The sequence below is a fragment of the Heterodontus francisci genome, chromosome 43 (assembly GCF_036365525.1).
Source record: "Heterodontus francisci isolate sHetFra1 chromosome 43, sHetFra1.hap1, whole genome shotgun sequence".
Taxonomy (NCBI): domain Eukaryota; kingdom Metazoa; phylum Chordata; class Chondrichthyes; order Heterodontiformes; family Heterodontidae; genus Heterodontus; species Heterodontus francisci.
Genome location: NC_090413.1, coordinates 30664476 through 30808654, shown reverse-complemented (window position 1 = coordinate 30808654; position 144179 = coordinate 30664476). Strand labels below are relative to the sequence as shown.

Here is a 144179-nt window from a genome sequence, read left to right as displayed (position 1 = left end):
GGCACCATATTTTAGCAAGAACGTCAAGACCTTAGAGAAGTTGCAGAGGTGATTTAGTAGAATGGTACTAGGGTTTAGGGACTTCAGTTATTTGGAGAATCTGGAGTTGTTCTCCTTACAGTAGAGGAGAAGAGGAGATTTCATCGGTTTTGACAAGTGTAAATAAGGAGAAACTGTTTACAGTGGCAGAAGGGCCGATTACTAGAGGCCACAGACTTAAGGGGATCGTCAAAATAACCAGATGACATGAGGAAACTCCTTTTAAAATGCAGCAAGTTGTGATCTGGAATGCAATGCCTGAAAGGGTGGAGGAAGCAGATAGATTAGCAACTTTGAAAGGGGAAATTGGATAAATACTAGAAGGGAAAAAATTTGCAGGGTCATGGGCAAAGAGCAGGGAGTGGGACTAATTATATAGCTCCACCAAAAAGCTGGCACAGGTAGGATGGATCAAATGGCCTCCTTCTATACTGTTTCATGCTATGATTTGAACAACACTGTGTACACAAGTATCACCCATAGCAGAATGGGACTGTTCACCCACTAACTTATAAATCTATTTTATACAGTTCCCAAAGCTTTCCACAATGCACATTATTCATTTCCCCCCCATTTTACTGCAACATTAATCCTACATACCCCTCCTTGTTCTCTCCTTCTGTTGTTGGTGCCTCAGTCACTTCAGTAACCTCAGTTTTAATACTGGCCTTCTCTTGCTCATCCAACCAGTCAGAAACTGCCTTCAGTGCCCTCTCTGTATGCGACACCATATTCTGTACCGCTTCCAGCTCCTCTTGAGTTGGGTAGATGGCGGCATGTTTTGCCATCACATGGCGGTCATCATTCACAAATATACGCATGGGACGCTGGAAGGAACACAACAGTGATTGGCTGCAAAGCATTTTCATTTATGGCAGACAGACTATAAACAAGTCACAATAAAATGTCAACATCTGGTCTGAATGATTCAAGTTTCTCCCTTGCAATTAGTTACTAAGAAGAAATTGCACACATTTCAAAACAAGCTGAACAGATGTACCACACTATGTCTCATCCAAAATACAAACCTTACACGATGATGCAGCTATCAGTAATGCCTATAAGGGTCCTGTGTAAAAGGATATAAATCCATTTGGGTATGATTCCATGGTCATCAGCGATATCCAACTGAGGATGCAGCATTTGTGAATCTAGACAGAGACCACCAACAGGCTATTTGACCAGAGATCACAGCTAACCCAGATCCCATCAAATATACACAGTGATTTTGGCAGGCACCGCTGTATATCAATCCAGTGGAGAACTTTAGTTGTTCTATCCTCTCCTAGCCCTAGGGCACTGAAGCATCCCAACAGCTACCCCAGCTGAAACTAACTAACTCAACACTAAGGACCGTTCAGGAAGCTCCCCTCAATGAACTGAGCAATATGGATGCCTAGTTACTCAGTAAAATAAAATCTAAAAAGGCACAAATTCAAAAATCTTGGTGTCCAATACATAACATCCGGGTAGAATGTACTAATCTCAATGTGGCTCTGAAAGCAATTTCCCCTGTTTTTCCCCCACCACCCCACATAGCATCTGATGCTTTACTATTCTCACTTCCACTCCCTCTATTTTTCCAACATGTAGCACTGCAACATGCTACTTGCAAAGTACCAATTAAGTGGCTATTGATATTGTTCTGAAACATGAAAGTAGATCTCTCTTACTCCTTCAGAATCATTCTAGTGTTTGGAAGCTCATTCAGTACAGCAAATGAAGGGAAATTTGTCTCAAACTCAGAATCTATTGCAGAAGGCAGGAGCTGGATGCAAGACAGGTATCAGACACAGATCTGACAGCATAGCCAGGTAAATTTTAGGAAAATTTCTTTATTTTTGCCTTAAATTAATTCAAAGGGCCAAAATGGGACAAATGAAGGAGCAGATTCTATACAATCAATCACATGTACTTCTGTATCACATGCAGTTACAAGAGACACCAAGACTGATCTGGTTGCCACCTATTCATATTACAAGGAGATGGTGAGCTTTTGTGTCTCAAGAGACTCAGAATTAATCTTTGTAGAATACTAGGTAGTAAATGCCATGGAAACAGTAAATGGACCATTACTTTAAGTTCTGAGAGAATAGAACAAGGTGCAATAGGTTCAAAGTAGTACTGATCTCAGGAAGAGGTTCTTCAAAAAAACAGTGATCGACAATTAGAATAGACTTCCAGAGAGTGCAGTTGAGGTGAAAACCCCAGAATCATCCAGAGTGGATGATCAAAAATGGATGGAATGCTCTCATCTGGTGAGTAACCAGGCTTACAGCTGAGCAGAACAACAGGTCTGGTGAAGGCAATACTCCTATTAATCCTGTCATTTTGCTAAGTAAAATGTAAATTAATCAGTTTTTCCAAAATGAAGTAGATTTGAATTTTAAAAAAAAGATTGGAGCACCCTCATACAACCACAAGTTACCTCTTTAATCAGCAAAGCCACATTTAAGACAGCCAAAAAGAATAAATAATTCTCCATACTGCTACACTTACCATTGTGGGTTCAGCCTCCACCCGCTCTACCTTGTGGGGTTTCTTTGGCTTCTTGCGAGACTTCTTTGGCGCTTTGTGAAGTTTTTCCAATGCCCTCAGACGAAAAGATTTCAGCCCCTCCTCAAAGCACAGACAATCGTACCACAGTCGCAGCTCCTCGTATCTATAATCGAACAGATTAATAAGAACCTGCATCTCTCCTCATTCGGCACTGTATAAAAGGGTCTATATTCAAACTGCATCTCCAGTGCAAACCTTTAGATGAACCTCACTGTAAAGCAGACAAGGTTAAACTTATACTGGAAACATAATCCAAACTATCAAGACTTGTCTTGCAGGTCAGTTTGGATGAATTGAATCACCACTATTTTAGAGCTGACTTGTTTGATCAGTACAATCCAAGAGGGTTGAGAAAAATGTTACTGCTTACACTAGAAACGTAAAAAAGGGTCCAATCTGAAGCTCCTCCTCAGCTCAAATACATTCTCTGGTTCTGCTCTTACAGCAATTTCCCAAATGGATTTCCAGGAATCTCCAGCTACGCTTTTGATGCTGTAATGTTATGTTATAGCTCAGCCGTTACACTCCACCAGGCATTGTTAAACCTCAATCCAGCCATGTTTCTACTATCACATTTAGATACAATTTTTCTACTTTTACCATTCCAGTTACACAAATCTACATAGTTTTGGTCACAGATGCATCATGTGCACCAGCTACACAAAGAAAAGACAAACCATAGTACTTCAGGCCTAGGAATTTTGCAAATGGGAAACAAAGCACAATCACTTCAACTTAAGGAAATCCCAGGATCACTTTATGCAGTCAAAATTAAGTTACCCAAAAACAAATTCACCCATCCCACTAAAATACATTTCATCAATTACAAAAGCTTGGGCTGCTGTCCAGCCAAATGAATATGCCAGTATCTCCTCCTGTGGACACCACTGGCATTTTTAAATATTTCCTTGCAACATGGAGCAACTCAACAATACATTCTCCAGGTACTAGGGAAATCCTAGTATAGCAGTTTAACAGCAAACAAAATTGGTCATGAACTTTATCCAACCAACTAGTCACTCCATGCCCCAGCTCATCCCCCTTATTCATGTTTGATTACAGTGGGGTATATAGCAGTTCCACAAAATGAGGACTTACGGGCACGTTACCACCCAGCTTTTAAGAAAAATTTGATCAAGTTTACATTAAGTTTGACAGCAAACATTAAAACAAATGCTTGCAATGTTGAGCTACTAGATTCAGAATATAAACTTAGGTGTCGCAAAGAAGCTCACTGCAAAATTCTAAAAATTTAAATGGACCTAGCACACACACACCACACACAGAGCAATTAATCAGAGCTGAATAACTACTGAAAACAATAAATATAACGAAGTGAGCTTGATGTGAGGCAGAGTATTTTACCATCAAGGCAAATGAACATTTGATATGGGCATGGGAACCTTTAAAGCTATATGCCTCAAGGACAAGAGGCCAGAGTAATTCCTGTCAAGTCCTAAAAGGAGCTTCATGACTAGTAATGATCTCAGTTAACAGCAGTACTAATGGATTTGGAATTAAACACCTGATAAAAGTGGAGTGAAACAGTAACAGCCATGTTGTACACTGCAAATGCAGACTCTTCAGCCCTTAAACGCAAGGTGCTGTGCACAATGTAATCATACCTCCTGCAACATGCAGACAATATCCCAAGGGCACAATATAGTTTGCAATGATTCCTTAAGGCCACACTTCAATTAAGACTGACCATGGGGACAGTGGACAGAGCAATATGACACCCATGACCCCCTCCCTCCAGGTTTCAATACGCTTTAAACAGCTAGTCATGAAACTCAATTGGCAACCTGTGAAACCTAACATTTACCTATCGTAGTCCTGAGGGTACAGGCGCCTGCCACTGCGAATGAGTTCGTCCCAGTACAGGAGCTCCATGTAAGCCTGCCTCTTGTCCCACACTGGCAGTGGTGGTGGCATCAACTTTAGTTTTCTCTTACCACCTTGAGATTTCTTTGAGCCACCACGAACCATAGCCTGCAAGTAAATGTTTATCCTTTCAAACAAGGAAAGCATTCCACCAACTGTAGAATTATTACTGCACTGCAATGTAGGCTCACTTTAATACCTACGGCCACATGGCAACAGGATGCAATAGATAAGTAGGGTTTAAGATAAACTTGGGTGACACCAGTACTCTTTCAGCAAAAAGGTCAACAAAACTACCTTAACTTCGAACCAGCTAAACAATCAAACAAAAAGACTACTAATTGATTATTAGTGAATGAGTCCATATTTAATCTACAGGATCAAAGGAAGGCTAATTGGACAGGAGTGAAAAGCCAGACCAATCCAGACCACGATCTGGTGACCAGCTGGGAAAGTGCAAAGTGACAAGGTTATACTTGGCTGTGATGCCCCACTGTTTTACTGTCTACCAATGTGAACCTTCTCTCACTGAAGTAGAGACTGTCAACACTTAAGAGTAGGCAATGTGATTGAAGGAAAGGAGGAGAATAAAGGGAAATGGCAACTGAGTTGAGCACAAGGGGTTAGGGGTACTGCTCATTGGGAAGATAAACAGGGCCAAGTTGGGCTGAAGGCCTGTTTTGCTGCTGCAATTTTATTAGCAGTGATTTGGTAACTGGTGGGTATAAATCTAAGATGCATCACCAAAAGAACAAAGTTTAAAGGAAGTTTTTCTTTTAAAGTGCAGAAGTGTTAGAACTTAAGAATACGAAGAAATGGTACTGGAAGCAAAATCAATAGTAGCTTTTAAAAGGAAAAGTGGATAAGTATTGGCAGAGACAGGAGAAAGGGACTAAGTAGATAACTCAGCTGATACAACTCTAATGGCTAAATATTCTCACTGAGCTGCAAAATTCTATATCTGTAAAGATGACCTGTGCATCTTCTTGATGAAGGAATGGTTTCTAACACAAGGGATCAAGAAAAGGTAATGCAGGATTTCTCCCCCACCCCCCCCCCCCAAAGATGGGGTCTCATGCTCTAACTAAATATGATCCACACAGATGTACTTCCACTTCCAACAGGTAGCCCTGAACTGCCATCAGTATCAAGAAACCAAGGTCAATTGAGCAACCAACAGTGCCACTCTTCTGAAACTTAAACTCGTCAGCTGCTTCATCTATAGTGGTCAAGTGCGACATCGCATTTTAGGAATCCCTACACAACCTTCAAGCATTAACCTTTTCATTTGCACATGCTAACCCACGTGTGCACCGTCCAATAAAATGGAAACCAGAATGCAGATGAGTTCTTGTTTGTTGGAATGTTGCCCGCAGTTACTTCTGCAAAGCACTCAAGTAACCAACAGTTGAAACTAATTGAGCATAATTTGGGGTTCTGAAGGCTCTCCAACTGAAATTTTACTCCCTTTCACCTTTCAAACAGACACTTTAAAAAAAATTAAATGCTCAACACAAAGATAAGGTTTTTCCTTACCCGTGTTGTTACCTGGCTCCTGTACTATTATTCTACACATTACTCCATCCCTGCCACAGCATTGAAATGGCCCTAATCAGTCACAAATGACATCCTATGTGACTGTGATCATGGTAGACTATTGCTCCTCACCATTCTCCAGGTGAGTGCGACTTGCCTCACTAGTTTCCCTCTTACCTATCCAGTCCTATTAGGCAGTCAAAGAATCTCCTGCAATGGATTCTCTTTCCTTCTCTGCAGTTATCTAGTCTCTCCCACTACCCCCCCACCCCATAAATTCTGCTTCATTCATTCAATCCTGCTTATCGATTACTGAAAAGTAAGCAATTTAATCCATTCATTGCTCCTATTGCATTGCATACAGCACCAGCACTAAATGCAGCAAAACAGCAGACATTTGAGGGATACAAAACTAATCAGAGAATTTATATAGTACAGCACAGGGGATGGCCATTCAGCCCATCAAGTCTGCACCTGCTCTTTCAAAGACCTATCCTGTTAGTCCCACACCCTGCTCTTTCTCCATACCCCTGCAATTATTTTCTCTACGTATTTATCCAATTCCCTTTAGAAGACTACTACTGAATCTGTTTCCACAATATATTCTAAATCCTAACCAACTGATGCATAAAAATATTTTCCCTCAGGTCACCTCTGGTTCTTTTGCCAATCACCTTAAATCTGTGCCCTCTGGTCATCAACCCTTCAAGCACTGGGAACAATTTCTCCTTAAAGGTCAAAACCCATCATGATTTTGAACCCTTCCAACATATCTCCTATTAGCCTTCTCCACTCTAAGAAGAGCAGCCCCAGCTTCTGCAGTCTATCTATGTAACTAATCCCTCATGCCTAGAACCATTCAAGCAAATCCCTTCTTCACCCTCTCCAAAGCCTTCATGTCCTTCCAAGTGTGGTGCCCAGAATGGGACAATACAACAGCTGGGGCCAAAGTAGTGTTTTATGTATGTTCAGCATAACTGAACTGTTTTTAGTACTTTATGTCTCTAATTATAAAACCCAGGATCAACAAGTAATTGAAGAATAAAACCTGACAGACCACCTGGCACTGACCTAGGCACCGGAAACGACAAAGGCACACCCTGCCCAATCAAACCTGCAAAGTCCTCCTCACTAACATCTGGGGACTTGTGCCAAAATTGGGAGAGCTGTCCCAGACTAGTTAAACAGCCTGACACAGTAATCTTCTCAGAATCATACCTTACAGCCAATGTTCCAGAGTCGTCCATCACCATTCCTGGGTATGTCCTGTCCCACTGGCTGGGCAGACCCAGCAGAGGTGGCGGAACAGTGACAGAGGCAGGAGTAAGTGGCCCTGGATCCCATGAAATCTCGCGGCATCAGATCAAACATGGGCAAGGAAACTTCTTGCTGATTACTACCTAACCCCCAAACCTCAGCTGAAGAATCAGTACTCCATGTTAAACAACACTTAGAAGAAGCACTGAGTGTCGCAAGAGCAGAGAATGTACTCTGTATGGTACAACACCAAGAATGTCTCAGTAGCATGACCGTCTGAACTCTAAAGGTCGTATCTGCGAGACTGGACCTGCAGCAGGTGGCAAGAGGACAGAGGGGGGAGAAACCTGCTTGGCCTCACCCTCGCCAATATACCTGTTACATGCGTATCTTTCAATGACAGTATTGGTAGAAATGACCACTACAGTTCCTGTGTACATCAAGCCCCATATTCACACTGAGGACACCCTCCATGCTAAACGGAATAGACTCAGAACAGATCTTGCAGTTCAAAACCAGGCATCCATGAGGTGCTGTGGGCCATCAGCAGCAGCAGAATTGTATTACACTAAAATCTGTAACCTCATGGCCTACCATATCCCTCACTCCATCATGACCATTAAACCAGGGTTGATACCCTGGCTTGATGAGGAGTGTAGGAAAGCATGCCAGGAACAGCAGCAGACATATCTAAAAATGAGATGCCAACCTGGTGAAACTACAACCACATGCATGCTAAACAGAAGCAGCATGCTCCAGACAAAGCTAAATGATTTGACAACCAGTAGATCAGATCAAAGCTCTGCAGTCCTGCCACACCCAGTCATGAATGGTGGCAGACAATTAAACAATAGGAGGAGGACGCTCCACAAACATTCCCATCTTCAACGATGCCACATCAGTACAAAATACAAGGCTGAAGTACCTGCAACCATCTTCAGCCAGAAGTGTTGAGTGGATAATCGATCTCAGCCTCCTCCTGAGGTTCCTAACAACACAGATGCCAGTCTTCAGCCAGTTTGATTCAACCCACTTGATATCAAGAAACAGCTGAAGGTACTTGATACACAAGAACACAATGGGCAGCACAGCGGTTAGCACCGCCGCCTCAGAGCTCCAGCAACCCGGGTTCGGTTCTGGGTACTGCCTGTGCGGAGTTTGCAAGTTCTCCATGACCGCGTGTGTTTCCACCAGGTGCTCCGGTTTCCTCCCACAGCCAAAGACTTGCAGGTTGATAGGTAAATTTCCCCTAGCGTAGGTAGGTGCTAGGAGAATTGAGGGAAGGTGGGGATGTGGTAGGGAATATGGGATTAGTGTAGGATTAGTATAAATGGGTGGTTGATGGTCGGCACAGACTCGGTGGGCCGAAGGGCCTGTTTCAGTGCTCTATCTCTCTAAGCATAGTAAAAGGTAATGGGTCCCAACAGCAACCTGGCTCTGGTGCTGAAGGTCTGTGCTCTAGAACCACCCATGCCCCTAGCCAAGCTGTTCCAATACAGCTACAATATTGGCATTTACCGGACGATGTGAAAAATTTCCCACGTTATGTCCTGTCCATAAAAAGCAGGCCAAATCCAATCCAGCCAATTACCGCCCCTTCAGTCTACTCTCTATCAGCAGCAAAGTGATGGAAAGTCTTGTCAACAGTGCTGTCAGGAAGCACTTACTCAGCAATAACCTGCTCATCAACGCTCAGTTTGGGTTCCACCAGAGCCACTGACCTCATTACAGTCTTGGTCCAAATGTGGACAAAAGAGCTGAATTCCAGAGGTGCTGAGTGACTGCCCTTGACATCAAGGGGCAGAAGGCACCTATTCAAAAGAGATGGGTTGCATTTCAACAGGACTGGGAGCAATGCCCTCGTGAAGGGATTCACTAGTGTGGGTGGGGAGGCAGGGGGTTGGGCACCAGCATATAGAAGAAAAGAGGAGAAGATGCACAAGGTCAGTGCTAAGACAGTACTAGAAAAAGGGAGTAGTGCAGTATTAGAAGAGAGCGGACTGAGAAGGAGAAATGCAAGCACAGGATTACAATGCATGCATGTAAACGCACAAAGTGTGGTGAAAAAGGTTAATGAGCTACAAGAACAGACAGCAGTTTGGGAATAAGATGTAGTGGCAATCACGGAAATCTGGCTTAAAAATGGCGAGGACTGGGTGCTTAATTTACAAGGATAAAAAGTGTCCAGAAAAGATAGAGAAGGAAAAAGGGAGGTGGGGTGACAGTACTGATTAGGGAAGACATTGTAGTGCTGGAGAGGGAGAATGTCCTTGAGGGGGTCAAGGACAGAATCCCATTTGGTTAGAGCTGAGAAGCAAAAAGGGTACAATCACGCTACTAGTAGTAAGAGATAGAGCGGGAAATCAGAGATGTGCAAGAACTAGAGTAGTGATAATAGGGGACTTTAATTACCCAAATATCGGCTGGGATAATTTTAGAGAAAGAGTAAAAATGGGGAGGAATTTCTGCAACACGTTCAGAAGAACTTCCTTGATCAGTATGTTCTAGGCCCAACTAGAAAGGAGGCATTGCTGATCTGGTGCTGGGAAATGAGGTGGGCCAAGTGTCTGTTGGGGCACACTTGGGTAAGAGTGATCACTGTATCATAAAGGTTTAGACCAGCAATGCAGAAAAGCAAGGAATAAAATAAGGTAGAGTGTCTAGACTAGAATTTTAACACGATAAGAAGGGATCTAGCCAGGGTAGAATGGAAACAAAGATTGACAGGAAGCAGTGTATTGGAACAAAGATGGTTGTAGCTGTTGGAGGCCAATCATCTCAGCCCCAGGACATTGTTTCAAGAGTTCCTCAGGGTAGCATCCTAGGCTCAACCATCTTCAGCTGCCTCATCAAGACTCTTCCCTCCAACATAAGGTAACAAGTGGGGATGTTCACTGATGATTGCAGAACGTGTAGTTCCATTCACAACTCCTCAGATACTGAAGCAGTCCGTGCCTGCATGCAGCAAAACCTGGACAACATTCAGGCTTAGGCTGTTAAGTGACAATTAACATTCGTGCCACACAAGTGCCAGACAATGATCATCGCCAAGAGATAAACCCCATCAACATTCTGTGGGATACCATTGATCAGAAACTGAACTGGATCAGCCATATAAATACTGTGATTACAAGAGGAGGTCAGAGGCAAGTAACTCACCACCTGATTCCTCAGAGCCTGTCCACCATCTACAAGGCAGGGGTCTGATGGAATACTCTCCACTTACCTGGATGAGTGCACAAGAAGCTCAACACCATCCAGAACAAAGCAACCCACTTGTTCGGCACCCCATCCACCACCACAAAACATTCACTCCCTCCACCACTGGCGCACAAAGACAGTATGTACCGATTACAAGACACACTGCACCAACTCACCAAGGCTCCTTTAACAGCACCTTCTAAACCTGCGACCTCGACCGCTAAGAATAAGAGCAGCAGGTAGGTGGGACTACTACTACCACCTGCAGGTTCGCCTCTATGTCACACACCATCCTGACCTGGAACTAATTAAAGCTCCTTCACTGTCACTGGGTCAAAATCCTGGAACTCCCTCCTAACAGCACTGTGGGTGAACCTACACCATATGCAGCGGTTCAAGAAGGCAGCTCACCACCACCTTCTCACAGGCAATTAAGGAAGGACAATAAATGCTGTCTTTGCCAGCAACACTCACATCCCATGAATTAATAAAAAGGATCCTTTATACTTTGTTAACCTGACCTGCCAATTTCAAAGATTTGTGCAAACACCTCTGCACTTACTCTCTGCACTCCTTTAAAATTGTACCATTTATTTTGTATTGTATCTCATTTTTGTTATATTTAAGGGGAATTAATTACTAACATTCACCTGCTCAAAGTCCAGATTCTAGATAATCAGAAAACTGGCAAAACAAGACATGCAGTGCTGCAAGTATACTCCATAACAAACACAGCAAGGGCATTATCTCAACAGGAGGATGGCAATTCTAGTGACTTCACAGCAACAAATATGAGAATGGTAGAAATATTGGAGGGGAGATGAGGAAAAATTGTTTCACCCAGAGTGGTGGGAGTCTGAAACTCATTACCTGAAAGGGTAGTTGAGGCAGAAACCCTCAACTCATTCAAAAAGAGTCTGGATATGCACCTCAAGTGCCGTAATCGCAGGGCTACGGACCAAATGCTGTAAAGGGGTATTAGACTGGGTGGATTGTTTTTCAGCCAGCACAGCCAAGAGGCCTCTTTGTGATTCTATGCATAAGACCTTGGCCACAATATTCTGAATCTACACTGATCACAAATAGTGTTAACGGCAATCTAAAATGCATTTCAATTTAAAAGGGATATAAAAGATGTCGGCCTTTCACTTCCAGAGAAAAATGCTTCAAAAAAATTAAAACTGAAAATCTTCAGCTATCATTCTAAAGTACTGACTACCATGTTTTTTCAATGAAATCTCAATCGCAGTAACCCAGAAAAGTGCATTTACAATTGGTACAAATGCTGCTGGCAGACCTCAATGCAATTCTTGCATAAAGGTCTTCTGATTACAAAGCACTAGCAGGTTAGGTTCATTCAGTACTTTTTGTTTTATTTGTTCATGGGATCAGAGTGCTGGCAATGTTGCCATCCCCAATTGCCCTCGAGAAGTATTTGTATCCTTCACACTGTTGTACCATTTGGATAAAACATTTGCACAGAAATAGTTTTACAGCTTTACACACTTTCCCAGCCAATTTTGTGTATGTACTACATGAACAACTGCTTTCTCCTGAGCCCAACAGAGGCTTCACAAGTTGCACTCAGACCTCTCTGTAGTAACTATTCTGAAGAAATTGATGGTAATGCTACATTACAATAGACAGATCCCACATCCAAGTTAACAGAAAAAGATTAGGACAGGCAATTCTAGTGCACTTTTACATACCAGTTGGTTTACTCCAGAATTGATGAAAGTCTAGCAAGACCACATGACATTAGATGGTGAATGGCCGAATTTAGAAAGGGAAAACAAACGGAGCCATGCAGACCAAGGTCAAACATTTCAATCACTGGTCTGTACCAACTTAATGACATCAACTTATTCAGCAATAGTTGTACTTTCAATTTTGGTCGGCAGTAAAGAGAAACATACGAATTAGGAGCAGGAGTAGGCCCCTCAAGCCTGCTCTGCCATTCAATAAGTTCCTGTCTGAACTGATTACTCCACATTTCCACCTACCCCAATAACTTTTCACCCCCTTGCTTATCAAGAATCTATCTACCTCTGCCTTAAAAATATTCAAAGGCCCTGCTTCCACCGTCTTTTGAGGAAGAGAATTCCAAAGACTCACGACCCTCAGAAAAAAATTCTCCTCATCGCTGTCTTAAATGGGCGACTCCTTATTTTTAATATGTGGCCCCTAGTTCTAGGTTCTCCCACAAGGAGAAACATCCTTTCCACATGCACCATGTCAAGGCCCCTCAGGATCTTATATATTTCAATCAAGTCGCCTCTTACTCGTCTGAATTCCAGCGGTACAAGCAGAGCCTGTCCAATCTTTCGTGTAAGACAGTCCGCCCATTCCAAATATTAGTCTAGTAAACCTTCTCTGTACTGCCTCCAACACAAAGAAGAGGGTTCCTGTTCATTATTCCGTAACTCGAGGAAAGTGTATGCGCGAATGGGGGTGCCAGGCGAGATAGTGGCTTTTGCTATTATAGTCAACCACAAAACTTGCTGTCTAGTCTTGCATATAAAGAATACCTCACAAGTTATCAGACTACAGTGGCAAGATGCCAGTTTAGAGATGATTTGAAAAAGGTAGAAGCTAAAAAGACACTACACAAATCTGACTGGTTACCAGTTTTAAATATTCTCATTTTCCATACATTAGCTCATTAAAAAATACTGCAAGTTATCAAATGGTTCAGTTGCCAATGCAAACATTGAGGCGCTATGCTAACCACACAGTCTTAGATTCACTTCTGCACAGCTCCCAGGGCATAGGGGCCAAAAATAATTAATTCACCATGTTTCCTAATCCTGCTTTCCAGCCATCCACAGGAGTGACAGGATGTGTAGGGGAGGAAAATTTTGAGCCAATTTGTGATGCCCCGATGCTAAATGGCTTGCTAATACTCATTGTCTCAGCTCAAATATAAATGGCCACCTGGGTAAAGCACCAGAGGCTAAGAGTACCTGCAGAAGTTATTACAGCACAAGCCACAACCTTCACGTGAGAAATCGTAACAACTGCCACAATATCACTGGGTACTACTGAATTCCAGTTATCTCCCTCAACTCATGAAGTGATGTGAAATCAGGTCTGTTTAATCTGAGCTTCTAGCTAAGTCTACAGGCAGTTCTCTTACGGTGAGGGGAGGGCTCTTACAACATTTTTTACAACTGCAGTTATTCATGAAAACAAATTTCACTCAAAGTAAAGCTTATGATATAAAAGTATAAACAGGATTATTTTATTACTTAAGTGTGCACTTGGTAATTTTCAGATGTGAATGCTTACCGGCTGACTAATGCATGCTACTCCTAAACCCTTTTAATATACACATTTCAGTACAGTTTATGCAGGCAAGGTATAACCGTATAGATGACAGCAAAATGCAAGTCCCATTGGAGGGTTCCACTTACCCAGTAATACCTAACTTTTCTTACCAAGACTCTCAATATTCAGTTAGAGACCCAAAGATTAAAAAAAAACTATTTAGTAGTGTTTGACAGCCATCAAGCGCTAACTAATGTGACAGTGACAAATAAACACACCCACCACCACTGTGCCTTGGCTGTATCTAATGGTTCACGTTTCAGCCAACACTTGAGATACAATACCTGCTGACAGAAAGCAGCAAACATCACCTCTGGAGATGTGATGGTTTAAGTGCCCCCTATCCTATAGGGGGAGACCCAACAGTAAGAATGCAGTCTAAACAAGTATCAATGCAATCAGCAGCACTCGCATTGGATCTGTTGTCTTGATTTAACTGTAATCACGAGGACGACTCATGCGTTTCGCCACTGGGGAGTCAGGAGAGTTCCAGTGGCATGGTAAATGTTAATTGGTTTGAAGTTTAACATACAGCTTATAACTTAGCAAGACCAAGGTGCAATTCTATTTCCAAATCAACCGCTGTGGTTTAAAAAAAAAGGGGCATTTAACAGGAGCCTGCACCATTGCAGAACTGCTTTTGCAAACAGGAGCATGAATCAGAAGTTGAAATTTGAACCAGTGCTGGAGTTATCCTCTAAATCAATTCAAGTTCAGCGTTACTAATTACTTTCAGCACCTTCACTTGCAATATTTTACTGCATGCGCACTAACAGAAGTTTTACTCTCCAAGTAATGAATAACTGAGGTGGTTTGCTCTCAGTTAAAACAGTGTCCCCCACCCCAATTCCATGCAGGGACACAAGTTAACTCAAATGCTACCATTTATGTTCAAACTTCGGCAAGACAATGAAGTGAAAAACACAAAACTTACAAGCTATGTTAGAAGTCAAGAAATGTAATGTATCTCAACAGATTGGATGGAAAAGGGTACGAGACTAGAATAAGTCAGCATGTTTATTAATTCAAGGTATATAAACAAAGGTTGCCTAAATCTATGAGCTCCAACCACCCACCACTATAGCATTCCAGCCCTCCATGACTATTATAGTTTTTAATCCTCAATGCCTAAAACAGTGAATAAAGAATATGTTCCCAGGGTTCTGTCAAAGTCCCTCTGAGCATCTGGACATGTAGATCCAGCTGTGCACCTTCACTTGTAAGGGACATACTCCCTTTCCAATGCCAAGAACTGGAACTGACCTATGAGAATCATCATGAGCAATTCAGAAATTAAAGAGGCTTGTAGCGAAAACAAAGTTGTTTTAATTGGACACTTTAACTTTCATAATAATTGGGAACAGAATAGCTCAAGTCATAAAATCATCGAAATTTCCAGCATGAAAAGAGGTCATTCGGCTCATCGTGTCGACAAGCAGCCATCTAGCCTAATCCAATTTTCCAGCTCTTTATCTGTGACCTTGTTGCAGCACTTCCAAATACCTTTTAAATGTTGTAAGGGTTTCTGCCTCTAACACCCTTTCAGGCAGTGATTTCCAGATCCCTACCAACCTCTAGGTGAAAAAAAAATGTTCTCCCCAAATCCCCTCTAACCTCCTACCTCTTAGCCTAAAATCTATTCCACCAAGGTTATGGAGTCCTCAACCAAAAGATAGGAAGGCTCTTTCTAGACCCCTCAATTTAATACACAAAATTATTTCTCCCCTCAGCTTCCTTTGTTCACAACAACCCCAGCCTATCCCATCTTTCCTCATAACTAAAATTCTCCATTCCAGGCAACATCCTTGTAAACCTCCTCTGTACCCTCTCTACTGCAATCACATCTTTCCTATAGTGTGGTGATCAAAACTGCCCGCAGTACTCCAGCTGTAGCCCAACTAGTGTGCTATACAGTTTCAGCATAACTTTCCAGCTTATATTCTATGCCTTGCCTAATAAAGCCAAGTATCCCGTATGCCTTCTTGACCACCTTCAGGATCTGTGGACACGCTTCCCAAGGTCCCTCTGTTGCTCTACACTTCTCAAAATCCTACCATTTATTGTGTATTCCCGTGCCTTGTTAGCTTTTTTCCCCAAATGCATGACCTCACACTTCTCCAGATTGAACTCCATTTGCCACTGTTCCAGCCACCTGACTAGTCCATTCATATCTTCCTGCAGCCTACAGCTTTCTTCATGGTCAATCACACAGCCAATTTTTGTATTGTCTGCAAACTTCTTAATCATACCCCCTACATTCAAGTCTAAATCACTGATTATATACCACAAAAAGCAAGGGATCTAGTACTGAGCCCTGTGGAAGCACACTGGAAACAGACTTCTAATCACAGACACCCATTGATCATTACCCTTTGCTTCCTGTGCCTGAGCCAATTTTGGATCCAATTTGCCATTTTGCCTTGGATCGCATGGGCTTTTGTTTTTGTGACCAGTCTGCTATGTGGGACCTTCTCAAAAGACTTGCTAAAGTCCATATAGGCAACATCGAATGCACTACCCTCATCAACCCTCCTTGTTACCTACGCAAAAAACTCAATGTTAGTCAGACACTACTTCCCCTCAACAAATCCGTGTTGACTGCCTTTGATTAATGTGTCTTTCTAAATGAATATTTATCCAGTCCCTCAGAATTTTTTTTCCCAATAATTCTCCCACCACCGAGGTTAGGCTGACTGGCCTGTAATTACTTGGTCTATCCCTTTCTTTTTAAATAGCACAACATTAGCCAGAAAGGTAATTTCTTGAGTGCATTCAAGATATTTTTCTGGAGCAATATGTTCTATAACCAACAAAAGGGCAGGCCTTACTAGACTTAGGACTGAGTAATTACCAACAGTAAAGGAACATTTATCTAACAGTGATCATAATACGTTCAAATTCAATGCTAGGTTTGAAAAGGAGATTAAAAACTCAGTAACTAAGTAAGTTTTAGTAAGACTAACTTTAAAGGGATGAAACAGAGACCGACGACAACAAACTGGTCTAAATTGTTACTGCAGATGCTGGAAATCTGAAATAAAAAAAAAATGCTGCAAATACTCAGGTCAATTGCATTGCATCAGATGCTGCCTGGCCTGAATATTTTTACCATTTTCTGTTTTTATTTTTGGTCAAAACTCTTATCAGGTAGAACTACAGATTAATAGCAGGAGATGCTTAAAAACAAATTTAGCTTAATAAAGGATCCATGTATACTCCAAAGGGCAAAGAGCTGTACTTAGCAAACAAAACACAGTCATGGTCGACAAGAGAGGTAAAACATAATATAAAACGAAAGGAAAGATCATATACAAGTACAAAGAACAGTATAAATCCTGGGGACTAGGAAATATATAAAAAAAGCAAAGGGAGACAAAAAAATTTGTAAGAGCTGCAAAATTGGAGTACAAAAAGAAACTGGCAAAGGATAAAGATGAACACAAAAGGTTTTTACAATTATATAAGACAAAAGGATAGACAAGGGTAATATTGCAAATAAAAATAAGGAAATGGCAGACTTTTGAATAATTACTTTGTGTTAATCTTCACTGTAGATAACATACCTCGCATAGCAAGTACTTTATTAATTCTTGGGATTCAAGTGTTGCTCACAAGGCCAGCACTTACAGCCCATCCCTAATTACATTTGAGAAAGTGGCAGTGAGCTGCCTTCCTGAACCGCTGCAGTTTGTTTAGTGTGCATGTACACCCAATGCTGTTAGGGAGTTGCAGGATTTTGATTGAGCGATGAAGAACGGCAATACATTTTCAAGGATAGCTTGATGACTTGGAGGGGAACTTGCAGATGGTGATGTTCCTTTGTGCCTGCTGCCCTTTTTCTTCTAGGCGGTGGAGGTCATGGGTTTTGAAGGTACTGTTGAAGAAGCCTTGGCAAGTTACTGCAGTGCATCTTGTAGATGGTATAGACTGCAGCCATGGTGTGCTGATGGTGGAAGGAGTGAATGTTTAAAGTGGTGGTGGCTGGGGTGCCAATCATCTATCACCCTTTGTTCCCTGTCATTCATCCAATTGTGTCCAGACTGCCACTTTCCCCTTAATTCTATGCGCTTCATAGAAACAGGAGGCGGCTATTTAACCCCTTGAACCTGTTCCAACATTCAATGAGATCTTTGTGTAATCTCTCCTCTTAATTTAACCCTTGGGGATCAGGTATCATTCTGGTAAACCTATGCTGCACACCCTCTAAGGATATATTAATATCCTAAACAAGGTGTGGTGCCCAGAACTGCTCACAGTACTCCAGGTTTGGTCTAACCAGGGCTTTGTATTACTGTAGAATAACTCTTACCCCCTTCTACTCTAGTCCTCTGGATACAAGGCCAACATTCCCAGAGCCATTTTTGATTTTCTGTACCTGTTCATAGCACTTTAATGATCTCTTTAGACCTCCACTGTTTCTAGCTTTTCACCATTTAGAAAGTACCCTGTTCTATCCTTTTCCAGTCCAAAGTGAATGACCTCACATTTCCCTACATTGAAACCCATTTGCCACAGATTTGTCCATTCACTTAATATATCAGAATGTCTGCAATTTTATGCTTTGTTCTACACTGCTTTACAATACCACCTGTTTTTTGTGTCATTGGCAAATCTGGATATGTGGCTTTCTATCCCATCATCTAAATCATTAAGGAATACAGTAAATAGTTGAGGCACCAACACAGATCCTTGTGGGACACCACTAGTCACTAGAAAGGACATAATTGCCCTGCAGAGAGTACAGAGGAGATTTACAAGAAGTCTGGTGGCACAGTGGCGCAGTGGTTAGCACCGCAGCCTCACAGCTCCAGGGACCCGGGTTCGATTCCGGGTACTGCCTGTGTGGAGTTTGCAAGTTCTCCCTGTGTCTGCGTGGGTTTTCTCCGGGTGCTCCAGTTTCCTCCCACAAGCCAAAAGACTTGCAGGTTGATAGGTAAATTGGTCTTTATAAATTGTCACTAGTATAGGTAGGTGGTAGGGAAATATAGGGACAGGTGGGGATGTTTGGTAGGAATATGGGATTAGTGTAGGATTAGTATACATGGGTGGTTGATGGTCGGCACAGACTCGGTGGGCCGAAGGGCCTGTTTCAGTGCTGTATCTCTAATCTAATCTAATCTAATCCTGACAATTTGAGCCTCTGCCATTCAGCCAATATCCTAATCTGGTCAATGTGCCTTCAATTCCATGAGCATCAACTTTAGCTAACAGTCTCAGACTTTAGCAATACCTTCTGGAAGTCCATACATTCATAGACATTCTCCTGCCCACTACCTTAGTCATAAAATTCAATTAGGTTCATCAGGCATGACCTATCCTTTACAAATCCATGCTGACTCTGATCAGCTGAAAAGTTTCAAGGAGCTCAGTCACCCTATCCTTAATTTATATTCTAGTATTTTCCCCGACAACAGATGTTAGGCTAACTGATCCATGATTTCCTGGTTTCCTCCTCTCACTTTTTGCAAATAGCACAGGGTGAGATGTGCAATTTTCCAATCTATAGGAACTGTTTTCCCAAATCAAGAAAACTCGAAGATTACAATTAGGGCATCTGCAATGTTCTCACTTTCTTCCTTTAAAACCCTGGGATGGAAACAATTTGATCCTGGGCATTTGGCACTCTTTAGTGCCATTATTTTCTTCATTACTGTTATTTTGCTTATGTTAATTTTGCTGAGTCCCTTGTTCAATATTAATTTCCTTTGGTTTCCAGCACGACCTCTTCCTCTAGAGTCAGAGTTTTACAGCACAAAAACAGGCCCTTCGGCCCAATGAGCCTATGCCGACCATCAAGCACCCGTCCTAACTAATCCCATTTCCCCACGTGGCCTGTAGCCTTTATGTCATGGCGTTTCAAGTGCTCGAATGTCGTAAGTGCTCCTGTCTCTACCACTCCTTCAGGCACTGTGTTCTAGATTCCAGCCACCCTCTGGGTGAAAAAATTCCTCAGCTCCCCTCTAAACCTCCTGCCCCTTACCTTAAATCTATGCCCCGTAGTTATTGACCTCTCCGCTAAGGAAAAAAGTTTTTCCTATCTATCCTATCAATGCCCCTCATAATTTTGTACACCTCAATCAGGTCCCCCCTCAGCCTTCTCTAAGGAAAACAACAGTAGCCCATCCAGTCTCTCTTCATAGCTGAAATGCTCCAGCCCAGGCAACATCCTGGTGAATCTCCTCTACTGTAAATACTGATCCAAAATAGTTATACAACGTGTATGCCATCTCCTTATTTTCAGTGACAATATCACATCAGTTTACAAGGGGTCCACATTGCTCCTGACCACCTGCTTTTTCCTAATAATTGTAAAATCATTGTATTAATTTTCATATCCTTTGCAAGTTTCTTTTCATACTTTTTTGTAGCTTACTATCTGCTTTGTAATCCTTTGCTGTTCTGTTTATTTTTCTCATTTCTAGCATCTGTGCTTTTCTTTTTCAATGCTTTTTCTTTTAGTTTCACATTGCCTCTTACCTCTTTAGTTGTTCATTTTCTTAATAAGCTCCCTGTATGGCACTTTGTCGAATGCCTTCCAAAAGTACACATACATACACACTGTCCCTGCCCCCCCCCTATATACTGCACTACTTTGATCAACCTTCGCAGTTACCTCAAAGAATTTAATAGTTAGTCAGATATAAATTACCTTAACAAATCCATGCTGGCTCTCCTAGATTAACTGATGTATTTCCAAATGAAAGTTTAATTGATCTAATAATGGTTTTTAATAAATTCCTCACCATGATGTTAGCCTGACTGGCCTAGTTTCCTGGTTTATCCCTCTCCCCTTTCTCGAGAAGCAGTATAACACTAGCAACCTTCCAGAGAATTGTTACAGCACAGAAGGAGGCCATTCGACCCATCATGGCTGCACCAGCTCGCCAAGTGAACAATTCATTTAGTGCCATTGCCTCGTCTTCTCCCCATAACCCACAGCAGTACTACCACTGTATCCACTGAGGACTGAAAGATTGGCGAAAAGCTAGGAACAGTGGCGATCCAAAGAGATTCAGCAGTCCATGTACGCTAATTACTAAAATGTAGTAGTCAAGTACAAAAATTAATCTAACAGGCTAATGTAATGCTTGCCTTCATAATTAAAGGGCTGGAATATAATGGGAGAAAGTTTTTCTAAAACTATACAAAACCCTGCTTTGACCACATCAGGAGTACTGTGTACAGTTTTGGGCACTGCACCTTAGAAACGATATATTGGCCTTGGAAGGAGTGCAGATTCACCAAAACGTTATGAAGGCTCTAATGGTTAGATTATAAGGAGAGATTACATAAACTAAGCTTGCATTAGATGAAATAATAAAGGTTATGTATGGGTGATTTGATTTAGGTTTTCTGGATTCATAAAGAATTGATAGGATACAGATAAACCTTTTCCACTGGTGGGGGAACCTACAACAAGGAGATATGGCCTTAAAAATCAGGCCATTAAGGAGAAAGGGTGGTAGTAGTGTACAACACTCTCCTACAAAAAGCTCAACCAATAATTTGAAGTTTGAGAACAATGAATTTTTGCTAGTCTAGTGGTTAAAATTATATTAAGCCAATGCAGGTGAATGAAGCGAAGATATTTATCAGCCATGAATTGCCTACTCCTGTTCCTAGGAGTACAAGAGACAAATCAATTGGTCATCCGGAGTCCTCTTCAATCAAATCTAGGCTCGATTAGTGCATAGCTCCCCTCTATACAAACAAAGCACCCACCATTTTTATAGTAACAAAGCAGAGATTTTTAAAAAGTGCAAACATCTCTGGAGAGCCAAGTTTATAGGCTGAATTTTACCAGCCCCCTGGCCCCAATGCTCTCCCGCTGCCGGGGAAGTTTCCCAGTGGCAGGCAGGAGGTGGGGCGGGTTGTGAATTGGCTGCACGCTCCATGGAGGCAGGCAGCCAGTTTGCATATAAAAGGCCCAATTTGGGGCCATTAAGTGGGGCCACCCAGATTTTGCTAGCGGAGTGTAGCCCCCTGCCGTGTGGGAAGGCCGCAAGCTTCATGGAGATGACCTCCCTGCGGCAACTGTTTTGGGGGGAGGGGGTGGTGGTTTTGGAACCAGAGGTTCCATGGCCAAGAGAGGGCCATGGGCAGGAAAGGAAGCCTCCGCAGCCCCAATAACCACCCCCCCCCACCCCTCGGAGATCTTTCTCCTTCGATTGGTGTGGCCTTCCACCCTCGGCCGCCTAGATTTTTTAATTTGAACTTACCTCAGAGAGGCTCCAGGTCTCCCGATGGCACTGCTGAGGCTTCACAGCTGCTGGCCCCAATTGTGCTATCAGAAATTAGGAGCCCGCCTCCTGTAAAATCACCAAGCCGGTTCTGCTACCAGCGAGTGTGGGTTTCAGACCATCCATTGTGTCCCAAAGCCCACTGGAAAATCCAGCCCGATTTTTCAATAGGATGAGTACCCTTCTTCAGAACTTTTCTGAAAGCAAATTTTTGTTTTTTTAAAAAGCCATGGAGGAAATAGCAGAAGCGCTGAGGATCATCTTCAAATCCTCACTAGAAGGGCGGCACAGTGGCGCAGTGGTTAGCACCGCAGCCTCACAGCTCCAGGGACCCGGGTTCGATTCCGGGTACTGCCTGTGTGGAGTTTGCAAGTTCTCCCTGTGTCTGCGTGGGTTTTCTCCGGGTGCTCCGGTTTCCTCCCACAAGCCAAAAGACTTGCAGGTTGATAGGTAAATTGGCCATTATAAATTGTCACTAGTATAGGTAGGTGGTAGGGAAATATAGGGACAGGTGGGGATGTTTGGTAGGAATATGGGATTAGTGTAGGATTAGTATAAATGGGTGGTTGATGTTCGGCACAGACTCGGTGGGCCGAAGGGCCTGTTTCAGTGCTGTATCTCTAATCTAATCTAATATAGGTGAGATACCAGATGATTGGAGGTCTGCGAATGTTGAACCATTGTTTAAAAAGGGTGTGAGGGATAAACCAGGTAATTATAGGCCAGTCAGTCTGACCTCGGTGGTGGGTAAATTGTTAGAATCTATTCTGAGGGACAGGAGAAACTGTAACTTAGAAAAGCACGGATTAATCAGGGATAGTCAGCATTGATTTGTTAGGGGAAGGTCATGTCTTACTAACTTAATTGAGTTTTTTGAGGAAGTAACAAGGAGGATTGATGAGGATAGTGCAGTGGATGTGGTTTACATGGATTTTAGTAAGGCATTTGACAAGATCCCACATGGCAGACTGATCAGTAAAATGAAAGCCCATGGGATACAGGGGAAGGTGGCAGGTTGAATCCAGAATTAGCTCAGGGACAGGAGACAAAGGGTAGTCGACAGATGTTTTTGCAAATGGAAAGCTGTTTCCAGTGGTGTTCCACAGGGCTCAATGTTGGGTCCCTTGCTGTTTGCAGTATATATTAAATGATTTGGACTTAAATGTGGGAGGCATGATCGGGAAATTTACAGATGACACAAAAATTGGCCGTGTAGTTGATAGTGAAGAGGAAAGTCGTGGACTCCAGAATAATATCAATGGCTTGGTTGTGTGGGCAGAAGAGTGGCAAATGGAATTCAATCCAGAGAAGTGTGAGGTATTGCATTTAGGGAGAGCAAATAAAGCGAGGGGATACATAATAAACGGGAGGATATTGAGAGGGGGAGAAGTAGTAAGAGACCTTGTGTGCACATCCACACGTCCCTGAAGGTGGCAGGACAGGTAGATAGAGTGAAGACATATGGATTGTTTTCCTTTATTGGCCGAAGTACAGAGTACAAGAGCAGAGATGTGATGCTGGAACTGTATAAAACACTGGTTAGGCCGCAGCTGGAGTACTGCGCAGAGTTCTGGTCACCACATTACAGAAAGGACATAATTGCCCTGCAGAGAGTACAGAGGAGATTTACAAGAATGTTGCCAGGGCTTCAAGGTTACAGCTACGAGGAAAGATTGGATAGGCTAGGGTTGTTTTCCCTGGAACTGAGGAGTGACTTGTTTGGGGTGTACAAAATTATGAAGGGCCTAGATAAAGTGGACAGGAAGGATCTGCTTCCCTTGGCGGGGAGGTAAGTTACCAGGGGACATAGATTTAAGGTGACTGGTGGAAGGATTAGAAGGGATATGAGGGGAAACCTTTTCACCCAGCGGATGGTGGGTGTCTGGAATTCGCAGCCAGGAATGGCGGTGGAGGCATAGATCCTCACCGTAACCTGGCTACGGACCAGGTGCTGGAAGGTGGGATTAGTTTGGGCAGCTTAGAGGCCTGCTTTAGGTCAGGAAAAAGAACCCAACCTGAATCACAGCAGACCTGAGTCAGACCAGGCCTGAGTCCCTCCAATTTCGCCCGGAGCCCGACCACTACTCAACCCAACCACCCCTTTACTTACCTTCCTGACACCGAGCCTGCAAGAAGCGGCAGCACATGTGCGATGACATCACTCACTCACTGCACAGACTCAGTTTCATCCCGAACAGCTCAAGTAAGTTTTTTATTTTTAATACTTACCAGCAGAGCACTTACCCTGTGTGCCCAGCCCAACCAGAGCCCAAAAGCCGGCCCCGGAAGATGGGCCCGACCCCGACATATGTCGTCAGGTAGCAGGCCTCTAGTTTATTCGGCTGGCACAGACATGGTGGGCTGAATGGCCTCCTTCTGTGCTGTACTTTTTCTATGGTTCTCTGAACTTAAAATCTAAACTATTCATTTTCACTACAATAACACAAGAAATAAGAGTAGACCACATGGCCCACCCAGCCTGCTCCACCATTCACTACGATCGTGGCTTAGGCTTCCATTCCACTTTCCTGCCCACTTGCCATATTCCTCAATTCCCTGAGAGACCAAAAGAATCTGTCTATCCCAGTCTTAAATGTATTCAACGATGGAACATCCACAATCCTCTGTGGTAGAGAATTCCAAACAACCCTTTGAGTGAAGTAATTTCTCATCGCTAATCCTGAGCATTTACAGCTTTTCCCATTGTTGTTTCAGAACTTTAGGGCGGCACAGTGGCGCAGTGGTTAGCACCGCAGCCTCACAGCTCCAGCGACCCGGGTTCAATTCTGGGTACTGCCTGTGTGGAGTTTGCAAGTTCTCCCAGTGTCTGCATGGGTTTCCTCCGGGTGCTCCGGTTTCCTCCCATATGCCAAAGACTTGCAGGTTGATAGGTAAATTGGCCATTATAAATTGTCCCTAGTATAGGTAGGTGGTAGGGAAAGATAGGAGCAGGTGGGGATGTGGTAGGAATATGGAATTAGTGTAGGATTAGTATATAAATGGGTGGTTAATGGTCAGCACAGACTCGGTGGGCCAAAGGGCCTGTTTCAGTGCTGTATCTCTAAACTAAACTAAACTTTTGTTTTATTACCATTTGCATACAATGACTGAATGTCAAATTTCAGTTTCTGATTCAGGATTCCACCTGATGTGGAATATTTCCTTCAAGAAATATACAACAGCGTCTGTCAGCGTTATTCACATCGTGTGAACGAGCAGGTAAAACAGAACAGGAGTAGGACATTCAGCCTGTCTAGCCTGTTCCACCATTCAATTAGATCATGGCTTAGTTCTACCTCAACTCCATTCCCCTGCCTTTGCTCCATATCCCTTGATACCTTTACCCATTTCCAATAACCAGAACCACTGGCTTAACAGAGACTGAATATATTAGATTGTGTTATGGAAGATCTTTTAAATTAAGTTCCAACCGAATCATGAAAACCATGACTCGTGGCCCAACTTATGAAGTATTTAAGGGGCACAGCACACCATCTTTGAAGGCAGTAGGATAAGTTAATAGGTCTGTTTAAAAAAAAAGCATATAGGATCCATGGCTTCATAAATGGTCAGAGCTCAAAACAAAGATGTTATCCTGAACTTACATAAATCTTTGGCTAGACCTCAGTCGAGGCATAGTGTCCAATTCTGGGCACCATGGTTTAGGAAGGATGTTAAGGCCTTGGGAGAGGGTGCAGAGAAGATTTACTAGAATTATTCCAGAGATGCCAGACTTCTGTTTATGGGTAAAGAATGGAGAAACTGGGATTATTCCCCTCAGAATAGAGCAGATTAAGGGGAGGTTAAATAAGTGCTCAGAATTACAAAGGTTTTGATAGAGAAACTGCTTCCACTGGCAGAGGGGAGGTAGGTCAGTAACCAAAGGGCACAGATTTAAAAGGACCAGAGGGGAGATGAGAAGAATTTTTATATACAGCGAGTTATGATGACCAGGAATGCACTATCTAAAAGGTGATGGAAGCTGATACAACTTAAATACTCGAAAATAAAAAATTTGTAGGGCGATGGGTAAAGAGAACTAATTGAATAGCTCTTTCAAAGATCGGGTTCAGGCACGAAGGGCCGAAATGGCCCCACTTACTACTGTATGATTCTAAGCCGCAGGTAGGCGCTCAGACCGATGCTTATGTCCTGTCAGTACCAGGAGTGAGATGTCCTGCAACAGAGTGAAGAGCCCACGTGAATCAGCTCGATATGACGCCATTTACAGAGGACTAAAGGGGGCGAGGCCAGCCGCTGTAGCTCCGCCCCCTGCCCGGACCTTCGGACCGCCCTGCGCGGCTCCCCTCCCCCCTCCGCCATTTTGAGCGCGGTCGCTCGCCGCCTCATGGTGCGGGAGGGGGAAGGGAAGGCGCATCAGATTTAAACCGGCGGGTTGACGCCAATCCGGTCACGGAAGGGTTTCCACTCCACTACCCCTACAACCTCACCCCCGCAAAAGGCCCCACTCCTTCCCCTCCCCGCTCGCCTCTACCCCGGTTCCTAGGCCGCGAGTGACGCACTTCAGGCAGTCGGCGCGGGGTTCAGCGGCAAACGCGCGGATTTCTCTACCCGACGGTTAAGGGAACCTAGAGCTCCGCTCTGGGCCTGCCAACCCCGGGCCTCGCTATTGCTCAGCTTTCCCTTCCCCTGGCTCGGCTCAATCACTCACCCTCGCCTACTCCCGGCCGCACACTCGATGGGGTAAAGGACAAAAAGGCTCACGTGACCCTGTGCCGCCAACGGATCTCTTTTATGGACTCTGGTACGCATGCGTAGCTGCGGCGCCGGCTCGCTTACCCCGCCCACCGATTCTGGGGAATCATTCAAACCCACCAATCAAAGGGGGCCAAATCAGCAGGCGGGGCAAATCACGCCACGCCCCCAGTACGTTTAACGTCAGCCCAGGCTGCATTTTGGGTAGTGTAGTTCTTTGGTTGTAACCATTGAAACAATAGGAAGGTTGCAGTGCAGCCTATTTACTGCATGCTAGCCTGTCAACCAGCTAGACAAGACTGAAAGAATTGCAACACTAGTTTCAAATAAATTGCACTTTCCCTCACTCCCGGTTAAAGAGGAATCGAAAAACGTTTCCAAATTACAAGTAGCTTTGTGAGGATAAATAGTGAAAGATTGGCGAATTGGTAGCATTCATAGTTATTCGGAAGTATTGTAAACTATGAGGAGGAAAACAATAGACTTCAAGAGGACATAGAGAGGCAGGTGGAATGGGCAGGCAGGTGGCAGATAAAAGTTAACGTAGTGACGTGAATAGATTCTAGAAGCTGGTGCTGTTCACCTTGCAGAAGAGAATCAGAATCACAGAATAATACAGTGCAGAAGAGGCCCTTCGAGTCTGCACCGATGCATTAAAGACACCTGACCTGTCTACCTAATCCCATTTGCCAGCACTTGGCCCATAGCCTTGAATGTTATGACGGGCCAAGTGCTCATCCAGGTACTTTTTAAAGGATGTGAGGCAACCTGCCTCTACCACCATCCCAGGCAGGGCATTCCAGACCGTCACCACCCTCTGGGTAAAACAGTTCTTCCTCAAATCCCCCTTAAACCTCCCGCCCCTCACCTTAAACATGTGACCCCTCGTAACTGACCCTTCAACTAAGGGGAACAGCTGTTCCGTATTCACCCTGTCCATGCCCCTCATAATCTTCTACACCTCAATCAGGTCACACCCCTCAATCTTCTCTGCTCCAGTGAAAACAACCCAAGCCTATCCAACCTCTCTTCATAGCTTAAATGTTCCATCCCAGGCAACATCCTGGTGAATCGCCTCTGCACCCCATCCAATGCAATCACATCCTTCCTATAATGTGGCGACCAGAATTGCACACAGTACTCCAGCTGTGGCCTTACCAAAGTTCTGTACAACTCCAACATGACCTCCCTACTTTTGTAATCTATGCCTCGATTGATAAAGGCAAGTGTCCCATATGCCTTTTTCACCACCCTATTAACCTGCCCTTCTGCCTTCAGAGATCTATGGACAAACACGCCAAGGTCCCTTTGTTCCTCGGATCTTACCAGTGTCAGGCCATTCATTGAATACTTCCGTGTCACATTACTCCTTCCAAAGTGTATCACCTCACACTTTTCAGGGTTAAATTCCATCTGCCATTTTTCTGCCCATTTGACCATCCCGTCTATATCTTCCTGGAACCCAAGATACTCAACCTCACTGTTAACCACTCGGCCAATCTTTGTGTCATCCACGAACTTGCTGATTCTACCCCCCCACATAGTCATCTATGTCGTTTATATAAATGACAAACAATAAGGGACCCAGCACAGATCCCTGTGGTACGCCACTGGACACTGGCTTCCAGTCACTAAAACAGCCGTCTGTCATCACTCTCTGTCTCCTACAGGTAAGCCAATTTTGAATCCATCTTATCAAGTTACCTTGTATCCCATGTGCATTTGCTTTCTTGATAAGTCTCCCATGTGGGACCTTGTCAAAGGCTTTGCTGAAATCCATGTAAACTGCATCAACTGCACTACCCTCATCTACACACCTGGTCACACGCTCAAAAAATTCAATCAAATTTGTTAGGCATGACCTCCCTCTGACAAAGCCATGCTGACTATTCCTAATCAAATTTTGCCTCTCTAAGTGGTGATAGATTCTCTCCTTCAGAATTTTCTCCAATAGTTTCCCTACCACTGACGTGAGACTCACTGGTCTGTAGTTCCCTGGCTTATCTCTACAACCTTTCTTAAATAGTGGGACCACATTAGCTGTTCTCCAGTCCTCTGGCACCTCCCCCGTGGCCACAGAGGAATTAAAAATTAGGGTCAGAGCCTCTGCAATCTTCACCCTCGCCTCCCACAGCATCCTGGGACACAAATCGTCCGGACCTGGAGATTTGTCCACTTTTAAGCCTTCCAAAACCTCCAATACCTTGTCACTCCCTATGACAATTTGCTCAAGAACCTCACAGTCTCTCTCTCTAAGTTCCATATCTACATCCTCTTTCTCTTGGGTGAAGACAGATGTGAAGTATTCATTCAACACCCTACCAATGTCCTCTGGCTCCACCCACAGATTTCCCCCTTGGTCCCTAATGGGTCCAACTCTTTCCTTGGTTATCCTCTTCCCATTGACATACTTATAGAATATCTTGGGATTTTCCCTCCTTTTACCAGCCAGAGCTTTCTCATATCCCCTCTTTGCTCTCCTAATTGCTTTCTTAAGCTCCATCCTACACTTTCTGTACTCCACTAATGCTTCCGTTGATTTGCTCTCCTTGTATTTCCTAAAAGCCTCTCTTTTCCTTCTCATCGTACCCTGAATGTTTCTGGTCATCCATGGTTCTCTGGGCTTTTTGCTCCTACCTATTACCCTAGAGGGAACATGTTGGGCCTGTACCCTCCCCATTTCCTTTTTGAATGTCCCCCACTGCTCTTCTGTAGATTTCCCGACAAGTAACTCTTTCCAGTCTACCGTGGCCAGATCCTGCCTTATTTTACTAAAATTCGCTCTCCCCCAATCCAAAACATTAAGAGATTTGATAGAGGTGTTCAAAATCACGAGGAGTCTTGTCCAAGTAGATAGGCAGAAACCATACCCATTGGCAGTAGGATCTACAACCAGAGGACACCAATTTAAGGTGATTGGCAAAAGAAGCAACAATGACATGAGGAAAACATTTTTACGCAGTGAGTGGTTAGGATGTAGAATGCACTGAGGGTGTAGTGCAGGCAGATTCAATCAAGGCCTTCAAAAGAGAATTGGATAATTATTTGAAGAGAAAATATTTGCAGGGCTACTAGGAAAAGGCAGAGGAATGGGACTTGGTGAATTGCTTTTGCAAAGTGCCAGCACAGGCATGATGGGACGAATGGCTTCCTTGCGTGCTGTAACCATTCTATGAAGGAATACATTTTGATAAGAACAGGAGAGGCAATATAAATGATACAATTCTAAAGAGGTGCAGGAGCAGAGGTACCTGGGGGTATATGTGCACACATCATTGAAGGTGGCAGGACAGGTTGAGAAAGTGGTTAAAAAGGCATAAGGGATTCTGAGCTTTATAAATAGAGGCATAGAGGACAAAAGCAAGGCAGTTGTGAACCTTTATAAAATACTGGTTCAGCCTCACCTGGAATAATGTGCCCAATTCTGGGTACCACACGAGTAAGGATGTGAAGGCCTTACAGGGTGCAGAAAAGATTTGCAAGAATGGTTTCAGAGATGAGGGACTTCAATTAAGTGGATAGATTGGAGAAGCTGGAATTGTTCTCCTTAGAGAAAGGAAGATTGAGAGATTTGATAGAGGTGTTCAAAATCATGAGCTGTCTGGACAGTGTAGGAAGAAACTGTTCCCGTTGGCAGAAGGGTCAAGTACCAGAGGGCATTGATTTAAGGTGACTGGCAAAAGTGATGACATGAGGAAAAACTTTTAAACTCAGCGAATGATTGGGATGACTATGTGGTGGAGCAGATTCAATCATGGCTTTCAAAAGAGAACTGGATAATTACCTGAAGAGAAGGTTTGCAGGGCTGCAGGGAAAAAGGCAGGAGAGTGAGACTAGCTGAGTTGCTCTTGCAAGAGCCAGCACATACATGATGGACTGAATGGCCTCCTGTGTCGTAACCATTCTATGATTCAAAAATAAAGTTAGAAATGTTTTCCTACAGCAATTGTTGAAACATGGGGTGCTTTACCACAAGTGGTTATTGAGGAAGACACTAAAATTACTTATAAGGAAATTGGATAAGGAAGAGCACGAAATCATATGGGTAAAGAAAAAGGGATTAGGTTATCATAACATAGTACAATGGAGCAAAAGTCTCCATCACTGCTATTATTTTTATGATTTAATTGATTTTAAGAAAGATTTATTTATATAGCACCTTTCCCAACCTCAACATCCCAAAGCGCTTTACTGCCAATGAAGTACTTTTGAAATGCAGTCACTGTTGTAATGTAGCAAATGCGGCAAAATATTTGCACACAGCAAGCTCCCACAAACAGCAGATAATCTGTTTTAGTGATGTTGATTGAGGGTCGAGTATTGGCTGGGATACCTGGAATAACTGCCCTGCTCTTCTTTGAAATAGTGCCATGGGATCTTTTATGTCCGTGAGAGAGCAGACGGAGCCATTAGTTTAACATCACTGGACAGTCAGTCTAGAGATGCAAGTCTCTAGAGTGGAACTTGAAGCCACAACCTTCTGACTGACAGGTGAGGGTGCTACCAAGTGAGCCACAGTTCAAATTAAAGTTGAATGGACAGGGTAGGGTTCTAGAGCGATGAGGTTTTATGGGCTGAATATCCTGGACTCATGTTCTTTTACAAGGTAATACAATCATGGAGGGATTCAGATAATATAAACTTTTAGATCCCTAATAATTCAGTTCATAAATGCATGGTGTGAACTTCAGTCAAACAAACAAGACAACCTTAGGTTTGATCCTCAGTCAGTGCTGAGTTAGCTAGTCTCAGCTAGGATCATATGGGTGTTCTACAAAGATCTTAGTATTTCTGAGTTAGGGAGAAAGAAACCCAGCAGAAAATCCATTTCTGATGACTGTCCTGCACCCCACCGCCCTGTTTGGAAAGTGTGTGTTAATGCTTGGGAAAGGACATGATTCAGTTTGCCAAAGATAGCCCACACAGCTCAATAACTAAAGGACACACTGCCCAGGCTTCATATGAATATCCACTTGGGTGATGTTTTAGAGGGTGGTTAGTATACATGTGCCTTCAAAAGAGAGAACATTGGGGAAGGTGGGGGGGGGGGGCGGGGGGCGGCAGGAGCACAATACTAGAGCCATTAAATTCATCTAAACCAGTTTGACATGTTTGATAGAACCCTTGCTTCCAAGTCACCTGGTCCAGATGGCTTGCATCCCAGGTTGCTAAACGAAGTGGGGATGGAGATAACGGAAGGGCTTTCCATAATCTTCCTATCTTCCCTAGATATGGAGGAGATGTCAGAGGATTGGAGGCAAATGTGACACCCTTATTCAAGAAAGGATGTAAGGACATTCCTAGTAACTACAGGCCAGTCAGTTTAACATCAGTGGTGGGTAAGGCTTTAGAAACAGTAATCAGGGAAGAAATCAACAGGCACTTGGACAGGTTTGAGTTAATTAAGGAGAAGCAGTACGGATTTGTAAAAAGCAGCTTGTGTTTGACAACCTAATTGAATTTTTTAATGAAGTAACAGAGAAGATTGATAGAGGGAAAGCAACGGATGTTGTCTATATGGACTTTAAGAAAGCGTTTGACAAAGTACCACATAAAAGGCTGGTTAACAAAATTGAGGCTCATGGAATAGGAGGGTCAGTGTCAGCTTGGATAAAAAATTGGCTTAAGGACAGAAAACAGTGGTCGTGGTAAATGGTTGTTTTTCAGGCTGGAGGATGGTAGACAGTGGTGTTCCTCCCAAGGTCAGTGCTGGGACCACTGCTTTTTTTGATATAAAAACAACTTGAATTTTGCAGTACAGAGTCAAATTTCAAAATATGCCGATGATACCAAACTTGGAGGTGTGACAAACAGTGAGGATGATCCAAAGCGACTGCAACAGAACATAGATAGGCTAGCAGAATGGGCAGACAAGGAGCAAATTAGATTTAATTTGGCAGAAAAGCTAAGGAGAGGCAATAGACTTAATAGCACAGTTCTAGAGTGTGTGCAGGGTCAGAGGGACCTGGGGGTTCATGTGTACAGATCCTTGAAGATAGCAGGACAACTAGAGTATTGGATCTAGTTCTGGTCACCACAATTTCAAAAGCATGTGAGGGTGCAGAGGAGATTTACTAGAATGGTTCCAGGGATGAGGGATTTTAGCTACAGGGTTATGTTGGAGAAGCTGGGGTTGTTCTCCTTGGAGCAAAGGAGGTTGAGGGGAGATTTGACTGAGATGTGCAAGATTATGATAGGTTTAGATAAGGTGTACAAAGAAAAGCTGTTGCCATTAGATGATGGTGCAAGGACTAGGGGACACAGAAGTAAGGTTTTGGGCAAGAGAAACAGAGTGGGGTTGGTGGATATGAGGAAGAATTTTTTCACATAGTGAGTGGTAATGACCTGGAGCTCTCTGCCTACGAGGGTGGTGGAAGCAGAGATGATTAATGATTTCAAAAGGTAATTGGATGGGTACTTGAGGGGAATAAATTTGCAGGGCAAGGGGGATAGAATGGGGGAATATGACTGACTGGATTGCTCTACAGAATCGGCATGAACGCAAAGGGCTGAATGTCCTCTTCTGTGCCATAATGACTGACTGTTTTTGGACTTGACAAATCTTAGCAACCCAAGTTATTGAAATTATAATTTATTGGATCTATACAATCTTCATGCAGATAAATAAATGAAAGAAAGCAGAGACAGAAATTGTTATAGAATAAATGATATAATCAGGCGCTTTTAATTTTACTTGGAACACTCTCTATAGCAAGAACCAATCCTGTGGGATCAATCTGCTACAGGACAGGTATAAATTCCAACAACTGATGACATTAATACATCCAAACAGCCCCCTTCGGTTACAAAAGGAACATTAACAATTTATATGACTGGCTGATAACTGTGGCATGCAAAATAAGAGATTGGCTAAACACGATGAGTTATATATGTATGAGCAAGCAATATCTAGACACAAACTCATTTAAAGTCAGTCAACATTGCAGTCTCATTTATACAGTAAAACTATATATGTCATCTGTTAAAAAACATCCTTTTGGAAACATAATAAACAAACAAGCTGCTTCTTAGTTAGGCTGAGCCGTCTCTGATTGAGGAAGGTTTGTTTCCACCACTTGGATTTAACAAGGCCCTCAGAAAATATCATTTAAAAAACCAACACCTCATTCTTACCCTTAACATATGAACGCAAGGTTCTGTCACTTAACTGCAGTGGCATAAGGGACTGGACACGATACTAAACCTCGTGGGCAAAATGGTGGCAGTTTTCTTTAGACAAATGTGTTGTCTGTAACAGTGTGAAGAGCACATGATTAAAACATCCCTAACTGAGTTACTCACTGGCTTCAGCCAGTAAACAAACCAAGACAACTTGTAGCAAGTCCCAGGAGCTGCAGCAATATAAAGCACACTCTGACATTTCAGGCTCCTTTTGTTTCGAAGACTACGGACACTCTTACCACTGACATAAATTGCACTAACTTCAGAGATGAAGCAGAAGACATTGAATGCATATCTCAAAAATGTTTTTAAGCAGTTTATAAAAGACTCACTCTGTAGCCTCACACTTGAAATACAAGGGTGAGGTACTGGACAGCGTCCAGCACCCCTGAAACCGTACCACAGCAACAGCCAACACCATTAGGAGGTGAGGGGGGGGGGGGGTGCGGGGAGGGCAAGGGTGGTGAGGACAGAAAATTTAGCATGTATAGACTTACAAATAGAGAGACAGTAAACCACATATTTAACAGACGAGAATGTGTAAACCATATCGTCAGTTGTAGCTAACCAGATCACTAAAGCCAGACCATAGTGCACCAAAACCCAGCTGAAAATACAGCTCTGGAGTTTATTAATGCCATTTGAACCTGCCCATGTCACTATATGGTGATCAGAGCAGGAAGTGTGAGACAGGTGTCAGCCAGGTACAACCACAGATAGGTGGACTTTTCTTCCTCTTTTTTATTTATAAAACACAGCGTCTCTCAGATGATAACCTAATTTTATCACAAACCATAACCCTTTTTTGGCACAGTAGGGTGCAGCTGGACACAGCTGTAATGCAGACAAAACTCTCACAAAGTGGACCCTAGCAGATGCTAAGAGCACGCAAAGGCTGGAGCTTTAACATTCTCTATGTTCCGGTAGTCTTGCTCCATGCACTGTTAGTGGCAGGGTTGATCCAGTGAGACTCCATGTTCCTTAGGTACAGGCTTGTTCTGAGCTGCAGGCTGCACTCAAAAGTCCTCATTCATTTTTTTTCCCCAGGATCTTCAGGAGTGCCTTGGACATAAAATAGGGTCTCTCATTCGATCCATCATTCCTCTCCAGGTCTTCCACTGCATGAACAGCAATATCACAACCACATTTATAAACAAGAATCTAACAAATCCCAGTCCTGTTAGAATTGAGAAACTGGGTGCAGCATTAGTATACAAACACCTACTACAGTCAACCCTGACCTGCCAAAGCAGCCTCTCAGATCGGTGGCTCCTCATTGGAGGGTGCTGCTCAGAAAAGCAAATCTTTAGCAGCTGAAGGTTGGTCAAATAGAGACAGATTGTTTCCGGTTCAAGTGTTAGACTGCAAAGGAATTTAAGTGTAGGAATGACAGAGATATTAGTAATTAAATGCCTAATATTACATTACTTTATGTGTACAATTTAAAGTCTTTATTAAACTAGCACAGTGATTTCAAACGTGCATCTATAAGAATCTTTAGGCACTGGCAATTAGGTCCAACTAGTTTGTCCTTTCTTTCATAATCAACCCCCACCTACCATCCTCCTACCTTATCCCTCAATCCCTTCTTTCTCCAGAAAAACAGTTAATTACTTCATTAGACCTGTTCACTCTCTATCCTACGAGTTCATTCCATAACTTGATTACCTTTTGGGAAAGAAAATGGCTTCCAAAGTACCAGTAGTGACAGAAACATTCCCAACTTCACACTGTTATGTAATATTACTAATGAGAGGAATTTTGCAGAGACATAACAAGGGCCAATAGTTTAGTGACAGGGTCCTCCCGGGGGTGTCTGACTAATGGGGTTCATGATTGATCTAATAGAAGTGACTCTGCCTCGTTCCAGAAGCTCTTTGTCACTCTTCCTGCATCTGTGGTGTCTGAAGAGAGTCACATTCTTTTCTGTACAGAATGTCGCGCAGCTCCGGTGATGTGTAGTATGGTCTCTCCAGAGAGCCGTCATTCCGCTCCAGATCTTCACCTGGTTTCCCGGCACCGAGACAGCAGCAGAGGAAAAGTAGAAGAATCCAAACACATCCCCGTGCAGAAGTGATGAACGGAGGGAGATAGTGCAAGAGCAAAAGAGGAAAGAAGAGAAAGTGTAAAAAAGAGAAAGAAGCAGGTAATGATCAGAGTCAATAAAAGGAGACTATTTCACACAAAAGTACAGACAGAGCTCAGGCTGTCAGCCAGCAATTAGCAATTAGGGATCACGAGAAAAAGAGGCAGCTAGAAATATATGTACGCCGGTATCTGGAGAGAGGCTGGCGAAAGATCTACACTTAGAACATTAACACGTCTGTTCTCTCACCAGATGCCAGCAGACTTGCTGTGTAGTTCAATGTTCCTCTCTTTACATCTCCTATTAGAAATCAGGACCTTACCCTGGTCCAGCCAACCCCACAACGAAACAACTGGAAAGGTCCCGATAAATTCTATAGACTCTGCTGAATGTGCTGACAGGATTGACCAAACATGCACCTTCTTGAAACACTCAACAAACACAAGTGCTGGTTACCTCTATGTTTGTAGATGTATGTACAAAGACAGAGGATGGCAGCATCAGGGACACTGCTGCAGATTCAAGACCACATTTACTGCTGCCTGACCCAGCACTTATGACTGAGCGCTGCAGGATTGCTGCTTAATTGCTTCAGTTGAGCTGGGAATGCATCACACGCAGATTCCATTTGGGTTCGAGGATCTAACCATGGCTAGCTTACTCTGCTGGGGAAAGGTCGTGGATTAGTGCTTGATCCAGACCATCCAGCCTTGTAGATTTAATTTCCATTCCATTCCAATGGAGGGAACAATGGTTTCAGAGAAAACAAAAAAAAACTAGATAGGAGAAAAGATAAAATAAAGAGGAAAAAAATGTAAGTAAATGATCAGATTCAATGAACTGATGAGGGTAAGGCTAATCCTGCTAACATGACTAGATAGACCAGAGAACATTTGTAAATCAGAAACATTAGTGATACTGGCACGATAGTTCAGGAGAATGCCCCTGTAAATAATTCTGGTTCCGGCTGAGCTGCAGCTTAACAGAATCCAGGCTGCCAACATGAAAAAAACCCCACGACAATTACACCTAAAGTCTCAGCTCTGGATCATCTGTTTTTTAACCCTCTCACTGGCATAGTACTAAATTCAGTACTTATTTTCTTGCCAGTTTTCTCCCCTTGTGTCCTGGAAATGCTGACTCTCGCTGGAGTACGATTCAGTGGGCTCTAATACCTCACCCAAGAGTCCATTCTAGGAGCATAGGAACAGGAAGAGGCCACTTAGCCCATTCTGCCATTCAATGAGATCACGGTTGATCTGCAGGTACAGCTGAGACAGTGACGGTCAGTGAGCTACTGGACGGTATCAAGACAAAACCTGATCCTGCCTTCAGCCAACATCCACACAAAGGCGTTATACAACAGGAATCATAGGACATCAGGAGCAGGAGTCTCAGTTAGGGGCGGCACAGTGGCGTAGTGGTTAGCACCGCAGCCTCACAGCTCCAGGGACCCGGGTTCGATTCTGGGTACTGCCTGCGCGGAGTTTGCAAGTTCTCCCTGTGACCGCGTGGGTTTTTGCCGGGTGCTCCGGTTTCCTCCCACAGCCAAAGACTTGCAGGTGATAGGTAAATTGGCCGTTGTAAATTGCCCCTAGTGTAGGTAGATGGTAGGGAATATAGGATTACTGTAGGGTTAGTATAAATGGGTGGTTGTTGGTCGGCACAGACTCAGTGGGCCGAAGGGCTTGTTTCAGTGCTGTATCTCTAAAGAAAAATAAATAATTCTGGTCTCATCCTGAGGCCAACTGGAGCACCAAAACAGTCACTCCAACTGAGATTAATGAATTCAGCACAGACTAGAGATTGAAGCTGGGCCTTCCTGGTGTGTACAGCTCTGCTGTTCCTTAAATAAACTCACCAATTCATCCAGCAATGACTAAAGTGAAAGTCAGATTTTAAAAACACAAATCCAATTTTCCAGTTCAGTCTCTGACAATACTTAATTATTTAAGATCAATTATTAAAGTTTACACTAAACTTTCATCATTAGGAAAGCATATATCAGAACTCAATTTGTGGGCCAACCTTTAGTTACGACAGCGGTGAGTTACTCAAAAACACAGATTAAAAGTGCCTGACTGGCATACTCACAGAAGCAGAGGAACAATGTGTCCACACACATTGCAAACACACTGAAGAACCCATGTGCAACAAAGTAGGAACCCACGATCAGAGTCTGCAACACAGAAACAGCAAAAATATGACTGCTTCAGTCAGTTAGCTTTTCCATAGACAGCTAGGCTCCGAGCTGCTGCAACATTCCATCTCGGAGTTAGTTACACAATTAAGAAATTTTCAGCTCTCCTATATCCAGCTCCAGGAATATACGAAACATTGCGGCTAGTTTTTTTGGCTGGCACTGACACGATGGGCTGAATGGCCACCTTCTCTGTCGTAATTGTTCTATGGTTCGATAAATCATAGGGAGATAGGATTCTCCACACTGCTCATACTGATTCATATCTCACTCAACCTACAAGTAGTAACAAATGCCGGCACTCCTCAGAAACAGTTACTTCCCTCATCAATGTTTCGCTCTCGTGCCCTGAAAGCATTGCATCTCCCCAGGGTACAGTTTCATGGGTTCTGGTGCTCTCTGCAACCTCAACTATACATGTAGCTATCCTAGTTGTGTAACAGAGAGAGTGGCGGCCATTGTACAACGTACCCTCTAATTTTTTTTGGGAGTGTGCGGACAATTTAATTGCACAGCCCCTTTACATAATTTTGCATGGCCATGCACACGCAGTAACTTAAAGGGGCCTACTTGTGCACTGCCTGCACGGGGACTTTCGAGTTGCCGTGCAGCTCACAGGGAACATTGCCGTTGGACTATGGCAGACATCACATCCAAGAAAGATTCTGTCCTCGCCTGATGTCACACACGTACATTTTTCAGCAGGGATCACTAGATTGTTATTGGGACCAGGAACCTAGACCAATTTTCCCTCTCTTACTCGATGTATTGAACCAAACTGCAGTACCAAGTGAGACCAGTTAACTTAGGATAGGGTCATCTCATTTGGTCAGGGACAGGAGAGTGTGGCTGCAGCTGAGGCAGGTAAGGGGACCCAGAGGGCAGGAGTGCAGGAGCCTCGGCCTTTGCGATTGTCCAACAAGTGTGAGGTTCTTTCAGCTTGTTTGGATGTAAGTGGGGGCTGCAGGGTGGATGAGCAACCTGACCATGGCACCATGGTACAGGAAGCCACTCAAGTAGAGGGAGGAAAAAGGAATGTAGTGGTAGTATGGGACAGTATAGTGAGGGGGATTGACACTGTTCTCTGCAGCAAAGAGCGAGAATCCAGACAGTTGTGTTGCCTGTCTGGTGTCAGGGTTCGGGACATCTGCTCAGGGCTGCAGAGGAACTTACAATGGGAGGGGGAGGATCCGGTCGTCGTGGTCCATATAGGTACCAACGACATAGGCAGGACAAGGAAAGAGGTTCTACATAGTCAGTATGAGGAACTAGGCGACAAATTAAGAAGCAGAACCTCAAAGGTAATAACGGAGAGAGAGAGAGAGAGAGAGCGCAGCGGGAGCAGAGCTTTGAGGGGCGCGCCAAGAAATCGGAAGCCATTTCTCGTGTATAGGCGGAGCACACGCGGGACTGCTGGGTAAGTGAGGTTACATATTTGGGCGGTTGCTTTACCCGAAACACGACTCGGGTAGTGTCTCCCACCCATCCTCCTCCTCTAACCAAAAAAAAAGTTCTGTCTGTCGGATTGCTAAGCTAACCAGTTTTGACTTTTTTTTTTGGTTTTCAGTAGATTTGTTGGGAATTTAGAATAGTGGGAATGGAGGTTAAGGCAGTTGAATGTTCCTCCTGCAGGATGTGGGAGGGAGGGGTCGCCAAGAGTGTCCCTGCTGACTGCATCTGCGGGAAGTGCACCCAACTCCAGCTCCTCGAGAACCGCGTTAGGGAACTGGAGCTGGAGCTGGATGAACTTCGGATCATTCGGGAGGCGGAGGGGGTTATTGAGAGGAGTTATAGGGAGGTAGTCACACCTCAGGTAAAAGAAGTAGGTAGATGGGTTACCGTCAGGGGAAGGAGAGGGAACCTGCAGGCAGTGCAGGGATCCCCTGTGGCCGTTTCCCTCAACGACAGGTATACCGTTTTGGATACCTGTAGGGGGGGGGGGAAAGACTTACCAGAGGTAAGCAATGGGGTACAGGTCTCTGGCACAGAGTCTGTCCCTGTTGCTCAGAAGGGAAGGGGGAAGCGGAGCAGAGCCTTAGTCATTGGGGACTCCATAGTTAGGGGAACAGATAGGAGGTTCTGTGGGAACGAGAGAGACTCACGGTTGGTGTGTTGCCTCCCAGGTGCCAGTGTTTGTGATGTCTCGGATCGTATTTTTGGGATCCTTAAGGGGGAGCAGCCCCAGGTTGTGGTCCACATAGGCACCAACGACATAGGCAGGAAGAGAGATGGGGATTTAAGGCAGAAATTCAGGGAGCTAGGGTGGAAGCTTAGAGCGAGAACAAACAGAGTTGTTATCTCTGGGTTGTTGCCCGTGCCACGTGATAGCGAAGCGAGGAATAGGGAGAGAGAGGAGTTGAACACGTGGCTGCAGGGATGGTGCAGGAGGGAGGGTTTTGGTTTCCTGGATAATTGGGGCTCTTTCTGGGGTAGGTGGGACCTCCACAAACAGGATGGTCTTCACCTGGACCAGAGGGGTACCAATATCCTGGGGGGGGAGATTTGCTAGTGCTCTTCGGGGGGGTTTAAACTAATTCAGCAGGGGGACGGGAACCTAAATTGTAGTTCCAGTCTACAGGATGTTGAGAGTAGTGAGGCCAGGGATAAGATTACAAGGACGCAAGAGGGCACTGGCAAGCAAGAACTTGGTTTAAAGTGTGTCTACTTCAACGCCAGGAGCATCCGGAATAAGGTGGGTGAGCTTGCAGCATGGGTTGGTACCTGGGATCTCGATGTAGTGGCCATTTCGGAGACATGGGTAGAGCAGGGACAGGAATTGATGTTGCAGGTTCCGGGATTTAGATGTTTCAGTAAGAACAGAGAAGATGGTAAAAGAGGGGGGGTGTGGCATTGTTAATCAAGGAGAGTATTACGGCGGCAGAAAGGACGTTTGAGGACTCGTCTACTGAGGTAGTATGGGCCGAGGTTAGAAACAGGAGAGGAGAGGTCACCCTGTTGGGAGTTTTCTATAGACCTCCGAATAGTTCCAGAGATGTAGAGGAAAGGATAGCGAAGATGATTCTCGACAGGAGCGAGAGTAACAGGGTAGTTGTTATGGGGGACTTTAACTTTCCAAATATTGACTGGAAATACTATAGTTCGAGTACTTTAGATGGGTCAGTGTTTGTCCAGTGTGTGCAGGAGGGTTTTCTGACACAGTATGTAGACAGGCCAACCAGGGGCGATGCCACATTGGATTTGGTACTGGGTAATGAACCCGGCCAGGTGTTAGATTTAGATGTAGGTGAGCACTTTGGTGATAGTGATCACAATTCGGTTAGGTTTACCTTAGCGATGGGCAGGGACAGGTATATACCGCAGGGCAAGAATTATAGCTGGGGGAAAGGAAATTATGATGCGATTAGGCAAGATTTAGGATGCGTAGGATGGGGAAGGAAACTGCAGGGGATGGGCACAATCGAAATGTGGAGCTTATTCAAGGAGCAGCTACTGCGTGTCCTTGATAAGTATGTACCTGTCAGGCAGGGAGGAAGTTGTCGAGCGAGGGAGCCGTGGTTTACTAAAGAAGTTGAAGCGCTTGTCAAGAGGAAGAAGAAGGCTTATGTTAGGATGAGACGTGAAGGCTCAGTTAGGGCGCTTGAGAGTTACAAGCTAGCCAGGAAGGATCTAAAGGGAGAGCTATGAAGAGCGAGGAGAGGACACGAGAAGTCATTGGCGGATAGGATCAAGGAAAACCCTAAGGCTTTCTATAGGTATATCAGGAATAAAAGAATGACTAGAGTTAGATTAGGGCCAATCAAGGATAGTAGTGGGAAGTTGTGTGTGGAATCAGAGGAGATAGGGGAAGCGTTAAATGAATATTTTTCGTCTGTATTTACAGTAGAGAAAGAAAATGTTGTCGAGGAGAATACTGAGATTCAGACTACTAGGCTAGATGGGATTGAGGTTCACAAGGAGGAGGTGTTAGCAATTTTGGAAAGTGTGAAAATAGATAAGTCCCCTGGGCCAGATGGGATTTATCCTAGGATTCTCTGGGAAGCCAGGGAGGAGATTGCAGAGCCTTTGTCCTTGATGGGATTGAAGGTGATTTAGAGCTTTGGATCAGAAATTGGCTAGCTGAAAGAAGACAGAGGGTGGTGGTTGATGGCAAATGTTCATCCTGGAGTTTAGTTACTAGTGGTGTACCGCAAGGATGTGTTTTGGGGCCACTGCTGTTTGTCATTTTTATCAATGACCTGGATGAGGGTGTAGAAGGGTGGGTTAGTAAATTTGTGGATGACACAAAGGTCGGTGGAGTTGTGGATAGTGCCGAAGGATGTTGTAGGTTACAGAGGGACATAGATAGGCTGCAGAGCTGGGCGGAGAGATAGCAAATGGAGTTTAATGCGGAAAAGTGTGAGGTGATTCACTTTGGAAGGAGTAACAGGAATGCAGAGTACTGGGCTAATGGGAAGATTCTTGGTAGTGTAGATGAGCAGAGAGATCTTGGTGTCCAGGTACATAAATCCCTGAAAGTTGCCACCCAGGTGAATAGGGCTGTTAAGAAGGCATATGGTGTGTTAGCTTTTATTAGTAGGGGGATCGAGTTTCGGAGCCACGAGGTCATGCTGCAGCTGTACAAAACTCTGGTGCGGCCGCACCTGGAGTATTGCATGCAGTTCTGGTCACCGCATTATAGGAAGGATGTGGAAGCTTTGGAAAGGGTGCAGAGGAGATTTACTAGGATGTTGCCTGGTATGGAGGGAAGGTCTTACGAGGAAAGGCTGAGGGACTTGAGGTTGTTTTCGTTAGAGAGAAGGAGGAGGAGAGGTGACTTAATAGAGACATATAAGATAATCAGAGGGTTAGTTAGGGTGGATAGTGAGAGTCTTTTTCCTCGGATGGTGATGACAAACACGAGGGGACATAGCTTTAAGTTGAGGGGTGATAGGTATAGGACAGATGTCAGAGGTAGTTTCTTTACTCAGAGAGTAGGAGGGGCGTGGAACGCCCTGCCTGCAACAGTAGTAGACTCGCAAACTTTAAGGGCATTTAAGTGGTCATTGGATAGACATATGGATGAAAATGGAATAGTGTAGGTCAGACGGTTTCACAGGTCGGCGCAACATCGAGGGCCGAAGGGCCTGTACTGCGCTGTAATGTTCTATGTTCTAATGTCTGGATTATTACCTGAGCCAAGTGCAAATTGGCATAGGGTAAATAAGATTAGAGAAATTAATGCGTGGCTCAAAGCCTGGTGTGGTCGAAGTGGGTTCCGGTTCGTGGGCACTGGCACTAGTAGTGGGGAAAGTGGTGGCTGTACCATTGGGATGGTCTACACCTGAACCGTGCTGAGGCCAGTGTTCTACTGAGCCGCGTAACTAGGGAAGTAGAGAGGGTTTTAAACTGAATAGTGGGGGCAAGGGATCAAATTTGGGAAGATATGGTAAATCAAGGGGTAGAGACAAGGCAAGAGAGAAAGGTATTAATATGGGAAATGATAGACTGTGACAGGAAGGGACGCAGCAAACAAATTTAAGAGTCAATCAACAGATAAGGCTGGAGGTTACAAAAATAATGAAAGGATAAAACTAAAGGCTCTGTATCTGAATGCACGTAGCATTCCAAACAAAACAGATGAACTAAGAGCGCAAATAGAAATAAATAAGTACAATCTGATAACCATTACAGAGACATGGCTGCAGGACGATATAGATTGGGACCTGAATATTGAAGGATACATGGCACTTAGGAAGGACAGGAAGCTAGGAAAAGGTGGAGAGGGAGCTCTGTTAATTAATGATGATATTAGCGCAATAGAGAGAGATTACCCAAGTTCAGGAGATCAGGATGTAGAAGTAGTTTGGGTAGAGATGAGAAATCATAAAGGCAAGAAGTCACTGGTGGGAGTGGTGTACAGGCCACCTAACATTAACCACACTGTAGGACGGGGTATAAAGGAAGAAATAATGGCAGCTTTTCAGAAAGGTACAGCACTAATTATGGGAGTTTTTAACCTACAGATAGACTGGAAAAATCAGATGGGCAGCGGTAGCTTAGATGAGGAGTACATAGAATGTTTTCGGGATAATTTCTTGGAACAATACGTTCTGGAGCCAACCAGAGAGCAGGCTATAATAGACCTGGTATTGTGCAACAAGATAGGGTTAATTAATGACCTCACAGTTAAGGTGCCCCTAGGTAGCAGCGATCATAATATGACTGAATTTTACATTCAGTTTGAGGGAGAGAAGAGTGGGTCCAAGTCTGGTATTTTAAACTTAAATAAGGGCAATTATGAGGGCATGGAAGCAGAGCTAGTGAAAGTGAACTGGCAAAGTAGGTTAAGGGATAGGTCAATAGAGATGCAGTGGCAGACATTTAAGGGGATATTTCAGAATACACAGAATAGATACATTCCAACAAGAAAGAAAAATTCCAAGGGTGGGACACGCCATCCCTGGTTAACTAAAATAGTTAAAGATAGTATCAAACTTAAAGAAAAAGCCTATAATTGTGCAAAGATAGGAGGCAGGTCAGAAGATTGGACAGAATATAAAAAACAACAACGAATGACTAAAAGATTGATAAGGAAGGTAAAATTAGAGTATGAGAGAAAGCTAGCTAGAAATATAAAGACAGATAGTAAGAGTTTCTAAAGATATTTAAAAAAGAAAAGTTAACAAAGTGAGAATTGGTCCTATAGAAAGTGAGTATGGGGAATTAATAATGGATAATAAGGAGATGGCAGATGAATTGAACAGATATTTTGCATTGGTATTCACTATTGAGGATGCAAGTAACATTCCAGTATTAGCTCTAAGTCAGGAAATGGAAGGAAGGGAGGAACCCAAGAAAATTACAATCACCAGGGAAGTGGTACTGAACAAATTGTTGGAGCTGCGGGCTGACAAGTCCCCGGGTCCTGATGGACTTCATCCTAGAGTGTTGAAAGAAGTGGCTAGTGAGATGGTTGATGCGTTAGTTTTAATTTTCCAAAATTCCCTAGATTCGGGGAAGGTTCCGTTAGATTGGAAAATAGCGAATGTAACTCCTTTATTCAAAAAGGAAGACAGAAAGCAGGAAACTACAGACTAGTTAGCTTAACATCTGTCTTAGGGAAAATGTTAGAAGCTATTATTAAAGATGTTATAGCAGGGCATTTAGAAAAATTCAAGGTAATCAGGCAGAGTCAACATGGTTTTGTGAAAGGGAAATCATGTTTAACCAATTTATTGGAGTTCTTTGAAGAATTAACATGTGCTGTGAATAAAGGGGAACTGGTGGATGTATTGTACTTAGATTTCCAGAAGGCAGTTGATAAGGTGTCACATCAAAGGTTATTGCAGAAAATAAAAGCTCATGGTGTAGGGGGTAACATATTGGCATGGATAGAAGATTGGCTAGCTAACAGGAAACAGAGAGTAGGCATAAATGGGTCATTTTCTGGTTGGCAATTTGTAACAAGTAGTGTGCCACAGGGATCTGTGCTGGGGCCTCAACTTTTTACAATTTATATAAATGACTTAAATGAAAGGACCGAAGGTATGGTTGCTAAATTTGTTGATGACACAAAGATAGGTAGGAAAGTAACTTGTGAAGAGGACAGAAGGGGGCTACAAAGGGATATAGATAGGTTAAGTGAGTGGGCAAAGACCTGGCAAATGCAGTATAATGTGGTAAAGTGTGAAATTGTCCACTTTGGCAGGAAGAATAAAAAAGCATATTATCGAAATGGTGAGAAATTGCACAGCTCTGAGGTGCAGACGGATCTGGGTGTCTTAGTGCATGAATCGCAAAAGGTTAGTATGCAGGTACAGCACATAATTATTAAAGCTAATAGAATGTTATCGTTTATTGCGAGGGGAATTGAATACAAAAGTAGGGAGGTTTTGCTTCAGTTATACAGGGCATTGGTGAGACCACATCTGGACTACTGTGTCCAGTACTGGTCTCCTTATTTAAGGAAGGATGTAAATGCGTTGGAGGCAGAACAGAGAAGGTTTACTAGACTAATACTTGGAATGGGTGGGCTGTCTTACAAGGAAAGATTGGACAGGCGAGACTTGTATCCGCTGGAATTTAGAGGAGTAAGAAGCAACTTGATTGAAACATATAAGATCCTGAAAGGTCTTGACAGGGTGGATGTGGAAAGGATGTTTCTCCTTGTGGGAGAATCTAGAACTAGGGGTCACTGTTTAAAAATAAGGGGTCGTCCTTTTAAGACAGCAATGAGGAGAAATTTTTTCTTTTTAGAGGGTCGTGAGTCTTTGGAATTCTCTTCCTCAAAAGGCAATGGAAGCAGAGTCTTTGAATATTTTTAAGGCAGAGGTAGATAGATTCTTGATAAGCAAGGGGATGAAAGGTTTTAGAATTAGAATATTACAGCGCAGTACAGGCCCTTCGGCCCTCGATGTTGCGCCGATCATCTGACCTACACTATTCCATTTACATCCATATGTCTATCCAATGACCACTTAAATGCCCTTAAAGTTGGCGAGTCTACTACTGTTGCAGGCAGGGCGTTCCACGCCCCTACTACTCTCTGCGTAAAGAAACTACCTCTGACATCTGTCCTATATCTTTCACCCCTCAACTTAAAGCTATGTCCCCTCGTGTTTGCCATCCTCATCCGAGGAAAAAGACTCTCACTATCCACCCTATCTAACCCTCTGATTATCTTGTATGTCTCTATTAAGTCACCTCTCCTCCTCCTTCTCTCTAACGAAAACAACCCCAAGTCCCTCAGCCTTTCCTCGTAAGACCTTCCTTCCATACCAGGCAACATCCTAGTAAATCTCCTCTGCACCCTTTCCAAAGCTTCGACATCCTTCCTATAATGCGGTGACCAGAACTGCACGCAATACTCCAGGTGCGGCCTCACCAGAGTTTTGTACAGCTGCATCATGACCCCGTGGCTCTGAAACTCGATCCCCCTACTAATAAAGGCTAACACACCATATGCCTTCTTAACAGCCCTATTAACCTGGGTAGCAACTTTCAGGGATTTATGTACCTGGATACCAAGATCTCTCTGCTCATCTACACTACCAAGAATCTTCCCATTAGCCCAGTACTCTGCATTGCTGTTACTCCTTCCAAAGTGAATCACCTCACACTTCTCCGCATTAAACTCCATTTGCCATCTCTCAGCCCAGCTCTGCAGCCTATCTATGTCCCTCTGTACCCTACAACACCCTTCGACACTATCCACAACTCCACCGACCTTCGTGTCATCCGCAAATTTACTAACCCACCCTTCTACACCCTCATCCAGGTCGTTTATAAAAATGACAAACAGCAGTGGCCCCAAAACAGAACCTTGCGGTACACCACTAGTAACTAAACTCCAGGATGAACATTTGCCATCAACCACCACCCTCTGTCTTCTTTCAGCTAGCCAATTTCTGATCCAAAGCTCTAAATCACCTTCAACCCCATACTTGCGTATTTTCTGCAATAGCCTACCGTGGGGAACCTTATCAAACGCCTTACTGAAATCCATATACACCACATCCACGGCTTTACCCTCATCCACCTGTTTGGTCACCTTCTCGAAAAACTCAATAAGGTTTGTGAGGCACGACCTACCTTTCACAAAACCGTGCTGACTATCGCAAATGAACTTATTCTTTTCAAGATGATTATAAATCCTGTCTCTTATAACCTTTTCCAACATTTTACCCACAACCGAAGTAAGGCTCACAGGTCTATAATTACCAGGGCTGTCTCTACTCCCCTTCTTGAACAAGGGGACAACATTTGCTATCCTCCAGTCCTCCGGCACTACTCCTGTCGACAATGACGACTTAAAGATCAACAACAACGGCTCTGCAATCTCCTCCCTGGCTTCCCAGAGAATCCTAGGATAAATCCCATCTGGCCCAGGGGACTTATCTATTTTCACTCTTTCCAAAATTGCTAACACCTCCTCCTTGTGAATCTCAATCCCATCTAGCCTAGTAGGCTGTATCTCAGTAATCTCCTCGGCAACATTTTCTTTCTCTACTGTAAATACTGACGAAAAATATTCATTTAACGCTTCCCCTATCTCCTCTGATTCCGCACACAACTTCCCACTACTATCCTTGATTGGCCCTGTTCTAACTCTTATCATTCGTTTATTCCTGATATACCTATAGAAAGCCTTAGGGTTTTCTTTGATCCTATCCGCCAATGACTTCTCGTGTCCTCTCCTTGCTCTTCTTAGCCCTCCCTTTAGATCCTTCCTGGCTAGCTTGTAACTCTCAAGCGCCCTAACTGAGCCTTCACGTCTCATCCTAACATAAGCCGCCCTCTTCCTCTTGACAAGCGCTTCAACTTCTTGAGTAAACCACGGCTCCCTTGCTCGACAACTTCCTCCCTGCCTGACAGGTACATACTTATCAAGGACACGCATTAGCTGCTCCTTGAATAAGCTCCACATTTCGTTTGTGCCCATCCCCTGCAGTTTCCTTACCCATCCTACACATCCTAAATCTTGCCTAATCGCGTCATAATTTCCTTTCCCCCAGCTATAATTCTTGCCCTGCGGTATATACCTGTCCCTGCCCATCGCTAAGGTAAACCTAACCGAATTGTGATCACTATCGCCAAAGTGCTCACCTACATCTAAATCAAGCACCTGGCCGGGTTCATTACCCAGTACCAAATCCAATGTGGCATCGCCCCTGGTTGGCCTGTCTACATACTGTGTCAGAAAACCCTCCTGCACACACTGGACAAAAACAGACCCATCTAAAGTACTCGAACTATAGTATTTCCAGTCAATATTTGGAAAGTTAAAGTCCCCATAACCACTACCCTGTTACTCTCGCTCCTGTCGAGAATCATCTTCGCTATCCTTTCCTCTACATCTCTGGAACTATTCGGAGGTCTATAGAAAACTCCCAACAGGGTGACCTCTCCTCTCCTGTTTCTAACCTCGGCCCAGACTACCTCAGTAGACGAGTCCTCAAACGTCCTTTCTGCCGCTGTAATACTTTCCTTGATTAACAATGCCACACCCCCCCCTCTTTTACCCTCTTCTCTGTTCTTTCTGAAACATCTAAATCCCGGAACCTGCAACATCCATTCCTGCCCCTGCTCTACCCATGTCTCCGAAATGGCCACAACATCAGGATCCCAGGTACCAACCCATGCTGCAAGCTCACCCACCTTATTCCGGATGCTCCTGGCGTTGAAGTAGACACACTTTAAACCAAGTTCTTGCTTGCCAGTGCCCTCTTGCGTCCCTGTAACCTTATCCCCTACCTCACTACTCTCAACAGCCTGTACACTGGCACTGCAATTTAGGTTCCCATTCCCCTGCTGATTTAGTTTAAACCCCCCCGAAGAGCACTAACAAATCTCCCCCCCAGGATATTGGTACCCCTCTGGTTCAGGTGAAGACCATCCTGTTTGTAGAGGTCCCACCTACCCCAGAAAGAGCCCCAATTATCCAGGAAACCAAAACCCTCCCTCCTACACCATCCCTGCAGCCACGTGTTCAACTCCTCTCTCTCCCTATTCCTCTCTTCGCTAGCACGTGGCACAGGCAACAACCCAGAGATAACAACTCTGGTTGTTCTCGCTCTAAGCTTCCACCCTAGCTCCCTGAATTTCTGCCTTAAATCCCCATCTCTCTTCCTACCTATGTCGTTGGTGCCTATGTGGACCACGACTTGGGGGTGCTCCCCCTCCCCCTTAAGGATCCCAAAAACACGATCGGAGACATCACGTACCCTGGCACCTGGGAGGCAACACACCAACCGTGAGTCTCTCTCGTTCCCACAGAACCTCCTATCTGTTCCCCTAACTATGGAGTCCCCAATGACTAATGCTCTGCTCCTCTTCCCTTTTCCCTTCTGAGCAACAGGGACAGACTCTGTGCCAGAGACCTGCACCCCATTGCTTACCCCTGGTAAGTCGTCCCCCCCAACAGTATCCAAAACGGTATACCTGTTGTTGAGGGAAACGGCCACAGGGGATCCCTGCACTGCCTGCTGGTTCCCTTTCCTTCCCCTGACGGTAACCCATCTACCTACTTCTTTTACCTGAGGTGTGACTGCCTCCCTATAACTCCTGTCAATAATCCCCTCCGCCTCCCGAATGATCCGAAGTTCATCCAGCTCCAGCTCCAGTTCCCTAACGCGGTCTGCGAGGAGCTGGAGTTGGGTGCACTTCCCGCAGATGCAGTCAGCAGGGACACTCTTGGCGACCCCTACCTCCCACATTCTGCAGGAGGAACATACAACTGCCTTTACCTCCATTCCCACTATTCTAGATTCCCAATAAATCTACTGAAAAACCAAACGAAAAAAAAAGTCAAAACTTGTTCGCTTAGCAATCCGACGGACTGAAGTTTTAAATAAAAAGCTTACCTTATCAACACCCTAGAGTCCTAGGTTATCGGGGGTAAGTGGAAATGTGGAGTAATCAGTTCAGCCATGAATTTATTGAATGGCGGAGCAGGCTCGAAGGGCCGAGTGGTCTACTCCTGCTCCTAATTTGTATGTTCGTAGTGCAGAGTGAGGGTTAAAGGTATGGGATCTTGCCAATCTGTATGGCTTAGTTACTTATTGTATAACACATTGAGCACCGTCTTTATTTCCATTTAAATATCTACAACAGTGTAAGACCAATAAGACTACATGTTCTCAGAGCCACGTTCTTGTTGGACCTCCAGCATGAAAGGGGGTGTGTGGGACAGACCATACTTAAAGCAAGCACCGATGGATCTTTCTCACCAGCAGTGGAACCCAGTAATAATTCAGAGTTGGTGCCTTGTCCTCAATTATCGTTATTCGATTGGTGAAGAAGAAGAATCCAAGAACGCCTGGAGATCAGAAGGAAGAAAATCATTCAGTAATTATCCCGAATGCACAAGGACAAGTGAGCAGGGTGACAGAATGGGCCATGCTCTACTCTGAAAGATCCGCAAACTATGGACTATCATGCAGCCAGGAGCAGAGCCCTGATCAGTGTTTACCCCATACTCTCCTGAAAGAATGGAATCTCACTGAGGTATGATTCCACCTGGATGCTTCATCTTAAAGTGGGAGCTTATCCAGTAAGTGTCAGCAACTTATTACACACCGGACCCCGAACCAATTCTCACCATGCACCACAGGTGAGCAGGGTCAAATACTCCGGCTACTTCCCCTCTTTAGCCCAGGGTGCTGAGGGAAGTTGCAGCACCAAGCACTGCCTCGACTAGACCAGCAAACTTAGACCAGGCTCGGAGCCAGAGACTTACTGCATTTGTATGGCCGAGTATCATAGGTGCCTTGCCGTGCCACGCTGTCACTAGTGAACTAGGTTTGGTCGGTCAATGGAATGTCCCTACTCATCACAGTTTTCATCAGCCCTCGGGCTCAGGAATGGATTCTGGTAGTGAGGGGACAAGGAGGCACACAGCTCCAAGAAGTGAGGGGACAAGGCAACCTGCCAGCTCCCACTAATTGTACTCAGGTTGGGAGTCAAGCACTCAAACAACAATGGCTCCTGCAACTCTACAGAAACGGTCACAAAGAACAAAGAACAGTACAGCACAGGAACAGGCCATTCGGCCCTCCAAACCTGTGCCGGTCTTGATGCCTGCCGTAACTAACACCTTCTGCATTTCCGGGGCCCATATCCCTCTATTCCCTTCCTGTTTATATATTTGTCAAGATGTCTCTTAAACGTCGCTATCGTATCTGCTTCCACCACCTCCCCTGGCAGCAAGTTCCAGGCACTCACCACCCTCTGTGTAAAAAACTTGCCTCGCACATCCCTTCTAAACTTTGCCCCTCGCACCTTAAACCTATGTCCCCTAGTAACTGACTCTTCCACCCTGGGAAAAAGCTTCTGACTATCCACTCTGTCCATGCCGCGCATAACTTTGTAAACCTCGATCATGTCGCCCCTCCACCTCCGTCCTTCCAGTGAAAACAATCAGAGTTTTTCCAACCTCTCCTCATAGCTAATGCCCTCCAGACCAGGCAACATCCTGGTAAACCTCCTCTGTACCCTCTCCAAAGCCTCCACGTCCTTCTGGTAGTGTAGCAACCAGAATTGCACGCAATATTCTAAGTGTGGCCTAACTAAGGTTCTGTACAGCTGCAACATGACTCGCCAATTTTTATACTCTACGCCCCGACCGATGAAGGCAAGCATGCCGTATGCCTTCTTGACTACCTTATCCTGTTGCCACTTGCAGTGACCGGTGGACCTGTACGCCCAGATCTCTCTGCCTGTCAATACTCCGAAGGGTTCTGCCATTTACTGTATACCTCCAACCTGCATTAGACCTTCCAAAATGCATTACCTTACATTTGTCCGGATTAAACTCCATCTGCCATTTCTCCGCCCAAGTCTCCAACCGATCTATATCCTGCTATATCCTCTGACAATCCTCATCATTATCCGCAACTCCACCAACCTTTGTGTCATCCGCAAACTTACTAATCAGACCAGTTACATTTTCCTCCAAATCATTTATATATACTACAAACAGCAAAGGTCCCAGCACTGATCCCTGCACCACTAGTCACATCCCTCCATTCAGAAAAACACCCATCCACTGTTACCCTCTGTCTTCTGTGACTGAGCCAGTTCTGTATCCATCTTGCCAGCTCACCTCTGATCCCGTGTGCCTTCACCTTTTGCACCAGTCTACCATGCGGGACCTTGTCAAAGGCTTTACTAAAGTCCATATAGACAACATCCACCGCCCTTCCCTCATCAATCATCTTCGTCATTTCCTCAAAAAACTCAATCAAATTAGTAAGACACGACCTCCCCTTCACAAAACCATGCTGTCTCTAGTTAATAAGTTTGTTTGTTTCCAAATGGGAGTAAATCCTGTCCCGAAGAATCCTCTCTAATAGTTTCCCTACCACTGACGTAAGGCTCACCGGCCTATAATTTCCTGGATTATCCTTGCCACCCTTCTTAAACAAAGGAACAACATTGGCTATTCTCCAGTCCTCTGGGACCTCACCTGTAGCCAATGAGGATGCAAAGATTTCTGTCAAGGCCCCAGCAATTTCTTCCCTTGCCTCCCTCAGTATTCTTGGGTAGATCCCATCAGGCCCTGGGGACTTATCTACCTTAATGCTTTGCAAGACACCCAACACCTCCTCCTTTTTGATAATGAGATGACTGAGACTATCTGCACTCCCTTCCCTAGGCTCATCATCCACCAAGTCCTTCTCCTTGGTGAATACTGATGCAAAGTACTCATTTAGCACCTTGCCCATTTCTTCTGGCTCCACGCATAGATTCCCAACTCTGTCCTTGAGTGGGCCAACCCTCTCCCTGGTTACCCTCTTTCTCTTTATATATGTATAAAAAGGCTTGGGATTTTCCTTAATCCTGTTAGCCAATGACTTTTCATGACCCCTTTTAGCCCTCCTAACTCCTTGCTTAAGTTCCTTCCTACTGTCTTTCATCTGTTCCTAGCCTTCCAGCCCTTACAAATGCTTCCTTTTTCTTTTTGACTAGGCTCACAATATCCAGTGTTATCCAAGCTTCCCGAAACTTGCCAAACTTGTCTTTCTTCCTCACAGGAACATGCTGGTCCTGGATTCTAATCAGCTGACGTTTGAAAGACTCCCACATGTCAGATGTTGATTTACCCTCAAACAGCCGCCCCCAATCTAAATTCTTTAGTTCCTGCATAATATTGTTATAATTAGCCTTCCCCCAATTTAGCACCTTCACCCGAGGACTACTCTTATCCTTATCCACAAGTACCTTAAAACATATGGAATTATGGTCACTGCTCCCGAAATGCTCCCCCACTGAAACTTCGACCACCTGGCCCGGCTCATTCCCCAATACCAGGTCCAGAATGGCCCCATCCCTAGTTGGACTATCTACGTACTGTTTCAAGAAGCCCTCCTGGATGCTCCTCTCAAATTCTGCCCCATCCAAGCCCCTAGCACTAAGTGAGTCCCAGTCAATATTGGGTAAGTTAAAATCACCCACCACTACAACCCTGTTACCTTTAAATCTTTCCAAAATCTGTCTACATATCTGCTCCTCTACCTCCCGCTGGCTGTTGGGAGGCCTGTAGTAAACCCCCAACATCGTGACTGCACCCTTCCTATTCCTGAGCTCCACCCATATTGCCTCGCTGCATGACCTCTCTGAGGTGTCCTCCCGCAGTACAGCTGTGATATTCTCCTTAACCAGTAATGCAACTCCCCCACCCCTTTTACATCCCCCTCTATCCCGCCTGAAGCTTCTAAAGCCTGGAACATTTAGCTGCCAATCCTGCCCTTCCCTCAATCAAGTCTCTGTAATAGCAACAACATCATATTTCCAAGTACTAATCCAAGCTCTAAGTTCATCTGCCTTACCTGTCATACTTCTCGCATTGAAACAAATGCACTTCAGACCACCAGTCCCGCTGTGCTCAGCAACATCTCCCTGCCTGCTCTTCCTCTTAGTCCTACTGGCCTTATTTACTATGTCCTCCTCATTTACTTCACTAGCTGTCCTACTGCTCTGGTTCCCACCCCCCTGCCACACTAGTTTAAACCCTCCCGAGTGACGCTAGCAAACCTTGCAGCCAGGATATTAGTGCCCTTCCAGTTTAGATGCAACCCGTCCTTCTTGTATAGGTCCCATCTGTCCCTGAAGAGAGCCCAATGGTCCAGATATCTGAAACCCTCCCTTCTACACCAGCTGCTCAGCCACGTGTTTAGCTGCACTATCTTCCTATTTCTAGCCTCACAATGTATAACAACCACTGTATCATTAACCAAAGCTGCATAAAACCTGCAGACCTATAAAGATATGGGAACAGCTACACACTATTCACATAACAGCATGAAACCCAAGACTTTCTGGGTTTGTATGGCCCAGTATCACACCCAAGTTTGCCACTCATGGGCCCTACTCAAACCAGGTTCATAATCTTGGGTATGATCAGCTCACCTCACTGCCCAAAGCACACCTGACTAACCAGGTATGAAGTACGCAATGGGAACAGGATGCAGGACTAATTTCATGAATTTCAGAACGGTTAGTATTTTAAGTAAAGGATCAATTTGAACTTTTCTGTCATTTATTTAGTGAGATTTGTTCTCCCCTCACCTGACGGCACTAAATCTTGCTGGGCAGGGAGTGGGAGCAGGATCCCTGATGGGATTTCTGTTCTTTGAAGCCAACACCACAGTCCTGCCCGAGATCCGTTTACTCAGCACAACGTGCTGTATAACCCGACGACTCTATGACTTTAATGCCAAATAGTAGGAGATTCACTTAAAAACAAACAGCAAAAACATCTCTAACGTACAGAGAGCAGAGCGTGGAATTAAATATGTACTGACCCACTGCTCCAACAATAAGCAGCTTGCCCAGAAAGAGCAGGAAATCCGTGACTTTGTCCAGAACGATCACCCTGTTAGAAAATACAACACCCGATACTTAACTGCAGCCAAACTGCATTGGCAGCTCATCACTGCACACTCGCTGCCTGAACCCCATCACTGCACACTCGCTGCCTGAACCCCATCACTTCACACTGCACACTCGCTGCCTGAACCCCATCACTGCACACTCGCTGCCTGAACCCCATCACTTCACACTGCACACTCGCTGCCTGAACCCCATCACTTCACACTGCACACTCGCTGCCTGAACCCCATCACTGCACACTCGCTGCCTGAACCCCATCACTTCACACTCGCTGCCTGAACCCCATCACTTCACACTCGCTGCCTGAACCCCATCACTTCACACTCGCTGCCTGAACCCCATCACTTCACACTCGCCGCCTGAACCTCATCACTTCACACTCGCCGCCTGAACCCCATCACTTCACACTCGCTGCCTGAACCTCAGCACTTCACACTCGCTGCCTGAACCCCATCACTTCACACTCTCCGCCTGAACCCCATCACTGCACACTCGCCGCCTGAACCTCATCACTGCACACTCACTGCCTGAACCCCATCACTTCACACTCTCCGCCTGAACCTCATCACTGCACACTCGCCGCCTGAACCTCATCACTGCACACTCGCTGCCTGAACCCCATCACTTCACACTGCACACTCGCTGCCTGAACCCCATCACTTCACACTCTCCGCCTGAACCCCATCACTGCACACTCTCCGCCTGAACCCCATCACTTCACACTCGCTGCCTGAACCTCATCACTGCACACTCGCTGCCTGAACCTCATCACTGCACACTCGCTGCCTGAACCCCATCACTTCACACTGCACACTCGCCACCTGAACCTCATCACTGCACACTCTCCGCCTGAACCTCATCACTGCACACTCGCTGCCTGAACTCCATCACTTCACACTGCACACTCGCTGCCTGAACCCCATCACTTCACACTCGCTGCCTGAACCCCATCACTTCACACTGCACACTCGCCACCTGAACCTCATCACTGCACACTCTCCGCCTGAACCCCATCACTGCACACTCCCTGCCTGAACCTCATCACTTCACACTCCCTGCCTGAACCCCATCACTTCACACTCCCTGCCTGAACCCCATCACTTCACACTCGCTGCCTGAACCTCAGCACTTCACACTCGCTGCCTGAACCCCATCACTTCACACTCTCCGCCTGAACCCCATCACTGCACACTCGCCGCCTGAACCTCATCACTGCACACTCACTGCCTGAACCCCATCACTTCACACTCTCCGCCTGAACCTCATCACTGCACACTCGCCGCCTGAACCTCATCACTGCACACTCGCTGCCTGAACCCCATCACTTCACACTGCACACTCGCCACCTGAACCTCATCACTGCACACTCTCCGCCTGAACCTCATCACTGCACACTCGCTGCCTGAACTCCATCACTTCACACTGCACACTCGCTGCCTGAACCCCATCACTTCACACTCGATGCCTGAACCCCATCACTTCACACTGCACACTCGCCACCTGAACCTCATCACTGCACACTCTCCGCCTGAACCCCATCACTTCACACTCCCTGCCTGAACCTCATCACTTCACACTCCCTGCCTGAACCCCATCACTTCACACTCCCTGCCTGAACCCCATCACTTCACACTCGCTGCCTGAACCTCAGCACTTCACACTCGCTGCCTGAACCCCATCACTTCACACTCTCCGCCTGAACCCCATCACTGCACACTCGCCGCCTGAACCTCATCACTGCACACTCACTGCCTGAACCCCATCACTTCACACTCTCCGCCTGAACCTCATCACTGCACACTCGCCGCCTGAACCTCATCACTGCACACTCGCTGCCTGAACCCCATCACTTCACACTGCACACTCGCTGCCTGAACCCCATCACTTCACACTCTCCGCCTGAACCCCATCACTGCACACTCTCCGCCTGAACCCCATCACTTCACACTCGCTGCCTGAACCTCATCACTGCACACTCGCTGCCTGAACCTCATCACTGCACACTCGCTGCCTGAACCCCATCACTTCACACTGCACACTCGCCACCTGAACCTCATCACTGCACACTCTCCGCCTGAACCTCATCACTGCACACTCGCTGCCTGAACTCCATCACTTCACACTGCACACTCGCTGCCTGAACCCCATCACTTCACACTCGCTGCCTGAACCCCATCACTTCACACTGCACACTCGCCACCTGAACCTCATCACTGCACACTCTCCGCCTGAACCCCATCACTTCACACTCCCTGCCTGAACCTCATCACTTCACACTCCCTGCCTGAACCCCATCACTTCACACTCCCTGCCTGAACCCCATCACTGCACACTCTCCGCCTGAACCCCATCACTGCACACTCTCCGCCTGAACCCCATCACTTCACACTCTCCGCCTGAACCTCATCACTTCACACTCTCCGCCTGAACCTCATCACTTCACACTCGCCGCCTGAACCTCATCACTTCACACTCTCCGCCTGAACCTCATCACTTCACACTCGCTGCCTGAACCCCATCACTTCACACTCGCTGCCTGAACCCCATCACTGCACACTCTCCGCCTGAACCCCATCACTTCACACTCCCTGCCTGAACCTCATCACTTCACACTCCCTGCCTGAACCCCATCACTTCACACTCCCTGCCTGAACCCCATCACTGCACACTCTCCGCCTGAACCCCATCACTTCACACTCCCTGCCTGAACCCCATCACTTCACACTCTCCGCCTGAACCCCATCACTTCACACTCGCTGCCTGAACCCCATCACTTCACACTGCACACTCGCTACCTGAACCTCATCACTGCACACTCTCCGCCTGAACCCCATCACTTCACACTCGCTGCCCGAACCCCATCACTTCACACTGCACACTCTCCGCCTGAACCTCATCACTGCACACTCGCTGCCTGAACCCCATCACTTCACACTGCACACTCGCTGCCTGAACCCCATCACTTCACACTGCACACTCGCTGCCTGAACCTCATCACTTCACACTCGCTGCCTGAACCCCATCACTTCACACTCGCTGCCTGAACCCCACTGCACACTCTCCGCCTGAACCCCATCACTTCACACTCTCCGCCTGAACCTCATCACTTCACACTCGCCGCCTGAACCTCATCACTTCACACTCTCCGCCTGAACCTCATCACTTCACACTCTCCGCCTGAACCTCATCACTTCACACTCCCTGCCTGAACCTCATCACTTCACACTTGCCGCCTGAACCTCATCACTTCACACTCGCCGCCTAAACCTCATCACTTCACACTCGCCGGCCTGAACCTCATCACTTCACACTCGCCGCCTGAACCTCATCACTTCACACTCGCCGGCCTGAACCTCATCACTTCACACTCGTCGGCCTGAACCCCATCACTTCACACTCGCTGCCTGAACCTCATCACTTCACACTCTCCGCCTGAACCCCATCACTGCACACTCTCCGCCTGAACCTCATCACTTCACACTCGCCGCCTGAACCTCATCACTTCACACTCGCCGCCTGAACCTCATCACTTCACACTCGCCGGCCTGAACCCCATCACTTCACACTCGCCGCCTGAACCTCATCACTTCACACTCGCCGCCTGAACCTCATCACTTCACACTCGCCGCCTGAACCTCATCACTTCACACTCGCCGCCTGAACCTCATCACTTCACACTCGCCGCCTGAACCTCATCACTTCACACTCGCCGCCTGAACCTCATCACTTCACACTCGCCGCCTGAACCTCATAAGAACATAAGAACTAGGAGCAGGAGTAGGCCGTCCGGCCCCTCGAGCCTGCTCCGCCATTCAATAAGATCATGGCTGATCTTTTCGTGGACTCAGATCCACTTACCCGCGCTCTCACCGTATCCCTTAATTCCTTTATTGTTCAAAAAGATATCTACCTTAGCTTTAAAAACGTTTACTGAAGAAGCGTCAACTACTTCACTGGGCAAGGAATTCCATAGATTAACAACCCTCTGGGTGAAGAAGTTCCTTCTTAATTCAGTCCTAAATCTGCTCCCTCTAATCTTGAGGCTATGCCCTCTTGTCCTAGCTTCACCTGCCAGTGGAAACATCCTCACTACTTGTATCTTATCTATTCCCTTCATAATTTTATATGTTTCTATAAGATCCCCCCTCATTCTTCTGAATTCCAATGAATATAATCCCAATCTACTCAGTCTCTCCTCATAAGCCAACCCCCTCAACTCCGGAATCAACCTAGTGAACCTCCTCTGCACCCTCTCCAGTGCCAGTACATCCTTTCTCAAGTAAGGAGACCAAAACTGCACACAGTACTCCAGGTGCGGCCTCACCAGTACCTTATACAGCTGCAACATAACCTCTCTGCTTTTAAACTCAATCCCTTTAGCAATGAAGGACAAAATTCCATTTGCCTTCCTAATTACTTGCTGTACCTACAGACCAACCTTCTGCGATTCATGCACAAGGACACCCAGGTCCCTCTGCATAGCAGCATGCTGCAACTTTTTACCATTCAAGTAATAATCCCTTTTACTGTTACTCCTGCCGAAATGAATGACTTCACATTTATTAACATTGTATTCCATCTGCCAGACCTTTGCCCACTCACTCAATGTATCTATGTTCCTCTGCAAAGTTTCACAGTCATCTGCACACTTTGCTCTGCCACTCATCTTAGTGTCATCTGCAAACTTTGACATCCTACACGTGGTCCCCAACTCCAAATCATCTATATAAATTGTAAATAATTGCGGTCCCAACACCGATCCCTGAGGCACACCACTAGTGACTGATTGCCAACCAGAATAGCACTCATTTATCCCCACTCTCTGCTTCCTGTTAGTCAACCAATCCTCTATCCATGCTAATACTTTACCCCTAACGCCATGCATCGTTATCTTATGCAGCAGCCTCTTGTGCGGCACCTTGTCGAAGGCCTTTTGGAAATCTAGGTACACCACATCCACTGGGTCCCCATTGTCCACCTTGCCCGTAATGTCATCATAGACTTCCAAAAGATTTGTCAAGCGTGACCTGCCCTTCATGAACCCATGCTGCGTCTGCCCAACGGGACAATTTCTATCGAGATGCCCTGCTATTACTTCCTTGATAATAGACTCAAGCATCTTCCCCACTACAGAGGTTAAGCTAACCGGTCTATAATTCCCCATCGTTTGTCTACCTCCCTTTTTAAACAGTGGCGTCACATCTGCTGTTTTCCAATCTGCTGGGACTAACCCAGAGTCCAGCGAATTTTGGAAAATTTCCGCCAGTGCACCTGCTATTTCTCCCGCCATCTCTTTTAGTACCCTGGGATGCATTCCATCAGGGCCAGGAGACTTATCAATCCTTAGCTCCATTAGCTTGCCCAACACTACCTCTTCCGTAATAATGATTGTTTCCAGGTCCTCAACTACGTTCGTCTCTTTGTCAATTACTGCCATGTCCTCCACTGTGAAGACCGATACAAAATACCTGTTCAATGCCTCGGCCATTTCATCATATCCCATAACTAAATTCCCCTTCTCATCCTCGAAAGGAGCAATGTTTACTTTAGCCACTCTTTTTCGTTTTATATATTTATAGAAACTTTTGCTATCTGTCTTTATATTCTGTGCTAGTTCATCACTTCACACTCGCCGCCTGAACCCCATCACTTCACACTCGCCGCCTGAACCCCATCACTTCACACTCGCTGCCTGAACCCCATCACTTCACACTCGCTGCCTGAACCCCATCACTTCACACTCGCTGCCTGAACCCCATCACTTCACACTCCCTGCCTGAACCTCCACTTCACACTCGCCGCCTGAACCCCATCACTTCACACTCCCTGCCTGAACCTCATCACTTCACACTCGCTGCCTGAACCCCATCACTTCACACTCGCCGCCTGAACCCCATCACTTCACACTCCCTGCCTGAACCCCATCACTTCACACTCCCTGCCTGAACCCCATCACTTCACACTCCCTGCCTGAACCTCATCACTTCACACTCGCTGCCTGAACCCCATCACTTCACACTCCCTGCCTGAACCCCATCACTTCACACTCGCCGCCTGAACCCCATCACTTCACACTCGCCGCCTGAACCTCATCACTTCACACTCCCTGCCTGAACCCCATCACTTCACACTCCCTGCCTGAACCTCATCACTTCACACTCCCTGCCTGAACCCCATCACTTCACACTCCCTGCCTGAACCCCATCACTTCACACTCCCTGCCTGAACCCCATCACTTCACACTCCCTGCCTGAACCCCATCACTTCACACTCGCCGCCTGAACCCCATCACTTCACACTCCCTGCCTGAACCCCATCACTTCACACTCGCTGCCTGAACCCCATCACTTCACACTCCCTGCCTGAACCCCATCACTTCACACTGCACACTCGCCGCCTGAACCTCATCACTTCACACTCGCTGCCTGAACCCCATCACTTCACACTCGCTGCCTGAACCCCATCACTTCACACTCGCTGCCTGAACCCCATCACTTCACACTGCACACTCGCCGCCTGAACCTCAGCACTGCACACTCGCTGCCTGAACCCCATCACTTCACACTCGCTGCCTGAACCCCATCACTTCACACTGCACACTCGCTGCCTGAACCCCATCACTTCACACTCGCCGCCTGAACCTCATCACTTCACACTCCCTGCCTGAACCCCATCACTTCACACTCGCTGCCTGAACCTCATCACTTCACACTCTCCGCCTGAACCCCATCACTTCACACTCTCCGCCTGAACCTCATCACTTCACACTCTCCGCCTGAACCTCATCACTTCACACTCCCTGCCTGAACCCCATCACTTCACACTCGCCGCCTGAACCTCATCACTTCACACTCGCCGCCTGAACCTCATCACGTCACACTCGCCGCCTGAACCTCATCACTTCACACTCGCCGCCTGAACCTCATCACTTCACACTTGCCGCCTGAACCTCATCACTTCACACTCGCCGCCTGAACCTCATCACTTCACACTCGCCGCCTGAACCTCATCACTTCACACTCGCCGCCTGAACCTCATAAGAACATAAGAACTAGGAGCAGGAGTAGGCCGTCCGGCCCCTCGAGCCTGCTCCGCCATTCAATAAGATCATGGCTGATCTTTTCGTGGACTCAGATCCACTTACCCGCGCTCTCACCGTATCCCTTAATTCCTTTATTGTTCAAAAAGATATCTACCTTAGCTTTAAAAACGTTTACTGAAGAAGCGTCAACTACTTCACTGGGCAAGGAATTCCATAGATTAACAACCCTCTGGGTGAAGAAGTTCCTTCTTAATTCAGTCCTAAATCTGCTCCCTCTAATCTTGAGGCTATGCCCTCTTGTCCTAGCTTCACCTGCCAGTGGAAACATCCTCACTACTTGTATCTTATCTATTCCCTTCATAATTTTATATGTTTCTATAAGATCCCCCCTCATTCTTCTGAATTCCAATGAATATAATCCCAATCTACTCAGTCTCTCCTCATAAGCCAACCCCCTCAACTCCGGAATCAACCTAGTGAACCTCCTCTGCACCCTCTCCAGTGCCAGTACATCCTTTCTCAAGTAAGGAGACCAAAACTGCACACAGTACTCCAGGTGCGGCCTCACCAGTACCTTACACAGCTGCAACATACCCTCTCTGCTTTTAAACTCAATCCCTTTAGCAATGAAGGACAAAATTCCATTTGCCTTCCTAATTACTTGCTGTACCTGCAGACCAACCTTCTGCGATTCATGCACAAGGACACCCAGGTCCCTCTGCATAGCAGCATGCTGCAACTTTTTACCATTCAAGTAATAATCCCTTTTACTGTTACTCCTGCCGAAATGAATGACTTCACATTTATTAACATTGTATTCCATCTGCCAGACCTTTGCCCACTCACTCAATGTATCTATGTTCCTCTGCAAAGTTTCACAGTCATCTGCACACTTTGCTCTGCCACTCATCTTAGTGTCATCTGCAAACTTTGACACCCTACACGTGGTCCCCAACTCCAAATCATCTATATAAATTGTAAATATTTGCGGTCCCAACACCGATCCCTGAGGCACACCACTAGTGATTGATTGCCAACCAGAATAGCACTCATTTATCCCCACTCTCTGCTTCCTGTTAGTCAACCAATCCTCTATCCATGCTAATACTTTACCCCTGACGCCATGCATCGTTATCTTATGCAGCAGCCTCTTGTGCAGCACCTTGTCGAAGGCCTTTTGGAAATCTAGGTACACCACATCCACTGGGTCCCCATTGTCCACCTTGCCCGTAATGTCATCATAGACTTCCAAAAGATTTGTCAAGCGTGACCTGCCCTTCATGAACCCATGCTGCGTCTGCCCAACGGGACAATTTCTATCGAGATGCCCTGCTATTACTTCCTTGATAATAGACTCAAGCATCTTCCCCACTACAGAGGTTAAGCTAACCGGTCTATAATTCCCCATCGTTTGTCTACCTCCCTTTTTAAACAGTGGCGTCACATCTGCTGTTTTCCAATCTGCTGGGACTAACCCAGAGTCCAGCGAATTTTGGAAAATTTCCGCCAGTGCACCTGCTATTTCTCCCGCCATCTCTTTTAGTACCCTGGGATGCATTCCATCAGGGCCAGGAGACTTATCAATCCTTAGCTCCATTAGCTTGCCCAACACTACCTCTTCCGTAATAATGATTGTTTCCAGGTCCTCAACTACGTTCGTCTCTTTGTCAATTACTGCCATGTCCTCCACTGTGAAGACCGATACAAAATACCTGTTCAATGCCTCGGCCATTTCATCATATCCCATAACTAAATTCCCCTTCTCATCCTCGAAAGGAGCAATGTTTACTTTAGCCACTCTTTTTCGTTTTATATATTTATAGAAACTTTTGCTATCTGTCTTTATATTCTGTGCTAGTTCATCACTTCACACTCGCCGCCTGAACCCCATCACTTCACACTCGCCGCCTGAACCCCATCACTTCACACTCGCTGCCTGAACCCCATCACTTCACACTCGCTGCCTGAACCCCATCACTTCACACTCCCTGCCTGAACCCCATCACTTCACACTCCCTGCCTGAACCTCCACTTCACACTCGCCGCCTGAACCCCATCACTTCACACTCCCTGCCTGAACCTCATCACTTCACACTCGCTGCCTGAACCCCATCACTTCACACTCGCCGCCTGAACCCCATCACTTCACACTCCCTGCCTGAACCCCATCACTTCACACTCCCTGCCTGAACCCCATCACTTCACACTCCCTGCCTGAACCTCATCACTTCACACTCGCTGCCTGAACCCCATCACTTCACACTCGCCGCCTGAACCCCATCACTTCACACTCCCTGCCTGAACCCCATCACTTCACACTCGCTGCCTGAACCCCATCACTTCACACTCCCTGCCTGAACCCCATCACTTCACACTGCACACTCGCCGCCTGAACCTCATCACTTCACACTCGCTGCCTGAACCCCATCACTTCACACTCGCTGCCTGAACCCCATCACTTCACACTCGCTGCCTGAACCCCATCACTTCACACTGCACACTCGCCGCCTGAACCTCAGCACTGCACACTCGCTGCCTGAACCCCATCACTTCACACTCGCTGCCTGAACCCCATCACTTCACACTGCACACTCGCTGCCTGAACCCCATCACTTCACACTCGCCGCCTGAACCTCATCACTTCACACTCCCTGCCTGAACCCCATCACTTCACACTCGCTGCCTGAACCTCATCACTTCACACTCTCCGCCTGAACCCCATCACTTCACACTCTCCGCCTGAACCTCATCACTTCACACTCTCCGCCTGAACCTCATCACTTCACACTCCCTGCCTGAACCCCATCACTTCACACTCGCCGCCTGAACCTCATCACTTCACACTCGCCGCCTGAACCTCATCACGTCACACTCGCCGCCTGAACCTCATCACTTCACACTCGCCGCCTGAACCTCATCACTTCACACTTGCCGCCTGAACCTCATCACTTCACACTCGCCGCCTGAACCTCATCACTTCACACTCGCCGCCTGAACCTCATCACTTCACACTCGCCGCCTGAACCTCATAAGAACATAAGAACTAGGAGCAGGAGTAGGCCGTCCGGCCCCTCGAGCCTGCTCCGCCATTCAATAAGATCATGGCTGATCTTTTCGTGGACTCAGATCCACTTACCCGCGCTCTCACCGTATCCCTTAATTCCTTTATTGTTCAAAAAGATATCTACCTTAGCTTTAAAAACGTTTACTGAAGAAGCGTCAACTACTTCACTGGGCAAGGAATTCCATAGATTAACAACCCTCTGGGTGAAGAAGTTCCTTCTTAATTCAGTCCTAAATCTGCTCCCTCTAATCTTGAGGCTATGCCCTCTTGTCCTAGCTTCACCTGCCAGTGGAAACATCCTCACTACTTGTATCTTATCTATTCCCTTCATAATTTTATATGTTTCTATAAGATCCCCCCTCATTCTTCTGAATTCCAATGAATATAATCCCAATCTACTCAGTCTCTCCTCATAAGCCAACCCCCTCAACTCCGGAATCAACCTAGTGAACCTCCTCTGCACCCTCTCCAGTGCCAGTACATCCTTTCTCAAGTAAGGAGACCAAAACTGCACACAGTACTCCAGGTGCGGCCTCACCAGTACCTTACACAGCTGCAACATACCCTCTCTGCTTTTAAACTCAATCCCTTTAGCAATGAAGGACAAAATTCCATTTGCCTTCCTAATTACTTGCTGTACCTGCAGACCAACCTTCTGCGATTCATGCACAAGGACACCCAGGTCCCTCTGCATAGCAGCATGCTGCAACTTTTTACCATTCAAGTAATAATCCCTTTTACTGTTACTCCTGCCGAAATGAATGACTTCACATTTATTAACATTGTATTCCATCTGCCAGACCTTTGCCCACTCACTCAATGTATCTATGTTCCTCTGCAAAGTTTCACAGTCATCTGCACACTTTGCTCTGCCACTCATCTTAGTGTCATCTGCAAACTTTGACACCCTACACGTGGTCCCCAACTCCAAATCATCTATATAAATTGTAAATATTTGCGGTCCCAACACCGATCCCTGAGGCACACCACTAGTGATTGATTGCCAACCAGAATAGCACTCATTTATCCCCACTCTCTGCTTCCTGTTAGTCAACCAATCCTCTATCCATGCTAATACTTTACCCCTGACGCCATGCATCGTTATCTTATGCAGCAGCCTCTTGTGCAGCACCTTGTCGAAGGCCTTTTGGAAATCTAGGTACACCACATCCACTGGGTCCCCATTGTCCACCTTGCCCGTAATGTCATCATAGACTTCCAAAAGATTTGTCAAGCGTGACCTGCCCTTCATGAACCCATGCTGCGTCTGCCCAACGGGACAATTTCTATCGAGATGCCCTGCTATTACTTCCTTGATAATAGACTCAAGCATCTTCCCCACTACAGAGGTTAAGCTAACCGGTCTATAATTCCCCATCGTTTGTCTACCTCCCTTTTTAAACAGTGGCGTCACATCTGCTGTTTTCCAATCTGCTGGGACTAACCCAGAGTCCAGCGAATTTTGGAAAATTTCCGCCAGTGCACCTGCTATTTCTCCCGCCATCTCTTTTAGTACCCTGGGATGCATTCCATCAGGGCCAGGAGACTTATCAATCCTTAGCTCCATTAGCTTGCCCAACACTACCTCTTCCGTAATAATGATTGTTTCCAGGTCCTCAACTACGTTCGTCTCTTTGTCAATTACTGCCATGTCCTCCACTGTGAAGACCGATACAAAATACCTGTTCAATGCCTCGGCCATTTCATCATATCCCATAACTAAATTCCCCTTCTCATCCTCGAAAGGAGCAATGTTTACTTTAGCCACTCTTTTTCGTTTTATATATTTATAGAAACTTTTGCTATCTGTCTTTATATTCTGTGCTAGTTCATCACTTCACACTCGCCGCCTGAACCCCATCACTTCACACTCGCCGCCTGAACCCCATCACTTCACACTCGCTGCCTGAACCCCATCACTTCACACTCGCTGCCTGAACCCCATCACTTCACACTCCCTGCCTGAACCCCATCACTTCACACTCCCTGCCTGAACCTCCACTTCACACTCGCCGCCTGAACCCCATCACTTCACACTCCCTGCCTGAACCTCATCACTTCACACTCGCTGCCTGAACCCCATCACTTCACACTCGCCGCCTGAACCCCATCACTTCACACTCCCTGCCTGAACCCCATCACTTCACACTCCCTGCCTGAACCCCATCACTTCACACTCCCTGCCTGAACCTCATCACTTCACACTCGCTGCCTGAACCCCATCACTTCACACTCCCTGCCTGAACCCCATCACTTCACACTCGCCGCCTGAACCCCATCACTTCACACTCGCCGCCTGAACCTCATCACTTCACACTCCCTGCCTGAACCCCATCACTTCACACTCCCTGCCTGAACCTCATCACTTCACACTCCCTGCCTGAACCCCATCACTTCACACTCCCTGCCTGAACCCCATCACTTCACACTCCCTGCCTGAACCCCATCACTTCACACTCCCTGCCTGAACCCCATCACTTCACACTCGCCGCCTGAACCCCATCACTTCACACTCCCTGCCTGAACCCCATCACTTCACACTCGCCGCCTGAACCTCATCACTTCACACTCTCTGCCTGAACCCCATCACTTCACACTCCCTGCCTGAACCTCATCACTTCACACTCCCTGCCTGAACCTCATCACTTCACACTCCCTGCCTGAACCTCATCACTTCACACTCCCTGCCTGAACCCCATCACTTCACACTCCCTGCCTGAACCCCATCACTTCACACTCCCTGCCTGAACCCCATCACTTCACACTCCCTGCCTGAACCTCATCACTTCACACTCGCCGCCTGAACCTCATCACTTCACACTCGCCGCCTGAACCTCATCACTTCACACTCTCTGCCTGAACCCCATCACTTCACACTCCCTGCCTGAACCTCATCACTTCACACTCCCTGCCTGAACCTCATCACTTCACACTCCCTGCCTGAACCTCATCACTTCACACTCTCTGCCTGAACCCCATCACTTCACACTCCCTGCCTGAACCTCATCACTTCACACTCCCTGCCTGAACCCCATCACTTCACACTCTCTGCCTGAACCCCATCACTTCACACTCTCTGCCTGAACCCCATCACTTCACACTCCCTGCCTGAACCTCATCACTTCACACTCCCTGCCTGAACCCCATCACTTCACACTCCCTGCCTGAACCCCATCACTTCACACTCCCTGCCTGAACCCCATCACTTCACACTCCCTGCCTGAACCTCATCACTTCACACTCCCTGCCTGAACCCCATCACTTCACACTCCCTGCCTGAACCCCATCACTTCACACTCCCTGCCTGAACCTCATCACTTCACACTCCCTGCCTGAACCCCATCACTTCACACTCCCTGCCTGAACCCCATCACTTCACACTCTCTGCCTGAACCCCATCACTTCACACTCTCTGCCTGAACCCCATCACTTCACACTCCCTGCCTGCACCCCATCACTTCACACTCCCTGCCTGAACCCCATCACTTCACACTCGCCGCCTGAACCCCATCACTTCACACTCGCCGCCTGAACCCCATCACTTCACACTCCCTGCCTGAACCTCATCACTTCACACTCCCTGCCTGAACCCCATCACTTCACACTCCCTGCCTGAACCCCATCACTTCACACTCCCTGCCTGAACCCCATCACTTCACATTCCCTGCCTGAACCCCATCACTTCACACTCCCTGCCTGAACCCCATCACTTCACACTCCCTGCCTGAACCCCATCACTTCACACTCTCTGCCTGAACCCCATCACTTCACACTCCCTGCCTGCACCCCATCACTTCACACTCCCTGCCTGAACCCCATCACTTCACACTCGCCGCCTGAACCCCATCACTTCACACTCGCCGCCTGAACCCCATCACTTCACACTCCCTGCCTGAACCCCATCACTTCACACTCCCTGCCTGAACCCCATCACTTCACACTCCCTGCCTGAACCCCATCACTTCACACTGCACACTCGCCACCTGAACCTCATCACTGCACACTCTCCGCCTGAACCTCATCACTTCACACTCCCTGCCTGAACCCCATCACTTCACACTGCACACTCTCCGCCTGAACCTCATCACTGCACACTCGCTGCCTGAACCCCATCACTTCACACTGCACACTCGCTGCCTGAACCCCATCACTTCACACTCCCTGCCTGAACCTCATCACTTCACACTCCCTGCCTGAACCCCAACACTTCACACTCGCCGCTTGAACCCCATCACTTCACACTCCCTGCCTGAACCCCATCACTTCACACTCGCCGCCTGAACTCCATCACTTCACACTCCCTGCCTGAACCCCAACACTTCACACTCGCCGCTTGAACCCCATCACTTCACACTCCCTGCCTGAACCCCATCACTTCACACTCCCTGCCTGAACCTCATCACTTCACACTCCCTGCCTGAACCCCAACACTTCACACTCGCCGCTTGAACCCCATCACTTCACACTCGCCGCCTGAACCTCATCACTTCACACTGCACACTCACTGACTGGATTTCATCACTGCACTCACTCATACTCACTGCGCCCATTCCCACCGCTTTACTTTACACTCACCGAATGATATTTCTCATCAGTAAGAAGAACGCATTCTTTGCTGAGGTGCAGAAGTTGTTCCCATAAACGGCAATCTGATGGAACGAAACAGCAATAACAATATTGATCAATCTTTCCTCATTTATTTTCACCTTCAGCCCCTTTCCTCACTCTGCTAACCCTCATGGGCTACAGGTTCTGTTTGATATCTCACAAAAGTGGCCATTCTGAACACAGACAGTGAGTGCAGCAAGTTGCTCGAATGTGGAGGTAGTACGAGCTCAGTTGTATCTTCACCCACCATTCATGCCCAAGACCTTTCCATCAGGAGCTATGGAAGATCAGAGAGAACAAGAGCCACAAACCTGGCCAGCACTCCTCTCCTGAGCATGGAAACATTCGAGACCAAGTGTAAAAAGAAAGAAACAAAAACAAAAAGTGCTCGAAATACTCTACAGCATCTGTGGAGAGAGAAGCAAAGTTAACCTTTCAGGTCTGTGACCTTTCATCAGAAAGTAGTTACACATAGTAGCGCCCTGACTGGCACAGCAGCACCCTGTATGAGAGCAGCCAGCTCAGTACAGACCAGTGATTTGAGGTGTGGCCTTCCCTGTCTGTAATAGAGACAGACACAGGACGGGGGTGGAAGTGATGGGGGAAAGGAGAACCAGGGCGAGAGAGACAGAAAGGGAGGGAGGTAGGAGAGAGAGAGAGAGGGGGGGGGTGAGTGGAAAAAGAGAGGGGGGGGGTGAGTGGAAAAAGAGAGGGGGGGGTGAGTGGAAAAAGAGAGGGGGGGGTGAGTGGAAAAAGAGAGGGGGGGGTGAGTGGAAAAAGAGAGGGGGGGTGAGTGGAAAAAGAGAGGGGGGGTGAGTGGAAAAAGAGAGGGGGGGTGAGTGGAAAAAGAGAGGGGGGGTGAGTGGAAAAAGAGAGGGGGGTGAGTGGAAAAAGAGAGGGGGGGTGAGTGGAAAAAGAGAGGGGGGGTGAGTGGAAAAAGAGAGGGGGGGTGAGTGGAAAAAGAGAGGGGGGGTGAGTGGAAAAAGAGAGGGGGGGTGAGTGGAAAAAGAGAGGGGGGGTGAGTGGAAAAAGAGAGGGGGGGTGAGTGGAAAAAGAGAGGGGGGGTGAGTGGAAAAAGAGAGGGGGGGTGAGTGGAAAAAGAGAGGGGGGGTGAGTGGAAAAAGAGAGGGGGGGTGAGTGGAAAAAGAGAGGGGGGGTGAGTGGAAAAAGAGAGGGGGGGTGAGTGGAAAAAGAGAGGGGGGGTGAGTGGAAAAAGAGAGGGGGGGTGAGTGGAAAAAGAGAGGGGGGGTGAGTGGAAAAAGAGAGGGGGGGTGAGTGGGGGAAGAGAGGGGGGGAGGGGGAAGAGAGAGGGGGTGGGAAGAGAGAGGGGGTGGGAAGAGAGAGGGGGTGGGAAGAGAGAGGGGGTGGGAAGAGAGAGGGGGTGGGAAGAGAGAGGGGGTGGGAAGAGAGAGGGGGTGGGAAGAGAGAGGGGGTGGGAAGAGAGAGGGGGTGGGAAGAGAGAGGGGGTGGGAAGAGAGAGGGGGTGGGAAGAGAGAGGGGGTGGGAAGAGAGAGGGGGTGGGAAGAGAGAGGGGGTGGGAAGAGAGAGGGGGTGGGAAGAGAGAGGGGGTGGGAAGAGAGAGGGGGTGGGAAGAGAGAGGGGGTGGGAAGAGAGAGGGGGTGGGAAGAGAGAGGGGGTGGGAAGAGAGAGGGGGTGGGAGAGACGGACAGGGAGGGAACGAGAGAGCGGGAGAGGGCGAGGGGGGAGGGAGGGAGCGAGCGAGAGGGCGATGGAGAGGGAGAGAGGGAGGGAGGGAGCGAGCGAGAGGGAGGGAGAGGGCGAGAGAGGGCGAGAGGGAGGGAGAGAACGAGAGGGAGGAGCAAAGCGAGAGAGAGAGCGAGAGAGGGGGTAGGAGGGAGAGAGGGAGGGAGACAGGGATAGACAGGAACAAAGAAGGGGGGAGTGAGAGACAGGGACAGAGACAGAGGGGGCATGTAGGAGTGATAGAGTCAGAGAAGGAGAGAGAGGGAGAGAGACAGATAGGGACAGAGAAGAGGAAAGAGCAGGAGATGGGGTGGGGGGAGAGAGAGAGGAATACAGAGAGACCACAGGGAAACTTGGGAACCAATTTTTCACACAGCAAGATCCCCGAAACAGCAATGAGATAAATGATTAGGTCATCTCACCATGGAGCCAAGGGAGGCTATAAGTGAACAATTCCTGCAAGTAGAGCAACACAATGTTGAAATAAGGTGAACACTCACCATTATATAAGCATTCCTGTTCAAAAACTTCAGGAATTTCTCCAAACACCAGAAGCAACATTTCAGGCAGGATAATATAAATTGTGCTATTTTGTTCTGTGCACCTGTAAACCACAAATGGAAACTTTCATACTCTACTCACATAGAATAAAGCATATCAGGACATGTAATATCAATACACATCAACCAATTCAGCTTGAAATAATACTTAAAAAGAACTGGTGAGAAATTGAAGGATTTACAGGCTTATGCCTGTAAAGCTAATGTAAAGTTGGAGTTTAAAGTTTCCGATGTCTTTTACCTTTCATTTTCTGATCTATATATTCCAATATAACTCTAATAACCTGGACAGTGGCTAAGAGGAGAGACCCAAATGCCAAGGAGCCAGTGTGGTACCTGCACAGACAGAAAGGAGGCATTAAAATGAACTGGAAAGACAATATCATAGTGCAACAAACACAACAGGGGCATCACTGATCAGGGCAACTGGTAATGTACATCTTTGTTCCATGAATCTACAATTTGAGAACACAGGGATTACCCTGCCCCAGGGCAGGCTGCAGTCTGCCCTCTGCCCAAACAAGGCGGGGGAGAAGTTGTCACCATTTTCCTTCTGGGGAATCATTCCCGCCATTCCTATAAGGAGAGGTTTGTCTCCCAATCTTCATTTTCTGGATTCTGATTTAGTTTCTTTCTGTTGCAGACTCAGGCAGAATGAAACAACAGACAAAATACTGCACAGGCTGGAAATTTGAAAATAAAAACAGAGAAGGCTGGAAATATTCAGCACGTCAGGCAGTATCCATGGAAAGATACTGATATCTGTAGCAGTCAGAATGGCTGAGTGGTCTAAGGCCCTGCACTAAGGTCGTAATCTTTCTCAGAGGTGTGGGTTTGAGTCCCTCTTCTGAGATTCTTTATTGGCATCGCCGAACAGGCCCTGGAGCAGATTGGGCTGTGAGTTGTGAGTCTGAACCCAACGGGAGGAGAAAAAGAAAATCACAAAGCGTCATCACAGGATAAGGAGTTACATGGGGTCAATATACTAGTAACTTTTAACTTAATCTAAATCAACTATAAAGTAAGACTTGAGCAATTAATTAGCACAAACTTAAAAACTAAAGCCAATTTGATAATTCATCATATAATTAAATTCAGTGCTCAATTAATCAACCAGATCTAGGGATAAAGTTAAAATTAAATAACGGACTTCGTAACACTAAAAGGGTTCTCAATTTTTCAGTAAATTAAAATCCAAAGTTTTTCGATAATAAGAGTTAAATAAAAATATTTCAGCTCAGAACTGTGGAGTGCGCATCCTGTTCCACGTGGGAACTCCAGGGTTCTTCTCATGTCCTGGACAACCACATGTGCAGGAAGTGTCGTCAGCTGCAGCTGCTCTGGCTCCAGGTCTGAGCTCAAGTGGCAGCTGGTGTCACTGTGGTGCATCTGCAAGGCTCAGAGTTTCGTGGAAAGCATGTTTATAGATATGGTCACCCCGCAGTTTAAGGGTATGAAGGCAGAGAGGGAATGCGCCAGACAGTCAAGGAAGACCAGGCAGGCAGTGCAGGACTCCCTTGTGTGCATCTCTGAATATTGTTCTGAATACTGGCGAGAGGAATGGTTCCTCTGAGTAATGCAGCCAGAGCCAAGTACACGGCACCACGGGTGGCTCAGCTATACAGGGGGCAGGAGGAAAACTGGGAAATCAGAAGTGACAGGGGATTCAATAGTTAGGGAACAGACAGGTGTTTCTGCAGCCGCAGACATGAATCCAGGATGGCATGTTGCCTTCCTGGTGCCAGGGTCAAGGATGTCACTGAGTGGTCATTGAGTGGCTGCAGAGAACTCTGAAAGGGTAGAGAGTACAGCAAGCAGTTGTGGTCCATCTTGGTATCAACCATATAGGTAGAAAGAGGAATGAGATTCTGCAGGCAGAGTTTAGGGAGGTAGGAAAGAAACTAGGTAGCAGGAGCTCAAAGTTAGTAATGTCTTTGTTACTCCCGATACCACTGGCTGGTAAGTATAGAAATAGGAGGATAAAGCAAATGAATGCATGGCTGTAGAGATGGTGTGGGGTAGGGGTGGGGCTTTAGATTCCTGGGACACTGTGCCAATTCTGGGGGAGCTGGAACCTGTACAGCCCAGACATGTTACTCCTGAACACAGCCGGGACCAATGCCCTTGTGGGATGGTTTGCTAGTGCTACTGGGGACGGTTTAAACTAACTTGGCAGGGGTGTCGGAACCAGAAGGTAACAATAGAGAGGAAAAACAAGGTGCACAAAGAATTGGAGGGAGACACGGTGAAGGGAACTTGATAGGGTGGATGTTGAAAGGATGTTTCCTCTTACGGGAGAGCTAAAACTAGGGGGCACAGTTTAAAAATAAGGGCTCTCCCATTTAAGACAGAGATGAGGAGAAATTTTTTCTCTCTGAGGATCATGAGTCTGTGGAACTGTCTTCCCCAGAAAGCAGTGGAGGTAGGGTCATTGAATGTTTTTAAGTCAGAGGTAGACATATTCTTGACAAACAAGGGCATCATGGGGTATCAGCGGTAGGCAGGAAAGTGGAGTTGAGTCCATAAACAGATCAGCCATGATATTATAGAATGGCAGAGCAGACTCAAGGGGCCGAATGGCCTACCCCTGCTCCTAGTTCGTATGTAGTACTTGCATCCACCTTTACCAAGGAAGAAGATATTGCCCAAGTCATAGTGAAAGAGGAATTAGTTGAGACACTGGATATGCTAAAAAATGAGGAGGTATTAGATAGGCTGGTTGTACTTAAGTTGATAAGCCACTAGGACTGGATCAGATGCATCCAAAGATACTGAGGGAAGTAAGGGTGGAAATTGCAGAGGCACTGGCCATGATCTTCCAAACCTCCTTAGATGCAGGGGTGGTGCCAGAGAAGTAGAGGATTGCAAATGCTACACCCTTGTTCAAAAAAGGGTGCAAGGATAAGCGCAGCAACTACAGGCCAGTCAGTTTAACCTCGGTAGAGGGAAAGCTTTTAGAAACAATAGTTTGGGACAAAATTAACAGTCATTTGAACAAATGAAAGCCAGCAGGATTTGTTAAGGGAAAATTGTGTAACTGACTTGATTGAGTTTTTTGATGAGGAAACAGAGAGGGTTGATGAGATGTCCATGGACTTCCAAAAAGTGTTTGATAAAGTGCTTCATAACAGACTTGTCAGCAAAGTCAAAGCCCATGGAATAAAAGGAACAGTGGCAGCATGGATATGAAGTTGGCTGAGTGACAGGAAACAGAGTAGTAGTGAACTACTCTGTTTCAGACTGGAGGAAGGTATATAGTGGGGTTGCCCAAGGGTCAGTGTTAGAAGCACTGCTTTTCTTGATATATATTAATGACCTACACTTGGGTGTGCAGGACACCATTTCAAAATTTGCAGATGACACAAAACTTGGAAGCATTGTGAACTGTGAGGAGGAAATTGAAAAACTTCAAGAGGACATAGACAGACTTGTAGAATGGGCAACAAGTGGCAGATGAAATTTAATGCAGAGACGTGTAAAGAGATTCATTATGGTAGGAAGAATGAGGAGAGGCAATATAAAATAAAGGGTACAATTCTAAAGCAGTGCAGCACAAATCATCGAAGGCGCAGGGCAGGTTGACAAGGTGGTTAATAAAGTATACGGGATCCTTGGCTTTATAAATATGGGCATAGAGTACAAAAGCAAGGAAATTACTTTGAACCTGTATAAAACACTGGTTCGGCCTCAACTGGAGTATCCTGTCCAGTTCTGGGCACCACACTTTAGGGAGGATGTGAAGGCATTAGAGAGGGTGCAGAAAAAAATTCACGAGAATGAAATTCTTCATCCCTGGAACCAATTATGTGGATTGATTGGAGAAGCTGGAGCTGTTCTCCTTGGAGAAGAGAAGATTGAGAGGAGATTTGATTGAGGTATTCAAAATCATGAGGGGTCTGGACACAGTAGATAAGGAAAAACTGTTCCCATTGAACCAGAGGACACCGATTTAAGGTGATCGGCAAAAGAAGCAATGGTGACGAGAGGAAAAACTTTCTTATGCAGCAAGTAGTTAGGATGTGGAATGCACTGCCTGAGATTGTGGTGGAGGCAAATTCAATGATGGCTTTCCAAAGAGAATTGGATAATTATCTGAGGAGAAAAAATTTGCAGAGCTACAGGGAAACGGCAGGGGAGTGGGACCTGATGAGTTGCTCTCGGAGCCGGCACAGACACAACTGGCTGTAATCATTCGATGATTCTCTGAAAATCAACGGTCGCCTATTGAGGCTGTTGTCTTAAAAATGTCTTTTATTTCTTGATTTCTCTCATCATCTCTCCTGCTAATATCACTTCTATTTCTTTTCTGGGGTGCCTGTTATTTTCCCTCTCCCGCTGTTGTTTTTTTTTAAATGCTGCTCTTCTATATCCAATGAAGGGTCAAATTTGTGAAAACAAATCTGACTCTGCATTTACCCAACCAGCCAGCAGGTGGCACACAGACCAAGCAAACCAAACCAGGAGCTGCTCAGGCAAGTACTATAGAAGTGGGTCAAAATCCAGACCAATTTTAAACAACGTCTGACTCCACCTCTGGATTCCTGCCAAACAGGTGTGAAGGCCTGATCCACAGTCAGAACACCTAAGAAATGCTGAATATGTGCTTCTCCATGTCCTCACCCCTCCCCATCTCTGTAACTTCCTCCAGTCCTACGGTCCCCTCCGAAGTCTTTGTTCCCTTTACTGATCTCTCATGCATCTGCCCTTCCCTTTACCCCACTGATGTCTGTGCTGTCACATTCTGGAATTCCCTCCCTAAACCCCTTTTCTCCTTTTAAGATCATCCTTAAAACTCATCTCTTTGATCAAGTTTATTTCATTTTGCTACATTAAAGGTGCCATATAAATACAAGTGATTGTTGTTGTAGTGTGCTGAGTCAGTGGATTCATAGCCTGGTATTGTACATTTTCAAGCCTTGGTGGGCTTTGAACCACCCAATCTTAACTAAGACAAAGGGTGTGAAGTTAAAGTACAAGTAATGCTGCACTGCAGTAAAGTAGCAATGCCTGGATAAAGCCGCAATGCAAGGTGCCACGGCAGTCATGGGGTAGACCACTGAGCTTTTGATCGGATCCATACTTCTGAAAAGGTACTCAATATTGGCTAGACAATTAAACTTAGAATGTGAGACATCACCGGTGCACATTCATACACTCCCGCAGCCAGCCCAATACAGCATCTGACCTTTGTCAGGCGTGGTTCACTGGTGCCTGGGGTTTCAGCAGCTGATACCCAATAGAGCAAAAACTGGAAAGTGTTCTGGGTGTTGCAGGAAACACATTGTCAGCAAGTTAGAAACTACTGGTGCATCTACTGTGTCAAGGTTGGTAGCACAGACAACTGATTATTTTTAAAGAGAGTTTACAGAGTGATTCAGTGTACAGTTTTCTTCAATTTACTTAAAAACATTTTTGGCCCCAGCTCTCCTGAAGGTGCTGACTCTCCCTGGGGTACAAGTTTCATGGATGGGGGTGTCACCATCTAATATCTTAGCATTGTGGCTATTCTTCCTGCATGAGCTTTGACCCCATTCAACTGTGAGACAATCACACTTCGCCCTGACTATGTCCTTAACCCAATGCCTGTTTAGTGACCCAGAGAGCTGTATCTTTCCTTTGTTCTGTAGCACTCAAACTATTCACAATATCCTGGCTTTGCACAGACTAGAGGTCTAAGGTGGGGCCTGCTGGCTCAGTATCACATCAGCTGATGCATGTTTCCACTGCATCAACAGAGCTCAACACAGCAACATCGAAAAATTTAACAACCATTTCCACTTTTGTCCAGAGTTTGCTGTTTGTAGCTGGTCTCACATTCATACTTCCTCTCCCTTCCCTGCGGGACTAAGCCAAGAATAACAACACATCTTCATCATCACTCAGAGGTACGTTACAAATCCCAGTGAGACTGAACCCATTAGCTTTACGAACACAACATGTCATTTTCACAGTTTTCAGCATGTGCTTCTGAAGGACCTTACTGAGAAATGACTGACTGCCCAGTTTTTCTCATTTGTCCCCACCACAGCCATCACTCCCCACTTAGGCAGGAGAATTCAAAAGTGAAATCGAAGGATCTTTGTTGGGTAAGGGTATTAAGGGATATGGGGCAAAGGCAGGTAAATGGGGCTGGGGTACTGATCTGCCATGATCTCACTGAATGACAGCAGGCTCAAGGGGCTGAATGGCCTCCTCCTGCTGCTGTGTTCCTAACCCTTACCTGAGTGCTCGTCCCATTGAAGCAAACACGGGGAAAGCTGGCACATCAGCTGGTTTATTAAAGGCCCAATAGTAGGAGGCGAAAGCTCCCGCTAGTGTAACCTGTCCCAGGGCGATGACAAAATTGGAGAGCCAGAAGAAGAGGAAGACGTTGTAGAATTGGAACAAGATGAGGTATCGATGATAATAGGACTCGCCTCCATAGAACGCAAACAGACACTGCGCTTCCGGGCACTGCTTTGTGATGTTGGAAACATTGAAGGTCTACAAGGAGAGAGACTACAAGTTGTTACCTTGGTTTGGTTCACAGAAATACCCAATGCATAAAACATAACAAATTGCACTGGAGCTCTCCCACACTACTAGGTTCAATATTCTCCACCAGGCAAAGCCTCAGCAGCTCCAACTCAAGGTTAGTGGCGACTAAAAGAAATCACCAAGGGTTTCCTGTCCTGATCATTACCTGAACTCTGGAACCATGCAGTTGGATGTTTCTCACAAATCAGATGAACCCTGCATAAACACTTCCCATACCTGTTAGCACACTTTCAGAAACTCCCGTGGATATATGTCTCGATCCAGTACTGGTGCACAGCTCTCTGAGCAGTGTACTCCAGATCACTGAGGTACAGCTCCAGTCTGATTGTGTGCACGGTTCCAGTAACAGCGCTGTCGATTCCCTCCTTAGCATGCTGATTCTTACTGAATTTGTATGGGACTTCGCCCAAAAGACCATTGGTTCTGTCTTCACACACACTGCATTGTAATCAGGAGCAAGAATTGACCGATTCTTCCCTCGAAAGTCCAGAGGTGCTGAGGCCAACTTACCACCTCACTACTTCCCGACTAAGATTAGCACGGACCCGGGTGGAAATCTGGTTGGTTGATATAGTTCAGTGCGACAACAGAAAGGGAACTTAGGCACTCAAGACACCAAGGGAGACCTTCAGTTCATTCTTCATCAGCTAGGAACATAGGAACAGGAGTAGGCCATTCAGCCCATCGAGTCTGTTCCACCATTCAATTAGATCATGGCTGATCATCTACCTTAATGTCACTTTCCCGCGCTATTCCCATATCCCTCTGAGTGAAGAAATTCCTCCTCATCTCAGTCTTAAATGGCCTTCCCCTTATTCTGAGATTATGTCCCCTGGTTCTGGACTCAGCTGCCAGAAGAAACATCCTATCCACATCTACCCTGTCGTGCTCTGTAAGAATTTTGTAAGTTTCAATGAGATCACCTCTCATTCTTCAAAACGCTAGAGAATACAGGCTCAGTTTCCTCAATCTCTCCTCATAAAACAATCCTGCCATCCCAGAGATTAGTCTGGCGAACCTCTGCTGCACTCCCTCTATGGCAAGTATATCCTTCCTTAGAAAAGACAACCAAAACTGTACACAATATTCTAGATGTGGTCTTACTAAGGCTCTATACAATTGCAGCAAGACATCTTTACTCCTTTACTCCAATCCCCTTGCAATGAAGGCCAACATATAATTTGCCTTCCTAATTGCTTGCTGCACCTGCATACTACCTTTTAGTGACTCATGAACAAGGATACCCAGGTCCTTTGGACATCAACACTTCCCAACCTCTCACCATTTAAGAAATACTTTGTCTTTCTGTTTTTTCTACCAAAGTGGATCACTTCACACTTAATTACATTATTATTCCATCTGCCATGTTCTTGCACATTCACTTAGTCTGTCCAAGTCCCCTTGAAACCTCTTTGTATCTTCCTCACAACTTACATTCCCAACTAGTTTTGTGTCATTAGCAAATTTGGAAATACTACAATTGGTCCCCACATCTAAATGATTTATATAGATTGTGAACAGCTGTGGCCCCAGCACTGATCTTTGCAGATATTGCAGCCCCAATAGTAACTGCCTGCCATCCTGAGAATGACCCGTCTATTCCCACTCTCTGCTCTGTCTGTTCACCAATTTTCAATCCATTGCAGTATATTACCCCCAATCCCATGTACTCTAATTTTGTTTACTAACCTCCTGTGTGGGACCTTATCAAAAGCCTTCTGAAAATCCAAATACACCACAGCCACTGGTTCTCCTTTATCAATGCTACAAGCAGCATCCTCAAAAAACTCCAACAGGTTTGTCAAACATCATTTCCCTTTCATAAATCCATGTTGATTCTGCCCAATTTTAACCATTATTTTCTAAGTGTCCAGCTATCACATCCTCTATAATAGATTCTAACATTTTCCCTATTACTGACGTCAAACCAACAGGTCTGTAGTTCTTCATTCTTCCTCTTCCTCTCTTCTTAAATAGTGGAGTTACATTTGCTACTTTCCAGTCTGCAGGAACCTTCCCAGAGTCTGTAGAATTTTGAAATATAACCACCAATGCATTCACTATCTCTATAGCCACCTCCTTCAATACTCTAGGATGTAGCTCATCTGGGATTTATCAACTTCAATCCAGTTAACTTTTCATTGTGATTATCTAGTTTCCCCTTAAATGCACCTATGCTATTCACCTCAATCCCTCAGAGATCAAGAATTCCACATTCTGATCATTCTCGGAGTACACTGACCAGTCTGCATTGAAGCAGACCCGCATGAACAAAAATCAGCCGGATCTCCTGCTCCTGACCAGCACCTAGTGACTGGCTGGCAAATCTGTGCACTGGGTCAGGGCGGCTGGGGAGGACAGGTTTGGAATCAGCTTTAGGTTCAGTTTGAGTTGTGACAAAAAATATGGATATAACAGTCCCTTCTCCCTCAGCATTTGTTGTACAGAAATAGTACTCACATCAGGATTACAGGTATTCATGCTGTAGTTACAGGTTGTCTCATTCGCAAACACTTTATAAACTGCTTCTCCAGAGGTTGACAAGAAGCTTCAGAAAAGCAGTCAAGGAAATTAGAGAATTCCTTTAAATGAAAAATCTGAAATTCAAAAGTGGCAACTAGCTCTAAGGATTTGTACAGAACCTTATCACAGCTCCCAGACCATCCAATAGACCTGCACATACAATGAATTACTCTGAGGTGTCAGATTATATCAGCCAAGTTCCCATAGAAAGCAAAGAGAAGAATGACAGTTCCTTATTTGGAGGTGTTTGAGAGAAATGTTGGCCAGAATACCAAGGAACTCTTCCTCGAATAGTGTCACAGGATCCTTAATGCAAGCCTCGGTTTAACATCTCCTAAGAACAGGGTCTCAGACAGTGCAGCACGCCCTCAGTACTAAACTTCCAACAGCGCGGCACTCCCTCAGCACTGCCCCTCCGACAGTGCGGCGCTCCCTCAGCACTGCCCCTCCGACAGTGCGGCGCTCCCTCAGCACTGCCCCTCCGACAGTGCGGCGCCCCCTCAGTACAGCAGTGTCAACCTAGCTTTTTGTGCTCAATTCTCTGTAGTGGGCCTTGAACCCACAACTTTGACTCAGAGGCGAGAGTGCTACCCAGTGAGCCACAGCTGGCAGTGTGTTATAATGTTACTGCATCAACATGCTGATGTCCTTGAGCTGCCATGAAGTTTTAGCTGAACACAACCAGTTCTGATTCCACCCAGCAATTTAACTAGAATTAAAGGAATCCTCCTTTACCCTGTACACGGTCTGTGCACTGAACACTGATTATTGCTCTCTATTTTTCGGTATGGGGCAGCATTATCAACCACATTAAAGTTAAGCAGATTGGAGAAAGACAGCAACACATGGTTTAAATAAATCCCACAGTAATAACCGGCTAGTTTAAATAAATCCCACAGAGGATACAGAGCTGTAATTGCCCAGAAAGCTACACAGAGTAACAGCAGGATGAATGTGATGATAGGGTAGACCAGAGAGGACATAATGCATCCGATGGCTCTGTGGAAAGAGGACAAAGAAAACATGGCAACAAGTGACTGATGTGTTTCTAAAGAGTCAACCTTTTAATTCGACTCTCTTCTCCCTTTCTCTCCCAAGGCCACATGTCTACACATTGGCTGTAAATCTGTGTTAGTGAGGAGCTCTACAACCAACCCACCACCACCCCCCCCACCACAACCACTTCAAACCACCCCCCCCACCCACCACAACCGCTTCAACCCCTCCCCCCCACCACAACCGCTTCAAACCCCCCCTCACCAACACAACTGCTTCAACCCCTCCCCCCACCACCACAACTGCTTCAACCCCTCCGCACCACCTCCCCCCCCCCCACCTTCTCTGGCTTCAAAACCAGCTTCACAAAACCCTGGTCTCAAACCCCACCACAGCCTCCAAGCCCTCCTGCCCAGAGCCCCTCATCACTTAACCCCCCACCCCCCAACACTTCAACACCCCAGCCTCTATGCCTTCAAACCACACCCTCAACCCCATCCTCCCAACCCACCCCGCCTTCGCCCCCCACCCCAAATACCCACATCCTCCAACCCACCCCACCTCAAATAAAATCAGCCTCCAACCCACCCCGCCTTCACCCTCCCAAATACCCCCATTCTCCCAATCCCCCGCCTTCACCCCCCCAACCCACCCCTTCACCCCACCAAATACCCCCATCCTTCCAACCCACCCCACCTTCACCCCCCAAATACCCCATCCTCCCAACCCACCCCGCCTTCACCCCCCCCAAATGCCCCCATCCTCCCAACCCACCCCTTTATCCCCCCAAATACCCCCTCCTTCCAACACACCCCGCCGCCCTCATCCCCCCACCCCAAATACCACCATCCTCCAACCCACCCCACCTTCACCCCCCCAAATACCCCCATCCTTCCAACCCACCCCACCTTCACCCCCCAAATACCCCATCCTCCCAACCCACCCCACCTTCACCCCCCACCTCAAATGCCCCCATCCTCCCAACCCACCCCCATCCCCCCAAATACCCCCTCCTTCCAACACACCCCGCCCTCATCCCCCCACCCCAAATACCCCCATCCTCCAACCCACCCCGCCTTTACCCTCCCAAATACCCCCATCCTCCCAACCCACCCCTTCACCCCCCCCAAATACCCCCAAGCCTCCAACCCACCCCGCCTTCACCCCCCCACCCCAAATAACCCCAGCCTCCAACCCACCCCACCTTCACTCCCCCACCTCAAATAACACCAGCCTCCAACCCACCCCACTTTCACCCCCCCACCTCAAATAACCCCAGCCTCCAACCCACCCCACCTTCACTCCCCCACCTCAAATAACACCAGCCTCCAACCCACCCCACTTTCACCCCCCCACCTCAAATAACCCCAGGCTCCAACCCCCACATCAAATACCCCCAGCCTCCAACCCACCCCACCTTCACCCCCCCCACCCCAAATACTCCCACCTCTAACCCACCCACCCAGCGTTCACCCCCTACCCCCACCCCACCTTCACGCCCCCACCTCTAATATCCCTGCTTTAAATCCCCCACCTCAACCACCACTGCCTCCCCTGCTCCCAAGCAACCCCCTCCCCAACCCCACTGCAATCTTCCCGCCTCTGCTTCGAACCTGAACCACCCTCTTTGTAATCAGACTGAACTCACTTGCTTGCTTCCTTAAGCAGGGCGATTGCTATGATAATTCTTTTCCGCAGGAATATTAACATCAGAATGATTATGATTTCAATGATTATCAGAATGATCACTGCAACAAAAGACAAGGCAGTAAATACCTGGCTCTGGGAACAGACGGACACAAATCAGAACTCCACACACTGACTACAATATTCCACCCCACCACCCCCAGATGCCAGGTTCAAGACCTGTTCTTTCACTATTCCGTGTCTAGTCAATGTGTTTTGTCTTCATGGAAGGCTCCTGTGTTTGACAAGATTGACCGTCATTGAGAAGAGGAGAATGTACAGGTAAAAGTCACCAACAGTGCGGCTATAAATGAGCAGTCCACCTGCCATTCCAAGGTATAGTCACTACCTGCTTTCTGGAGGCTGCCACAGCACCACTCCCCCTCTAGTCTGCCTTTATCAGTTGGCTGTGGGTTTAACTCTGATTTCTATAGACCTTCCTCCAATATAGGACAACAGCAGCTGTCACTTGTGATTCAGCCAATCAAAATAGTTGTTGACAAAAATTGTGTCTTTGTCAAATAATTAAAATTAGAACGAACGTTATGGAAACCCAAACTAAAACTCAAAGGAGTGATGAAACTAAAGTGCAACTGAATTCTGGGACTAAAACACTGGACATCAGCAATCCACAACCTTTGGATCACAATTTAAGCCAGTTTGATGAAGTTACACTGTTCATTCAAGCCCACTTAATATCTCTCAACATTTGTTGTGCCCACATGAGTTGTGTGAAGAATGAAACACCAATAAAGATGTATATTAAAATGTAAATTTTGAAAGATCCCTGAAAACACAACAACGAAAATAATGGAAAGCAAAATTTAATATTTTATTACAATCTTTCCAAGATTAAAACTAAAATATGACCATATCTTGTGCACAATTAAATGAGGCTGAAATTTTAAGGCCACCAAACCAGGAAGTAATCTGTTTGACTTTGAGCACAACTGGTACAGTGGGTTAGATTGTCAAACTGCTTCTCAGGATACAGTTCTGCAATACAGACACTACTCCAAGGCGACAAAACCTTCACCCCAATTATTAGGCCCATGATTTTAAAACATTTTTTTTTCTGAATTCTGACCATTGGCAATTGATTAATAACAAAAGCAGATCAAACCTCTCTGAAATGAGAATAGAATAGCACATCAACAGTCTGAATCCCTGGATATTGATCCTGTAGTTCCGAAACATGGCCTGTGAGCACTAAATAAACAGAGACAGTTGTCGGCCATTCAGCTCCCCGAGCCTGTTCCATGCCATTCAATATGATCATGGCTGATCTGTGACCTAATCTCATATACCCCCCCTTTGTCCCATATCCCTTAAATAACTCTGGATACCATAAAAACTCAGATTTAAAATTAGCAATTCATCTAGCATCAATGTCACTTGTAGAAGAGTGTTCCAAACTTCTATCACTCTGTACGGAAAAATATTTCCTAATTACACTCTCGACAAGTCTGGTTCTAATTTTTAAACTATGCCCCCTAGTCCTAGACTCCCCAGCCAGCAGACATAGTTTCTCTCTATCTACCCTATCTGCTTCCCCCTTAATATCTTAAAAACTTCGATCAAAATCACCCCTTAACTTTTAAAACTCCAAGGAATACAACTCCAATCTATGCAATATCTCCTTGTAATTTACCTGCGTCTAGGTATTTTTTTTAATTCATTCATGGGATGTGGGCGACGCTGGCCAGGCCAGCATTTATTGCCCATCCCTAATTGCACTTGAGAAGGTGGTGGTGAGCTGCCGTCTTGAACCGCTGCAGTCCATGTGGGGTAGGTACACCCACAGTGCTGTTAGGAAGGGAGTTCCAGGATTTTGACCCAGCGACGGTGAAGGAACGGCGATATAGTTCCAAGTCAGGATGGTATGTGACTTGGAGGGGAACTTACAGGTGGTGATGTTCCCATGTATTTGCTGCCCTTGTCCTTCTAGTTGGTAGAGGTCGCGGGTTTGGAAGGTGCTGTCTAAGAAGCCTTGGTGCATTGCTGCAGTGTATCTTGTAGATGGTACACACTGCTGTCACTGCTGTCACTGTGCGTCGGTGATGGAGGGAGTGAATGTTTGTAGATGGGGTGCCAATCAAGTGGGCTGCTTTGTCCTGGATGGTGTCAAGTTTCTTGAGTGTTGTTGGAGCTGCACCCATCCAGGCAAGTGGAGAGTATTCCATCACACTCCTGACTTGTGCCTTGTAGATGGTAGACAGACTTTGGGGAGTCAGGAGGTGAGTTACTTGCCGCAGGATTCCTAGCCTCTGACCTGCTCTTGTAGCCACGGTATTTATATGGCTACTCCAGTTCAGTTTCTGGTCAATGGTAGCCTCTAGGATGTTGATAGTGGGGATTCAGCGATGGTAATGCCATTGAATGTCAAGGGGAGATGGTTATATTCTCTCTTGTTGGAGATGGTCATTGCCTGGCACTTGTGTGGTGCGAATGTTACTTGCCGCTTATCAGCCCAAGCCTGGATATTGTCCAGGTCTTGTTGCATTTCTACCTGGACTGCTTCAGTATCTGAGGGGTCACGAATGGTGCTGAACATTGTGCAATCATCAGCGAACATCCCCACTTCTGACCTTATGATTGAAGGAAGGTCATTGATGAAGCAGCTGAAGGTGGTTGGGCCTAGGACACTACCCTGAGGAACTCCTGCAGTGATGTCCTGGAGCTCAAATGATTGACCTCCAACAACCACAACCATCTTCCTTTGCGCTAGGTATGACTCTAGCCAGTGGAGGGTTTCCCCCGATTCCCATTGACCTTAGTTTTGCTAGGGCTCCTTGATGCCATACCCGGTCAAATGCTGCCTTGATGTCAAGAACAGTCACTCTCACCTCACCTCTTGAGTTCAGCTCTTTTGTCCATGTTTAAACCAAGGCTGTAATGAGGTCAGGAGCTGGGTGGCCCTGGCGGAACACACACTGAGCATCACTGAGCAGGTTATTGCTAAACAAGTGCCGCTTGATGGCACTGTTGATGACACCTTCCATCGCTTTACTGATGATTGAGAGTAGGCTGATGGGGCGGTAACTGGCCAGGTTGGACTTGTCCTGCTTTTTGTGTACAGGACATACCTGGACAATTTTCCACATTGCAGGGTAGATGCCAGTGTTGTAGCTATACTGGAACAGCTTGGCTAGGGGCGCTGCAAGTTCTGGAGCACAAGTCTTCAGTACTATTGCCGGAATATTGCCAGGGCCCACAGCCTTTGTAGAATCCAGTGCCTTCAGTCGTTTCTTGATATCACGCGGAGTGAATCAAATTGGCTGAAGTCTGACATCTGTAATGTTGGGGACTTCAGGAGGAGGAAATTGTAGGAAATCTATGCTGCACTCCCTCCATGACCAATATATCCTTTCTAAGTTGTGGCGCCCAGAACTGCAGCCTATCTTTGTGTCACTGGCAAATTTGGAAATGTGGCTTTCTAACCCATCATCTAAGTCGTTAATAAATACGATAAATAGTTCAGATCCCAACACAGATCCTCATGGGACACCACCTAAGCAGGTCAATAATCTGTCTTCAATTCCACAAGTTTCAACTTTAGCTAGCAGTCTCTTATGAGGGACTTTATCAAATGTCTCTGGAAGTCCATATAAATGTCCACTACTTTATTCACTTCTTCAAAAAAATTCAATCTGGTTCATCAGGCATGACCTACTCTTTACAAATCCATGCTGGTTCTCTCTGATCAGCTGAAAATTTTCAAGGTCTTCAGTCACCCTATCCTTAATTACAGATTTTAGTAATTTCTTGACAACAGGTGTTAGGCAAACTGGTCTATGATTCCCTGGTTTCTATCGCTCACCTTTCTTAAATAGCAGAGTGACATGCGAAATTTTCCAATCAAAGGGAATGGTTCACGAATCAAGAGAACTTTGGAAGATTATAATTAGGGCATCTGCAGTGTTCTCATTTACTTCCTTTAAAACACTGGGATGGAAACCCTGCGGATTGGTCACTCTTTAGTACCATTATTTTCTTCACTACTACATTAAATGCAACAGGCTGGTAAAATCTCCATACTCTCTAACCCCAACTGGCTAGTAAAATCTCAACCTCACACAGCAGAATTCAGTACTGTCACACGGCTACTTACAGAATGCCAGCCAGGTCTGCCGCAGGTGCAGGTACACTCGCAGGTCAGTTTGGAAGCCCAGGTCTGTGATTGTCACATCAGACCCTGGTACTCCTTTCAAATTTGTATATTCCATGAAACAGTGATAAATACCTGCAATAACAAAACAAATTAACTGATTCCCACTGCAACACATGCCAACAGTTCAGACCTCACAGACATTCTTCGGAATTGTTTGCTTTTCTTTTCTCCCTCCCACTGTGGAAGGCACTGATTATTGCTGGGGGACGGGGTGCAGTTTCTCGGACAGCACCCCAACATACTCCAAGTGCGAGTCTATAAGTGACTGTAGGCAGGCTATCTGAACAGAGACATCACAGCCAAACCTCATCCTAATTTCACAACACACACACAGACAGACAGATAGATAGACATCTCTGGGGAGTGATCACAGCATCAATCCTGGCTGCATTTCCCTTCCTTAACCCAGGGCAGTGAGGCTAATGCTGAGATCAGCTCAGTTCAAACTAGGCATCTATCCTGGTCTGCAAGCTTAATATTGAGCAGAGCTCTCCTAGTCTGTAAACTCAATATTACACTGAGCAGTGCTGTCCTGGTCTGTAAGCTCAGTATTAAATGTTATTTGTATATTAATTGGTGTTTAATTGCATCCAAGTGGTGGACATTAACTGGAAGAGCAGGATGATGCAGTGGTTGTTGGATTTGAGGTACATGATGTGTAATGTGCATCTCTGCAAATAAAAACTTGCAACTGTACAAAGACAATACTCCAGTGCTATCTTTCACTGCCTGGCTATCTGAGTTGTACCACTACACTGAGCAGCGCTCTCCTGGTCTGTAGGCACATTACTATAATCAGCAGTGCTCTCCTGGTCTAAACCAAGCACATGGAGATGCTTGCCGATTAGTCTGAGTGTGGCAGTTGAGGATAAGTTTGAGTACTCCTGGTCTAAGAAGAATGGCAGCAGCGATGACCTCACGCACGAGATGTTGACTTACCGTAGCCGAGGACAGCAATGACCAGCAGTATGATTAACCACACCATAACTGTGGCAGTGAAACGCAGCAAGATGACAAAGAGCAGACTAACCACCAGTGCAATACTCATGCCTCTGCAAAAGTAAGGGACAAAAATCAAACAACTGGCATTTATATAGTGCCTTTAAACATAGTAAAGCATCCCAAGGCATTTCACAGGAGTGTTCTCAGGCAAAATTTGACACTGAGCTACATAAGGAGATATTTGGGCTGATGAAGAAAAACTTGGTCTCAGAGGTAGGTTTTAAAATGAGCCAAATAGCCTCCTTCTGTGCTTAATGACTCCATGACTTAAGAAGCATCTTAAAGGAGGAGTGAGAAGTTTAGAGGTGGAGAGGTTTAGAAAGGGAATTCCAAAGGTTAGGGGGGCTTGGCAGCTGAAGGCATGGCCATCAATGGTGAAGCAATGAAAATCAGGGATGCCAGAAGCCAGAATTAGAGGAGCACAGATATCTTGGAGGGTTGTAGGGCTGTAGGAGGGGCGAGGCCATAAAGGGGTTTGACAACAAGAATGAGAATTTTAAAATCGAGGCATTAGCAGACCAGATGCCAATGTAGGTCAGTTAGAACAGCAGTGATATTAGTCAGTGACTAGGGAGTGGAGGTTGTGGTGGGGTCCGAAGACAACGACTTCGGTCTTCCCAATATTTAACTGGAGGAAATTTCTGCTCATCCATTACTGGATGTTGAATAAGCAGCCTGACAAATCAGAGAGAGTGGAGGGATCAAGAGAGGTGGTGGTGAGGTAGAGCTGGGTGCCATCAACGCACACGTGAAAACTGATGTATTTTCAGATGATGCATCGAGGAGCAGCATGTAGGTGAGAAAATAGGAGGGAGACCCTGTAGGACACCAGAGGTAATGGTGCAGTAAAAATTGGAGAAAAACTTTCTCCTGCCTTATAGGTACCTATAAAGTGGGAATTAATAAAACACTTACATTAAAATCCAGTACCAAGATTTGGTGTAATCTTCAAATATCTTCATTGCCACCTCTCTGGCTTCAAGAACTAAATTTGCTCCCCTGTAGAACAGAAAAATATAGTTCATAGTTGCAGTTAAAATTCACACCACAGGTCTGTGGATCTTAGGATGCAGGCAGCAGTGGGCTGTATGGACTTGGACAGCACGGTTGGGGGGATGAAATCAGGGAGGCTGGGGGGGCAGGGAAGAAGATATCCAGAGAAGCTGATATCAACAATAGTGGGGCCGCTGCCTAGTCCAGAAACACTAAGACCATTTGCAACTGCTATTCCATTGAGATCTCTTAACTCGGCAAAGAGCAAAGATGGATCATGGGACTTCAAGGTGTGCTGGATCAGGGATAAACACAAGGCCACTTGGTCTAATGGGCTAAAACCAGTTTCAATGATTGGAACTTACAGGTCAACATCGCCATTGCTGTGTAACCCTTCGTCAGGTCTGTACATGAGGGGAGCTACGTGGCACAGTGTGTTGGGCATTGACCTTTCAAGTCTGCAACCTAGGCTGAAGACATGAAAACTTCCTTTCTCTCTGCTGGACAGTTTCAATCCTGTGATTAATGGGCATGGGCCCACTCATGTAGGAACAGGAGTAGAAAGAGACCATTTAGCCCTTCAAGCCTGTTCCACCATTCAATGAGATCACACTGATCTGTGACCTAACTCCATATACCCGCCTTTGCCCCATATCCTTAATACCTCTGGTTAACAAAAATCTATCAATCTCAATTTTAAAATTAACAATTGATCTAGCATCAATGCCATTTGCAGAAGAGAGTTCCAAACTTCTACCACCTTTGTGTGAAGAAGTGTTTCCTAATTTCACTCCTGAAAGATCTGGCTCTATTCTTTAGACTATGCCTCCTATTCCAGACACCCCAAATAGCGGAAATAGTTTCTTCCAATCTACCTTAACTGTTTCCCTTAATATCTTAAAAACTTTGATCAAATCACCCGTAAACCTTATAAATTCCAGAGAGTAGAACCCTAGTTTGTTTAATCTGTCCTTATAGCTTAACCCTTGGAGTTCAGGTGTCATTCTAGTAAATCCACGCAGCTTGCTCTCCATGACCAATATATCCTCCCAAAGTTGCAGCACCCAAAACCACTCTCAGTATTCCAGGTGTGGTATAATCAGGGCTTTGTATAGCTTTTACACTCTTGTATTCTAGTCGTCTAGAAATAAAGGCCAGTATTCCACTAGTATTTTGATTATTTTCTATACCTGTTCATGATATTTTAATGATCTGTGTACCTGGAACTCCAGAACTCTTTGGAACTCCACTGTTACTAGCTTACTATCATTTAGAAAGTACCCTGTTCTATCCTTTTTCAATCCGCATTTCCCTACACTGAAACCCATCTGCCACAGTTTTACCCATTGACTTATCAAATGTCTTCTGGAAGTCCACGTAAATAACATGCTTAGGTATTTCTCATCCACAACTTTAGTTACTACCTCTTCAAAAAATTCAAATCAGGCATGACCTACCTACCCTTTATATATCCATGCTCACTCTGTGATCAGCTGAAAATTCTGAAGGTTTCAGTCACTCTAGTAATTTTCTGACAACAGATGTTAGGCTAACTAGTCTATAATTGCCTGGTTTCCTTCATCACGTTCCTTATTCTCTGTTCACTTGGGAATGTCAGTAAGGCAGGTCACAGGACGGCTGGTATGTGAAATGGAAAACTATCAGATAGAGGCAGCAGAAGTGGTTGTCTAAGGTTGTGGCTGAGGAACATTGGTGGACAGGGTAGAGGGAGCTTTGTGCTGTGTCTAATATGTGCCATAGAACAAATAGTGTTTTCCACATCTTCATTGTTGCTTTGTAGGCCAACATGGCAGCAAATCTGCACAAACACAGCAATCTGACGAATGACCAGATGATTTTGGCGTTGGCTGAGAGATAGCTGTTGACCGGTCTACCAGGAGATCTCCTTATTTTTCTGTCCACCTGGGAGTGCAGACAAGGCCTCTGTTTAACGTTGAAAGACAGCACTTCTGGCAAATCAGCACTTCTTCAGTCTTGCACTGAACTGTTAGCTGAGATTATGTGCTCGAGTCTCGGAACAGGGTTTGAATCCACAACTCTCTGACGGAGAGGGATGAGTGCAACCACTGAGCTAAGCTGACAGCTACCTGACCTGAAAGCACACAGTGAGCTTTCCTCTGTATCTAAACTGTGCTACACCTGATCTGGGAGTGCTCAATACTGGCACTGACGAAGAGTACTCGCAGTGGAAAATTGTTCCCACCTCTAGCACTAACATCCCTCTCCCTGCCCCCCCTCACCCCGATGAGCATTAATGTCACACCACAAAAAATTTAAAAAAGGATTACAAACTTGGCTCCTTCCAACAGCTGTGTAGCATTTACAAATTCTCCATCCTTGGCTCTGAAATTAGTCTGGTTGCCGATTTTAATCACACCCTTATCGGTTATTAGGTCAGGGAAGCATCTTTGGGTAACTGTACAAAACAAGAGGTTAAGGTAAGCCTTCAAACATTAGAAATCCTTCTGGACAAAGTCTCAATAGTAGCAGCTAAGAATCTGTTTCAATGGCCAGTTGTCCTGGTTTATTCCAGAGAATATTGTTAAATTCCACACAGGTCCTTGCTCCTCATCACTACCCCAGGGACCCCTTCTGTAAAAATATTGGTGTGAATACCAGGCAAAGACAGGTTTGGGCCCAGCTATAGTGCTCCCTCCACACTTGGTCCATTGACCGTCACAGAGAAGGGTGGTATAGAGGTGAGACTTCAAAGGCGAGACTGCCCAGTAAACTTATCCCTAGTCGTCAGTACCTTTGTGAAATAAGGATCAACTTCAACTGGCAAAAGGAAAGTTCAGAATACGCACCATGCATTACTAAGTGACTGTGTCCTATTATCATAAAAGAAAAATACTGCAGATGCTGGAAATCTGAAATAAAAACAAAAAATGCTGGAAATACTCAGCAGGTCTGGCAGCATCTGTGGAGAGAGAAGCAGAGTTAACGTTTCAGGTCAGTGACCCTTCTTCAGAACCTATTATCATACCTGTACAGATTCCCTCAATTCCTCTCTGTTGCTATTCTTTAATTAAGAGTCAGACAGCTAACTTTGGTTGGTGTCATTCCCACCCTACACTCTGTCTCTTATACTTTCAAACACTTCAAACAAAAGCTCCCTTTTGAGTTTTCCATCATCACTTACCCTGCCTGCCTGGATTATCTGTTTCATAAATTCACTCTTGCTGTGTTTTATTAAATCAAAACTGTCTGTGTACCTTGCACCTTCTGTGCTCCAGTCTGTGCTGCCTGGTTCAGATTTTCTGGTTTAGATCAAATGGTATTTACAGAAGGAGGAACTGGGAGAATCAAACCCATAAACACTTACAAGGCTTGCTGGGAGTTAAGAAGGCAGGACAGTCCCCATCCTGAAAGACTTGAACAGGAGTCTGAAAGGCAAAGAGTGAATATACAGGTGGTAACATAGTTGTTTAATATGCTTATACGGTGAAAATAGTATTTTTGTCCCATATTACATATTATCAGGATAGAGGTTCTGCTGAGGGAATATGAGCAGCTAGGGGCTAAATTAAAAAGAACCAAAAAGGTAATAATCTCCGGATTACTACCTGAGCCGCGAGCTAACGGCACAGGGTCAATAAGATTAAAGAGGTAAATGAATGGCTCAAAGATTGGTGTGGGAGCAATGGGTTCGAATTCATGGGGCATTGGCACCAGTACTGGGGAAGGAGGGAGCTGTTCCGATGGGACAGGCTCCACCTGAATAATGCTGGGACCAGAATCCTGGCGAATCGCATAACTAGGGCTATAGTTAGGGCTTAAACTAAATAATCGGGGGGAGGTTTCAGTTGCATGGAAAATTAGGAAGTCAAAGTTAAAGGAGAAGGTAGGAGTGCAGGTTAGTGATGAGGCTGACTGTTACCAGAAAATAAAAGGTAGGGACAGAATGTGTGAACTTCACATTGCATCAAGGAATCGTACAAGAGTAGGATAATGCCCTTATTCAAAAAGGGAGGGAGGCAGAAAGTAGGAAACTATGGACCAGTTAGTTTAACATCTGTTATTGGAAAATTGTTAGAATCTATTATTAAGGAAGTAATAACAGGACATTTAGAAAGTCAAAACGCAATCCATCAGAGTCAGCATGGTTTTATGAAGGGTAAATCGTGTTTGACTAATTTGCTAGAGTTCTTCGAAGATGTAACAAGTGGATAATGGGGATCCTGTAGATGTAGTATATCTGGACTTCCAGAAGGCATCTGATAAGGTGCTGCACAAAAGGTTAATACACAAGGTAAGATCACATGGGGTTAGGGGCAATTTATTAGCTTGGATAGAGGATTGGCTAATCAACAGAAAGCAGAGAGTCGAGATAAATGGGTCCTTTTCTGGCTGGCAAGATGTAACTAGTGGGGTGCCACATGGTTTGGTTCTCGGGCACCAACAATTTACAATCTATATTAATGACTTGGATGCAGGGATAGAAGGTACTATAGCTAAATTTGCAGATGACACTAAAATACGTGGGACAGTAAGTTGCACTAAAGAAATAAGAAATTTACAAATGGATATGGATAGATTAGATGAATGGGCCAAAATTTGGCAGATGGAGTTTAACGTGGATAAGTGTGAGGTTATCCATTTTGGTAGGAAGAATGGAAAGGCAAATTATCTAAACGGAGAGAAACTTCAGAGTGCTTTGGTGCAGAGGGATCTGGGTGTTCTCGTGCATGAATCGCAGAAAACTAGTATGCAGGTGCAACAGGTAATAGGAAAGGCAAATAGAATTTTGGCATTTATTGCGAAAGGAATAGAATATAAAAGTAGGGAAGTGTTGCTGCAACTGTACAAGGCATTAGTGAGACCACACCGGGAATATTGCTCACAGTTTTGGTCCCCTTACTTGAGGAGGGATGTAGTTGCATTGGACGCATTTCAGAGGAGGTTTACTAGATTGATTCCAGGGATGAGGGGTTTGTCTCATGAAGAGAGAATGGGCAGTTTAAGCCTTTATTCTCTGGATTTTAGAAGAATGAGAGGAGATCTAATTGAGGTATGTAAGATGATTAAGGGGATTGACAAGGTAGTTGTAGAGAGGATGTTTCCTCTGGTGGGGCAATCTAGAACGGGAGGTCATAGTTTTAGGATAAGGGGTAGCAGATTTAAAACAGAGAGGAGGAGAAATTACTTCTCTCAAAGGGTTGCGAGTCTGTGGAATTCACTACCCCAGAGTGCGGTGGATGCCAGGACTTTGAGTAAATTTAAGGAGGAGATAGACAGATTTTTAATTAGTAATGGGTTGAAGGGCTATGGAGAACGGGCAGGAAAGTGGAGTTGAGGGCAACATGAGATCAGCCATCATCGTATTGAATGGCGGAGCAGGCTCGAGGGGCTGAATTGCCTACTCCTGCCCCTAGCGCTTATGTTCTTATATATATTAAATTAAAAATTGAGGTACCATCATATTGGAGCTCAAGCACTTCTGTGGAACCCTATGATGGTTTCCTCAGATGAAGTTTATTGGTTAAAGTCCCCATAAACCTTTCATCCTAAGTTAATCAAATTATAGGTTCTTTGAAACCCAAGGGGTATTCCAGATAATGTTCACATTCCAACCACAGTTGGGCTCATGCTATCCAATTGTCCTCAGCTGTTCAAACTGTCTCAAGGGACAAATGTGAATATCAGAGAGATGTGACCCGTGCATGGCCTGCCATGACTTGACTTTGCTGAAGGTGAATTTTAAAAGATTTTGCTTTTACATCAAAGGGCACCCGCATAATTCAGGGACTATGTCGTGGTGGCCAGGCACCTGTGATTCTATCTCATCTAGCCTTCATGTGAAGTGCAAACAGGAATCTTGGCAATGATTTTCTCCCTATAATCACCATTCAGACACTGTTACTGAAACTTAGCAGAGAAAGCTGCAAGCATTTTTAAAATAGTTGCACAAGTGTGGTTATTGTACTCAGATATCACGCTGGGTCCCTTTGCTTCTGTATATTATGTCATCTGTAAATAAATCTGACTTTGATGTTTAACCTGTATGTTTTGCCCTTACTCTTTTATACTTTCAAAGGTGATGGGAGAATATGGTGGGCCTCCCTCAAACTCTCCAGTAAATGGGGTTATGATGATTTAGGGTTAATTTTTAAACCTGGGCTCATTAACCTAAAAATGGGTTCAAAAGAAGATTTGAATTGTGTCTAGAGTAAGTACATTGATCCACAGGGCAATCTGGAACATGAAGGGGATTAAGAAATGGCAGCATCACCCATCCCTCACACATAGCTGCCTTTATCAGGGTTATCATTTGGTTCACTCACTCAGCAAGTAATGCACTACCCAGTGTAGTACTAATCCATAGAGACGAGAAGGTCCCAAGTGACATCCTTAGTGGGTGCCAAATTAGTTGCAGCAGGAGGAAATTAGCCAGGGTTCCTGATCTGATCAGCGTTCAGCGTTTGTAGATGGAGGACAGTTGGGGCTTTGCTGCGATACTCCTTATGATTCAATATCTGCTGCTAATTAGACAGATAGTACCCCAGAAAGAATCAGCACCTTCAGGAAAGGAGGAACTGTACCCCAGAAAGAGTCAGCACCTTCAGGAAAGGGAGAACTGTAAACCAGGGAGAGTCAGCACCTTCAGGAAAGGGGAAACTGTAAACCAGGGAGAGTCAGCACCTTCAGGAAAGGGGGAACTGTAAACCAGGGAGAGTCAGCACCTTCAGGAAAGGAGGAACTGTAAACCAGGGAGAGTCAGCACCTTCAGGAAAGGGGAACTGTAAACCAGGGAGAGTCAGCACCTTCAGGAGAGGGGGAACTGTACCCCAGGGAGAGTCAGCACCTTCAGGAGAGAGGGAACTGTACCCCAGGGAGAGTCAGCACCATCAGGAAAGGGAGAGCTGTACCCGAGGGAGAGTCAGCACCTTCAGGAAAGGGGAAACTGTAAACCAGGGAGAGTCAGCACCTTCAGGAAAGGGGAAACTGTAAACCAGGGAGAGTCAGCACCTTCTGGAGAGGAGGAACTGCACCCCAAGGAGAGTCAGCACCTTCAGGAGAGGGGAGGGACTGTACCCCAGGAAGAATCAGCACCTTCAGGAGGGGAGGAACTGTACCCCAGGGAGAGTCAGCACCTTCAGCAGAGGGGGAACTGTACCCCTGGGAGACTCAGCACCTTCAGCAGAGGGGGAACTGTACCCCAGGGAGAGTCAGTTCTTTCAGGAGAACAGGAGCACCTGTACCCCAGCAGGGATGAATGCCTTCAGGAGGAGAAGGGGTAAAACTGGTAAAAGGCACAAGTGAAAACAACATTACTGTAACTCACCTTGGTGGAATCATTAAAGCCTGGTTTACAGAACTGGATGTAATACTTCCATCTCTCCGGTTTCACCTTAAGCAGCCCATACGAAGTTATGAAGCTGTCAAACTTTTCTGGGCATTTACTAACACAGGTCTGCAAAAACAAATTCACTGGGATCACCGAAGGGCAGGGTGACATTCAAGATTTTTTTCCCAATAACTTTCTTTTGTTCATCAAAGTGAGGTATATTAGTGTTTGGGAATGGATCTGGTGTCGGCATCAAACACTCCCAGAGCAGGTACACCACGGGGTTAGATACAGAGTAAAGCTCCCTCTACACTGTTCCCATCAAACACTCCCAGAGCAGGTACACCACGGGGTTAGATACAGAGTAAAGCTCCCTCTACACTGTTCCCATCAAACATTCCCAGGACAGGTATATTGTATCTTGGATGCAGAGGGAAGCTCTTTTATTTTGCACCACATTTTGCCTTAGGTTCATCTACTGCACCAGTCTGACATTTGTCTATTTCCAGCGTTAGCCTTGTAGTAGCCTCTCTGAGTGAGATTGTTATAGCGTAGGCTGGGTAATAAATTAAGACGCTTTTGTGCTCTCAACTTCATGCCAACTAAGAATTAGATTGATATTAATTTCATGTAGGCTGCTTATAACAGGCAGAGATGTTCATCCCACCAATCTGGCCTGGATTTACCAAGATCCCAGAGCCAATAAGTTTCAGACTAATCCACAGCATCATCCAATCCACTGAAAGGAGGTGTATGGCTTTTACTTTCTATTCTGCACTAGATCTATCCCAAAAAATAGATTAAATTTAACTATTCATTTTTTGAAATTTGTTGACATGATATTAATTTTTTGGCTTTGCCACTGTGGATGTCGTTATCTCCAAAGCCAGTCCAGGAATACAAGATATTGGAAGCACCCGGGACACTCCAATCTTTTTGTGGCCACAACTTTGACCTTGAAAAGTGCTCTCAATATGTGCCTGCTACCCAGCCAGGGAAAACCTGCCCTTGAACCTGGCCCGGGATTAAACCCACATTCCCCTCCCCCCCCCCCCCCCCCCCACCAACATCCCCACAAACCCAGCCTGGGATTCTCAACAGGAGGTTTTCAATCCCTTAAATATGAGACAGTGACATTAAAAATTGTGAAAGTTTATTCCTTTATAAGTGGAAATGGACAATTTTCTTACCTGTGTGGTTGGGCACTGAAACTCCAACAGTACCAGAGGACTGGCACACTTGAGAATGTTGAAATAAAACAGAAATGGTTTGTGTCTGGAAAAGTGACAAACAGAGAGAAATGCCACTAACTTTTTAAACTGTAAACTCTTCATTTTCTCTCCTCAGCCACAGATCTCAAGCAGCCAAGGAGTTATACAGCCACTTATTGCGAAGCCGCTGTCAGCGCCAGCACGCAGGAAACCACTAGGTCAATAATAATAGGCCAGCAATGACCTGACTCCTTATCTTGACACCTCCTCCTCTGCCCTCCTCCCAGCTGTGTGCGGCCTCCCATTATTCTACACCACATGCTTTCCCCACTCCCCACTGTGCTGGGGTACCAGCCATGTGTGTTGATTATCAAGGTACCTTACCCAAGTGTCTATTCTTTATCTGTCAGGCCAGTAAGTGATTGTCAGCAAGATATTTGACTTCTAAAGTCCTTACAGTCAAACTAGATCCTGTCTTCACAAATGTAGCAGGTGTCACCGGAAAGGTATCTGGAGGGGGTCCCTGCATGATTTTGTCTCTCTCTCTCTCTCTTAATCCCATGGGTACTAAAAGGTCACTTTGGATTCAACTAGCACACTGAGCAGAGAGTGGGACCTTCCCGTTTTAAATGGCTCACTATCACGCCAGGCAGTGTATTAACCTCATACGCCAGTCGTGAACTGACTCACATGCCGGGCCACTGTTTTACAGTGACCTAACATGTTTTTATTACATTCGTTTTGGGGATTTTAATCACCATTTGGGGAACTTTATTCTGCAATTCCACCCACTGTGTGTGTTTTCGGTTAAGTCACTAGTTCTGTATCTGGTGAAAGGAAGAGAACTCACTCATTCCGGCTTCCAACTTGACCACAGAACTCGCCGCGGCTGTTAGTCGGATAGATCACTTTCCGAGGGTCTCCGTGAGTCCATGCTAAAAACAGACCATTATTAATAGCCATCACACACTAAGCATCATCACAGGAAATTGTCAATGCATTAACTTTATTTAGGAAATTAAAACAAACTGTCCCCAGGAAAGCACACAGGCCAGCATTTGTAAGCAGGCAAGTGTCTCATGGTCCAGCCAAAACCCTCCCCTACCCTACCCTATCCGAACAACAAACAAACCACCTCCACCCTCAACCATATCCTATACCTGATGCACATGGCAGTAAGTACTCCAGCAGTTGTTTCTACGCTTACCCCCAACATTGTGACTGTGCCCAATATCCTTTAAAAAAATATAGTAAATACCGTTTTCTCTACTATGAACATTCCCCTCAAAAAATGTTCAATAGAGTACAACACTGTTTTAAACTGGGGTGATTGATAAATTATGAAAGGGTTTGCAAGAGTAAAAAGTTATGGTAATTTGGAATTAATATTCAAAGGATAAAGCTGGAGATTACAAAAAATGCATTTACACAAAGGATTACTAGAATAAAGAAATCAACAGTAGCTATGGAAGTCGTGATGTTTAAAAAACATACTTGAAGAAAAATATCAAAGATTACATAGAATGAGCAGAGAAATAGGGTTTGAATGGGCAGCCCTCTGACTGGTACGACAAATACAATGAGTTTCTTCTAAACCAAAATTCTTCGCTGCTACAAACTGTATTCCTTCTGAGTATGTATAGGAATGTCATCCCTGCTTAGTCAGATGGCAAGTACAGGCTAAGACAAGAAAATTCAGCCCCTCCCAACCAACAGCAGATGCACAAAAGCCACTCAGCAGATAGCTTTTCCTTCTTCATCACTGGGTCAAAATCCCAGAACTTCCTCCCGAATGGCACTGTGGGAGCACCTTCACCACACGACTGTGGTTGTTCAAGAAAGCGGCTCACCACCAACTTCTCAAAGAAAAATAGGGAAGGGCAATAAATGCTGGCTTTGCCTGCAATGGCCACATCTCAGCAATGAATCTAACCTGGAATCTCTTCATACAGGGAGTCCTGTTGCAGTATTTTTGGACAACGTTGAGGCCACAAGACAGGTATTTTTCCCACAGTCACTACAACAAACAGGTGTGGCCTGCAGCTTGTGTAATCATATTTCTTACTTGATAGGCAGAACCTGTCATGTGGATTAATATACATGGCACAACATAACAGGCAATTAATGGGAGATTGGCTCTAAGTGAATAGGCACCGTCCACTAAAACACTCTAAGCTTTCAATTGGCAATGTGTGATTTTCTCTTGTAAACTTAATTTGTTAATAAATTGGTGATTAAATAAAACTTTTCCACAGAAGTAGAAAAACAATGCTGATTGGCTATTGACACATACAGTCAGGATCAGGATACCTTGGGGATAGCCACTGTCCTTTGACACTGGGAGTTGATTCCAGCCCAAATGAAGGGATAACAATTTCCTCTTTCCATCCACTCTAAAACCCTATGGGACGTCAGTCAGTCACTCCTCTATTAAACCAACAACAGTCAACAGCTTCAGGGGAAGATGGGGGACAAATTATAAAGTCACAAATGTGAATAAAATAGGCAAATATTGACATTAGTGAGACTTTAGGCACAGGACATAGAAATGTTTATAGTCAGATCAAAATAAAGTCCAGAGCAGGTTCTAAAGTAATTCTTAAAAGAACTAAAAAGTGACTAAGATATTTTAAATTCTCACCCTTTGCACCTGTTGCAAATTACCCAGACTCATAGAGTCACAGAGTTATACAGCACAGAAACAGGCCCTTCAGCCTATTGTGTCTGTGCCTACCATCAAGTACCTATCTATTCTAATCCCATTTTACAGCACTTGGCCTGTAGCCTTGTATGCTATGGCGTTTCAAGTGCTTATCTAAATATTTCTTAAATGTTGTGAGGGTTCCTGCCTCTACTGCCTCTTCAGGCAGTGTGTATGTTCCAAATTCCAACCACCCTCTGAGTGAAATTTTTTTTCCTCAAATCCCCTCTAAACCTCCTGCCCCTTACCTTAAATCTATGTCCCCTGGTTATTGAAAAAGTTTCTTCCTATCTATCCTATCAATTTCCCTCAATTTTGTATACCTCAATCAGGTCCCCCCTCAGCCTTCTCTGCTCTAAGGAAAACAACCCTCGCCTATCCAGTCTCTCTTCATAGCTGAAATGCTCCAGCCCAGGCAACATCCTGGTGAATCTCCTCTGCACCCTCTCCAGTGCTATGACATCCTTCCTATAATGTGGTGCCCAGAACTGTACACAGTACTCCAGCTGTGGCCTAACTAGCATTTTATACAGCTCCATCAGATTTCACTTTCTTTCCTAGCAACTTTCTGCTCTCCCCTATTTTATTAGTCAACCAAGTATATGTTGTGCAGAGGCCCATCACCTGTGTTTAGAGTCTTTGAATCGAACTGCTGATGAATGCTCACTTGATACCTCCATGCCCTTCTCGAAGGCAACTAGGGATGGGCAATAAATGCCAGCTTCACCAGTGTTGCACATATCCCGGGAATTAAAAATAATACGGAGCTAACTCTCTTCACATAGGACCACATTCCTACTTACCCAAGCCCAGGGAGCTTATGTGCAGGCTGATAATATACTTTGCTCCCATTATGTAAAAAAACAAAATTCTAATTTGCAAAATTTTGATTAGTCAGGCCAGATCCAAACAGTTAGAAATGTCTAAGCTCCCCAATTGCTCAGCAAATGAATGGCCTGCCTGGGTCAGTGAGGAGCTGTGGGTGGTTACTGAGCTGGCTAATAACACAAGGGCCCAATAATTGGGAGTTGAGGGAGAAAAAATCTAATTCAGATTTCTACCAACCCCTCCACCCATGGAAATTAACATCCATGGACCTAGATCGCAGATAGGATGAAGCACAGCTTCCATCCCCCTCCACAAGCAAATCATCTTCCAACAATCACCATGGGGCTCCTGAAGAACTTAGAAACATTTTGGTGAGGTCCTAGAGAGGAAAAGCAAGAATGAGAAAAGATCCCATTTCCACATTACAGGGAGTTACCCTCGACATGTTTCACCACAGGTAGAGAGGTAAAGAATAAGTCAAAATATAATGGTGCTGCGCACAGCTCCCAGGGCTGGTTCAAAAGCAACACCAGGAACAGGTTACTTTCTGGTCTGTGACACCTACACCACCCATAGTAAGAGTTTACTTACCCACTATCCCCACAATGAAGTATCCGACAATGGCCACAAAGAAGACTAAGCAGCAGATGATGTCAGTGCAGCTCCTGCCGGGACAGGGACCAAGACAGAACAAGTTAGTAACAAACCAGGACACACACTGGGTACTACAGCTTTGCATCACATCATTGGTTTTATTACTACTCTCCCTGCTTGTAAACTGATGCCACATTTTTAGAGAAAACAAGCATGAAGTGTCACATAGCCCTCATCCAGTCTACACACTTTCTCCCTGATGGACAGGGCTTCTGCCAGTCCTAAAGTGAACTGGGGTCAGGGCAACAATGAGATCTGGGTTTGAGTGCTTGGTTTTGCTTTGCTGACAATGAAATCTCACTGTGTGGCCCTTCAGGTACTCATTGTAAAGGGAACATGAAAGAGAGCTGAAGGCTCCAGGTTTAATCCTGGTTTATGCTGAGTTAGCTGATCTCAGCACTCATAGCAGCTAAGGAGAAAAATCTGTAAAGGTTCTTGCTCTTCATCACCATGCAGCGAAAGCTGCTCGAAAGGGCATGTATTGATATCAAACAGGAAAGGAGTGGGACTTGGCTGCAAAGTCTCAAATATCCTGTCACCATTAAATCTCACATACAAAGATCGACATTTGTGCAAGTTTTAGATGGAGATTGGTGCCTTTAGGACTGTGTCCAGCAAGTCCAAGGAATTGGGGGGAGTGGAAAGAATATAGGGGGAGGAAATGAATGAAAAGGGTTGGGAAACTGAGACACTATTAATCTGTTCCAAAATGATTACAAAAATAACAAAATACTCACCAACACTACTTACAAAGTCATTTTTTTGATCAAATCAAATCAAACTGATAAGAAATAGAATAAATCAAACTGATTAACTGGTTACTTTATTCATGACCCCCTGGCTATCAAAAAATTGTTTGAAAATCCCAGTATTAATAAAAGGCCAGAAATTGACAAATTTGATAATTTCCTGAAATCAAGAGGCATGAAACCAAGAACGGTTACTGAGTCAAGATCCAGTGAACTCAGGCAATGATTTCGAGTGACATACGTGTAAAGACACATTACCCTCAGTCTCCTAAAACAGAAGTTAAACCACCCATACTGTACCCCAATGTTATACGTGACAGACCTGTCCCCACCAGTACTGTACCCCAGTGTTATACAGTGACAGACCTGTCCCCACCAGTACTATACCCCAGTGTTATACAGTGACAGACCTGTCCCCACCAGTACTATACCCCAGTGTTATACAGTGACAGACCTGTCCCCGCCAGTATTGTACCCCAGTGTTATACAGTGACAGACCTGTCCCCACCAGTACTGTACCCCAGTGTTATACAGTGACATACCTGTCCCCACCAGTACTATACCCCAGTGTTATACAGTGACAGACCTGTCCCCGCCAGTATTGTACCCCAGTGTTATACAGTGACAGACCTGTCCCCACCAGTATTGTACCCCAGTGTTATACAGTGACATACCTGTCCCCACCAGTATTGTACCCCAGTGTTATACAGTGACAGACCTGTCCCCACCAGTACTGTACCCCAGTGTTATACAGTGACAGACCTGTCCCCACCAGTACTATACCCCAGTGTTATACAGTGACAGACCTGTCCCCACCAGTACTATACCCCAGTGTTATAGTGACAGACCTGTCCCCACCAGTACTGTACCCCAGTGTTATACAGTGACAGATCTGTACCCACCACTACTGTACCCCAGTGTTATACAGTGACAGACCTGTACCCGCCAGTACTGTACCCAGTGTTATACAGTGACAGACCTGTCCGCACCAGTACTGTACCCCAGTGTTATACAGTGACAGACCTGTCCCCACCAGTACTATACCTCAGTGTTATACAGTGACAGACCTGTCCCCGCCAGTACTGTACCCCAGTGATATACAGTGACAGACCTGTCCCCACCAGTACTGTACCCCAGTGTTATAGTGACAGACCTGTACTCACCACTACTGTACCCCAGTGTTATACAGTGACAGACCTGTACCCGCCAGTACTGTACCCAGTGTTATACAGTGACAGACCTGTCCGCACCAGTACTGTACCCCAGTGTTATACAGTGACAGACCTGTCCCCACCAGTACTATACCTCAGTGTTATAGTGACAGACCTGTCCCCGCCAGTACTGTACCCAGTGTTATACAGTGACAGACCTGTCTGCACCAGTACTGTACCCCAGTGTTATACAGTGACAGACCTGTCCCCACCAGTACTATACCTCAGTGTTATACAGTGACAGACCTGTCCCCGCCAGTACTGTACCCCAGTGATATACAGTGACAGACCTGTCCCCGCCAGTACTGTACCCCAGTGTTATAGTGACAGACCTGTACTCACCACTACTGTACCCCAGTGTTATACAGTGACAGACCTGTACCCGCCAGTACTGTACCCAGTGTTATACAGTGACAGACCTGTCCGCACCAGTACTGTACCCCAGTGTTATACAGTGACAGACCTGTCCCCACCAGTACTATACCTCAGTGTTATACAGTGACAGACCTGTCCCCGCCAGTACTGTACCCCAGTGTTATACAGTGACAGACCAGTCCCCACCAGTACTGCATCCCAGTGTTATACAGTGATAGACCTGTATCCACCAGTTCTGTACCCCAGTATTATACAGTGATAGACCTGTACCCACCAGCACTGTGCCTTATACAGCTCAAAATAATCTCTAGACAAAACCTAAGTTTGGTACTGCAGAATCCATACTTTTACTCATTCAAGGGAATACAAAAATCCAGTACGGAGAAAATGAAGGCCATATTTTCTCCTACCTGTTTGCAATCGGCCCTTTGAATGATGGATCAAATTTCTTTGGTTCATCTAAAACTCACAAAAAGGTACATTAAAATATGTATACATATGTAGATTTATATAAATTATACATAACATTCAAATTTACAGAAGAACAAATATAAATTTACACAAGGCTCTTAAGTTTTGTACCGCAGCATGTTACAGAACTCAGATGTACACAAATAACAGAAATACAACTGGCACCCTTCCTGTTGACATACAATTTCATTATAGATACTTGATGGTTAGGTAAATAGGATCCTTGTTAAAGGCTGTGACAGCTTATGAGAGTCTATTACAAAGCAGTGCTATGAAGTGATGACATGTGTCTAGTTGTAAGTGACAAGGACCGAGGCAGCCATTACACTGCAGCATGAAGTTTTCATGATCAATACTATGTAAACTGGGACTCACGCGCTGACTTAACAAATCCAACAAAAGGATTGAAATTTTTCCGTAAGCTGCTTTACAGTGCACTAATATGTTTTCATCAAATCTCTACGAATTGTTTCAACAAAGTCATCAAATCGTTTAAATTAAAGGGGTTACCAATTTGGTTTAAAAATTCATAGAGAACAAATAAAACAAAGAACACCTAGTTGGTCAAATAGGTCATGGCACCTATTTAAATTGGCCACCCCTCTCTCTCTTCCCTGGTTTCTACAGGAGATGCACTACCTGTTATGTCTGTCACCCATTCATTAATGAGACAAAGAAATGTAGGCTCTCATTCCTTTAGGGCTTGTATACGATCCACGCAGCTTGATGTACAATCTTACAACAGAGAACATAATACACAGGATTTTGCAGGGTCATAGCAATGGGGAATTTGATTCCAGGGAACAGTTGAGTGCAGTTGCTCCTGATGGTTCACTGGGTAATGACACTGTTTGACATACTGAGCCATGCACAGTCTGTGTTGTTAGCTGATCCTACGTAGGCAGGGGTAGAGAGGATACAAAAGGCCTCGGTATTCCCTTGGTTAGGGAAGAAAGTAAAACTTCCTGGGTTCCTGTTTCCAATTTAGTGGCTTCCTCTGGAGAATGAGCATTGTTAATGGTAGGTGAGCACAGAATTAGGCTTGACTCGACCACCCTCCACATTTGAATATTCTGCTCATATTCATAGACTAGGTTCCTGTGAAGACTGGCCACTTGAGCGATGTACTGGGAGGGTGCAGTGCCAATGGTAACAGAAGTCAGCATCTTCATAGAGACAAGGAAAACCTGGGCAATAACCAACAACTGGCAGCAAGTTCTTGGTTACAAAACAGTACCAGCCCTTACCAGCCCCGTAGGGCACTGGCCCTCACTAGGAACAGTCTCTTCTTGTTCTGCACTTCAGAGTAATTACATATTCTTTTGATTCTAGATAGGTTTTGGAAAATGTGACCATGTCTCTGTGTTAAAAAATTGGGCACGTCCTCCAGAGTGATGAATCAGCTGGGAAAAAATCTACAGTTGCACAATAACCAAAAACAGAGAATGGAAGTAAAATCCAACAAGTTTCACTGAACCAGCTTGCAGTCAACAAATAAATATTCCAAATGAACCATATTTAGTGAGTTCACATAAAAGGAGCCAGCGCTTTCTGTAGTGAAGATTGCTTCAGCGTTCCTGAGATCGAATGGATGCCTTTTGTTCTACTGGGGTAGCAGAAAAAAGATTATTCAGAGCTCAAGCGCCTCAAATGTAAAACCAACAAGCTCAGCAGTCATTCAGCACCCGGTCCAAGTCCCGAACCAACCATCCAGCTCCCGTTCCCAAATTAGCTGGCTGGCTCTTGGTCCTGGACTGGCCGGCCTGCTCCCGGACCAGCATCATTCACCAACTAGGTGGTGGTTTATGGGAACAATGTAATATTTCTCATCCCCAACCCTGCCCTGAACTCTCAACTCCCTCTCTGGAAACACCTCAATGCCACTCGGTATCTGCCTTCCAGTCACCCTGCACCCCACCTCCCCCACACCAAACCCACCCTCAATATTAACAAGGCTGACTGCGAGTAAGAATTGCTTTGGCTGTTGTATCATGCGACTATCAAGATGGTAAAAAAATGAACAAGTTAGACTGTGGGCTTTTCCCATTTAGCATTTCCCACATTGATAAACAATCTAGGATGATACTAGAAGCACTTTCCTGTTAACATTTGCAGTTCTGTTACATATGGTAACCCCGCCCCCACCTTGTGTGAAAACTGGGCGTTGTACCTGTGCATTCTCTCTTCGTGCGGGCATTGATCACAACAGAAAATTGATAAACATCAACACACTAACTAAACAATTACATGGGAACACACACTTTATTCGTAGCTATCAGTTCCTTTAGGATTCTGAATTTCTATTCCATTATTATTGGAATACATTCAATGCTTTTTAATTGATAATCCAATGCTTTTTTTCAAAATTAAGTGGAAATATCTTACAGAAACTTGCATTTATACAATGTCTTTCATGGCCTCAAAACATTAAAAGAACATCATTATTTACTTTGAGGTGACGTCACTATCATAATGTTCAAGAGAATTTCTTCCATTGCAGCAAATGGCCTCTGCAAGTATTTATGTTGCAAACATCAGTCACTTCCTTAAGTACAGCTGTCATCTTCAAACTGTATGTACTTCCTCATAAGCTTATAGAAAATGCAGCAACTAAATTGCACAGAGCAAGGTCCCACTAACAGCAACAAAATAAATAACCAGATAATCTGTTTTAAGCAACAAAAACAAGAAATGCTGGATTCACTCAGCAGGTCTGGCAGCATCTGTGGAAAGAGAAGCAGAGTTAACGTTTCGGGTCAGTGACCCTTCCCGAAACGTTAACTCTGCTTCTCTTTCCACAGATGCTGCCAGACCTGCTGAGTGAATCCAGCATTTCTTGTTTTTGTTTCAGATTTCCAGCATCCGCAGTATTTTGCTTTTAACTTAATCTGTTTTAAGTGCTGGTTGAAGTATAAAAATTGGCCAGGACACCAGGGAGAATTCCCTGCTCTTCAAATAATACCATGGGATCTTTTACATCAACAGACACTTAGAGAGGTGTAAATTAATTGAGGATAGCCAGCATGGATTTGTAAAAGGCAGATCATGCTTGACTAATCTAGTTGAATTTTTTGATGAAGTAACAGAAAGGTTGATGAAAGGAATGCGGTGGATGTTGTTTATATGGATTTTAAGAAAGCTTTTGATAAGGTACCACATAAAAGGCTGGTTAACAAAACTGAAGCGCAAGGAATAGTAGAGTCAGTGTCCAATTGGATAAAAAATTGGCTTAAGGACAGAAAACAGCGAGTCGTAGTAAATGGCTGTTTTTCAGACTGGAGGATGGTAGACAGTGTTGTTTCCCCAAGGGTCAGTGTTGGGATCACTGCTTTTTTTGCTATATATAAAAGGACTTGGATCTTGGAATACAGAGATGACGCCAAACTTGGAGGTGTGGCAGTGAGAATGGTATGAACTGCCTGCAACAGGACATAGGTAGGCTAGCAGAATGGAATTTCATACTGACAAGTGCATTTTGGCAGAAGAAATAGGGAGAGGCAATATATACTTAATGGCACAGTTCTATAGAATGTGCAGGAACAGAGGGACCTGGGGGTGCATGTGCATCCATCTTTGAAGGTGGCAGGGCATATTGAGAGAGTGGTTAGTAAAGCAGATGGGATCTTGGGTTTCATAAATACAGGCATTGAGTACAAAAGCAGGGAAGTTATGCTGAACCTTTAGAATACTCTGGTTAGGCCCTAACTGGAGTACTGCGTCCAGTTCTGGTCATCACACTTCAGGAAAGATGTGTGGGTCCTTGAGAGGGTGTAGAGGAGATTCATCACTATAGTTCCAGGGATAGGTTGGAAAAGCTGGGGTTGTTCTCCTTAGAACAAAGGAGATTGAGGGGAGATTTAATAGAAGTGAACAAGATTATGACAGGCTTAAATAAGTTGGACAAGGAAAAACTGTTCTCATTAACTAATGGTACAAGGATTAGGTCAAACAGTTCAACTTTATGGGTAGCCTACAATCATGGTTTTTCCAGACATCTGCAGCCCTTGCTGTTTTTGTAGTAATACCTCAACGCTCAATGTCACACAGGAAACTAACTACTCTCCGAGATCTGCTCTCACTTGTGTGCATGTGTCAAGTGACATTTTTCCAAACATCAAACAACATGGGATCAAAGCAAAACAAAAGGATTCAAAATCAAAGAAATTAAATGCACTAGAGTTGGGTGGGGGGGTTACACAGAAAAATTAAAGACAGTAATTGAGTTCAAGGTGAGTAGGAAGTTGTTTCACGGGGTTCATGCTGTCTACATGTACATTAATGAAACCAACACACAAGAGGAAACAGAAATACTAGTGTTCATGTACTGACTTCTCATATTGTCAAAATATCCGAGCTCTTCAAACTAAGAATTACTCTGGAGAGCAGAGGCTGGTGTTAGCTGGACAGACAATACAAAGTCAGTTTACACACTGTAACCACCCACAAATAGCACTGGAATGAATCAGCAATCAACATATTTGAGAAGAGTTCATCTCTCAATAAATACCCTATGAATTAAAATATTGCCCTGCGTGGCAGACACTGCACAGGATCTTAACGTCTTAACTGACCAACATTGGCTGATATGAAGGACAGTGCTCCCTGCAGCCAAGTACACCCTCAGTACTGCACTGAATCATTAGCCTAGTTTACGTGCTATAATTCGGAAGTCGGGTTTTAACCCGCAAATGTCTGATTTAGGGGCATGTGTGACGCCCACAGAGTCAAGTAAACAATTAATGAGGCCTTCAGTTTTTCTTTCAGAGGCTGAGCAAATGGCAGACTGTTGCTGTCAATGTGGCCAGAGAGAGGGCTCACACACATTCCTACTTGGACAGTGATATCATGCTGAACAAGCAACAGGTCCCTTCAAATCAGTTCAACCACCACAATAAAATAGAGAAACAATCTGCTAAACTGACTGGCCCTGACTACAAAGATCTGCAGTATAGTGAGTGTCATCAGCTCAGAGGAAACATCTTCCTGCAATGTTTCCAGTAACATGTTGTCAGCAAGCACCCCATGAGCCACTTCCTGCCAAGCACAGAATTCTAACACAAAACATGTTTCAACATCTTGTCTCCACTTACCAAATTCTTGATCATTCTTGATCCCTCCCACTATACAGAAAGCCTGATACATGCACCAAGTTTGTTGGCAAAGTAGTTTTGCCCTGACTTTGCATCATTTGAGATGGATACTCAGTCATTACTACGAATACCTGGAGAATGTATGTGCAGTTGCTGAACAATGAACTTCAGTGGAAGCATGCGGGGACAAAAGGAATGGCAGATTAATTAGGCCGTGCGTCTTGTAGCGACATGTTCCTCCACCTCCTCCATAAGAAGAGGTAGGAATTTCAGGGTGGCATGGGCACCAACGGCCCTCTGGTATCTCATTAAGTATAAACTAGCTCGTGTTTTCTTAGAGTGTGAGTACTCCTTCATAGATGTACATATATTATACACACATACAGGTGATTTTCCCCTTCTGATCCCAGGGTCAGTAAGGTCAACTATAGACACCTGAGGAATTGCAGCAGTTGAATCTGAGTCTTCCAGGTCTGTGCCACACTGATTTATCTGAGCCACTGGGGAGATGTAAACTTCCAATTTTATCCAAGTTTTGTATATTCTGTACCTAAACTTCCTTCATTTTGGGAATTTAATCAGATTTCTATGGAAAATGGTTGGAATTTCCTGTGCATGCTCCCAAATAACATCCTGAACTGTGGTAGTTGGCCAAGTAACTTGGTTAAATGAAATTAATATAGGTTACAGATTCATTTTTAAAAACTAGCCTGTGATTTCACACCACTCTCTGTGAGGCTGGCAGGAACCTTTCTACCCGACTCCCACTAAGTTTTTTGCCTCCCTCAATTTTCACCGCATTTTCTTTCCTGAAAAGTGCTGCATCACATTGGGGTAAAATACCACACATGCCACCTGCCCTACTGAACCTCAAAGTCAGCTCTTGCAGTCTGCCTGGATGGTGAATGCTGACAAACTATTCAACTGTGGAGGCATTCAGCCAAGTCCAATCCTATCCAAACCACAATGTCATTTTTCAAGGGAGATCATAAGATAGATATCACATATGATGTTCGTATCACGAGCAGGAATCTCAGCTGATGTTTTCTCCCTCCCTACTCTGGGGAACTGGAGACCAGTTGTAATATCTCCACCAGTGCCCCACTGAAATCAACTATTCAATACAGAACAGTTCAAATCAGAAATAAAAACAGACAGTGCTGTAAATGCTCAGCAAGACAGGCAGCATCTGTGGAGAGAGAAGCGGAGTTAATGTTTCAGGTCAAACAAACAAACAAAGAACAAAGAACAGCACAGCACAGGAACAGGCCATTCGGCTCTCCAAGCCTGCGCCGATCTTGATGCCTGTCTAAACTAAAACCTTCTGCACTTCCAGGGACCGTATCCCTCTATTCCCATTCTATTCATGTATTTGTCAAGATGCCTCTTAAACGTCATTATCGTACCTGCTTCCACCACCTCCCCCGGCAGCAAGTTCCAGGCACTCACCACCCTCTGTGTAAAGAACTTGCCTCGCACATCCCCTCTAAACATTGCCCCTCGCACCTTAAACCTATGTCCCCTAGTAACTGACTCTTCCACCCTGGGAAAAAGCTTCTGACTATCCACTCTGTCCATGCCGCTCATAACTTTGTAAACCTCTATCATGTCACCCCTCCACCTCCATCGTTCCAGTGAAAACAATCAGAGTTTATCCAACCTCTCCTCATAGCTAATGCCCTCCAGACCAGGCAACATCCTGGTAAACCTCTTCTGTACCCTCTCCAAAGCATCCACGTCCTTCTGGTAGTGTGGCGACCAGAATTGCACGCAATATTCTAAGTGTGGCCTGACTAAAGTTCTGTACAGCTGCAGCATGACTTGCCAATTTTTATACTCTATGCCCCGACCGATGAAGGCAAGCATGCCATATGCCTTCCTGACTACCTTATCCACCTGCGTTGCCACTTTCAGTGACCTGTGGACCTGTACGCCCAGATCTCTCTGCCTGTCAATACTCCTAAGGGTTCTGCCATTTACTGTATACCTCCCACCTGCATTAGACCTTCCAAAATTCATTACCTCACATTTGTCCGGATTAAACTCCATCTGCCATTTCTCCGCCCAAGTCTCCAACCGATCTATATCCTGCTGTATCCTCTGACAATCCTCATCACTATCCGCAACTCCACCAACCTTTGTGTCGTCCGCAAACTTATTAATCAGACCAGCTACATTTTCCTCCAAATCATTTATATATAATGCAAACAGCAAAGGTCCCAGCACTGATCCCTGCGGAACACCACTAGTCACATCCCTCCATTCAGAAAAGCATCCTTCCACTGTTCCCCTCTGTCTTCTATGACTGAGCTAGTTCTGTATCCATCTTGCCAGCTCACCTCTGATCCTGTGTGACTTCACCTTTTGTACCAGTCTGCCATGAGGGACCTTGTCAAAGGCTTTACTGAAGTCCATATAGATAACATCCACTGCCCTTCCTTCATCAATCAAGTCCATGAACTTTCATCAGAACTGGCAAAGGTAGAAAAGAATTAGGTTTCAAGCAAGTGAAGGGGGTGAGAGGGGGTGGAGGGCAGTGGGGAAGAGAACAAAAGGCAATGTGTGTGATAGGACAGAGGGCAGGAGAGATTAAATAACAAAGCTGCCCTGGGACAAAGGCAAAGAGTGTGTTAATGTTTGTGGTGAAAGACAAAGCATTTGTCCAGAGTGAGGCAGTGGCGTAGTGGTATTGTCACTAGACTAATAACCCAGAAACCCAAGATATTGCTCAGGGGAGATGGGTTCGAATCCCACTATGACAGAAGGTGGAATGTGAATTCAATTAATAAAATCTGGAATTAAAAAGCTAGGCTAATGATGGCCATGAAACCATGGTCAATTGTTGTAAAAACCTATCTGGTTCACTAATGCCCTCCCTTTAGGGAAGGAAGGAAATCTGCTGTCCCTGCCTGATCTGGCCTACATGTGACTCCAGAACCCAGCAATGTGGTTGACTCTTAAATGCCCTCTGAAATGGCCTAGCAAGCCACTCAGTTGTATCAAACGGCTACAAAGTCAAAAAGGAATGAAACCAGATGGATCACCCGGCATTGACCTAGGCACTGGAAACAACAACAGCAAAAGCGGCCCTGGGGACCCTGAAAAGTACTCCTTACTAACATCAGGGGGCTTGTCAATGCAAAAGATAAGGCTGAAGCATTTGCAACAATCTTCAGCCAGAAGTGCTGAGTGGATGATCCAGCTTGGCCTAAAGGCCTGCTTAGGTCGAGGAAAAAGAACCCGACCCGAACCTGACCGAACCACAGCGGACCCAAGCCCGACCCAGCCCGAGTCCCTCCAATTTCAACCCGACCTGAGCCCGACCATCCCTTTACTTACCTTCCGACTCGGAACCTCCAGGAAGCTGCAATGCATGCGTGCTGACGTCACTCACTCACTGCGCAGACTCAGTTTCGTCCCGGTCTCCCAGCTCAGGTAAGTTTTTTATTTTTAATACTTACCTGCAGAGCATTGACCATGTGTGTCCGGTCATGCCCAGCCGAGCCGAGCCGGACATCCGGACCCGGAAGAGGGGCCCGACCCGACCCAAACCTGACACATGTCGTAGGGTCCTGTCGGGTTCGGGCTGGGTAGCAGACCTTTAGCTTGGCCGCGTCCTGAAGTCCCCAGCATCACAGATGCCAGTCTTCAATTTCACTCCGCGTGATATCAAGAAATGACTGAAGGCACCGGATACTGCAAAAGCTATGGGCCCTGACAACATTCCAGCAATAGTACTGAAGACCTGTGCTCCAGAACTTGCCGCGCCCCTAGCCAAGCTGTTCCAGTTCAGCTACAACACTGGCATCTACCTGGCAATGTGGAAAATTGCCCAGATATGTCCTGTACACAAAAGGCAGGACAAGTGCAACCCGGCCAATTACCGCCCCATCAGTCTACTCTCAATCATCAGCAAAGTGATGGAAGGTGTCATCAACAGCGCTATCAAGCGGCACTTACTTCGCTATAACCTGCTCACTGACACTCGGTTTGGGTTCCGTGAGGGCCACTCAGCTCCTGACCTCATTACAGTCTTGGTTCAAACATGGACAAAAGAGCTGAACTCAAGAGGTAAGGTGAGAGTGACTGCTCTTGACATCTAGGCAGCATTTGACCGGGTATGGCATCAGGAAGCCCTAGCAAAACTGGAGTCAATGGTACTCCCTTCCTAACAGCACTGTGGGTGTACTACCCCATGTGAACTGCAGGGATTCAAGAAGGCATCTCACCACCACCTTCTCAAGGGCAATTAGGGATGGGCAATAAATGCTGGCCTGGCCAACGATGCCCACATCCCACAAAAGAATTTTTAAAAATAGCGGTATCATGAGCAGCTCTGTCTACATGAAAAACAGACACACAGTTAACAAAATAAAATAAAACAAATATATAATATAAAAATATTTTTAAAAAAGGCCAGTCAAATCAGCACTGACTGGGGACTTTCCAGGTCTATAGATCCCATATACAGGACAGTACTTTATTCACTCAGCTATCAGGGAGCATGTAATGACAGACCTGATCCAAGATGGGCTTGTGAAGAAAACATGTTATGCCAAATGAGGATTTTTAATTCATCGGTTGAAAACTTACATTAAACTTAAAAAAAGAAAGTTGGATATTAAGGACAACTTTTAGACTTGGCCATAGCTAAAAATAGCCACCACCATTTGTATTTGGAAACCTTGCACATTCCACGGCATCAATGTGAAGACACATGTCTGATTAACCTGTACCCTAAACAGTGGCTTGCCCTATTGATTGAACTACCTGAGATTGCTTTCATTCGCAAGACATTCAAAGCCATTGTGGGACATTAACATTGAAAGGGCGAACCATCCAGGGGTGAACACTGACATCATTAGGCTTGGGAGATTGAAATTCTTAAACTTGAATCTCATTAGAAGGTACCAGAGAATACACTGAGACAGTCATGTGACCATCTGTCCATCTCTGTGAAAGCTGGGAGTTTCCCTTGGACAAGCAGACAAGCCAGAGACTCAATCTGTGCAGAAGCCAGAAGGGCACTCTCTCTCTATCGCTCTCTCGCCAGAAGGCCTGGTGGGGTGTGCATAGCCTAGTTGCCGGCTGCTAGATCCAAAACAGTGACACCAAGAAAGACGCCCTCTGCTCAACTTCTCCAAGAACAACTATCAACGCAGAACTACCAGTCACTACAGACTGTGTATTATTTTTATTTGTTCTGGACTCTAATCCAATACAAATCTATTCCTCATCACTCTGTAATCTGGTGACCTCTCCTCACCTGATCCTAACAGGCTAAATGGTCTTTACTCATTTTTGCAGGATTTGGGTGTTTTTGTTTTTAATTCATGGAATGTGGGCATTACTGGCAAGACCAGTTTTTACTGCCCAACCCTAATTTCCCTTGAGAAGATGGTGTGAGCAGCAGTCTGCCTGGTAAAGGTACTTCCACTGTGCAGTTAGGCAGCGAGTTCCAGGATTTTAACCCAGCAACGATGAAGGAACGGTGATATATTTCCAAGTCAGGACGGCGTGTAACTTGGAGAGGGACTTGCAGGTGGTGATGTTTCCATGCATTTGCTGTCCCCGTTCCTCTCGGCAATAGAGGACACAGGTTTGGACGGGACTGTTGAAGGAATCTGTGCCAGTGATGGAGGGAGTGAATGTTTAAGATGATGGATGGGGTGCTAATCAAGCGGGCTGCTTTGTCCTGGATGGTGTTGAGCTTCTTGAGTGTTGTTGGAGCTGCACCCATCCAGGCAAGTGGAGAGTATTCCATCACACTCCTGACTTGTGCCGTGTAGATGGCAAGGATAGCATTTAGCACCCATCACTAGTTGGTAAATGAATGCCTTGCTAGGCCACACCTGAGAGGAGCTCACCAGCTATCTGCGCACTGTAACTGCTTTTCATCCAAACCATCCATTATATCAGATCCAATCACATGTAGTTTTCTCCCCTCATCCTCTAAAGATTCTAACACATACAGTTCCATGGTCACGATGTGTGAGCTTAAACAGCACGCGCTGGCAGGCTATTCACCCCAGAGGGCATCAAAGCAGACCCCAAATCTGTTTTCACCCAAAGTCCACATGTGCATTTCGCTCTCCCTAGCTCGTGCGCATCGAAACCTACAGCAGAGTTGAAACTGTTGCTCTGTCTGCCTAACTCAACTGAACCTGTGATCTGCAGGCATCAACAATTATACTGAACATTCACGGAGTCTCTTGGGAAGCAATGGTTAAACTGGCTGAGACATCACCAATGTAAAATTGGACAGAATATTGTCAACTGCAAAATGGAACGCCTTGCTTCCTTGCTCATTTTAAAAGAGGAAAGTCTTTCATTTTATAAGTCTATTCTGCACCTTCCCAGGCCAACCCAGTAGAAGCTGCTCATTAGCTCTGTGAGAAATTACAGGTGTTAAACCATGTTGTGCCTGCACAGTTCATTGGAGGACTAACTTTCTGTACTTGCACATGCCTCATTCCTCTTTCAGTATTTTACAGTAACCTTGATCAAAGCACAAGGTTTTTAGGCAAAGTAACTATCAGAATTCAACCTTCTGTATGTTATTGAGGAAGAGTGCTTGCTATTTCCACTTCAACCTGACAGGCATTTCACAATACTTTATGAATACAAGTGCAAAATTCTAGGCAAGCCAGTCAATCCAAGAGCCTTCTGAGGGTAGGTATAAAACCACCTCTCTCCCACCGGACCTCATGGCCACCATCTGTCTCAGCCTGAGGCCCGAGGCTGTCCTTTCACATGTTTATCAGCTTTCAGAAGATGCTCTGTCCCACTGCCTGTCACAGTCACGTCTCATCTCCACCAGCTTATCTTGGTGAAACATGCTATCAGGAGCTGCTGTTTCCCCTTTAACATAAAACCAACTCGTTCACACGCAACAGTCACTGCAACACAAAGTAATCCATTGTGTGTGAAGAGTTTCAAGGTGTTTCTGAGAGACTTGATAAGGTGCTATTTAGATGCTGTTTGCAACATCCACATCCAACAAACGAATATAGAAAAAACCCTCTGCGCCTTTAACACCAGTTGCCATCACAATTTCAGAGAATTTCATAATTGGCAAAGTTAGTGCCACACCTCAATATATTTTTAGCAAGTACAACTTGTAATTAAAATGATCTCTGTACAAGTATTCTTACACTGTCAGTATTTGTAGCGCAGCTAATGGGGACCCAAAAGCAGGGAAAGGAAATGCACATCAGCCAGGGAAAGCTTAATTGCAAGAACACCATGTTAACCAGTTCATCTCAAAGCCAATCCCTACAGTACAATACATCTTCACAGTAATTCAAGGTGCTCCAATCATCAATCATCTGCCTTTGAATTTAAGAACTGATTTACCCACATACACTTGCAGCAATTGTACGAATGAGCCTTAAACAGGAAGTTCACTACTAAAGGCCCCAATTAATACAAGCCAGAGAGTCAGTCCCTGTCAAGTCTTATTCATTCCAGATACAAGATTCTTTTAGGTTTAAAAATATAAAGTATAATTAGTTTTCTGCATGCAGTTGTTATTTAAATGAAATTACATTTAGTTTCACTCTTCCTGATTAAAATCTCAATGCTTTGTAATTTCAGGCCCTGATTGTTTCTGTACAATGCCAATTAACATTCTAATCAAGTCTTCTGCTTCGTATGAGCACAAAATATGTACAAGATCCTGTCAATGCTCCAGGATAGTAAATACTATTGCAGGCCTGTCTATTTAACTGCACCCCTCCAACAGTCTGCACTTCAGGCTCCAGAGCACGCGGAAGACAAACACTAGTAGTTTCCAAACACAATAGGCACAGGCTCATGAACTATTACCATATTTCCCGTAGAAATTCTCCTCTGTGCTCATGGTCTCAAACTGTGCAAATTCTTCACACAACACACGGATGTGTTATACTCTCTACACTGCTCAATACAGCACTCCTTCCTGTATATCTGCTGCACGACATGCTGTTCTGCTCAGCACACAGTCCAGACCAGTTTAACTGGAAACTCAGCAAATAACAGGAGCAATTGGAATAAAGGAGGCACAACCCTAAAGCTGGTTTCTTCTATTACTGGGCGGTGACTGGGTAAGCTCCTTTATTGCATCAGGGCCTCCCCTCCTGCCTTGACTAAAAATACCTTAAAATGAGGTAGTACATGGCAGGTAAAATTAAATGGAAGGGTTGTGAGGCAACTCACTCCTGTATTGAAGGAAACTGATCTCCTTTGCACTCTTTGTATTGTTGACTTGGTGCTGTTTTGAACTGTTTTGTAATGTATTTTTTTTTTACAGTTTTTTACAAATAAAGTATATTTTGGAAATTAAAAAAACCTTAAAATGAGGTAGGAAATGAGAAGTGCTCTTTGCCCATTTAACATTCCATTTGAATAGTACAGAATAGTCCTGATAAATTTTGTGATGAAACAGGTGAATAAAGGGGAATGTAATGCCACTAGAAAGCAAAAATGACAGTCCCAATTTGCACTTAAATGAGGTACTGTATACTGCTCATATCCAGCCTTAATAAGCTTAATAAATGGGAGCGGTTCAAAGTATGACCACAGGAGTAACAGCAGTAAAGAGCCATCTTAGCAAGACTCTCTGCTCAGATATTCTCAGCCAGGCTCCGAAAGTTGGGATGATAATTAGACTATTGCTCTCCACAATACAAAGGGGGAAATTAAGAAAATAAAAAACTGTATTTATATAGTATATTTAACACAGTAAGCATCCCAAACTTTTTCATTCATTCACGTGACGTGGGTGTCTCTGACAAGACCAGTATTTATTGCCCATCCCTAATTCTCTTAAAAACATGGTGGTGAGCCCCCTTCTTGAACCACTGCAGTCCATGTGGTGTAGGTACACCCACAGGGCTGTCTGGGAGGGAGTCCCAGGATCTTCCAGTGACAGTGAAGGAATAGTGATATATTTCCAAGTTAGGATGGTGTGATTTAGTGGGGGATCTTGCAGGTGGTGATGTTCCCTCATGCATGCTGGCCTTGTCCTTCTAGGCATTAGAAGTCACGGATCTGTAAGGTACTGTTGAAGGAGCTTGGTGAGTTGCTGCAGTGCATCTTGTACATGGCACACGTTGTTGCCACTGTCCACCAGTGGTGCATTTATACACTGATCTTGGCCAAAACAGTAAAATTAACAGCTACCTGAAGTCAATCTTAAATATAATAAAAATGGAATATGGGGCAATCCCTTAGAATGTGGGATTGGTAGAAGAGTGAATGGGAAGGGAAATTAAATCAAACAAGTGTGTCTTCACCATCTGTTGCAGTGCAGCTGTTCACAGTCTGATCCTGTTATACACCATTCTCAAGTTCCTTTTTGGTTTTGAGAGCACTGGACCATAACTGCAGCTGTGCAATTATAAATAGGGATTGCAGAAACTGTTTCCCAGGCCCTGATGCACACCACTGCAATTTGTTTTAAAATCCAAATTTCTTCAAAATACATACATAAACCCTGACCTGCTCTGCCCCGACAACCCTCCAAGGTTTCTATGTTCCTTCAATTCTGTCCTTTTGTGTATCCGCCACTTACACAAGTGGCCCCACCGTTGATCCCATGCCTTCAGCTGTCTCGGCCCAAACATTGCAATTCCCTCCCTAAACCTTTGCTTCTCTACCTCTTTGACCAAGCTGTTGGTCATCTGCCCTCAGTGACAAATTTGGTCTAATTCCACTCCTATTGTGTTAAAGACACAATATCGATGCAAATTATTCTGTTGGAAAACCAGATCTTTTTAATTGGTTCGCATTTCTTAAAACTACCAGTTAACCATTCCTAAAACCAACCTGTCAGTTTCAAAATTAGGTGGGTGGTTGTTCCATGCACATGGTGGAAAACCCTACAATTAACAGGTCAACAAAAAGCACAACTCAATGCTCAACCAGGAGTGTTATTCACAGATTATACTGTACATGTTTGCAACCTAGACAGCCCCTTTCTGCCTGGGTTGTTCATAAAGAACTCACCAGAGCGCAAAACCAGTTAACCATAATCCCAATGCCCCAGCAACCAATATCTTACCTTCCCTCTGTCACTGACCATCATAGTATCCGCTTGGCCACAATGCAAAAATAAAAGCCACCACAAAGTAAACATTCTGAACCAAACTAATAAATGAAATCATGCCTTATTATATATAATTAATCATCCTGCTGCATTCCTTCAGTGCTTGTCTTGTGTGTGCCTTTTCCTGTCCTAGTGATCCTACACAGTGCTACCCCAATGGCTGCAGCATGGCTGGTGACTTCCAGTAGTGGAGACTACAGATTGCCTTGGAGGCTCGAGCCTAGAAGGCCTGGCTGTAGAATGCACCATCTTGGTAAGGGTGGCAGCAGTCCGTGTTGGCTGGCTGACAGGCAACAGCAAGGGCACTGGCAGAGTGACAGGTGTCTGCGAACGAATACTGTCTTCTTGAGAAAGGAGAGAAGGTTCATACTCCAGAGCCACCGGTATTCCAGTGGGACGGTGCCTCAGCAATCCTGATAATCTGTTTAAGGACAGATTTCTGGGCTGCACTGACACCTGGCAATCCCCTTTACACACTGTATTTGGAACATTCCCCATGTCAGGCACCAAAAACTCTAGTAACATTAGATCTAAACAATTGACTTTATTTTTAGATTTAACTGTCCAAAGAATGCAATGATTTGATGAATTTTGGCATGTTAAGATCAGTATAAGATCAGGGCGGCACAGTGGCACAGTGGTTAGCACTGCAGCCTCACAGCTCCAGCGACCCGGGTTCAATTCTGGGTACTGCCTGTGCGGAGTTTGCAAGTTCTCCCTGTGACCGCGTGGGTTTTCTCCGGGTGCTCCGGTTTCCTCCCACAGCCAAAGACTTGCAGGTTGATAGGTAAATTGGCCATTATAAATTACCCCTAGTGTAGGTAGGTGGTAGGGGAATTGAGGGAAGGTGGGGATGTGGTAGGAATATGGAATTAGTACAAATGGGTGGTTGATGGTCGGCACAGACTCGGTGGGCCGAAGGGCCTGTTTCAGTGCTGTATCTCTAAATAAATAAATCCACTGCCATGATGGCAGCAAGCTGACCTTGCATGACAGCACTCAGATTCCACTGCGACACACAGACTTTGGGTTGCTGCTGCTTGTGCTGCAACGTAAACTTCGACGTTGGCCATCAGATGCTGCATCACGTGGAGTTGTCTGCCATTTCCACACTAGAAAGGATAGGCTCCAGGCTCTGCGTAAAGCCATGTGCAATGTTGGTGTCAGATTCCTCCATGCTACTTTACATTGACCACAAGCTTTCTAGCAGACTTCCTAATACACCAAGTATTTCTTTGTGCATACCCATCAACTTTCTTCTGTAAGCTGCCCCATTGAAGTCTTCATCTAAGTGCTCTGCTGTGCAGGCTCGTGCTCTAGCGTGCTGGCACCTCTGCTATCTTTGCCCCCTGCCCTGGCTGCAGGCCACTTGTGTCTCACCACATGTAGATCTCACCTCTATGCTATCCTCTAAATTACACACTGTCAGTATTTCAGCTGGTGGCTGGAAGTGTGATATCAGGTGACACTGTGTCTTCCTCATCAGTGTCTTCTTGTTCTTACTCTACTGCATGGCCAGGCTGCACTTCTTGGGTGTCTGAAAGAAGAAAGGCACAAGGGTGAATCTGTGGTGTGGGAAGGGGAGAAGCAAGAGGTGCATGCTTACACCTTCTGCAGCTTGTAAATCAGAAGACAGTGTGGGATGGTGGAGGAGGTGGGATATGAGGAGGAGGATTAGGTATGAAGAGTCCATCATTTTCCATGGTTTCAGCCCTGCCACTGGCCAATAATTGCTTGCACCATCTCCTCCTCGGAGGTTAGGACATGCAGGCATACCTGCTTCCCTTCTGATAAACTCCTACAACCTTGTCCTATAAAAGAGAGAGGGGGAAGTATATTAGTGAGTGTCATGCAAACTGTTTTAGTAATGTGCTGTCACGGTTAAGTAGCTGGCAGAATGCACAAGCTGTGAGATCTGGGTGTGAGAGCATGCAGTGTGATGGTGCAGTGGAGCATATGAATGTTAGATGAGTCTTGATTGATAAAGATTGTTGGTATGTGGTGAGTTGAGCAGTGTCTGAGTCAAGTAGGATATAGCATTTGAAGATGTATTCACTGACCTTGACCACTCATGTGAGGTCATTAAACTTCTTGGGACACTGCAGCCAGGTCCTCGGGGCTTGACACCTGGCATTGACCTCCACGGCTACTTGCTCCCATTGACTTCTGAACATGTGTCTGGAAGGCCTCCTGGCCCCCTGTGGATATAGGATACCTCTCCTTCACCAAGAACTCCAGTGCCATTGTTGTGCCATTCTTAAATGTTTCCCAGGTCAGATTCACTTCCTGCACGGCTGCCTGCACTTACTCCAGTCACAATGCACCTCCCCTTTAAGAGGTGCAGGCTAACTTTAAGTGTTGCTAGCCACTCACAATATTGGCCCACTGCTGATGCGTCCAGGCAATCAACAGCGCAGTTAGCACTGGCTAGATGCTGAAATTGTTCAAATTAGCAGGTAGCACAAAGTTGGCATGCTGCCTGCATTACAGTGAACAGGCATGGGACAACTGCACATCTCCATCCCTGCACCTGGTTTCGGGGACTATCCAATTTAGCTCACACATAGACTCTAAACGAGGAAGTATAAATTTGAACATTTACTTCATTTTAAAATTGTGTACAGAAAGCAAAATAAAGTGATGGGAAAGAAATATGGAATTAAGAGAGCGTGATAAAAGAGACAAAAAGAAAAGGGTTTTCAAAATGTAATTCTTTAAACAAATCTCCCAACAATAATTAAATTCTGAAGAAATGAAACTCTTGTCTTATAACAACAAATTTTCAGGGCCAGTGAAGTTGTTTAGCAGTAATTATGGCTTATCAAGCTGTTAAAAATGCTCTTATACCTGAATGCATCAGTCCTAACTTTTTTGGCATGTTAATGGGTAAGTACAGAAACTTCATGCCCTCACATGGACTTCAATGCCAAGTCTGTCAGCGAGGTACTAGCGGAGTGAAGGATGTGGAGGAGCACAGCAACTCAGACAGCTTCTGGATTTCCATGTTTAACTGCATATGTGCAGACCCCAGAAGTTGCTGTCTGATTTACTCACAATAACAGTGAGTTCCATTAGCTGCACTGTTATTCTTAACACAAAATCCAAGCCAGTAATACAGTGCAGAGACAATACTGCTACATCGGAAAACTGTTTCTCTCAATGCCTAGTTTGTGGCTGGAAACAAGAACAAAATGTCCCAAAATGTTTCAAAACTGTTTCAACAATCTGAAAATAACCCTGCTGCATAGCTCCAGCAGTTTTCCAACATACACACTGTGTTTATTAGTAAATGTCAGAGCATTTGGGAACAGTTTCCTATATTGTCGCAGCAGTTTTCTCCACTCCTTTCTGGGGTACAGTTCCATGGGTGTTGCTCATATGATGGTACCTTGCTGAAGTGGCCTAAAGCCTGGACAGTGAATTTCAGCAGGCTACTCAAGTATAAGGTACATCCCAGGCTAGCTCAGTCCTGTCATCGCCTCACGTCCAAACACACACTTTCTAACAGGAGGCAGTAAATAGTGATCAGAAACAGGAATTGTGGGCATCAGTCTCCTCCCACCTATCAGGGCCTCACTGTCCTGTCTGAGGTTGGTTACGCAGCAGAGGGGAGATCAAAGTTAGGGCATTCTTTGGCTGTATAGGTCGTCTGTTTTATGAATAAACTTGCCAAGCCATTAAGAAGTGCACCCCCCCGCCCCCCCAATGCTTCCCCATGGAGCATCTGAAAACTGCCAAAAGTTGACTAAAACAAGAAGATACTGGAGAGGTGAGCAGCTTATAAAAACACCAGTGAATAGGAAAACACAGAATCTGAAAATCCCAATGCAAGAACATATAACACTTCCTAGTAAGGATGATGAAAACATTCAATCTGCGATTCCTTGCTGTGGCCTTAGTTCAGTAGCCAGTGGTACTCAGCTATTTTTAGGTCACATTCCTCAATTCCATCAAATTATTTCACCAACTCAGAACGCATCGCCTCCAGATGCAGATTGACCTGCAGACTCAGACAGCGTGTTTTCATTTCAACCACACACTTAGACTACAAACAGCTAACCATGTGATGAAATTAAAACAGAAAATATCTAAATTCGCAGGCCAACCTGCATCTGAAAGGGCAGGTTTACAGTTTGAAGGGATTCTATCAGTGCGTAAGGCTATTTATTTGCGTCTCGTTGACTCTGACATACTAATCAATGCACAACACGTTCCAAAGATGGTGTGGGTATACCTCGCTACCAAAATGTTTTCAATTCTACTTGGATAACTTTGAGCCGGTCTACAGCAGAAGCTTGGCTTGTCGAAGGCAAAAGCAATTTATCGATAATCTACCTTTTTACTGCCCCACTCTACACCCTGCCCCACTTACATCTTCCCACAATAAGGAACAATCGGCCAACATCCCCATTACTGATCACTCTCCAGTGACATCTACTGCAAAGTGCAACTACGTGGATTCAAGTGAGGGCTGGTTCAGATCTGGCTAATGATGCTCCCCCTCACGAAATATCCGAACAACACTCAGTGTCCAGACTCGCATGTAAAAACAGCCATTAGGGAAAGGTGAGAGAGTCTGCTGGCACCTGTGGAATCACATCCCAGTACGTTCTGAATTAGCAGCCTCTGGTAAAATGAGGATAAAAGACTGCAGGACCGGAAGCAGGCAGACAGGGAGGGTGCAGAGCTCAGAACACTGGGCCAGCAGCCCAATGCTTGCCATCAGTGAGCACTTCACAAATGATATGATCTCACTGAAATAGGTAGCGCAGTTTTAAGCACTACTGTCTGTTGTTTATGATAGATTGATTTGACTGTGGAAAGAGAATTGCCTATTTCAGATTTATTCAATAAATGTAATGATTTAAGTTAATCAATTAGGAACCTAGGAGTGACATCAGCATCTAAATGAAGGAGACAGATCCAGCCAATATACCAAGCTTGTTCAGAGAACACATTGTGCCTAATTATAAGGCTTATTCTATCATTTTAATTGTTTAGACAGGGTCCAGGCATGTACAATGTGTGCAAAATCAAATTGAACAAGTAAATCAGCACACATCTCAACCAGGCCCATTCTGCCATCTGGCACCGAATGATCAGGATGGCTCTGGGGGCTGGACTTTCCCTCCGGAGTCAGGACTGTTTCCAGGTGCTGAACCCGACCCCGGGGGCTGGGGGGGGGGGGGTGGGGAACAGTCACTCACTGGGATTTTTATAGGCAACTGCATCAAGACAGGTTCTGCATTCAATTAAGGGCAGTGAGTGGGCTCTTGAAGCTGGAGGGCTTAAGAGGAGCAGTCGGCTGCAATGGAAGGTAACTGAAGCCCACCTCCAGGCACCAAAACTGGTCCCCACCGGTGGAGGAAACTGCACAATGATTGGAAAATCCCAGTTGGCCTCCTTTAATTGGACTTAATAACGTCCTCCAGTAGCCTGATTGGCTAGCCATCACGTGCAAGCGGGTAGCCCTGCCAGCCCAATGCCACCTCCTCAAAAATGGCCTGGAGGAGGGGTAGAGCCAAGGAACTGGCACACTGGCCGACCGGACTAATTTTCGACCCCATCCGCCTCTAATCCCGACCCCGGGAGTGGGAATGTGCGTTAGTGGATAATCGATGTTAAAGGACATTTCCCCCACCCATATTTCCTCCCTTTCCCGTCTTTTAAATGAAGGTCCTAACCAAGCTTACTGACTGCAACCTCCACTATCAAAGAACAGTACAGCACAGGAACAGGCCATTCGGCCCTCCAAACCTGCGCCGATCTTGATGCCCGCCGAAACTAACACCTTCTGCACTTCCGGGGACCGTATCCCTCTATTCTCTTCCTATTCATGTATTTGTCAAGATGTCTCTTAAACGTCACTATCATATCTGCTTCCACCACCTCCCCTGGCAGCAAGTTCCAGGCACTCACCACCCTCTGTTTAAAAAACTTGCCTCGCACATCCCCTCTAAACTTTGCCCCTCGCACCTTAAACCTATGTCCCCTAGTAACTGACTCTTCCACCCTGGGAAAAAGCTTCTGACTATCCACTCTGTCCATGCCGCTCATAACTTTGTAAACCTCTATCATGTCGCCCCTCCACCTCCGTCGTTCCAGTGAAAACAATCTGAGTTTTTCCAACCTCTCCTCATAGCTAATGCCCTCCAGACCAGGCAACATCCTGGTAAACCTCCTCTGTACCCTCTCCAAAGGCTCCACGTCCTTCTGGTAGTGTGGCGACCAGAATTGCACGCAGTATTCTAAGTGTAGCCTAATTAAGATTCTGTACAGCTGCAACATGACTTGCCAATTTTTATACTCTATGCCCCAACCGATGAAGGCAAGCATGCCGTATGCCTTCCTGACTACCTTATCCACCTGCGTTGCCACTTTGTGACCTGTGGACCTGTACGCCCAGATCTCTCTGCCTGTCAATACTCCTAAGGGTTCTGCCATTTACTGTATACTTCCCACCTGCATTAGACCTTCCAAAATGCATTACCTCACATTTGTCCGGATTAAACTCCATCTGCCATTTCTCCGCCCAAGTCTCCAACCGATCTATATCCTGCTGTAACCTCTGACAATCCTCATCATTATCCGCAACTCCACCAACCTTTGTGTCGTCCGCAAACTTACTAATCAGACCAGCTACATTTTCCTCCAAATCATTTATATATACTACAAACAGCAAAGGTCCCAGCACTGATCCCTGCGGAACACCACTAGTCACATCCCTCCATTCAGAAAAACACCCATCCACTGTTCCCCTCTGTCTTCTGTGACTGAGCCAGTTCTGTATCCATCTTGCCAGCTCACCTCTGATCCCGTGTGACTTCACCTTTTGCACCAGTCTGCCATGCGGGACCTCGTCAAAGGCTTTCTAAAGTCCATATAGACAACATCCACCGCCCTTCCCTCATCAATCATCTTCGTCACTTCCTCAAAAAACTCAATCAAATTAGTAAGACACGACCTCCCCTTCACAAAACCATGCTGTCTCTCGCTAATAAGTTTGTTTGTTTCCAAATGGGAGTAAATCCTGTCCCGAAGAATCCTCTCTAATAGTTTCCCTAACACTGACATAAGGCTCACCGGCCTATAATTTCCTGGATTATCCTTACCACCCTTCTTAAACAAAGGCACAACATTGGCTATTCTCCAGTCCTCTGGGACCTCACCTGTAGCCAATGAGGATGCAAAGATTTCTGTCAAGGCCCCAGCAATTTCTTCCCTTGCCTCCCTCAGTATTCTAGGGTAGATCCCATCAGGCCCTGGGGACTTATCTACCTTAATGCTTTGCAAGACACCCAACACCTCCACCTTTTTGATAATGAGATGACTGAGACTATCTACACTCCCTTCCCTAGGCTCATCATCCACCAAGTCCTTCTCCTTGGTGAATACTGATGCAAAGTACTCATTTAGCACCTCGCCCATTTCCTCTGGCTCCATCTCTATCGAGGTCAAGACAGCAATGACCTGGAAACACCATCAACTTCAAATCACATCCCATCCTGACTTCGCCATAAACTGAGGTTCTATTATCATCACAGGGTCAGAGATCTGGAATTCCCCCCAATCAGCACTGTGGGAGCAACTTCACTCCACAACTGCCATAGTTCAGGGAGAAAGCCCACCACCAGATGAGTAATACATACCAGCCATGTAAGCATAATTACAAAAACGTCCGTCATCAGTGTTCTCAGGGTTGTACTGAAACCTAGTCCCCACCACAGAAATAAAAGCATTTACCCAAATACCACACAAGATCAGAAAAAGATGAAGATCATTTAATTCTTTAAACCTACAGCTCGGTTACACAGGGCATGTGATTTCCTCCTGATCTTTCTGCAAAACTTGTACTGACAGGAAATAAACCCCTTCAGTAACTCTATTGAGGTCATCCACAAAATGCACACACTTAAAGTCATGGTTCCGCTCTGTTACTTCAGGCTTTTGTCAAACATCCCCAGTGCCCAATACGTACAGCCAGATAAAAAGAAAGTTAATTACACAACGCTAAAAGTGAAAGCATTAAAAATTAGACATGCACAGTTAACAAACAAACATCTCCTTCTTGTATCATAGGGCACTCATTTCAACTTTCCTCCCTCATGGATGGCCCTTTCCAGCCTAGTTCTTTCAAACCAAATGTGACAATATATACAGCCTTTGCTGAAATACTGATGTACACTGCAGCTAAAGCTGGAGCCTTTGCTGATGAGATGAGATAACTCTCACTTAGACAAATATTTAATTTCTACATTAATGTGCAATTTTAGACTCACATCAGCCAATTTTCCAATTCCACACAGATTCAAAAATCCTCTTTACAATATATACTGTTCAACTCAACATTAGCCAAGAACATACAAAAAGCCGAGCTCTGATCGCCTGTTTCCACAAGTATCACAACTGACTCCAGCAGCCTCACCTGTAAGAGGGCTCACGGAACCCAACAGGCGGAGACTCCGGAAGGTGCAGGTACTAACTGCCTGCCCAAATGGCTATTCTTCACCTGAGGCTCAACAGTAAGCGTCAGCAAAGTAATGGACCATTTGGACATTACAATCCACTGTCCACACAGGTCACTGGACAGCAATGTGGAGAATGAACTCTGCTGATGTCCCTTCCTCTCTAACCCAAAGGTACTGGGACCAATAATAGCCCTGTGCTGCTCTGCCTAAGATCAGCTAACAACACAAGTCAAGGACTGAACTTGAACTGTTCACATCAGTACCACACAGTTCACTTAACATACACATCAGTTATTCTGCTAACAAGGTGCAATGGACTAATTCTATTCCATATGAGTGTTTGAGTGGCAGCTTGGCTCAGTGGTATCACTCTTGCCTCCGAGTCAGAAAATCAATCTCGGACTTAAGCACATAATTTAGGCTGACACTCCTGAGCAGTACTGAGGCAGCACTGCACTGTTGGAGGGCCGGTCTTGAGGCAGCGCTACACTGTCGGAGGGTCGGTACCGAGGGAGCACCGCACTGTCGGAGGGTCGGTACCGAGGGAGCACCGCACTGTCGGAGGGTCGGTACCGAGGGAGCACCGCACTGTCGGAGGGTCGGTACCGAGGGAGCACCGCACTGTCGGAGGGTCGGTACCGAGGGAGCACCGCACTGTCGGAGGGTCGGTACCGAGGGAGCACCGCACTGTCGGAGGGTCGGTACCGAGGGAGCACCGCACTGTCGGAGGGCCGGTACCGAGAGAGCACCGCACTGTCGGAGGGTCGGTACCGAGAGAGCACCGCACTGTCGGAGGGTCGGTACCGAGAGAGCACCGCACTGTCGGAGGGCCGGTACCAAGAGAGCACCGCACTGTCGGAGGGTCGGTACCGAGAGAGCACCGCACTGTCGGAGGGTCGGTACCGAGAGAGCACCGCACTGTCGGAGGGCCGGTACCGAGAGAGCACCGCACTGTCGGAGGGTCGGTACCGAGAGAGCACCGCACTGTCGGAGGGTCGGTACCGAGAGAGCAACGCACTGTCGGAGGGCCGGTACCGAGAGAGCAACGCACTGTCGGAGGGCCGGTACCGAGAGAGCACCGCACTGTCGGAGGGTCGGTACCGAGAGAGCACCGCACTGTCGGAGGGTCGGTACCGAGAGAGCACCGCACTGTCGGAGGGTCAGTACCGAGAGAGCCCCGCACTGTCGGAGGGTCAGTACCGAGAGAGCACCGCACTGTCGGAGGGTCAGTACCGAGAGAGCCCCGCACTGTCGGAGGGTCAGTACCGAAAGAGCACCGCACTGTCGGAGGGTCAGTACCGAGAGAGCCCCGCACTGTCGGAGGGCTGGTATCAAGGTTCCATTCTTTTGGATGTGGTGTAAAGGTGAAGTCCATCTTCTTGCTCAGGCGATTTTAAATGACAATACATGAAGAAAAGCAGGGGGGTCTCTAGGTATCCTGACCAACACCACAGTTTAACTGACCAATTAACTCATTGCTATTTGTGGGGTCTTGCTGGGTGCAAATTCTACTTTCTCAAGTACAAGATCTTTAGCCCATCTATCCAAGTATTCCCTTGGAGCATTTCTAATAACCCCAAATTCTAGCTATTTACAAGAATCTGCTGAGTTCCTGCTTGAAACCCACTAAGGTTTCTTGTTCCACTGCCCATGTCAGTAATCTATTCCACACACTGTTCAAATAAAAAGACTTCCCTCTGTATTTCCTGCTGTCTTTTGTTGTTGCGCGTAACAGTAACTACACTTCCAAAGTAATTAAGTGAAGTACTTTGGGATGCACCAAGGAAGTGTGCGGCACACCATGAAAACAATTCCTTTCTTTAGTTTGACTGAAACGCTTTAGGTTGCATGCTTGATAGAGGTACAGATGTTGAGAGCTGCTTGGGAGATTCAGTCCAGGAGGGGCTCAATAATTTACAGTATGACTCACCAGGAAAAATGTGGATGGTTTTACTCAAACAATTGGCAGCCAGACACGTTTCTGTTTGTAATTTAACTGCAACAAACCAGGCATGTGGAAACTTGTCACATTTATTACTCATTCATTCCTACGTACCAAAGGCCAAGTACAGACATTTTCTTATAGCTTTCAGTACCTTATCTGAATAACAATTGTTCCACAAATGTCTGTCTGTCATGCAACACTGCCAGTACTCAGAAGAAAAACGAGCAATACTGAGACAATTACATTTCCAGATGAACCAGGCATTATTCTGTAATGTTTGATAGTACAGGTAAGGTATCACTTCAGTAAAGTTAGACACAACTTTCTTTATTCATTGTGACCCAAGTAAAAATCCCATTGTTATCTTATAAACCAGACTAGCTGTAAACAAGCATTATGTTAAATACGCTATTTAATGTGCCTCGCTTGGTAGTATTCTTGCCTCTTCCTCTCTCGGAATTGATCATAATGTAGGCTAATAATCTAAAGCAGAACTGAGGGAGTCATCCATTGCGGGAGTTGCTGGTGTTCAGATGAAAAAATGTGACTGGCTACAATCACTGAACTTTAGAAATAACCCACTGTACTCAAAGCAAATGGGAGTTTCTGAAAGGTGTGCGAAGGCACTACATAAATGCAAGTCTTTGTTTAAGCATTCTGCCTGCCTAATACTTTTGCTGAATTTCCAAATGAAACAATAAATGAATTGCTCATTTTGCAGGCTCTTTCAGGTATGACTGGTATCTGACCTGTCTACCTCAACAGTTGCACTGTTTGCAGCTAACTAATGCAAATAGCCACTATTTGGCTTGACGGGACTCATCCAAGTAATTCCTTCCTTCAATGGTAGGTAGCTCATCTGTCTGCCTACGAGCTGGGAACCTGGCTTGTATTCCCTGAATTTAGATGGTTGAGGGATGATCTATGTGAGATAGTCAAAATAATAATGGAATAAATAGGATAAGAAACAGAAATTATTTTCTCTGGTGAGGGAAGCTAGAACAAGAGGGTACAATGTTAAAATTAAAGCTAGGCCATCTAGCAGTGAAATTATGAAGCACTTCTTCACAAAGCTAGTGGGAAGCTACAACTGTCTCACCCCAAAAAAGACTGTGGATGCTGGAGTCAATTGAAATGATCAAGACTAAGATCAAAAGATCTTTGTTAGGTAGGATATCGAGGGATACGAGGCAAAAGCAGGTAAATGAGTTGAGGTACAGATCAGCAATGATCTAATTGGTGGAACAGGCTTGAGCGGCTGAAAGACCCTGCTCCTATATTTCCGATAACTTTAACTTATTAACCAACAAACTAAATGTTTTCATGCAGAAACCACAAAAGGCACAATGGCATTAGTGAGAGTGAGTATGTGGGTCACAACACCTTACACACTTGAATTACTATGTTAAAATCAGCCTGATGTACACATTTAAATCTGACCACAAGCCAGGAACATTGATAACCTAAAAGTACAGACACTGAACTCTGTGTAAGAGAGCCTACATCCCAGATTGTACTTTAACACAATAATAGATAATAAACTTTACTGACTCCAAGCATTAATTCCTTATAATCAGCACTAAGATAGACAGCTGGCACTGACTGTATTCAGAAATTCCTAGTAATATTCTTATAATGATTAAGCAGGGATCACACACAGTGCTCTTAAGCTGAGCCTTGTCTTCAGCTGTTCAGCACACAGTTGACATTTCAGTTAAGTGTTTGCTGATGGTTCCAAGGTTTGATCCTTGGTCTGCATTGTTAGCCCACCTTCACCAGGGCAGGGTAGGGGCACGGCAAACATTTCAACAGCTCAGGTCTAAGAGAGGGAAAAATCAACCTGGATATCTGCTCCCAGTCATTATCTAGCTACCCCTTGCTGATGAAGGGTCGCAGACCTGATGCATGCCAGACCTGCTGAGTATTCGCAGCACTTTCCGCTTTTATTACCCCTTGCTGTAAGTGTAAATGCATGAACATCAGGAGAAACAGGACTGGACCTAGCTGTGATGCCCCCCATGATAAAACAGCCTGCCTTCAATCAGTGCCTAGGCTGACACCTAAAGATTAGTCACTTGGGTGAGGTACAGCAGAGTGGTTGGCACCAGTGGAACTGAACGCCAGCAAGAATCTATGCCTTCAGGACAGGAGGAAGAAAATTGGCAAAACAAATGCATTTGAATCACAACAGCAGGCTAGGTGAATACATGATGTAGGCAGCCGATTACATTGACTACCTTCACCAGGTATTCAGACACATTAATAAAATCCCGAGCAGCGAGTCTGGACATGAATACAGTTGACAGCATTGACTCCAGAATGGAGCCAAGCATTTCTTCATAGGAATAAGTGCAGATGATTTATGTTGATGCTGTCATCTCAAGTTAAGGTTCAGTCAGGGGAAGAAAGAAAATTACAAAGTGCAGCCATCCCAATTCAAAAACACTTCAATAAAGTCTAACTTGGAAAATTTATATCTGCATACCTCAAACAGAACTATAAGCTCTGAAACCTCCATGTACTGTGGGGGATAACCTCAACTCCCAGGATATCAACCACATCACCACAAATAAATTTCAGCTCTTCACTTATTTAATTTTCCTCTATGTAAAGCAATCCTTTGTTGAAACAGTAACATTAGTTAGTGACTAAGTAAGTAGAATAGTACATGGGTTACAGTGTGTTCAGTGTTTAAAAGAAGCTGGATGGAGATCAGTTATAACTTTGTTGGTCAATCATTTTGCAGCTTGTCTCACTTGATGTTTAAAGGCTCAAAGATCTATGGCAGTTTTTCACAGGCTCCAATCATTACAATTTTTTTTATATTCAATGGAAATAGAGAAAAGCAGGTACGCACTTCAAGCAGACAGGCCAGTCTGCTATACATGTCCAGCAGACATAGAAAGAAAAACATAAGTAAAACTAAAAGTGGTTAGAATCACTAACCAGCAAAAAGAGGAATTATGCCAAGGATCTGCCAATTGTTAAAATAAGAGAAAGAAGGAATTTCTTTCAAAAATGGAACGAATGTATAGGAAAAAGTCAATTTAACATCTGTTTATACCCTGATAGAATACAATCCTTACTGGTCAGTGGTATGTGCCAACTCACTCTTAGATTTAGGAACATTCAGATATTAATGCAAACCAGGGAATGCTCATGTGGCCTTTTATTTTTGCGGATATGATATGGATTTGTTAGAAAATGTAAACCATTATGAATGTTTGTCATGTTATTTCTATTACAAAATGAGCAGGCATGCTTGTGAAAATTTAGCTCCATGACATGTTCTCAATTTTCACTGATAGGGACTGAGTCTCTTTCCATTTGGGTTGGGTGCACGCATGTCACTGTTTAAAAATAAATCATGAATTGTTTTGATAGAGTAAATAAGGAGAAATTGTTTCCAGTGGCAGAAGGGTCGATAACCAGAGGGCACAGATTGAAGGTATAAGAACTAGAGGGGACACGAGGTTTTTGTTGTCACACAGTGAGTTGTTGTGATCTGGAATGTGCTGCCTGAAAGAGCAGCGGAAGCAGATTCAATAGTAACTTTCACAAGGCAATGGGATAATTGCATGAAGGGGAATGTTTTGCAGGGCTACGGAGAGCAGGGAATGGGATCAATTGGATAGTTCTAGCAAAGAGGCAACATAGGTACGATGGGCTGAATGGCCTTATTCTGTATCATTCTATGTTTAACAAGCTCTGCAATCTGCCTCACTCATTTTGATCAGTCTGGGAGCCGGAGCCTGGGCCAGGGGGCTCGGGGCTGGAGCCAGCGGATGGAGCCTGGTCTTGGGGGCTGGAGTCTGGTCCAGAGGCTGGGGGCTGGAGCCAGTGGCTAGAGTGTGGTCCTGGGGGCTGGAGCCTGGTCCTGGGGGCTTGGGTTTGGTCCTGGGGGCTGGAGCCTGGTCCTGGGGGCTTGGGTTTGGTCCTGGGGGCTGGAGCCTGGTCCTGGGGGCTTGGGTTTGGTCCTGGGGGCTGGAGCCTGGTCCTGGGGGCTGGAGTTTGGTCCTGGGGGCTGGAGCCTGGTCCTGGGGGCTTGGGTTTGGTCCTGGGGGCTGGGAAGCCGCTGCCGTTCTCACCATGTGGGTCCCACTCCCAGAATTTAACACGAGCTGGGCGTTGCCGCTTTAAGCGCCCGTTTCTCCCACCCTACTAACGGATGAAGAGTCACTAACCGTGCGACTGCAGCTCGCTGCTCCCCATGGCCGCCTCCCGCTGCCGCTCCCGCTCCCGCTCCCGCTGCCGCCACTTCACATCAACAGCCGGGATTTGGCGTCTCCTCAGGACCCGCGCTGCCGCCCTTCACCCGCACTCTCACTTGGGCGGGACCCCGCTGCTAGACTGACAGGCCGGCTAACCAATCGGCATAGAGGGGCGGGCCAGTCGGCAGTACCGGCGGCTAAGATAACCAATAAAAACTCCAATATTAACCCATCGTGCTGACTGACATGCCTATTACCCAATCAGCATATAGAGGCGGGCTGCCCAGCGCTCATACAATCCGTTACACTGATGGAATGTGTTCCCTGGCTTCATGTCAAATAGCAGAGCCGCATCTTCTACTCAGAGCTGTGTAAAAAAAATACACTGCTATAATAATCTTCACTCAAATACTGATTAACGTTGTCAATAAATCAGTATTATAAGAGCACAAAGGAGGCCATTTGGCCCATTGTGCCCGGGCCAGCCCTTTGCTAGAGCTGTCCAATTAATCCCACTCCCCTGTTCTTTCCCCAGACACTGAAAAACTTTCATTTTCAAGTATTTATTCAATTCTCTTTTGAAAGTTTTTGTTAAATCTGCTTCCATCCTTTCAGGCTTCGCATTCCAGATGGTAACAGCTCTCCACATAAAAAAATTCTAATCTCCCCTCTGGTTCGTTGCCAATTATCTTCCAACTGTGTCCTCTTGTTACCGATTCTCCTGCCACTGGAAAGTTTCTCCTATTTATTCTGATCAAAATCATTCATGATTTTGAACACTCCCATTAAATTTCCCTTTCACCTTCTCTGCTCTAAGGAGAGCAACCCCAGCTTCTCCAGGCTCCACATAACTGAAATCCCTCGTCCTGGGTACCATTCTAGTAAATCTCCTCTGCACCTTCTTCAAAGGCTTGACATCCTTCCTAAAGTGTTATGCCTAGAAATGGACACAATCCTCCCACTGGGGCCCAACCAATGTTTTATAGAGTTTTAGCAAAACATCCTTGCTTTTTTACTCGATATTTATAAAACTAAGGATCCTATATGCTTTTTAACAGCCTTCTCAACTTGTTCTGCCACCTTCAAAGAAATTAGGTTCTTGTGTACTGATGCTGTGTAATGTTTACTGACAACTCCCTTTCATCCCTGCACTGAAATGTTAATTACAAATCACACAAGAGAGACTGTGAGAATGGCTTTGAGCTGAAAAAGAGGATAACAGAATCTACGCTATTGCCTGCTAATGTCAAAAAATATGGTGTATAAACTTGCTACTTTGGTTAGGGCCAATGGTGAGTCCATTGGATGACCATCAGACATCTATTTATACAGGAAGAACAGAAGAAATTATTCAGAAAGGAACTGCTGGTTACAAAAATGCTCAAAACAGGGTTAGATGTTTCCGAAGCTATTTAGGTGTTTATGTTGCCAGAAATCAAGCATGATCTCACAAACCAAGTAGCCTGGTTTGTTTGGAATTTCAGTGTTGCCAGTTGATTTAAACTTTCTGAGAACTGCTTCCTGAGCTGCTGATATTAATTTCAGTGATTTCTATATCTTTTGCCACAGAATACCTTCCAACTCAGGGACAACCTCCATAGTTGTATACTCAGAGATTCTGTATGAATAACTTTTTTTTTATTCGTTCGTGCAATGTGGGCGTCACTGGCTAGGCCAACATTTATTGCTCATCCATAACTCCCCTTGAGAAGGTGGTGGTAGGCTGCCTTCTTGAACCGCTGCAGTCCTTGAGGGTGTAGGTACACCAACAGTATGGTTAGGAAGGACGTTCCAGGATTTTGACCCAGCAACAGTGAAGGAATGATGATATAGTTCCAAGTCAGGATGATGTGTGATTTGGAGGGGCACTTGCAGGTGGTGGTGTTCCCATGCATCTGCTGCCTTTATCCTTCTAGGTGGTAGAGGTCGTGTGTTTGGAAGGTGCTGTCGAAGAAGCCTTGGTGAGTTGCTGCAGTGCATCTTGCAGATGGTACACACTGCTGTCACTGTGCATCAGTGGTGGAGGGAATGAATGTTGAAGGTGGTCGCTGGAGTGCCAATCAAGTGGGCTGCTTTGTCCTGGATGGTGTCGAGCTTCTTGAGTGTTGTTGGAGCTTATGCCTTTTAGATGGTGGACAGGCTTTGGGGAACAGGAAGTGAGTTCCTCGCCGCAGAATTCCAAGCCTCTGACCTGCTCTTGTAGCCACAGCATTTATGTGAGGGGTCCAGTTCAGTTTCTGGTCCATGGTAACCCTCAGGATGTTGGAGATAGTCATTGCCTGGCACTTGTGTGGCGCGAATGTTACTTACCACTTATCCGCCCAAGCCTGAATGTTGTTCAGGTCTTGCTGCATCTGGACACGGGCTGCTTCAGTATCTGAGGAGTTGCGAATGGTGCTGAACATTGTGCAATCATCAGCAAACATCCCCACTTCTGACCTTATGATGGAGGGAAGGTCATTGATGAAGCAACTGAAGATGGTTGGGTGTAGGACATTACCCTGAGGAACTCATGCACTGATGTTCTGGAACTGAGATGTTTGACCCCAACAACCACAACCATCCTCCTTTGTGCTAGGTATGACTCCAACCAGCGGACAGGTTTCCCCGATTCCCATTGACTCCAGTTTTGCTAGGGGTCCTTGAGGCCATACTCGGTCAAATGCTGCATTGATGTCAAGGGCGGTCACTGGAGCTCAGCTCTTTTGTCCATATTTGAACCAAGACTGTAATGAGGTCAGGAGCTGAGTGGCCCTGGAAGAACCCAAACTGAGCATCAATGAGCAGGTTATTGCTGAGAAAATGCAGCTTGATAGCACTGTCGATGACTCCTTCCATCACTTTGCTAATGATTGAGAGTAAACAGATAGGCCGGAATTTTACGCCACCACAGCGGGTCGGATGGTGGCGTGGGGGCGGCGTATAATTGAGTGGCAGGCTCCGGGAGGCCTACCTGCCCCGATTCCGCCTCCGAACAAGTTTACGGAGGTCAGGCAGGGGTGTGGGGAGTGGGAAACGGCCAGCCCGCCTGAGGCCAATCAAGACCCTTAAGTGGCCACTTAACGGCCACTTAAGGGCCCTTGCCCGCCTCCACGGGTATTTTACCCATGGCAAGCGGGTGTGCTGGGGACATGAAAGGCTGCCTAGCGATAGCTGCCAGCCTTTCCGCGCCCCGGGGGGAGGGGGGGCATGGCAGTCAAGCACAGGGTACTCGATTGAGGGACGCCCCCGCCTCCCAACCCACCCCCGGAATCCAAGATGCCCCCCCCCCCCCCAAACGACCACCCTAGCCTCACGAGGGCATGACCGATCTCCCTGGTGAAGCAACCCAAACTTACCCACTCTCTCGGGTCCATGGCGTCGGCTGGTCTGCAGTCCCAGCAGTGGCCACTGCTCCCGGTGGCGCTGCTGAGAATAAGAGCTTCTGGCCCGCTGATTGGCTGGCAGCTCACTGAGGCGGGACCTCCTCCCTCAAGCGCGTGGAAGTCCCGCCTCGGGACAATTAAAGCCTGGGAATCTGTAAAATACGGGACAGATCCCCAGGCTGGGCGGAAGCGGGTTTGTCACCGACATTTACGTCGGAGTCTGGCTCCCGTCCACCCACTGTAAAATTGTGGCCATAGGGTGGCAATTGGCTGGGTTGGATTTGTCCTGATTTTAGTGTGCAGGACATACCTGGGCAATTTTCCACATTGCCGGGTAGATGTCAGTGTTGTCGCTGCACTGGAACAGCTTGGCTAGGGGCGCGGCTAGTTCTGGAGCACAAGTCTTCAGTACTATTTCCTCAACTTCTCTATCTCCAACTCTGGTGATAGGCTGTCTACTAATATCCATTATAGGCCCACTGACTCCCACAGTTACCTCGACTACACTTCTTCACACCCTGCCTCCTGTAAGGACTCTATTCCATTCTCCCAGTTTCTCCATCTTCAACGCATCTGCTCTGATGATGCTACCTTCCATGACAGCGCTTCTGATATGTCTTCCTTTTTCCTCAACCGAGGATTCCCCCCCACTGTGGTTGACAGGGCCCTCAACCGTGTCCGGCCCATTTCCTGCACCTCTACCCTCACCCCTTCCCCTCCCTCCCAGAACAGTGACAGGGTTCCCCTTGTCCTCACTTTCCACTCCATCAGCCTCCACATCCAAAGGATCATCCTCCACCATTTCCACCACCTCCAGCGTGATGCCACTACCAAGCGCATCTTCCCCTCCCTTCCCCTGTCAGCATTCCGAAGGGATCATTCCCTCCGTGATACCCTGGTCCATTCCTCCATTACCCCCACCACCTCATCCCCTTCCCATGCCACCTTCTCCTGCAATCGCAGGAGGTGTAATACCTGCCCATTTACCTCCTCTCTCCTCACTATCCCAGGCCCCAAATACTCCTTTCAGGTGAAGCAGCGATTTACTTGTACTTCTTTCAATGTAGTATACTGTATTTGCTGCTCACAATGTGGTCTCCTCTACATTGGGGATACCAAACGCAGACTGGGTGACTGCTTTGCGGAACTCCTCCGCTCAGTCTGTAAACATGACCGCGAGCTTCTGGTTGCTGGCCATTTCAGCACTCCCCCCTGCTCTCATGCTCACATCTCTGTCCTGGGATTGCTGCAGTATTCCAGTGAACATCAACGCAAGCTCGAGGAACAGCATCTCATTTACCGATTAGGCACACTACCGCCTGCCGGACTGAACATTGAGTTCAATAATTTCAGAGCATGACGGGCTCCATTTTACTTTTATTTTCAGTAATTTTTTTCTTTTTCCTTTTTTAAAATATTTTTTTGTGTTTATTTTATTTTATTTCATCTTAGTTTGTTCAGTTTGCTTACCCACTTTTTTTCATGTTTGCACTTGCTGCTGTTCAATATTCAGTGAATTAACACCTAATCTGTACTAATGCTTTGTCTTTCAACACACCATTAACATATTGTTTGCCTTTGCTCCACGACCTTCTGGTCAGCTGTTCTGTGACCTTGTCCTATTTACACCTTCTCCTTTGTTATCTCTTGCTCCACCCCCGCATTACTTGCTTATAACCTTTTACATTTCTAATATTTGCTAGTTCTGAAGAAGGGTCACTGACCTGAAACGTTAACTCTGCTTCTCTCTCCACAGATGCTGCCAGACCTGCTGAGTATTTCCAGCATTTGTTGTTTTGATTTCTTCAGTACTATTGCCGGAATGTTGTCAGGGCCCATAGCCTTTGCAGTATCCAATGCATTCAGCTGTCTCTTGATATCACACGGAGTGACACAGATTGGCTGAAGACTGGCATCTGTGATACTGGAGACCTCAGGAGGAGGCTGAGATGGATCATCCACTTGGCACTTCTGGTTGAAGATGGATGCAAATGCTTCAACTTTATCTACTGCAGTGATGTACTGTGCTGCCCCATCATTCAGGATGGGGATATTTGTGGAGCCTTCTCCTCCTGTTAGTTGTTTAATTGTCCACCACCATTCCTGACTGGATATGGTTGGGCTGCTGAGGTTAAATCTGATCCGTTGGTTGTGGGATCGCTTAGCCCTATCGCATGCTGCTTTCACTGTTTGGAATGTAAGTAGTCCTCTGTTGTAGCTTCACCAGGCTGATACCTCATTTTTAGTTATGCCTGGTGCTGCTCCTGGCATGCCCTCCTGCACTCTTCATTGAACCAGGGTTGGTCCCCTGGATTGGTGGTAATGGTAGAGTGGGGTATATGCCAGGCCATGAGGTTACAGATTGTGATTGAATACAATTCTGCTGCTGCTAATGGCCCACAGCACCTCATGGATGCCCATTTTGAGTTGCTAGATCTGTTCAAAATCTATCCCATTTAGCGCGGTGGTAGTGCCACACAACACGATGGCGGGTATCCTCAATGTGAAGATGGGACTTTGTCTCCACAAGAACGGTGCGATGGTCACTCCTATCAATGCTGTCATGGACAGATGCATCTGCGAATGGTAGATTGGTGAGGACGAAGTCAAGTAGGTTTTTCCATCGTTAATTCCCTCATCATCTGCCACAGAGCCAGTCTAACAGCTATGTCCTTTAGGACTCGCCAGCGCAGTCAGTAGTGTTGCTACTGAGCCACTCACGGTGATGGACATTGAAGTCCCCCACCCAGAGTACATTCTGTGCCCTTGCTACCCTCAGTGCTCTTCCAAGTGGTGTTCAACATGGGAGAAGTACTGATTTATCAGCCGAGGCGGGTGCCGGGGTGGGCACGGTAGGTGGTAATCAGCAGGAGGTTTCCTTGCCCATGTTTGACCTGATGCCATGAGACTTCATGGGGTCTGGAACCAATGTTAAGGACTCCTAGGGCAACTCCCTCCTGATTATATACCACTGTGCTCCCACCTCTGGTGGGTATGTCCTGCCAGTTGGACAAGACATACCCAGGGATGGTGATGTCTGGGACATTGTAAGGTGATTCCATAAGTATGACTATGTCAAGCTGTTGCTTGACTCGTCTGTGGACAGCTCTCCCAATTTTAGCACAAGCTCCCATGTGTTAGTGAGGAGGACTTTACAGGGTCGACAGGTCTGGGTTTGCCATTGTCGTTTCCAGTGCCTAGGTCGATGCTGGGTGGTCTGTCTGATTTCATCCTTTTTCTTAGACTTCGTAGTGGTTTGACAAAACTGAATGGCTTGCTCAGCCATTTCAGAGGGCATTTAAGAGTCAGTTGCTATGGGTCTGGAGTCAAATGTAGGCCAGACCAGGTAAGAACGGCAGAGTTCCTTCCCCAAAAGGACATTCGTTTTGGAATCATTAGTAAAATAGTAAATTAATAGATCACTATGGTCAGGATTGGTTCTCTTTTACCTGTTCTCCGTTCCAGTTTATCAAAACAATAAATCTAAGGGATTAGCAAAACAAATGAAGTAAAAACTGAATGGCTTTTATTGAAAAGTTTAGGTGAAACTTACCCAAGCTCATTATCCAGTTTTTATACATATAATTTTCAACAATACAAACTGAAGTACTCTTACACACAGAGACAAAATGTGATTTTTTTCCAAGAAAAAGAAATAACAGACCAATCATAAACAAAAGCCACAATGTATATTTAATTAGTCTGTTTATAATGTGTTTTTGTGTCTTTCTTTCTCACACAAAGTCAACTTCACTGTTAAAAAAAATCAATATAAATTTTATCTAAATAGATCTCTAACTTTTATTCTAATAATTTTTGAAAAACAAACGGATATTGTTAGAGGCTGAAAAAAAGAATTGTATCAGTTAGGCTAATTAAATGTTACTAATGCGCAAATGGGAAATTGTGAACACTTTATATTTCCAGGCTTCAGCATCTGTCACCAGCTAAACAGAATCACAGTCTGGGCAAAATATCACGTCCAAGGCCAGGCTTTTGAGAGAGGCTTAGACCTTCAAATAAAATGTTAGCAATAGTATTTAAATAATATAAAGACAATTTCATGAGTAATTGTAATCAGATTACTGTGAATATATATAATTTCTTGATTTTTGTTTGAAATTTTATTTTGAATATTAGAAATTTCAGTTACAGATAAAAAAAAAGTCCAGGAATTCAATTGGCTCACTTTTTCAAAAAGATTTTTTATTCACATGAATTATCATTTAGGATTGGCTACTTTTATAAATCCTTAACAGTTTCTCATTGGCAGTTTTCCAGCTGCTTTCTGCGCTTTTGGTTTTGTATGTTTCCACTTCTTCAGTTCTGATTTGCTGCCGTTTAAGTTTGAGCCAATCAACAAAGTGTTAAGGCATAGGTGTAAAAACGGAGACAAACAGAATATTAGACAAAATACTTTTAATATAGGGAGATAAATATATATATAACATTCATTTATGAATATAAGAATTGTTTTTATTTATTTAGCGAATGCAAATCCCTGGAGCCAAGCAACAGTGTCCTCACTTGCTGAATTTAAGGTGATTAGTCTGCCACTGAGTGTGGAGGGGACACTCCTTGGTAATGTGCAACATTGTTTTTGTCTCTCCACAAATGTATAAGGGATTTGTACTGAGGCGGTGGAGGTTGACTGCACAGGGGCCCTGGCCTATCCTGAATCCGTTTAGCAAGGACCACTCTCGTCGTGGTAGTTCAAAGCCTGCCATTTGACAGATGGGGTTTGTCACAAGGAACTTGTTAGTCACTTCCCGTGTTTCCCATTCCTTGGTCCAAAGGATGTCTGCTGGTAGATCTTGCACAGGAAGGTTGCTCCAGATGGGGCTCCAAGATGGAAGGCGGGCAGTCGGTGGATTGAACATGTCATTATGGAATGGCAGGTGAGGTGCAGTGTCATGCTAGGCCCCCACCTGCCAAGAATGAGGCATATTAATTTTGTCATGAAACGGATTTTAAACTGTTACTGGAATGAAGAAAGGACTTGTTAAACAGATCAGTCGTGGCTGGAAAAGACATTTTGCATATTAACAGACGATTAGAAG

At 45.5% G+C, this 144179-nt stretch overlaps 2 protein-coding genes across 10 annotated transcripts in view; both read right to left on the bottom strand.

Annotated features, from left to right (window-relative positions):
- ilf3b (interleukin enhancer binding factor 3b) overlaps positions 1-26798 on the bottom strand; it is a 74060-nt gene extending 47262 nt beyond the window's left edge. For 5 of the 6 annotated variants that reach the window (XR_010970968.1, XM_068021351.1, XM_068021352.1 and 2 more), the window contains exons 1-4: positions 26716-26798; positions 4424-4590; positions 2539-2701; positions 640-866 (exon numbers count right to left, since the gene is read on the bottom strand). Coding sequence is in view for 5 of the 6 variants with exons in the window: in XM_068021351.1 (XP_067877452.1) it covers positions 640-866; positions 2539-2701; positions 4424-4587 (554 nt within the window). In the remaining variant the exon portion in view is untranslated. The remainder of the gene's footprint in view (positions 1-639; positions 867-2538; positions 2702-4423; positions 4591-26715) is intronic. The other variant, XM_068021356.1, reaches the window with a different exon arrangement.
- A 6612-nt stretch (positions 26799-33410) lies between these two features.
- Positions 33411-135894, bottom strand: slc44a2 (solute carrier family 44 member 2 (CTL2 blood group)). Of its 4 annotated transcripts, XR_010970967.1 has the most exons (23): positions 118871-118919; positions 105893-105941; positions 103085-103158; positions 99815-99899; positions 98944-99028; positions 97751-97879; positions 93791-93851; positions 92758-92881; positions 90367-90450; positions 89389-89501; positions 88390-88521; positions 84241-84340; positions 82503-82595; positions 81534-81621; positions 78757-79019; positions 72778-72872; positions 72477-72580; positions 70240-70313; positions 55471-55541; positions 50896-50984; positions 38122-38206; positions 35183-35303; positions 34978-35059 (listed from the first exon to the last, which is right to left on the bottom strand). XR_010970967.1 is itself a non-coding variant. In XM_068021348.1 (22 exons), exons 1-22 carry the CDS (start codon positions 135753-135755, stop codon positions 34968-34970), a joined length of 2118 nt encoding a protein of 705 aa, XP_067877449.1. In that variant the 5' UTR covers positions 135756-135894; the 3' UTR covers positions 33411-34967. The 4 variants fall into 4 exon arrangements, 3 of the variants coding, with proteins under 3 accessions (XP_067877449.1, XP_067877451.1, XP_067877448.1); XM_068021348.1 differs by lacking the exons at positions 35183-35303; positions 118871-118919 and adding an exon at positions 135728-135894 and having other exon boundaries at positions 33411-35059; XM_068021350.1 differs by lacking the exons at positions 35183-35303; positions 118871-118919 and adding an exon at positions 128780-128811 and having other exon boundaries at positions 33411-35059.
- Between the last annotated feature and the right edge of the window lie 8285 nt (positions 135895-144179).

Bases quoted from the DNA above. Each gene is read 5' to 3' on its own strand.
- slc44a2 (XM_068021347.1), bottom strand. From the start codon at position 118,904: ATGAGCACAGAGGAGAATTTCTACGGGAAATATG. The intron at 105,942-118,870 runs GTAATAGTTCAT...TGTGAGTTTTAG, and splicing joins GAATTTCTACGGGAAATATG to ATGAACCAAAGAAATTTGAT. The intron at 103,159-105,892 runs GTAGGAGAAAAT...CTGTCCCGGCAG, and splicing joins AAAGGGCCGATTGCAAACAG to GAGCTGCACTGACATCATCT.